The 135,559-nt window shown below is 64.6% G+C and overlaps 3 protein-coding genes across 13 annotated transcripts in view; 2 read left to right on the forward strand and 1 right to left on the reverse strand.

Moving 5' to 3' along the window:
* The first annotated feature begins 4,669 nt into the window (after nt 1-4,669).
* ZC3H3 (zinc finger CCCH-type containing 3) lies at nt 4,670-86,612 on the forward strand. 2 transcript variants are annotated; one of them, XM_059168719.1, is made up of 12 exons: nt 4,671-4,795; nt 6,129-7,443; nt 8,627-8,823; nt 37,763-37,916; nt 62,129-62,316; nt 67,343-67,385; nt 67,479-67,640; nt 67,747-67,816; nt 69,560-69,691; nt 83,268-83,446; nt 84,083-84,453; nt 86,129-86,612. In XM_059168719.1, the coding sequence occupies exons 1-12, from the start codon at nt 4,708-4,710 to the stop codon at nt 86,158-86,160; spliced, it is 2,931 nt and encodes a 976-aa protein (XP_059024702.1). In that variant the 5' UTR covers nt 4,671-4,707; the 3' UTR covers nt 86,161-86,612. The 2 variants fall into 2 exon arrangements, with proteins under 2 accessions (XP_059024701.1, XP_059024702.1); XM_059168718.1 differs by lacking the exons at nt 83,268-83,446; nt 84,083-84,453; nt 86,129-86,612 and adding an exon at nt 70,738-71,644 and having other exon boundaries at nt 4,670-4,795.
* A 5,847-nt stretch (nt 86,613-92,459) lies between these two features.
* On the forward strand, nt 92,460-93,738 carry MAFA (MAF bZIP transcription factor A). The gene has a single exon (XM_059168784.1). The coding sequence runs from the start codon at nt 92,591-92,593 to the stop codon at nt 93,653-93,655; it is 1,065 nt and encodes a 354-aa protein (XP_059024767.1). The 5' UTR covers nt 92,460-92,590; the 3' UTR covers nt 93,656-93,738.
* Nucleotides 93,739-126,493: 32,755 nt separating this feature from the next.
* The window catches only part of RHPN1 (rhophilin Rho GTPase binding protein 1), a 9,754-nt gene continuing 688 nt past the window's right edge, over nt 126,494-135,559 (reverse strand). Inside the window, exons 2-15 of one of the 10 annotated variants that reach the window (XM_059168743.1) lie at nt 132,992-133,107; nt 131,788-131,919; nt 131,368-131,443; nt 130,740-130,916; nt 130,142-130,266; nt 129,862-130,028; nt 129,527-129,576; nt 129,028-129,184; nt 128,833-128,952; nt 128,262-128,456; nt 127,753-127,829; nt 127,407-127,553; nt 127,107-127,268; nt 126,494-126,787 (exon numbers count right to left, since the gene is read on the reverse strand). In XM_059168743.1, coding sequence (XP_059024726.1) covers nt 126,626-126,787; nt 127,107-127,268; nt 127,407-127,553; nt 127,753-127,829; nt 128,262-128,456; nt 128,833-128,952; nt 129,028-129,184; nt 129,527-129,576; nt 129,862-130,028; nt 130,142-130,266; nt 130,740-130,916; nt 131,368-131,443; nt 131,788-131,919; nt 132,992-133,107 — 1,863 coding nt within the window. In that variant the 3' untranslated portion in view covers nt 126,494-126,625. Of the gene's footprint in view, nt 126,788-127,106; nt 127,269-127,406; nt 127,554-127,752; nt 127,830-128,261; nt 128,457-128,832; nt 129,185-129,526; nt 130,029-130,141; nt 130,267-130,739; nt 130,917-131,367; nt 131,444-131,787; nt 131,920-132,991; nt 133,108-134,888; nt 135,018-135,425 lie in introns of all 10 variants that reach the window. The other 9 variants (XM_059168739.1, XM_059168742.1, XM_059168737.1 and 6 more) reach the window with 9 other exon arrangements.

Here is a 135,559-nt window from a genome sequence, read left to right on the forward strand (position 1 = left end):
TCCCTTTCAAAGAGCAAAGGGGGCCACCAGGACTGAGGGCGAGGGCCAGGAGCTCTGGGGCGACACCATGTCCACCTCAAGCCCACCCTGTGTTACTCTGAAGTGGGTGGGGCTGACCTGGGGGTCCACAGCCAGGGAGGACACACGTCTCTGAAGGCAAGCCATGACCCCAGATTGAGGGCCCCGGTATTTCCGTGTGGGCGCCCTGAGGTGGAGGACACTTGCTGCACCCAGGGACACTGCTTCCAACGCCGGCTGGCAGGGGCTTGCAGGGGCTGGTGCAGGGCGGGTGGTGGCAATCAGTGCAGATGCTGCTGTGCGGGTGTCCAGCCCTGAGCAAACACACAGGCCATTAAGATCCCAAAGATAACCCAGAGAGCTCTGGAGGGCGCCGCCCCATCACAGAGGAGATGGGACAGTGGCCTGAGGCAGCTGCAGTCCCGGCTCAGGGTGGTGGGCACCAGGGGCAAGCACCAGGGGCCCCAGGTTCTGCTGGGTCCGCGACAGGCAACCGTGCAGCCCGTCGCCTCCAACACCCCCCCCCCCATAAGGGCGAGCAGCCTAGGGCCAGCTTCACCCAGTGCTGACTTTTGTATGGACATCCCCCGGCTTCATGCAGGTGCAGGTGCCAGGAGGTCGTCGCCCTCGCTGTCTACAGGCCGCCCTGGGTGCTGCGCTCCCCTTCCTCCAGCGGTTGCCCCTACCTACCCTCCCTCAGACATCCCCCCCTCCCCAGTCTCCCCTTCTGTCCTGCCCACATCTCTGTTCCGCCCTCTGACCCCCGGGAGCCCTTGCTCCAAAAAGCAGATGCTATCAGGATTCGAGACCTCTGACCCAATGCCGCTGCAGGGCCAAGCGCAGACGAAGTCCCATCTCTTGGGGACGGAGCCCCCCGCGGGGCATCCCTCCTGCTCAGCACGGTGGCCACCCCGTCGGTAGCCTAGGCGCTGGGGTGCCTCTCCCCAGCACTTGCTCGGCCCACGTAGGGGAACTCTGGGGAGTGGGCCAGCACCAGAGCGGGGGCCCTGGCGGCTCAGGGGCAGTCCAGGGGCGCCCCTGGACTCAGGAGGGGTGTGAGCGGCAGGAAGGCAGCTTCCTTTGAAAGCCCCCTACTGCGGGACCTGCTGTGATGTCTGGGGTTTCCTGAGCTTTCCGCCTGCTGTGGTGCGGACCACAGAAATCCACGCCACGGGGTGGTCCCACCCCAACGGGGCCTCTGCTCCAGGAAGCGGTCCCCTCGCTCTGGCTTCCGGTTTTCTGGGTCCCCCTCTGCCCAGGCTGGGAGAAGCGATCACTGCTGCTGGATGGAGTCCAGGCGTTGCTGGGGCGGCAGGGGAGGAGTCACCGGCGGGACCCTAGAAGAGGTCTGCTCAGTGCTGGGCCCTGAGGAAGGTCTCCGTGAGATCCACCCATCCAGGTCCCCAAGAGCCTTGGGGAAATGCCGCGATCGAGGGAATCGTAGACCCCAACACTTCTCTCCAGAAGGATCTGGCTCAGAGAGTCTGAGGGTCATGCTTTTAGTGAGGGTTGGAGGTGGGGTGCGATGCCAGCGTGAAGCAGGGTCCCTGGGGTCCCCGAGGGCGGCTCTCTTCTGCAGTAACTTCCTGCTCCCTTCCCTCTGGGAGGAAAGGCGAGGGGGCACCCGTGGTGGAGTGGTCCCGGCCCGCCGACCACCTGTTCCCACCTGAGGACTCCCAACGGCCTGTTTATCTAGAGGGAAGAAGTGCGCAGGGGCGTCCCCAAGGGGTGTGTGTGCAGGTGGGTGGGTGGGAGCAGGAGGCCGATAAGGCAGGACGGACTGTAGATTTTGTGCAGATTCTGTGATTAAAGTGTGCTGGATCTGTCATTGCCTTTAGACACGTGCTGCGGCCCAGTGTGGGGACGGTAGGAGGGGTGCTCGCTGGCTTCATGCTGGGAGTCAAGGCAGAAGTGGCTGCAGTGGGCAGAGCTCAGGAAGGAAGCAGCCGGCCTGGGCTGCAGGGCGGAGGAAACCTGCCAACGGAAAAGGGGAAGCTGTGTGTGGGAGAAGGTGGGGGCCACGAGGCGTTGGGGAGAACACAGCCCTGCGAGGACAGAGAAGTCCTTCATAATGGATTCTGGCACCTGCACAGCCCCCTGGGAAGGAGCCCCTTGGGTTGGGGGCTGAGGACCGGTGGAGGAAGGCTGCCCGGACTGTGGGTAACCAGCAAGACCCAAGGAGTGTGGGGGACACGAAGCTCCGGATGTGCCAGTGGGGAGGATCAGAGATGAGGTCCGGAAGATGCAAGTGACCCGGAAGACGGCTGTTGTGGGAACCGATTGTGCTTTGTCTTCACACGGGGGCGGGTCCGGGCTCACAGTGAAGGGCTATAAACAGGCCAAAGGTTTCTGCCTGGTGTTCAAGCAAAGGGTCATTTGAGAGGAGTTCCTAAAAATGAAACTACTCCAAAAAGTACTCAGGGTCTCGGCACACTTTGCAAATTCCCCTTCAGAAAAGGCTCTGCCGATGTCCGGAGTAAGTGGTGTGAGTTTCTGCGACCCTCCCCGGGGCTGACACTGAAGGCAGGTTGTTCCCGCGTCTGCCCATCTGAGGGGCGTCAGGGAGACACTGTGGCTCTGCCTGCTAAGACCGGTTTGAGTAAGCCGGCTGCACCTGATCTCCAAAGGGCACATCCTCTCTGCCACCCCAGGTCTGGACAGCCTGTCCTGCCGCAGAAGAGGCTCAGGGCTAGACCACAGGTCTCGGTGTGTGCTGGGGAAAAGACTACCCCAAAGCTCAGCGGTGTAAACATCTGTTCCTTGCTCATGAATGTGTGGGCTGTCCTTAATTATGCCACCTGAGCTGGAGACAGCTGAAAGGGGTCCTCTCTGCCGCAGGGGGTGCTGCCCGGGGTTCACGGCCTGGAGCTGGCTGGGTGATGGCCGTCGGGGGCTCAGTGGTGTTACTGGACACGTGCTGCCCGCCCTGACTCGTTCACAAGCCGGTGCCCGGCTGAGTCCCCAGAGAAGGAACTCAGGGCCGGCCCACAGGAGAGCTTTCCAAGATCCCAGGTGGGAAATCCCGTCTCAGATCTGAGAATCCCTCCCCTGCCCTCAGAGTTCTGCCAAGGCCAAAGACTCCTACCCCAGTCCTGGTAGGTAAGTCACTCCCAGCTGTCCACACGCCTCCGCCCTAGGGTGCCTCCGGCTGCTTGTGGTGGGGGGTGGGGGGGTAGACACGGACCCTGTAGTTAGGGTTCAGCCAGGACAGTGCAGTAGCAGAGGGGAGGGTACGGCGGAGGGTGGTAAGGACCCAAAGGACACAGGAAGCAAAGATGGTTCCAGATAGATCTGGCCTCTCCGCAGAGACATGGGGGTCGGCAGGGTGCCCGGCGCTGACCCGGGAGGCGGCCGCTGGGCGGGCCTGCAGCTGTCCCTGCTGGCCGTGTTGCCACTCGCACACGCGGCAGGAACGACGAGTTTCCACGGAGACCTTCGCGGGTCTGGGTGTCACGCCGGCGCAGGGCTAACGTCCGCCGCGGTGCGCGCCGCGGGTGCGATCGCCCCTGCTCCTCCCGTTTTGATGACTTTTGCGGTAACGGTTTCCTAGCAAGTACCCCACTGCTTGCCGCCTTCATGCCCGCGTGTCCGCGCCGCCGGAGGACTTTCCCGGGACACCGGCTGCCGTGCGGGTCTGCAGCAGACGCGTGTTTCACTCCGTGGCGCCAAAAGTCACGACGTCTCAGCTTCCCCGCGACGACCCTGCAAGCGCCGATCCGGGGTCAGCGCGAACGTCCGGCGCCGCAGCCATCAGCACCTCCGTCCCCGAGTCTCGGCCGGACAGGATCCCTCAGCGGGTGCGCGCGGCCGCCCCGTCTCACGCGCCCCGCCCCCGCCCCCACCGCGGCCGCCCGTCTCACGCGCCCCGCCCCCCGCCGCGGCCGCCCCGTCTCACGCGCCCCGCCCCCGCCGCGGCCGCCCCGTCTCACGCGCCCCGCCCCCGCCGCGGCCGCCCCGTCTCACGCGCCCCGCCCCCCGTCGCGGCCGCCCCGTCTCACGCGCCCCGCCCCCCGCCGCGGCCGCCCCGTCTCACGCGCCCCGCCCCCGCCGCGGCCGCCCCGTCTCACGCGCCCCGCCCCCGCCGCGGCCGCCCCGTCTCACGCGCCCCGCCCCCCGTCGCGGCCGCCCCGTCTCACGCGCCCCGCCCCCCGCCGCGGCCGCCCCGTCTCACGCGCCCCGCCCCCGCCGCGGCCGCCCCGTCTCAGGCGCCGGCGGCCGACGAGCGTGCGAACGTCTGTTCCACACGAGTTCCCACCGACAACAGAAATCTCCCTGCTTGGCCGAGGTCCCGACCCCGGGGCTCCTCGTTCTCGTCTTCTCCTCCCGCCCGGGCCCACGGAGCGGCGTTAGCAGCGCCCCCGGGCTGCCCTCGCAGCGTCCCCAGAGCCCCACCCTCCGCGGCTCGCAGTCTAGAGACAGCCACCGCCTCCCCGGGGACCAGCCCGGTGTGGCCGTCGCCCCGCCCGCGGTGCGCGGGCGCCCCTTGCCGGCGCTCCCTTCTGACGTCGTCCCGCCTCTCGCTCGGCGCGCGCCGGGCCCCGCCTTTCCGCGGGCGTTGCCAGGGCGACGGCGCGTCCCTCGCGGCCCCGCCAACGCCCGGGCCTGGCTGCACTGCGCAGTCTCGGCGCTTCGGCGGGCTCCGCCCCGCCCCGCCCCGCCCGCGGGGGCGGGGAAAGCAGTCGCGCCGCGATGACGTCGCGGGGGCCTGGCCGGGCGTCGCGGACTCCGGAGATGGAGGAAAAGGAGCAACTGCGGCGACAAATCCGTCTCCTGCAGGGTGGGTCGGGTCGGGTCGGGTCGGGCCGGGCCCGGGTCGCGCGTCCCTCTCTTTCCCGGCACCTCACGGCGGGCCCCTGCCGGCCTCCCCGAAGCGGGTCGCCCTCCGCCTGCGGTCTCGACGGCCCGGCCGGGTCGGGTGGGAAGGGCGGCGGGGCGTCTGGAGGGGCATCCGGGCCGGCCGGGTCAGCCCCTTGCGGGGGCTTCGCCCGACGACTAGTGCGGGCCCTGCAGGCGCTGCGGTGGGTGGCGGCGGGGCCGTCGCTTGGTAACCGACCGGAGGCGACCCCCTCCGCGGGCCGGCGCCCTCTCGCTCCCGGGGCCACACAGTGGGGCGGGGGGCTCGTCCTCGGGGCGGCGGGCGGACCCCCGGACGTCTCGTCCGGCTGCTTCCCTCCACGCAGCACACGTCGCGGCCCGAGTCCTCGGCCTCAGGTTCACAGCTCTCCCGTCTTTAGACCCGACGTGCGGTTCTGTCCTTGAAAAATTTCCCGTTCAAAGTTCTCCCCTGCGGGGAAGACGTAAGGAGCGGGAGAGCGTGCGTGGGGAGGGTCGGCCGCTGGCCCGCGGAGACTTCTGGGGCTTCTGTCCGCAGCGCCGGGGTGCCGCCGGTCAGGGCACGGCTGGCTCTGGGCCTGGGGACAGGTCGTGCGGGCGAGTGTGTAACTGGGGGCCAGCTCGGCTTCGTTGCTGGAGTTCTAAGCCCCTGGGCCGCTCCCTCCTGCGCCAGCCAGGATGACGGTCCAGGGGCTTCCTTGGAAGGTCTGTGGTGGTGGCGCAGCCCACTGCTGCGGCCCTTCTCCCCTCCGAGGACGACGGTGTGACACTCTTGTCCGTCGTGGGCGCTCACAGGTGTCCGCTGGCTCATGCTCGTTGTCCTGTGTGCCGGGCAGGGAGCCTGTTAAGGTGCGCTCCTGGCCGCCTTCCTCCTGTGGGCCCCCCAGAGGGCCACGGGCGCTGATGGGCTCCCTTGCTGGGGCATTGAGCACGGGACCCTGCCGATCTCTTCACACCGAGCGGCACGTCCCCTCGAAGGATTGTGGAACCAGGATAATGATACTCCTGGCAACTTAGGGGTGTCCTGCTGCAGGGACAACCACCCAGAGGTAGGGCTGAAGTAGAGCCTGTGGGAGAAGGCTCTCGGGATCGGTGGGCTGAGGGAATGTCCATGGTCTCAGGCTCCCGGGCCGCCTCGCCCATACTGCGGCCTGGCAGTGGCTCAGGAGTGAGGTGGGGTCCGTGGGGAGTCTCGTCCACAGATGCGCTTCCGGGGGACTGTCGTTGAATTTACGTTCACCGTGTGGCTAACGGAGCCTCTGATTCTGCCTCCTCAGGTCTGATCGATGATTACAAAAACCTCCATGGCGGTGGCTCTGCCCCGGGCGTCTCAGCCCCTTCCCGGTGGCAACCACCTGCTTACAGCAGCAGCCGGGCCTTCAGTGCTGGCTACCCTCGCCCAAGCCGGAGGGGCTTCTCTCCGAACCGCGGGCCCGCCTGGCGCAAGAAATACTCTCTTGTGAATCGGCCCCCAGCGTCCTCAGACCAGCCTGGTGATGGTGCTGTGCAAACACCCCTCAGGGCTGGGGACAGCCAGGGTCCCGATCCCCAGCAGTATGTCCTGGAGAGGCAGGTGCAGCTGAGTTCAGATCAGAACATGGTCATCAAAATCAAACCGCCATCAAAACCGGGTTCGGCTAATGCTGCGGGCGTCCCTCGGGGCTCCTTGGAAGAATTTGAGGGCCCTCCCTGGAGCAACCACAGGCCTCAGGAGGGGGAGGGCGAGCCCCTGGGTGCTCAGCGGCAACTCCCAAAGCCAGGAAGAGTCAAGGGGAGCTGCGGTTCCGAGGACCCCGGGCCCATCTGTCAGAAGGAAGCTGGCAAGCCTCGGGTGGTGAAGTCTGCAGGCAGCGTGAGCGACAGCCCCTCAGAGCCCCGGCGTACGGTCAGTGCGAGCGCGGTGGCCGTCAAGACCCGCTTCCCATCCTCCACCTTGCCCCGCCGCGGGGGCGTGGCTGTGGGCCGGAAGCTGGGCTCACACTCTGTGTCCAGCTGTGTTGCACACCTCCTTGGAGACGGGAGAGTGAGTGCCGGCCACGCAGATCAGCCGGCTTCCTCTGGCACGGGGGCCAGCCCAGCTAGACCAGCTTCTGGACCCAGGCAGGCCCGGGAGTCCTCACTGCCCGTGCCCTGCCGCACCGCCAAGTTCCGGAAGAACAACTACAAGTGGGTGGCTGCTTCGGCAAAGAGCGCCCGGGCCCCTCGGAGGGCCCTCAGCCCCAGAGCGGCCTCCGAGCTCGTGTGCAAGGCCCCCTGTGGCACAGCAGAGCAGGAGAAGCCACAGCTTGGCGCCGATCCGGATGCCAGGCCCAGGAGGTCGGCGGCGTCCTCCACGGCCGGGGCCTCCCCCAGCAAGTACAAGTGGAAAGCATCCAGCCCCTCGGCCTCCTCGTCCTCCTCCTTCCGTTGGCAGTCGGAAGCTGGCAGCAAGGACCACGCCTCCCAGCTCTCTCCGGTCCCGTCTCGGTCCCCACCAGGGGACAGAGCAGCTGTGGGCCCCAGCAGTTTGAAGCCCCCGTTCGGTGAGACCCCGCTCTCGGCTTACAAAGTGAGGAGCCGCACCAAGATCGTCCGGAGGCGGGCTGTTGCCAGGTGGGTGCCCTGCCGCCACCCCAGGTCCCGTGTGGGCAGGCCAGGGCCTCAAGCGCTCCCTGCTTGGTGTGCGGCACCCCTGGGACGGCCCACCTGTGGGGGCGTGGGAGGAGGAGAAGCATCCCTGGCCGCGGGGTTGGGCCGGGGCATGTGTGCTGGCATTCTCGTGCCCAGGACCAGCGAGGCTGGGGTTACTGCTCTCCCTCATCGCTCAGTAGCGGGGGCCCAGCCGGAGAGGACGGGTGGAGGCGAGTGCCGACACGCCCAGCCCCTCTCCTGGTGAGAGACCGGAGGCTGCTCGGGCAGCTTTTAAAACTCGGGGTCCACGGGGTTTGTGAGTGATGGCTTTCCATCCAGCCCAGATCCAGGGTGCACCAGGGAGGAAGTCTGTACCTCCCTGTCCAAGTGGCCAGGTGAGTTCCTGTCTCACTGAGTAGGTGTCACTCTCCTGGCCCTCTGGCCTTAAGGACTGTAAAGAGGCTGAAGAGTGGTGCTGGGGCTGGGGCCCGGGGCTGGGGTTTGGGGCTGGGGTCCGGGCTGGGGCCCGAGGCTGGGTTCGGGGCTGGGGTGGGGGCTGGGGCTCAGGGCTGGGGCCTGGGGCTGGGGCCCGGGGCTTGGTCCCGGCAGCTGTTCATTTCGAGGGCAGAGTTGCTCTCGCTGGGAGTCCAGCTCTGGAGGTCCTTCTTGCTGTCTGACCTTGGTCTTGGCCCTGCTCTCCCAGACAGGTGCCAGGTTACATGGGCTCCCCTGCCTTTTCTGGACGGTGGCCTGCCTGTGTTTCAGCTGGTGTGGAAGGGGGAGCCGTGGGAAATAGCCCCTGCCGCCGAGATGGCGGGAGGCTGGGGCAGCTCTTCCTTCTCTGTGGCTCCCTGGGGCCTCCCCCAGCCCCACTGGAGAGTTCATCTGGCCTGGGGAGCCCAGGGAGACCTGGAGCACATGCGCCAGGTGGGGGTCAAGGGTTGGGGCCGCCCTCCCTCCGCCCCGGGTCCAGGCTCTGTAGGGGAGGAGCAGGTGACAGCCCTCAGACGGCTGCTGCTCGGGCGGTGGAGGGCTGGTTCCCGCAGGGACGCGCTGCCTCCAGGGCTGGTTTTCTGGTGCTGGGGTCTGGGGGGGCCGGGGGGGGGCGGGAGGACGGCCTTCGTGAGGGCGCCCATTGGGAGTTGCCTGCTTTTTGTCTCTGCAGCCTTCCCGGGGACAAGAAGAGCAGCCCCCCACCTGCCGCCACTGCCAAGAGCCAGTTCAGCCTGCGGCGGAGGCAGGCCCTCCGGGGCAAGAGCAGCCCCGTGCCGAGGAGGACCCCCAGCAAGGGGCTGATGCAGGTCACCAGGCAACGGCTGTGCTGCCCGCTTCCAGGCCGGGCCCACCTCCCCGGCAAGGAAGGTACGACCCGGAGGAGGGGTTCTGGAAGGCTCGCCCTTGCTGTGCCCGGTCTGTGAGCCTCGCCTCTCCCTCCGTCTCCGCTGGCTCTGCTCTGCTGGCCCGTCAGGCACCACCGGCAGCGCCCGAGGTCAGCGCTCCAGCCTGAGAATACACGGCCTGCTGGCAGGGGACAGCTCAGGCTGGAGAGCAGAGGGGAAGGCCTGGGCCGCTGTATCCTGCACTCTGGGTGGGGGAGGTACATCTGGGCAGGTGTGTGGTGGCCTTTTTAGCAGGTCTGTCTGGTAGACCTTGTCACGTTTCTCTTGGTGGAAGGAGCCAGAAAGTGGGTGAGAGGGCGGGAGCCTCGCCGGCCTGCAGGGGGAGGGGGGGCGGTGTATGCTGCCCCGGGCTCTCCTATCCTAGGCCTCTGCCGCCTGTCCTGGGCCGACAGGCCTACCCTCCTCTTCCTGTTGGTTGCTGCCTCTCCCCTGGGAACCCTGAGCTGGCCTGGGAGGAGTTCGAGTTGCCCCTTCCTGAGTTGCTGGTGTTCAGTGAAGGGTCAAGGCAGGGGGACATTGTGGGTTGTGGCCCCCCCGGAGCGGCGATGGCAGCACACTGGGGGAGCTGGCACGCTTCGGTGGTCTCGGGATCTGGAGGAGGGGGATCACCCGTGACGCTGTGTCCTGGCAAGCCTGGGCTGCTCGGGGTCCACCGTGTCCTGTGGTAGCCCCGTTTTCTCCCCTTTGAGCGTCTGGCAGATGCGTGGTGGTGGCTCCCTGGGCCGGTGCACGTGGAGCCTGGAGGTGATGGGGTTTGGGCCCTGGGCCTTCTTCAGACTTGGCACTTGCAACCCGATGGCTGTTTCATGCCAGGCGTCTGGGGAGCCTCTGGAGGGGCCATCGGGGCTTCGGACTCCTCTCCGGGAGGAGGCTGTGCCTGGGCCGAGCCGAACGCCTGCCTAAGTGGGAGCCGGTGGCGGGAGAGCGGGACACAGGGGCCACGGGAGGGTGTGAGGACGCGAGGCTGAAGGCTGCCGGCCCCCACCTGATTTTTGGCTGCCGCAGCGAGTGCAAACCCCGTCCCGGGTGGACGGAGCAAAGGGAGCCCCGCGGCGTTCCTGGTGGCCACGGCGAGGGGGCTGCATTGAGGCTCTGGCTACGGAGCTGACGGGGAGCGGGCTGAAGGCCGTGGATGGACCGATGGCCAGGCCGTTGCAGGACGGACGGAGCAGGACTGGTTGAGAGCGCCCTTGCTTTGGGAGGCCGGCAGCAGGTGGCTGCGTGTCCGGGGAGGTTGGGGCCGCCGGGACAGAGATCAGGAAGTGGGGCCCGGGGGCGTCCAGGCCTGTGCAGGGGTTCACGGCTCCACCCAGCTGCTGTGTCTCAGCGGGCAGAGAGGTCGAGTGAGCGGAGGAGAAGGTGCCGACAGAGATCTGTCCCCACAGAGGAGCCTTCGCATGGGGACGACCACTTGCTGGCGGTGATGGGCCTCAGGCCTGGCTATGGCTGGTGGTGTGTCCACGGGCCCCTTCGTATGCTGCTCCAGGTGCGGGGGCTCCAGGGGGCCCCAAGGCATTTCCGCCTTGACTTGGCGCAGGGAGAGTGGGTCAGGGCAGACGGCGACGGGCGGCTAAGCCGGATGTCCCGAGATGGTGGTATTTCAGTGAGATTTGAGTTACAGGGGTGTGCGGTGAGGATGTGCGCGAGACGGTTTGGGGAAGGAGTGTCCCAGGCGGAGGCTGCTTGCCTGGGGGCCGGGGGGCTCCGGAGCACAGGATTCCCGGAGGACCGCCGGGCAGCTGCGGGGCACGGAAGCAAGTGCTTGTAGAGCAGGTGCTGAGCTGGGCGCTGAGGCGGTGGGGTTCCTGCAGATCAGTCCCTGCCAGGGACTCCCGGTCCTGATGTAGGGGTGGCACCGAGGGGTTGGCGGGGCATCCCAGATGGGCACACTTGGCCCATGCTCTTGGTGTTGCTGCTCTCCAGGAGTTGAGCTGAGCTGGCCTTGACTGTGGCCTGGCCAGGCGTGTCCTGTCCTTGCCCCCAGGGAACCTGGTTTGGGGACAGACAGACCTGACCGCAGCGGTCCTCTGTGGCAGGCAGCCCTGAGGAAGGCGTGCCGTTCGCTTGGAGAAATTTTGTGCTGAAGGCCTGCCGCTGAGGCCTCCTTTCCAGAAGGGGCAACGCATGGACAAGCCCCGGGACCCTCCGGGCACAGCTGTGCTTTCCTGCCGCGCGGCGGGGCTGCTGTGCTCCTGCCCGCTGTGCCGGGGGCTGCCGGAGGCCCGGCTCGCGGCAGGAGCTGTTGGCCACGGGCCACTGGGGAGAGCAGGACTTTGGCCACACGGGGGCTGGCACCCTCACACAGGGACGCAAGTCACGGTGCTCTAGGGCCCTCGCTGGCAGCTAGGTGGACGACGGTCCAGATAGTTAAGGAGCCGGTGGGGATGCTGCGCAGATTAAAGGGAGCTGTGGAAGGCGGTGTGTGTCCGGCCCACTTGCTGTGTACCGTGTGCCTTGGGCCTGGGGTGACGGGCTCTCGCGGGGCCCAGAGCAGTCCGGCTGCGGCGCTGTGCAGAGGCTGCCTCCTGCTGGGGCCGAGGGCGGCGGGGCGGGGGCTGCTGAGTGGCGAGAGGCCCTGCCTGCATGCTTCTCTGGACTAGGAGGTGAGCGGGTGAGCTTGGGGTTATGGAAGGATGTGACAGCCGTGACTCAGGCGCCCCAGGAGCACCGTGGAGAGGATGGGGAGAGGCCTGTGGGGGGAAGGGCTTGGAGGAGGCTCCCTCATCCGTACGTCCCTTCTGCCCGTCCGTCCACCCTCCGCCCCCCAGTGTGCATCTGCCCGCCTCTGTACCCCAGACCTGTTCCCCATCTGTTCGCCCCTCATCTGTCTCCACCTACCACCGTCCGTCCCCCGTCACCCTCCGTTCATTTGTCCCCTGCCCGCCCTCTGTCCTGCCGTCCAGCCAGCAGGCGGGCGCGGAGCAGCCGTGGTGCGGGGAGGTGGGCTGCGGGTCGTGCGTCTGCGGGGCCACGTTGCAGTGTCAGCACAGCCACTTGGGTCCTCCTAAACAAGCCGCGGGTGCTGCTGGGTCGGGGGGCGACGCGCCCCAAGGAAAGAAAACGGGTCACATAGTGGAGAGCTGTGCGGGGGGCGGGCTGCGTTAGGCAGGCCATTGGCACCGGCCGTTGGCGCCCGAGGAGATGACCGCCAAATGGAGGCCTGCGGGGGCAGGGGGGGAGTGGACAGTGCGCCCGCCGCTGAGGGGCTCAGGTGGGACGCGCTCTGCTGCGTGGCAGGAACAGAGGGAGGTCCTGTGTGGCAGGCCCGGGGCTGGGGGCTGAGGCCAGAGGGAGGGCGGGCCTGGACGGGGCAGGGGGCCAGGAAGAGCCTTCGGCAAGGTCTTGAGTGCTGGGCCAAGGAGCGGGGTCCTCATTCTTAGAAGTGGCCGGGGCCCTCATGGCAGATGTGCGGGCACGCTGGGGCACTGGGTGGCAGGTGCTTGCGCGGACACGCTGGGGCACTGGGCAGGAGGCTCCAGACACACCAGCCCCAGAGCCCGGGACTGGCGGAGGCGGCTGTGGCAGGGGAGGGGAGCGAGGACGAGGGTTCACTGGGCTGAGGGCGGCTTCGGGGTGGGCGGTCAGCTCCCCTCAGCAGCTCCTTCGCAGGGCCCAGCGGCTTCCCTCTCCGTCTTCCTCCTCTCCCTGCTCCCCCTTCCGGCCCCCAGGCTCTGGGCTGGAGCCTCCTGGGCAGACCCCAGCCAGCTGCCAGCCGCTTTCGGCTGGTTCTCTGGACACCCAGGGTGCAGACCCAGGCCTCCGGGGCTCCGGGCCCGGTCGGGGGTGCCTCCCTGCGGTGGACTGGCTGCTTCGAGGCTTCTCTTCCCCGTTTCCTCGGACAGATCGTTGGTCCAGGTCCGGACTTCCGTGAAAGCCACGTAGGGGAGGGACCCAACCCCCGGTGGGCTCCTGCCTGGCGGAGGTGGGGAGGGGGAGGGGGAGGGCAGGGCCCGCCCTCAGCCCGGCCCGGCCGCCGGTGGCCAGCAGAGGGCGCACTCGCCCCTCTTTCCCCCTCAGCCCACCTCTTTCTGGTAATTGATTGCCTAATTTCCTCTTTATGTGAAAGAAAGCAGATATCAAGTAATTTGCGGCAATAACCTGCTAATGCTGGGCCAGTATCGAAACTCCCCTGTTCATTTCAAGTGGCAGATAAAACACTAATACATAATTATCCTTGCAAATTGGATTGTTTTAAATAACCAAAAGGCTGTGGCCAGGAGAGAGCGATCCCATCTCCCTGGAGCTCCTGTTCCCGTGTAATTGCCGCGCTCAATCAATTTCCCTGGCGTTAGAAATTCCATCACAATCAACATTAAGCTTTATTCATTGTGATGGCTAAGAGCCGGGCCATTTCTCCTCTTTTTCTTAACTGGCAAAATTAATCAGGGAAAAGATTTTAAACATTTACCCGCGCGAAAGAGGTCAGCTCTGCCACTATATTGCTCAGCAGATAAGGGGGCTAATAAAAAGAAAATTGAATTACTAATGATCACCAGGAACAGAGTATATAAAACCTGGCAATCGCCGGTTCAGGAAAAGGGAGAATCAATTTTCTTGGGACAAGGTGCGCTCATTTTTTATTTTGGCGCATATTATCAGCAATTTAATTTGAGAGCGCATAAACAGGAGGAAACAGTTAGGGAATAATGAGCCCGGAGGTGTAAAGTGCCGCAGGATATATGCTGTACACAATTTATTTGGCACAACAGATAATCGCTTTAATTGAATTCAAAACTGCATTGTTCAGCAGCCGTGTGGCCGCTGGTGCCTTGCGCCTGGGGACTGAGCGTTATGAAGCTCCGGCCTCACTCCTCCTCCTGCTTCCCCTCCTCTGCCTCCTCTCCCCAGCTCCCCTGCCCTGAGACCTTCCTGCCCACTCCACCCAGAGTCAGATTTTGGCAGGGGGGTAGGGCAGGTGGTCACTTGGGGACACTATGTGACCCCCCACCCCACCCCTGTGCCTCCTGTCTCTGCCTCTAGCCATTCTCCCTTCACTTTGCTCCTGGTGGTGAGTCTCTTGGCAGCAGGGGAGAATCAAGAGATGATACCCAAGAAAGAGCCCTAGAGGGCTTTGGTTTGCTGAGGGTTGGTGGGGTCTACCATATTGTGGCTGCATAGAGACCCTGCTTGATCTGTCTCAGGGCCGACAGACGCTGGAGAAAGTGCAGAGAAGAAGCTTGTTATAGACCTCAAAGATGGTTTCCGATTTACCACCCATGTAATTGTGGCAGTTAGTGGTCCTGGCTTGTGTTGACAGCATATGCGGCTCCCGTTGATTCTCGCTCCGTGCAGGGCCCAGGGCCAGGGCTCGGCCCATCCTGAGGTGGCAGGCTTCCTGTATGCAGAATGGGCGCTGACCCGTGCTTATGCACCCGTGCCCTAGGCTGGGGGGCTCCACGGCGGCCATGGGCTATGGGATTCCTCCCTGCCACCTGGACATGGTGGCCTTTGTGTGCCGAGGAGAAGCCGTGGTTGGATGGGCGCGTGTCACCTCCCAGAAGTCACTCAGGTGGGAGAGCCCCTCTGGCTCACGTGCCCAGGACAGTGGCAACCCGCCCTCCTCCCCTCCCCTGCCTCATCTTGAGCCCGGGGGCTGGCCCAGCGTCCCCAAGACGTCACAGATGAGCGGCTGGTGCAGTGGCTGAGAGTGGGGGTCTTGGAGGTCATTCGGGGCTGCCACGGTGGGGCTGCAGCCCACTTATCATGGCCTTAGGCAGACCTGGGGGTGGCTAAGTCTCTCACTCGAGCCAGGCCTTGTGCTGCCACTTGGCCTCTGGGTGAGAGCTTGCCCATCGCTTAGGCCGCCGTATCAGCCATGTAGTCCGGGGAGGCTGCTGTCCCCTCTGTGGCGTGTCCACTCGGCCTAGGTCACTGGCAGAAAAGGCAGCTGTACTCTTGGCGCCTTGTGGGGGTCTCACCGGGTCTTCACTGTGCAGCCCCAGTGACAGTCCCCTGGTGCTGGTATGTAGCGAGGGGCTCCTTTGGGGGGATCGCCCAGTGTTGTGGGGGCCCCTCCTACTCCAGCCAGAAGTGGGACACCTAAGGGAGACCTGGGGGCTCTGTAGGTGAAGTGCCTGACTCTTGGTTTCGGCTCAGGTCACGATCTTGGGGTCGTAGGATCCAGCTCCCACCTTGGACTCTGCCCCGCATGGCATCTGCTTGTCCCTCTCCCTCTGCTTCTCTCCTCAGTGTCTCGTGTACTGTCTTTCTCCCCTTCAGGATAAATAGTCTTTTTTATCTTAAGATTTTATTTTATAGAGAGAGAGTAAGCGAAATGTGAGCAGGGGTGAGGAGCAGAGGGAGAGGGAGAGGCCGGCCCCCCGCTGAGCAGGGAGCCTTCACGGGGCTCATCCCAGGACCCCGAGATCATGACCTGAGCCGAAGGCACATGCTTCACCCACTGAGCCGCCTAAATAAAATCTTTAAGAGAAAGAAGTGGGACACCCATTTCCTGTGTCCCAAGTTTCTCCAAGGAAGTCCTCCGGGAGTTTCTCCCCACGGGAGCTCCCCTTGGACCCCCCCCCCCACCTCCCTCCCTGGGTCCCTCCCCAGGCCACTTAGCTGACTGTTGTACCTCCCCCAGCCCCCAAGCGGAGCCCCACAGTGATTGCTCTGCAGGGGAGGGGTGTCTCCCCACCCCCATCCCCTGACCCGTCCCCGGGCTGTTTTGCTCCTTGTCCACCTGCTCCTGGTTCCTTAGGCGAGTCTCCTGGCGCGCGGTCCGGGGGCTTGAAGGGCCCACGTTGGGGCTGTCCCCTTGTTTCTGGAGAGGTCAGAGCAGGCTCACCCTCAGATCCTGAGTGTGGACGCCCAGCTAGGCGTGTGCAGTTTGTGCAGGGACGTTTGTGGGGTTCTTGCTGGGCATGCGCCCGCACGGGGCCTGGGCTGCTCCTGCTGCTGGCTCTGTCCTGTAGCTGCCCCTCAAGCAACAGCCGGCTGGGCGGGGAGCATCAGGCCGCAACACTGCAGCGTCGGTCTCAGGAGGCAGCCCCAGAACCTGCTGCTTGGCAGGGGCTCTTGGGAGGTCTGCACTGGCCTCAAGGCCCCAGGCAGGGGGCCGGCCGAGAGGAACAGAGCAGAGCCTCAGGCCTTGCCCTGGGCCTCTGCTGGAGGGAGGCCCATCCTCACCCCAGGCGTTTGCGGGGCTCTGGGCTGGCTGGAGGTGGGGGCGGCTTGGAGTGGCTGCACCCCTGGGCTGCACCCTCTGTGCAGGTGGCCTCCCTGGGGGGGCCTGACCGTCACACTGTACGCTGTTGCTTGACTCCGGTGCACGGTGCCTGGGGAGCCCAGAAACCTACGGGTGAGGTGCATCACTGCCTGCCCAGGGCCAGCCTCTGCGGCATGACGAAGGGCTGGTCTCGGGACCTTTCTGCGCTGGCTGGCTGTCCTCTGCTGAGTTTGCCCCAGGCCACTGGTTGTAGGCTCGTGTGTGAGCGGGAGACTTGCAGGGGACACTAGGGGACACCTCCCTTGGAACCCAAGTTGCAGGCAGGGGTGTGCGGTAATTCTGGCCACAGGCCCAGGAGGGCCCTGAGTCCCCCAGGGCCAGTGCCATCATGGCGGGGGCGGGGCACCGGGGGTGGGGGCAGGGCTGGGGGACTTCCACAAGGCGCGTCCCTCCTGTGCCCTGGGTGCTGGGAAGCCAGCGTGCGTGCTGTGGCCTTGCTGAGGGCCCCCAGAGCCTCACTCACTTCCAGTTTCCTTACCTGTGACAGGGCCGCTCTGCCGACCATGGGAGCCGGGTGGCCGCGGGCTTGGGCCAGGACGGCTGCCAGACAGTCCCGCCGCAGAGGGCTCTGGCCGCTGGCGCTGCCGGCTGGAGCACGCCTGGGCGGTTTCACCAGGGGCCACGCGTCCAGAGCTGTCAGCTCCGCGGTCCCGCATTCGGAAGGGAACAGAAAGCGCCGAGCCCCTTGAGCCCCGCGTGAGTTACCGGGCACAGTGGCCTCGATCGTGCTTTGTCCGTGGTTATGAGCTACTCCACGAGGCCTGGCGTGGGACGGCACGTGTGCGTGTTCGCGCGTGGCATTCCCGTGGCCCCGGGTGGATTCGGCGCCTCTAGGAAAGTCGTGACTGCCCCTGAGCTGGGGGCTCCCAAGTGGTACCCTGAAGTGAAGCCGGCCTGGCTGGGGGGTGGGGGAGACGCCCTCAGGACGGCGTTTGGCCCTGCGGAATGGGAGCAGCCCTCTGTGGGCCAAGGTCTCCCCGGGTTGGGGTCAGCTTGGGCCGCGCCTTGGGCCTGGTGGTCAGGGTGTGCTGAGGCTGGAGCAACCCCACGTCTGGCGTGAGGGTCCCTCTCAGCCGGGGCCGCGGGTGCCTGCCCATCCGTGGGCACTGGGGTGCAGGACGAAGGCGCAGCTTCCCTCTCGGCCTTGGGGCTGCTCTTGCCACCACCCTCCGGCTGCTCTGTCCTTCCAGCTTTCCCGGGTCTAAACCTGCACCTCTGGGGCACCGTGCCGGCCTCAGTGGGGACACCTGGTGAGAGCTTGTGGGTTCGCCTGCCTCCAAGGGCAGGAGTGTGCGGCCTTCTGGGCCTCTGGAACTTGGCACCTCTCTCCACGGCTGTCAGAATGTTCTAGGCTCCTCTCCCAGGCCTGGGGTCCTGCGCCTCCTGTTGCAGTAGCCTCCACCCCAGCTCCGGTCCTGCCACGGAACCCTTGCCGTGGCACCTGCAGTGGCACTGGGACCTCGGCGTGCTCTGTGCTGAAGGGGTCCCTCCAGGGCAGGGCTCGAGGAAGCCAGAAGTCCACGTGGGTGTGGGTCCCCATCAGGGGTCCCCGTGTTCCCACCTGACCGGCCGTTTCCCATGTCGCGTGTGTGCTGGCATGTTGGGCCGCGGTCATAGCGGGAAGGAAGTGCTGGTTCCCGTTGGCTCGTGCTGCAGGGCAGGGGACGGGGCAGGACAGGGAAGGAAGCCTTGTGTGAAAGCTAACAGCTCAGCCGGTGCTTCCCGGCCCCGCGTGTGGGGCCCTGGTCTTCCTGTTACTCACTACTCTGTGCCCTTTCTGCCTCTGATAAGTGAAGGTCACTGAGGGTCACTGTGCTCTACGTGCTGCTACATCTGTGGCAGCAAAGGCCCACAGTGTGGGGATGAGAGGGAGCGATGGCGGCACAGATGTGACTCTTTGTGGCAGAAGGAAGAGGCGGAGGGACTGGCCCACTGGCAGGGAGCAGGGTGGGGGCACCCGCCTGGCCAGGGCTTCCACAGGGCCAGAGGTTGGCGAGGAATCTGGGGACGCAGTGCGGGGTGGCCCGAGCAGTGAGCACAGCATGCCCAGGGCCGGTGGCGGAACACGGGCTTTCCTTCCCTTGGAAGAGCCTAGAACAAAGGGACGTGGGGAGGCGCACAGGCGGCAGGAGGCCCGCAGCCATCGGGGTGGCTGGTTGCGAGGCCCTTGCCCCTTTGGCTTCATCCGCGGAGTGTGAGGACCGTCTTCCTGCCTTACCTCTGTCCGCTGCCAGGCTCCTCCTGCCTGGACGGGCGTGCGCAACGCAGACCAGAGCTGTCCCGGGCACTGGGCTCACATGGAGGCTGCCAAGTTCAGTGTGCTGAGTGTGGGCTGTCTGAGCTGGGCCTGGGGTGATCCGACTCCCAGAGGCAGAAAGTGAGGCTGGGGAGCCACAGGGCCTTCCTCTCTGTGGGCAGCAGCCTGCACCTGACCGTGGGCCCAGGCCCCTGCTGCGGCCTGCAGGCCACGCCTCCAGGACGGGGCGATGCTCTGGGCTCCATGCCAGCCACAGAGCAAATGCTGGGCCTCCCCGCAAAGCGGGGCCGGGGCTGGAGGGGATGGCAGGCACAGGGGCTGCTGTGTGACCAGCAAAGTCTAGCGCCTCCCTGCTCCTTGCCCCCAGCCCCCAACCCCAGCTCTGTTCTCGTCTGCAGGCCCTGCCCTGGGTCCTTGGTAAGACTGTGGTGCAGGCTGATGGCCAGGCTGTGCCGGCATCCCTGCGCAACCACCAGGAGCAAAGCGGGTGTGTCCCTTGTAGCTGCAGGTGACAAGGGTGCGGAGGTGGGTGGGGGTGGCCCCGAGGGGCGTCTGGTGCATCCGGTTCGTTGCCAGTGGCCCCTCAGTGCCCCTCTTGTCCTGGGCTCGCTGGCGTGGCACACTCCTTCCTCGAGGACTGAGGGCTTACACCCAGCCCTGGGAGGGCGGGGGCCTGTGGACACGACCTGCTGTCTGTGGCTCCCTGTGGCATTTATGGCTGGAACCTGGGCTCTGGGCTGGGGGGTATGACCCAGCTGGCCCCTTGGTACCTCTCGGCCCAGGCATGTGTGTGACGGAGGAGGAGCAAGAGTGTGGCTTTGGAGCCCCCAGGAGCACTGCTGGGGGAGCACTGATGCGAGAGCATCGTCCTCTTGGGGCCACTGAGGTGCGGAGCAGTGTCCGTCTCTGGCCCTGGGACGGTGGTCCCAGGGAGGGGTGCTGAGAGCTGCCTGGGAAGAGGTGCTCCTGGGCTCTGAGCCTCCGGTGGCGCTCTTCCTGCTGGGGACGGCTGGGTGGGAGGGACACGGTGTCCTCAGGCTGGGCCTTCTGGTCCTCTGGAGGGGGACAAGAGCTGAGTGGGTGGGGGGCGGCAGTCCTGGCGTCTTTCCCTTTCTGGGAGCTCTGCAGCCGGAAGGTTGTGTCTTTGGTGCGTGGGCTCGTGGGAGGGGCAGGGTGAGGCGGCTGTGGCTTCCAAGGGGCCCGCACGGAGGCCCCCTCCCCTGCCTACCTCAGCCTGGCCCCGTGCCCACTGGCAGCGAGCTAGCGGTGTGGCCCTGAGTCAGGCCCGAGCTGCCCTTGCGGCTCCTCTGCTTGGCGTGGGGCTCCAGGGGGCCGTGGTGGGCATCTCGCCAAGGAGGCCTGGAATGGGTCTCTCCTTTGGGGTTCTCTAGCCTCCTCTCCTTACTCCTGTGCTCTAAAGGGGAAAGGTGCCATGCTGGGGGGGGGGGGTCACGCCATGTTGTTCGCTTCGCTTGTAAAGGAGGGAATGGCTGCAGAGTCCCCTCAGCCCTCCAGCTGTCTGGGCATCAGTGCTGGCAGGCGCGTGTGCCCTTGGGGGCCTGCACAGGTCCTCGCGAGGGGTAGCAGGTGGGCAGCAGAGGGTAGGGGTGAGGGTTGCCGTTCTGAGTCAGAGCCACACCCCCACGGACCACAGCGTGCCCTGCTCAGTGCTTGCACGGGTGGCCCAGGTCTCTTGAAAAATAGGCAGTTGGGGCGCCTGGGTGGCTCAGTGGGTTAAGCCTCTGCCTTCAGCTTGGGTCATGATCTCAGGGTCTGGGATCGAGGCCCAGCTTGGCCTCTCTGCTCGGCAGGGAGCCTGCTTCCTCCTCTCTGTCTCTCTCGCTGCCTGCCTCTCTGCCTACTTGTGATCTCTCTGTCAAATAAATAAAATCTTTTATAAAGAGTAATAGGCAGTTGTCCGTTATAAGTTTCTCCTAAGCACAGCTGTATCCTGCAAGTTAGTGATTTCTGTTTCCCTCCAAATTTTTTTCTAATTTTTCCCTGACCCGAGGGTGTTCTGTGTCATTCCCAAACCTGTGAGTGCTTCGGAGGAATTTGTGGCTGCTGCTTTGTAGCCTCAGCCCAGCCTGCGTACCGCTGGGAGCTCAGGCCCTTGGGGTGCGCTGAGACTGGTGCTGGGGCCCCGTGTGCCCAGTCCCAGGCAGTGTGTGCTGTGGAGGTCGCGGGGTTGTTGCCGCTGGGTGTGGGGCGCGGGCACTCACCGTGTGGCTCCTGCCCCTACCGGCGCAGCTGGCGAGGCCGGGGGTGCTCTCGCCACGTGCGGTCACGGCCGGAGGCGTGCTGGTGGGGGCCTGCTGTCTCCGCGGTCCGTTCTGCAGGGCGCCGGCGGCGGCCACTGCACCGAGGGCTTGCGAGTTCAGGCCGGCAGGTCTACCTGGCGGATGCAGCCTTTTAAGGTTGTGAATGTTCGTTATTTCCAGTAACGATTCTTGCCTCGAAGGCTCTTTTCTGTGACGCCGGCATCGGCCCCGGCCTGTCCCGGCGGGTACCGGGAGACACGCTCACACACGGGAGTGTCGTCTGTACCCGACGCGGCCGCACGGTGCTTTCAGCTTCTCCGTTACGTTCAGAGACTTCTTACGTGCGGCAAAGAGCTTTAACTGCAGCCTGAAGTTGTCTTCCTAAAGCGAGACCGGGCGCGCTCACGCTTACTGTGATCACTAACGTGTTTGGTCGCGTCTCCGGCCTCCCCCCAGGCTTTCTGTCCATCCTGCTCTCGCCGTCGGCTGCGTGGCTTCACCCCGGGGGGGTGCCCCATGCGGGGCCTGAGCTGAGCTCCGGAGCCGCCCAGGTGCTCCGTTCTTCTTCGTTCCTCTAGATTTTTTTTATCCCATTTTCCCCTCAATCCGCGCACTGGGCGTTCTTGGGCTCTCTCTCACCGCGGAGGTCGGAGGTCGCGCCGCCCGCTGTGCTTCCTCTGGGATGCCGGGAGGGACCCGCAGGCTCTGTCCCCTCCCACTTCTGTGCCGCACCTGCCCTGCCCTGGCTCTCCCTGGGCTTCAGCCCTCTCCAGCCGGTTTACAGACGCGGCGTCGGCCTGGATGGCCCTGTGCGTTCTCCTGTCCCGCTTTCCCTCCTTCTGACCGGAGAACGTCTCTTGATGCCTCCGTCAGTGTTGCAGGTGTGCGGGGACCTTTCTCTCCGTGTCCTCGCAGGACCCCGTGGACACAGATGGAGCCCCTCAGGACGGGCCTCCCTGGCCCGCTGGGTCTGTCCTGCTGGGGGCGTGCAGGTGGCTCTGCCAACGGACGGACACCTGGGGTGTCTCAGAAACGGTGGGCTCAGCTGTCCCCTGCAGACGCCTCTTCAGCTGTCCGAGCTTCTGGGCAGACGTTGCGATCCTGGCAACGGTGCCTGAGGCCCTGGGCCCTGCGCGTTGAGCCTTCCTGCTTTCTCCGCCCCGTTGCTGGGTGCTTGGGAGGCGCTAGTGGCTTCCCTCGAGCCCCGAGGTCATTGGCCATGACCTGTTTACCGTGAGGGCCCTTGCTCTAGGCCGCCTGCCGTGGCCTTCGAGGGGGTGGGGGTGGCGGCGGGCAGAGCACTTTGCAGGTGGAGCCCAGGCCCCGCTGTGAGGGCCCGAGACGGAGCCGCCTGGCACTGTGCGTGCGGCCCGGCTCTCTCCTGCTCACTCTGGTAGCCTTTCAGCAAGGAGGTTTGGTGGGTGCGTAGAACAAATGGAATTTTTCAGGGGAACCTACAGCCGCACGCAGCAACTGTAAGCCCCAAAGTCTGTTGCTGTTAAGTGTCCAGTGATTTCTTGGGTTTGCCTGAGCGCCTCCCAGGCCCAGCAGGACGGAGCCCCAGCCTCGGATAAGCCCCAGGGCCCTGTGCCCTTCTGCTGTCTCCGGCCCAGGGGTCCACAGGGCTTTGTGGGATGCCAGGGTCTTGTCCCCGGCCCCTGCGTCCCCTCCCAGCTCATTCACGTTGTGGGCTGTGGTGGAGACCTGACAGCTGTGTGGCCCCTTCTGCCTGCCCTGCCCGTCTGTGGCCGTCCAGTGCCCTGGGGCCTCCATGCAGAGCCCCCCCCCCCCCCGCGTGCCCCCCAGGCTGCTGTCCCTGCCTCCCGCCATGCCCCCACTCCCCACCTGCCCAGGCTGGCCTGTTTGTTGTTGCTCTGCGGGGGTCTACCCCCGCGCTTCCCGAATTAATTCTGGAGCTGCTGTGCTTCCTTTGTGCTGTGCCTTTTCCAGCCGCTCAGATCCGTGATGGGCTCTGGCAGCTCCTCTCCTAATTGCCCTTTCGGCGTCAGCGGCAGAGCGAGGAAGTGGCAGGGCGCGTGCAGGGGCGCGGCGGGGCGCTGCAGCCTCAGGAGCACGCTCCGTGGTGTGAGCTGTGCCCGCAGCAAGGCGGCCGTGGCAAGGGCTGTGGCTGTGGGACAACAGAGGGCCCGCCTGAGCTGGGCAGGGGCGATGAGCCCTCCCCTGGCCCTGGGAGCGTACAAAGCCGGACATAAGCCGGCGTGCAGATGGGGCTCTGTTTTGGGCCAAGACCTCTTAGAGAGGGAAACGGGGACCCTCATTTCCAAGGTGCCTCCAGGGCAGGGCACACAGTGCACCGAGGGTTCCTGTGTGCCTGCTGGGCCCGGAATCGTCACAGCCAGGCCTAGGCCGAGTAGACCGCCGGCTTTGCCTGCCAGCTCTGGGCTGTAGGCAGCGATGGGAAAGGCCAGGGTGACCGGGTGCCCTGATTTTTGGTCCCCTGGCCAGGTGTTCCTCAGGGCCTCCTGTGGTGCCCTGCCCCTGCCTGGCTCTGGGGAGCAGAGACATAGTCCTCGTTCCCCTCGGTCCCCTGCCTCTTTGGGCAGGGCACAAGCCCAAAGGAAGAGTGCCCCCATCCCACTGCCTGATCTGCCCCTCGTGGGGACTAGGGTTCCGCCTCGGGTGCTGTCTGCCTGCACCGCTCTGGTCGTTGTCCTTAGAGGTGCAGGTGCAGCGAGCGAGAAGGGCTGGGCCGGGCCGTGCTAAGTGACAGGCTCTTGCAAAGACCAAAGGGCAGTAAGTTTGCAGTGAGTCACAGGAAACGAGACTCGTCAGAGAGGCACCTGTGGGCCCTGAAGGGGGATGGCGTGTTCCCGTGCACTGGATTGAGCTGCAGGGGTTGGGCTCTGCTGAGACGAGGTCGTGGAGTTTTCTTCCAGGTTCCAAGTTTTACTGCTCTCCCTCCGCCCTCCCTGGCCCCGCAGGAAGCCGGGGCAACAGTGGGCAGGGCACGCCCCTTCCAGGCTGATGCCCTCCACAAGTCGTGCCTAACTGCAGGGCCCGTGGCCGCCGCGGACGGCCTCCGCGGGGGAGCGTGGCGTGTCTGTGCCGCCGCCTGCAGTCTTCCCCACTCGGGGCTGAGAGCCGGCTTCCACCTCCCAGGCCCGAGTCTGGGTGGAGGCGGCCCCGTGCGTGCCTGGGGGGTGGTGTGGTCATGAACCTGGTGGTTGGGCAGCTGCTTCCTCTCTCGGGGCTGGGGGCGTGGTGACCCCGGGTCCTCGCGTGTCTGGGGAGACGGCAAGATGGGAGGGGGAGGGCAGGGGGTCTGTGTGAGGGGCCGTGGGAACTGCACCCCCAGGGGTCCGCACCTGCCTGAGGCGGAAGACCCCCTGGGCTCCGCGGGGCATGGGCCTGGGGGTGGTCTTCGCTCTGGATCACGCCGGGGGTGCCGGGGGGCCAGCAGGGGCTGGCGTGTCTGGGGGCATGGGGCTTACATGAGTCTTACCTCCCGGTGTCCACCGGAGATGGTCAGGCCTGGGGCTTTGGAAAACCGCAGCTCCCCAGCCCCAGGCCCCACCTCAGAATCCGGGCAAGAGCGACTGTGGGAGGTTTGCTCTGTGTCTGGGCATCGCTCGAGTTGGGAGGTCTGGGGGAGCTGGGACAGGCCCTGGGCCGGAGCCCCTTGCCCGGTGTCTGGGGTGCCCTGCCGAAGCCTGACGCCTGGGCCGGTCACAAAGTTGCTCTCGCCACCGCGTTCCCATCCCTGCTGAGTCTGCGCCCTGTGGCCGGCCAGACTGCCGCCTTGTCTGCAAACCCAGCCTGCCTGCAGGGGTGTACCCCACCGCTCTGCAGGGGTGTACTCTAGTGCTTGGGAGCGCGTGAGCCCAGCCCTGTGAGGACACCGTGCGGACCCTGGGGCAGCGGCAGCTGTCAGGGAGTGTGTGGGGGCAGCATGCGGTGGGCGTCTGTCCGCCTGTCACTGCAGCTGCCCGCCCCGCCCGCCCCGCATACACGGCCCCTCCTCTGACCTCTCTGCTCCCCCTCCTTCCTGATACCTGATGCCTGACGCCTGTAGCTCCCCCTGCAGCTGCGGCCTGCCCTTCTGTGGGCTCCTGCTGGGGAGCCATGGGCTGGGCTCTGGGGCTCCTGCCCTGTACCGAGGGCCCTGGGGGCAGAGGTGGGCCATCTTTGAGCGTGCCAGGGCGTGGCCCACCTGGCTGGTACCCTTCCCCTAGTGCTGGCCCAGCAAAGGCCAGCCTGGCAGCTGGGGTTCTAGGACCGGCATGCGGTGATTTTCTGTGAGCGACCGCTGCTCGTTCTAGAGTTTTTTTCCAGGCCACCTGGCAGGCTTCTCCCTTTAGCCTGGGCTCAGAGGAAGCAGTGGGGTCACCCGAGAAAAGGCCTTGCTGTGGCGAGTGGGACACTGTGCCCTGGCCAGAGGCCTTGGGCTCCCCTGGGCGCCTGGACCGCAGGCCACCTGGCAGCTCCCCAGCGCCCACGGACTCTGGCCAGGCCTTGCCCTGGTGACGTCAGGCTGGGAGAGGGGACCCGGGGATCCCCTGGGCAGTTCCCTGTGATGGCTGCAGCCCGTGCACGTCATACACCCGTGGGGCTGTGCCGGCTGCCCTGCGGGCTGGGGTTGCTGTGCCTGTGGGGGCAGCTCCCCCCGCTGTGCCCCCATCCCTGAGGGAGAGGACGGGAGTCAGCCGGGAGGAGGCAGGCTCTGCGCATGCCCTTCCTTTCCCAGGGGCTGTATGGCTCCAGTGGCTTCGCCGTTGGAGTCACCGTCCGCAGTGCTCTGCGCCTTGCCTGCCCCCGGCCCCCAGGACAGGGAACTGGCCCTTTCCGCATCGCGGCTGAGAGTGCGGGGTTGTCTGTCTGGGCGTGGTGGGCACGTCCAGCCCCTTCCTGACCACCAGCCGCCCCCCCGGCAGCAGGTGCCAACTGTGGGCCGACTGTGTCCCCTTGGCTGTACCGGCCCGGCTCGAGTGGCCTTGGTGCTGTCAGTGAGTGTGGGCGTGGCCTCACCTTTCACTGGGGGACTTAGGACCCCCCCGAACATCGCTCCTCAGAGCCTCTGGTCTCCTGGGGTTTCAGCCGGGCTGAGGGATGTGACTGACCTTGTACCTTTCAGGCTGTCTCTCCTGGCCCCGGGTGGACCAGGCCCGCAAACGGAAGTGGGTGCAGAGGTGACAGAGCACTGGCCATTTCGTGAGGGCACGCACTGGGGGGCCCGCGTGCCATTAGGTGCTGGCCGGCACCCGGTCTGGCTGGCACTTAGGGCTGAGGCCTTGGGCCCCTGCACTGGGCACGCGAGCCCTAGCCAGGGCACAGGCAGGAGGCGTTGGGCTGGGACCCTGGGGCTGCTCCAGGGCCTCTGCTGCTGGGCTGGCTTCAGGTCTTGTCCCTGGGCAGGGGTAGGGATGTGGGAGGAGGTGCTGGGGTCAGCTCTGTTCACCTGCACAGGGCCTGGTGGGCGACCAAGCTCTGTGCTTGGTCCCATCTAGGTCACAGGGAGGACGGGCTGCCCGCACTGGGTCCTGCCAGGCAAGGAGGACTGCGGTGGGTAGAGGGAAAGCGGTTGGCATCGGGCAGGCGGGACTGTGGGGTCATCTGGGCCCTGTGTCGGGCACGGAACGGGGCTGTCTCGAGAGGAGTTCCAGTACTTCTGTGGTCCTGGCCCCCAGAGTCCCTGAAGCTCGGGGTGGGGGCAGGACTTGTGCAGGCTGGGCCCTGGCAGGGACCCCACGGGTGCTCAGGGTCGGGCTTGTAGGTGCTGCCGCTGCCTCTTCTGATGTGTGCCCTGGGGGGCCCTTCCCGGCAGGGGCTGCGGGAGGCCCACCTGCCGTAGGAGGCTTGGGCCCTCTGTGCCCCCTGCCGTTTCCCCAGGGCATAGCAGGTCTTGCCAGAAATCTGCTGAATGAATGAATGAGCAAGTTCCTGCCAGAATTTTCTGCAGGGACAGGACAGTGTTGGCCCTTCCCGGGGACGGCCTTCTGTCAGAGGCTGGCCTGCGTGGGGGGCGGAGCGCCGGGGTCCGCACCTCCGAACAGCCCGCCTTGTGCCAAGTCCGCTCCTTCTGGGGCTCTTCCTTGGTCTTCAGTCGCTTCTGGAGCTTCGTGTTGCCTGTGTTGTCTCCTGAAGGCGTTCTGTGGCCCGGGTCACTCGATCCCCCGCGCGTAGTGTGTGGGCATCCAGGCCGCATAAGTGGGAGCTGTGGGCTGGTCTGGCTCGGTCTCTTGCTGTGGCCGACTGACCCCGAGTACCACGGGCTGAAGTAAATCCGGTGGGGGCGCGCGGGTGGTAGCAGCCGCCTCGGCTCAGGATGGTTGAGGGGTCCCCAGGGTCACCGAGATCAGGGCTGGGGTCTGAGCACACAGGAGGGTGCAGGCCTGTCTTGTGACACGTGGTAAGGGCAGGAGGCGTGGGCTAGGTCCCCGGGGCATGAGCTCCTTCTCCGTGAGGCTGAAGCCCCAGGACCCAGCATGCAGTATGGCGGGTCCCTGTGCCCTGATGGGTCCGACTGCTCCTTGACGCCCGTGTGCCCCCCGCATACCCGTGCGCTCCCCACACGCTGCCCTGGGGTGCCGCAGTCCCTCCAGGGCCTGCTGAGCCCAAGGAGGGTCGGCCCTCGCTGCGGGAGGTGGTCTCGAGGTGCTGGAGCCCGGGCGGCTGCAGGCAGGTCAAGGGATGCCCAGTCCCAGGACATCCTGGCCGAGCTGCTCTGCCCAAGGTCCGCCGGGGCGCCTCAGGGAGCAAGCCGCTGGGGTCTGCTGCAGGCGGGGTGGGCAGTGGCCAAGGCCGGCCCGGCTCCCCAGCTTCTCAGCCGTGCTCCTCGCCTGTGAAGGAGGGCCCCGGTGGGTGGGGCGTCTTCCTGGCGAGGGCGGCCCCCTCACCTGGAGTGCCTGGCCTGGAGGTTCTCTCCCTGCCTGGATTCCCCTGGTTGCCTGCCACACGCCGCCTTGACCTTCCCGGTGTGGGGGAGGGGAGCTTCCTGAGCTCCCGGGGCTGGGCGGGCTTCCCCCTTCCCCCCATAGCAGCGTGGTTAAAAGGGGAGGGTCGACCCCCCCCATAATCTATAGTAGCTGTCACGGAGCAAACTACTGCCATCTCATACAGACCGGTCAGGTGTCGGCGCGATCGATGGCTCGCGCACCATAATTATAGGAACGAGCGGCTCGAGTTGCTTGAGTGAGTGTGAGAAGAGTAGGGTCTCCATCTTCCCTCTAATAGGGCCCTGACAGTCTGTGGCGGCGTCGGCGCTGCGTCTTGGGCTGACGGTGTCGTCATTAAACAGCAGGTAGTGTGCGGCGACAGCGAGCACGGCCCGCTGGGGGACAGGCAGCCGACCGTGGCTGTTTGTCATCAATGAGCTGCCCGCGCTCTTCAGGCCTCCGTGCCGCCGGCTGCTGGCTGACGTATGGCCTGTCGGGCTGCCTCTGTGATTTGATAATCGGTAACTTTCTCAGGGCCGATCCCTGGCGCGGCGGTGACCGTGCTGCAGGAAGGCGGGCGGCCAGCACCTGCGGGCCACGGGGTGCACGTGGGACGCCAACAGGGCGGGGCAGGCTGCTGCCCATCGCACCCCCCAGGTTCTGGGGTCCTCCTGCGCCTCTGTCCCGGCGGTGTGCGTGCTCGCATCCGCCTGGCCTCCCCACACCAGCCCGTGCTGGTTCTGGCTGGGACGCCCTGCCTCAGCGATCCTGGCATTTCTGCGGGCTGGTCTCTGAGCAGAGGGGAGCCAGAGCCCTCCTGAGAGCTTCCCGACGAGCCCGTGGGAGCGCTGACCTCCTGCGGCCTGGCGTGCAGAGCAGGGGCATCCTGGGTGCCTGGGAGCCTCTCCAGCTGCCCTGTGTCCTTGCTCGTGGCCACCGCTGGAGACGAGGGCCAGACCGCCTCCCTGCAGCCGGGCTTTTCCAGTATTCGAAGATCTGGGAACCACCAGACACAGGAAAAGTGGAGTGATTTATTAGACTCATAAAAATTCATACTTTGTGACTGCAGTCATCGCGTTCCTGAAGCTTGTTGGCGCTCCGTGTGTGGCAGCTCCTGCCGTGAGCGCGGGGGCAGGGTGTCCGCCGTCTTCTGCCTGGGCCGCTGTCACGCCTCGTTGGGAGAGCCATCGGGGCCCTGCCAGCACGTGAGCACCTGCTGCCGCTGCGCTTCCACGGGTGGGAGCCCGAGGGCCGGGCCCTGCCTCCCGTGTGCTCTGTGCACCTCCCTGCACCCGCTGCCTGGGCTGGGACTGTCCAGGGCCGGGGGGACAGCAGGCTCGGCCAGGCGAACAGGGCACTTGTGCAAGAGGGTGCCTGCCTGGAGACACGTTTGGCGCGCCTTCACGGGATGGGGGCACGTGGGCCTCCTGGCAGCTGTGTTTCTGGCTGGTGTCCGTGGGAGCTGAGCCTCTGTCCATTCTGTCCCTCCTCTGGGACCCTGCACAGAGGCCCCTTGGCTCCCCAGCCTGGGCTCTGTCCTGCATCTGTGCATTGAGAGCCCGACATGCCCCGTTGGTTCGGCCACGCACTGGGCATCGTGTGCTCTCTGTGGAGGACGTGAGGGCACAGAGGCCCCCAGCTTCGTATGGAGATGTCCCACTAGAGCTGACCACTGCCCACCCTGCCTGGGTATTTGGGTCCTCCCCTGCAGACAGCAAAGGGGCTTAGAGGGTGAGGGGGCGGGGCGGGGGGCGGGGGCTGGGAGCCTTTTATGGAAACTGCTTCTGTCTGTGTCCACACAGGTCGCGGTGGGGTGCCCGGCGCCTACCAGTGCCCGCCTCCCGGCTGTGTGGACACCTGCAGGCATTTGGCTTCACGCTTGATGGGTGGGAAGTTGTGTGCAGCAGTGCTCATCTCCCACGTCCCCTCGCGGTGACCCTCGCTGACTCCGCGAAGGCGGTTGGGAGGCCGCGCGGCCCGGTGTGCGTCCGGTGTGCGTCCGTGTTCCTGCTCGGGGCCTGGTGGGGAGCGGCCGGCAGCAGGCGGGGAGCCTGGGGCACTCGCTCAGCCGCCGGCTGTGTCTGAGGCCACGGTGGGGGGCCGCAGAGATTCCCTGAGGCCCCCAGAGCCCAGGCGAGGGTTGTGCGTCTGTGCGATGGCAGCACACACCGCAGCCGAGCCTGGCTGCAGGGGGGGCCTAGACGGGTGCGCAGGGGGTGCTGACTGGAGGGACAGGGGCAGGGCGTGTCCTTGCGTCTCGTCTCACGTGGAGCAGTGTGCGGACGGGCCTTGGGGAGGCCGGTGCGGGGCCCCTGCTGGCGCTCAGCAGGCTGCTGGGTCTGTGGGGAGGCTCAGACGCCCCCTGGTAGGCCTGGGTGTAGGCAGGCAGGTGTAGGTGCGGACCCAGGCGTCCTGCTGCTGCCCCACATGCGTTGAGCTACGTACTCAGAAGGCGAAGACCACGGGCTAGAGAGGAGGAGGAGGGCCAGCCGTGGGTCCTGAGCACAGGGGGAGCGGCCGGAAGAATCATCTCCAGGGAAGGTGCCCCGGGCGGAGGCCACTCGGGAGACAGGGAAGAAACCCTCCGGCGGGGAGCTCCAGGCGGGCCAGGAAGAGGTTCCCACGCTGTTTCGCTTCCGCCTTTGAGCCCGTGCGCGCTCGGGTGGGTTCCCTCGCCTGTGAGCCCGGGCTGCTTGTGCGGCTCACCTCCAGGGCTGAGAGGTGCTGTGGGGACCTGACCAGCACCTGCTTCCTGGGCACCTCGGGACAAGGCTGGGATGGTCGGGGCCAGGAGGCCTTCCCTGTCTGCTGTGCATGCAGCCAAGTGCCCTGGGGAACTTCCCTTGGGGTTTGCTGGGTCCGCCTGGCTTCCTTAGCAGCCGTCTTCCTTAGGAGCCGGCCACAGATGCGGGACAGGGTGAGCCCAGGCCGGGTGGAGAGCCATGTGGGGAGCACGGGCTGTTTTCTTTTTCCTGGAAGGTTGGCTGCCCACCAGGCTGAAGCGGCAGAAGGCCCAGGACTGTTCCTCTGACACTCGCTAAGCACAGCTCCTGTCTGGTCCCAGTGCCCATCCGCCCTGTGCACACCACATCAGCCCTATCCCACAGCAGCGCTGTCCCTGCTGGAATGGGACCCAGCTTGGTGGGCTCTGCCTGTGGCCTCGACAGTCCCGCCAGGAACAGGCTGAGCGGCCTGGTCTGTAGGAAGAACCCAGCGAGCCTCCCGGGCCTGAGCTGCCTGCGTGGGTCCCTGGGGCTGTTTGCTGCCTCTTTGCTAGGTGGTAGGGCTTGGACTGGGAGGGAGACATGGCCAGCTTGTCCCTCGGGGTCCTGGCAGAGCCCTGTTGCTCGCCCCAAGCCGGGGCAGGTGGTGTTGGCTGGGCCCCCAACCTCACCAGCGTCCGTAGAAACCAGGCTCTCGGTGTCCTCCTCCAGGCTGCCGTTCTAGCTGCTGGTCTCCCAGGAGCCCAGAGGCGCGGCCCATCTGAGGCCCCCAGCCCTGCGTCTAGACATCCATCCTGGCTAAGTGCAGAACCGAAGGGTCTGGGGGGGGGGTGAGAGCCCTGGTGGGTCCACAGGGGGCTGGCAGCCAGGCCGCGTGAGCAGAAAACGACCTCGCCCGGCGTACACACACTGGTGCCGCAGGCGGGGTGGTTTGGGCTGGGGGGCCCCGCTGTCAGAGTGGGGTGCAGAGTTACTGGGGCAGCCCCCAGGCCAGCAGCTCCTGCAGAGACTGGGGAGAAACTGGCCTGAGCCTCCGTGGGCCGGGGAGGGGGAGGGCGATCCAGCAACCCCCCCGCCCCCAGCACCTGAGGACCAGAGCCTGCACCGCGCGGGGTGCCCCTCTCCCTTCTTCCTGCGGACGGTGTCTGTCCTGCTCCTCTTGGCCTCTGGGCCTGCCCGCCCCTCCAAAGGGTCTCAGGCCCGTTTCACCCCCAGATGCCGCTCTGGCGTCACCTTCTCCAGGCTCACAGGGTTCACTGAGGGGACAGCTCAGATGACGGCTGCTTTGGGAAATGCCTGGGTGGGCGGCCAGTGTCTAGAGAGGGCAGGCGCCCCTCACTTTCTTCTGGGCCTGACAGCCCTTCCCCTGGCCGCGGCCTGGGCTGCTGTGCCTCTGAGAGCTGCTCTGGTGCCTAACCCCCTGCCGAGAGGTGCAGGATGTCTGTGCCCCTGCGGGCAGAGCCTCTCCTGCCCCAGGGAAGACGGAGTGTCCTGCTGACTTCCGCTCTGCCTCTAGTGGTGGCCACGGCACTCCTGCCAGGCTCCAGGCCCAGAGACAGCTCAGATGCAGGGGAGGGTTTTGGGTGTGAGAACGGTGCTCCCTGTGGAAGGCTTCTCTTTGTGCTCCCCTGTCGTCGGGAGGGGCTGCCCCACCGAGCCCCCACCCTGGCCCGCCTCGCCAGGGTCCTGCGAGGCTGCTCTGGTGCAAGGTTCCGTGTCCACTGCATGGTTCTCCTGCAGCTGGGGGTTGGGGGGAAGTGCACTCCGGGGCCCCTCCTGCTGCCGAGAAGACCAGGGGCCTCTGGGCTGACCTGCGCCTCCCCTGTCCCCTCCCCCGCCAGGTAAACATGGGAAGGTAAGGGCCTGGCTCTCTGGGGACCCTTTCTCAGCTCAGGATCTGTGGGCTGCTCGTTGCCTGCACACTGACTGGACCCACCTGTCCTGCTTGGCCCAGCCTGTCCCCATGTCTGTCCGTGTCACTGTCCCTGGGGTGACACAGAGTCTGGGAGCAAGGTGAGGCTTCAGCCGCAGGTGTGAGCCTTGTGCTACCCTTGAGGCAGTGCAGGGCAGGCCTGACCCCGTGCTAGCCAGCTCCTCCCTGGGTTCCAGTAGCCCCCGGAGGCCCCCTCCCCATGTCTACCAGGAGAAGCCAGAGCACTGGCCGCCTAGAGCCTATGGCCATGCTGTCCCCTCTCTTTGACCCCGCTCAGGGTCCTCCTCCCCAACCCAGGCCAGCGGACGCAATGCTGGGGGTGCTTCCCGGCAGTCCCGCCTCTGGGGTGCACCTGTTTGCACGTGGGTGGGCTTTCAGTGTGGTCACAGCCGGCAGCGGGAGGCTGGTCTGGGAGTCTTGCTCTTGCCGAAGAACAGGGTTGTGGCCAGGGCCTGCCCTGAAAACTGTGGGTGCCAAGACACAGGCACAGGCCTTGCAGAGAGGGGATCTGGGAGTGTGCCCCACACCAGCAGCCTTCAGCGTGCAGGGGCCTCCTGTCCTCTCTCTGGGGTGCAGCAGCCCGCGTCTTTGCCCAGGAGGAGACTAGGCTGGTTCCCACGGCTCGACACCCTGCCTACCCTGTCCCCTCATCTGCCTGATGCCAGAGCTCCCCCTCCCGGGATCGAGGACTCCAAGGCCAGATCTTGGGCCAGGCCACAGCTGGTGCCTCCTCCGGAACTGCCTGGGAGGAAGACCTTTCCGACCACGGAAGAACGCGTCTGGGCATGTGGAGGCCTGTGATTGGCACCCATAGGCCCTGGGCAGCCAGGGGCCCCTGCACCCATCCCAGTGAGGCACGGGTGGCTGGCGTCATGGGGACAGGCCCGTCGCAACCTGAGCCGATGAGGACCGGAGGATGGTTTAGGAGCAGAAGAGAAGCCACTGTGGCTCCTGAACCGCGGAGCTGTAGCTGGTCTTCAGCCAGCAAAGGGCGTGGGCTGTTTGGGGGTGCTGACGTGTCCGCGTCGCCATCTGGGGAGCAGAGCCGGCAGTGGGCACGAGAGGTGGGTCTCGGCGAATTGTGCCCTGGGGAGCCACAGCTGGTGGGAGGCCCACCACCGCAGCCTCCCCGGCAACTGGGCGCCCCATCCCCAGTTGGAGGGCTCCCCCCACCACCACGTTGCCGTGGCCCTGAGAAGCTGGAGGTCTGGGGCTTGGCCTGGTGCCCCTCCTTCAGGAGCACAGCTGAGTTTCTGGGCAGATTGGCTTCCTCGTGCACGGGTCTCCAGTCCTGCTCTGTGGGCACAGGTGGCTCATGTGGCTGATTCTGGTGAATTCTGTGTTCAGGTACTGGTCACTGGCTTTCTGCTCAGCAGTCCCATCCCCTAGTTGGCATGAAGGGCCAGAGGCGGCCATGCCCTTGGACTGTACCTCCACCAGCAACACCCTGGCTCCCTCATGCTGCCTGGCCCCAGAGCCTTAGGGGAGAGGCTTCTGGAACAGCGTGGGAAGCCCGGCTGTGGACTCATTGGCTGCCTTCCTGTGGCATCCTCAGCCTCTTGCCCAGTTGGCCTCTTTCTGGAGGCCCCGGTGCCCCCATCTGTGGCCTGTTGCTGGCAGCGGGGTCGGGAAGCTGTGGGGCCTGGGACACGTGATCCCTGCCCCCCACCCCAGGCCTTTCCTGAGGGAGCCAGATGCGGACAGTTGGGTGCTGCAGGGGACATTTAGTGGCCCTGGGTTGGCCGGGCTCATTTTTGATGCCCTGCACACCAGCTGGTCACATCTTTGCATATCTTTGCACAGAGTTTTTATCTTTTTCTTATTCATTAAACAATTGTGAGATTAGTAACTCATTTTCTACCTAGTTATTGCCCTTTGAAGTTCCATAAAAATTTGAACTCCGTCTCAACTCCTGCTCTGCAGTAACACAGAGAGGGAGCCGTGACCTCTGTGGGATGGGCTCGGCCGTCTGTGGTGGCTTCTCTGAGCCGGGGGGCGGCGGGGGTTGCCGCCTACGGGCTGGGCCGCGGTCCTCCTTCCTCTGCCGCCCGCCTCTGCCGGCGGCCCCGGGAGGGACTGGTGAGGGACTGGCCGGGGCTGGCGTGCTCCCCGCTTCCGCAGCCGCATCCCGGAGGGCGGCACACGCGGGGCTCGGCACTTGGGTCCCAGGCGCTGTGGACCTCGGCGGCCTCCCCTACCCCGGCAGCGGGCCTACCTGTGTGTGCGGTACCTGTCCTGGGCACAGGAAGGCCCCCGGCGGCCTGGGCGTCTCCCCCACCCCCGCAGGGCCAGCCCCGGTCCGACTGCAGGCACACGGGCTCTGCTGATAGATGGGCTCATACCCCGCTCAGATATGATGCCAGCAGTTTTTTTGTACTTTGTCTTCCATTGCGGTAGTAAAGTTTTTAATTAGGAAAGCTAATGAGATCGATTAGTCATTAGAAGTGACCTCTGCACGGCAGGGCGGAGAGGGCTGTGTGTGTGGGCCTGATAACGCGGCGCCCGGGCCTCGTTGGCAATAAAGGCGCGAAGGGTTTGATTTGAGTGAAATGTGCCACGGGGAATACATCATGCGGAGAAAAAAAATTACAACCCTGGGAGTCTGTAATGAAGGGAATTAAACCCACACCCTCTCTCAATAACATGATTATCTACACAAACCCTCCGCCAGCCCGGAGGAATGGCAGGCTGCTGGGGCTGCCTTCCCAGCCACGGGGTCGGGGCAGGGCCTGGGTGCCCGCGGCTCGGGGACGCCACCTCCCGGCCTGGCTGCACAGGCCCTCCACCTCCGGAGCGGGACACCCCCACTCCCTCCCGCCCCAGCTTCCTGGTCCCCGAGCGCCGGGTGTGACTTCAGGATCCTCACGTCCGTTGGCCGTGCGGGCACACCGCCCATCTCCCTCTGTGCCCTCGGCAGGAGTGCCCCGGACAGTCTTCCCGGGGTCACAGTCATGGGCACTTCCACTGCCTGTGTCCAGCACTGCCTGTCGGGGAGAGACGGGGAGCAGGAGTGGCCTGCAGGCCGCAGTGGGGGCAGGGCGTGGGTAGGTGTGCCCCCTCTCCCCTCCACCTCCACCTGGTGGAGGCCTGGCGGTTGCCAGTGTGAAGGAGTGGACACCAGCCGGCCTTTTAAGAGGAGGTCTGCCTTATGACTTTGTGCTTTCCTAGAAATGGTAATGGGGCACTAATAACTAAAATGCAGTAAGTTAAGCAAAAAATTGGCTTCACGATAGGTCTGCAATGTGCAGGAACATATTCTATGTGCTGCTGCCTGTTAGGTTGAATGCAGAGCCTGGGCCTTTGGGCATGGGGTCTGGGGGCTTCCTGGAGGAGGTGGCAGGGTAGTGCATTCTGAAGAGGGGAGCAGAGCTGGGCTGGGCTCAGGGTTCCCTGTGCTCAGGAGGGATAGGATGAGGGTGGTGAGGCAACCGTGCCCCCAAGCAGGAATCTGGCCACAGAGCCAGGGCTGCGTGGCGCCAGTGGGGGTGGGGGGGGCACCTCACATCCCAGAGCAGTGGGGAGTGGCTACCCTGGAAGGCCCCTGCGCCAGGGTCAGGGGCTGTAGGCGTGTGTGCCGTCCAGATGCGAGGGCTGTGGGAGGAGGGAGGCTGTGGGCCTGGGGACTTCAAGGAAGTCTGTTAGCTGGGACAAGGTGTTACTGATTTTGTTTGGTCTACCCTCACCCGCAAGACCTTGAACATTCGGTTCAGCAAATGTTTGTCTACTGATGCCGGCTGTATGCTAGGCTCTCCCCTATGTCCCAAGAGTGCGTGGGGTGGCCAGAGCAGAGTTCTGCGCACTGTGGCCACTCAGCAAGACCAGGTGTCCCTGGTGGTACTGTGTTGCCTTTGCTTTTGCTGAGCTTTTCCTTTTTCTCCGTGAGTTCCCAGAGCTGCTGCTTTTGGAGGGAGACAGAATGACAAGAGACACCGAGGCAGGGACAGAGACGAGTGGGGGAGGGGGACTGTCCCTTTGCTGGGGTGTCTGGCCCAGCCTCGCCTGCATGTGTCATGGCTCCCTTTGGGGGGCAGCAGCTATATGGGAAGAGCTCTGCCCTGCCTCGCGCACTCTATGGGCCTTGAAGCCCCATGTCCAAGGGGCGTCCACACTCTCCTTGGTCTGGCAGCAGAGGCAGATCCTCTGGGGGCACTTGGGAGGCTGTGAACCACGCTGTGTCCTGGCCTGGCCGTGTGGGTGCATGGGAACCCTGGCAGAAAGTGAGGGACACCTGCAGGAGGGGGTCTTCTGACATCTGGACCTGGAGGCAGGGTACCAGTCGTCAGGCAGTTACTTTGCCGTGTGGGGGCAGTGGTGCCTATAGGGTAGGCTCGTTCTGCTCGCTCCCAGCCAGCTGAGAGGGTACCGTGGGCTCCGGCAGGCTGGGAGCCTGGAGAGGTCTGTGGGCCACGGTGCCGATGTGGGGCCTGGCTGCGGGCGAGAGGTCTGTCGGGTCCAGGGCTCCCAGGGATGAATTCTAGATGCCGTCTGTAGATCCGTAAGGGCTCTTTGTGGGCTGGTGACAGGGAGGTTCGCAGTCTGGCTCGGGGTTTATGGGTGCTGGGACGGTGCCTCTTGGGGCCCAGGGGAGCAGACAGAGGTCGTGGTGCCCTGGCCTTGCTGTCAGGGGAGTGGAGTGGCTGCCACGGGGCACAGTTGCGGCGGGGGATCTGCAGGTTTGGGGCTGTCATGTGTCTGCCCTGTGCCCTCTCCTGGGCGGTCCTGGACCCTGGGCGCACTTCTTCCAAAGGGTCACAGTCCCGCTCTGGTGCTGATGCTCCAGCAGCGAGACCATGTGTGTTTTCCTGGTGGCCTCATGTGGCACACACGCCCGCCACCACGGCCCAGCTGCCTGCGGGGGGTGTTGTGGTCAGTTCCTGGTGTGGGTGTCTCTGTGGGTGGGAGTCCCGGGCTGGCGGCCTCCCTTCCCAGCCATGCTCCCGGGCGCTGGGCGGCCAGGTGGGATGGAGCCAGGTAGAGCCCGCAGGGTGCTGGGTCCCAGCGCGTCCCAGAGGGCAGCTTCCCGGAGAGGCTGCTGGCCGTGGCCTGGGTGGGAGCGGCTTCGGCGCCTGCGTCTGTGCTGCGTTCGCTTTAATTATCTGGGCAGTTAGAGCCGTAGATTATGAGAGCCGGGCAATTAGGTACATTCCTCGAAGCTGTGGAGAAATTGCCGGCTATCAAGTGGAGGGGAACTCGGGCAAAACAGATCCCTGGTAATTGCATGAAACATTCAGCAAGAAAAGAGCTGTGGCGTTCATCACCCCGCAAGGTGTTATGAAAACAGTGGTGATTAAATACATAAATCTCTGTGAGCATGGGGGGGTGCCCGGAGAGGGGGGTGAGCACTCTGGACCCCTGGCCTCCCGGACCAGCCTGCGGTGCACCGCCCCCCGCCCCTGGCCACCGCTCACAGGAAGCTCTGGGGGCTCTGGCCTGCCCGTGCTGCCGCTCCTTTCGGCTGGCCTGGGAGACTTGGCTGCGGCCTTCCCTGCCCCTGTCCCTGCGGGGGCCTGGGCCCGGCTCTCCTGCAGCCCTGGGGATGCATGTGCACCTTGAGGGGAAGGCCTGCTCACCTCCTCTGACCTGCTCTGTGTGGGTTTTCTCCGCAGCGTCTGGTCCGCACGCCCTGCGGAGCCCTCCCGCCGGCAGAGAGATCAAGACCCGCTACCGCATTGTCAAGAAGACGCCGGCGTCCCCTCTCAGCGCCCCCCAGGCTCCCCTGGCCCTGCCCTCCTGGCGGGCACGGCGGCTCTCCCTATCCAGGTAGGAGGCTCTCGTCCAGGCAGCCACAGGCCCGGGGCCTGCTGGGGCCCGAGCTTGCCACGCAGAAGTGCTGGGCCCACAGTTTGCTGGCGGAGGAATGGGCTCGTTTATCTGTTCAGTGGTCTCTGTCCCGACATACAGCCGGCTCGTGTGGGCTGCGTGCACGAACGCGTGAGCCCCCCACCGTTGTCAGGAAGCTGCCAGCTGGTGGGCTATGACTGAGGGGACAGCCACCATCCAGACCGGTGAGGTCACGCTGAGCTGCACCTGGGCGTCCTTCACGGGGAGACTTCCGGTCAGAGTCTGGGCCCCGAGCAGTGCCGCGGAAGCGGGGAGCTGCAGTGCAGGGCCGGAGGTGAGGCTGTGGGCCCCTCCGTGCTGCCCCCGTGCGCAGCAGCCTTGCTCTAGGCTGCTTCTGGCTGACCGCGTGCAGGCCCCCTTTTCTGGGTGCCCCAAGCCTGGAAACGAGAGGGCTCGTTGGGGCAGCAACATTAGGGAACCAAAGCTGGGGACTCTCTCTTGAGCCTGCTCAGCCTTGTGGCCTCAGGAGATACAGCATGGGGTGCAGCTCCTCCTTCGGTGACAGGGTGACAGCGCTGGCGGGTGGGGGGGAAACCAGGCAGGGGCAGACCTCCCTCTGTCCTCTCACACCACCCCCAACCGGGAGCTTACTTCCTCGGGGAGCAGTGTGGGACTCCTCCTCCTGGCTTCCACGGGCACTCTAGGGCACGTAACTTCTGGCTAGAGGCTGTGGGGCAGGGGATCGTTGTGCTCCGAGGGGCTGGACCACCTCTAGTCCTGGGCAGGGGCCATCCCGCTAGACTACTCTGAGCTTCCCCCTACCAGTGGCTGCCGGGCTCTGCGGCTGTGAAGCCGGCCCACGGCTCGTGTCCTGGGCGACCAGCCCACCCAGGCAGGCAGCAGCGCCCACCGTCTCCTCCCTTCCCATGAGGCTGCACTGAACTTGGCCCTGCTGCCAGTTTTCCTGGAGGCAAGATCTGCAAGTATATTTTAAATTAATTTTACTGCACTTTTTGTAATATTTTTGTTTTAAATAGATTTATAAGTATCTTGGGGGCTATTTCTACAAATTTATGAAGATAATTTTCACTCTCTCGATAAGGTTAAATTTACACCTGCTATTTCCATATTAATTCACAGTGCTAAGTGGGTCTAATTTTCTTCCGTTCTCCTATCTAGTGAGCATGGCCTTTCCTAATGCAATTTCCCCCTCACTAAATCACTGTGATCGGGAGTCATGATCGAGCTAAATTAACTTAAATTAATTTACTTAATAAGAGCCCCAGATCATCGTGAATGAGGTTCAGATTTATTGATTCCTGCTCGTGCCTCCCCTCCTGCAGTCCGCATTCCGGCCCCACATTGAGCCCCTGCGAGGCTCTGCCTCTCCCCGGGGGTGTGGCTGGGGGCTGAGGGTAGCTTCTGTCTCCGAGTGCCACCAAGGCCCCTGCTTTGGGCTCCGCTGGGCCAGTGCTGAGCTGGCTGGGCCCTGCAGGGATCACCGAGCAGAAACAGGAGCCAGGCCCTGGGGGGTGAGGGCTGATGGGTGGGTGAGAGGTGGCCGGGTGCGCCGCTGTGCAGTAGCCGCCTCGCACAGCCGGAGCATCAAGCCATTAGGTAGAGAACAGCCCGGTCAGCAGCAGGACGGGGAGTAGGCCTTCGCCCCAGTGTGGGAGCTGCAGAGCCGTGTGGGCAGGCCTGTGAGCTCGGACCTCGGGTCAGGTAGATGGGGTGGACTGTGTGTGCCCCAGGCCAGACTGCGAATGGATGGGCACAGATCCAGCTGCCGGCCCTGCTCGGCCACTGTGCCCTGTAAGCTCCTCACCCTAGCGGAGACGGCGCTGGACTGGCTGCCTTGCAGGGAGGGCCGTGGCTGTCTGGGTGCCCTGGCACAGGGGCCCACCTGGGGGTCTGGTGGGTGGGAACAGTTAGGGCGCCGTCCTGGCTGGCTCCGGGCAGCCCTCCCCCAGGCCATGCTGGGGGCCACACGGCTCAGGTGCCATAGCCCTGGCTTGTGCTGGGCGGCAACAGGCTCAGGCCAGGTCCCCAGGTGCTGTAGGCCTTCGAACCCGCCCTGTGCCGGCAGGCGTGGCTGAGCCCACCCTCCGGACGGCTGCACATGAGCTCAGGCCGCGTGTGGAGGCTTCGTTTACTGGGGTCTCTGTCTGCCCTGACCATGTTGCCTCAGCGTCTCAGACACGGCCTGAGCTCAGAGCCCTGGGTTCCAGGGATGCCAGGCCACTGGGCTTGGTGGGCTTGCCAGGCCTGCAGGCTGAGGGGGTGGCTGCTGAGGGCTGAGTGGCTCAGGGTCCCAAATGTGTCTGCCGGTGGACTGGGCTTCCTTTGCCCAAGGTCACCCGGACCCTGGGGGGCTGTGTTCTCAGCAGAGCGGCTGCCTGGTCGTGCTCTTGGCTGCACACGCCTGGGCTTGGCCTGTCGAGGCAGCAGAAAAGGCCTGTCTTCAGGACCGGCGGCTGGTGTGGGGCCCACCTTCCTGCTGCTTTCAGCTCCGTCAGCGGGCCCCACGGCCTTGTGTGGCCAACTGGCCTTGGCTATGGCCTTGACCTCTGCCTTGGGTTAGACCTTTTCCCTGGGCAGAAGGAGGGGTTGAGCTGGTGGTGGGGCCCCAGGCAGTGTGGGATCAGGGCTGTGGTGGTGAGAAAGCAGGTAGCCAGCCTGAGCCCACGGGCCATGAGCCCTCTTGGGGCCTCCTGCTCTGTACCCACCTCAGAGGAGAACACCCCTGGGGGTTGCGGCAGACAGGCCCCAGCAGTCTTAGAAGTTTCAGTCGGCATGTAGGGGCTGATCGACACAGGTGGAAGATAAGGCTGATGACGCAGGAGCCAGGAGGGCCAGCGCTGGCCTCTGACCCCGCCCTCCTGCAGACACTCGCTGCCTCCCCGGGGAGCCTGCGGGGCACCGGGGAGTAGCACAGGCTGTGTGACCTGGGGCAGGCAGGAGGGCCGGGGGCAGGGCTGTCGGCCCGGGAAGCCAGGCATCCTGAGCACCGCCCTGAAGCTACTGGCCAGCGGCCATGGCCAGTGCCTGTCCTCCTTGTTTTGAGGGATGACAGCGCTCATTGTGGTGGGGGTGACGGCACTCGGTCCTGTGCCCCCGGGGGCCTGGTGTTAGTTAGCACGGCGATGGAGACCACGGGCCGGTGCCAGGCTTGTCCCTGGAGGCTGGGTCCAGGATCCATGACTCCCTCTGCCAGTGGAGTTGGGGAAGAGCAGCCCTTCCTGGCGAGGACTCTTAGCTGCGTCGGGGGTGCTGTGTCTGCGGTGCCTGCCAGTCCCCCTCCCCCCTGGGCTGGCAGGCTCCTGGCCTCCGGCCACCGGGACGCGGGGACAGTGGCTGATGGCCCTGGAGGCTGTGGGCCACATCGGTTCGGGACCCGCAGGAGGCCGGGCTGGGCCCCTCAGACCTTGTACTGCCGGTGCCCAGAACCAGCCCCAGGGGTGGGGTGCCCTGGAGGGTGGAAGTGGGTCCTGGAGCGCCCGGGGGGCTGAGGCTCACGCCGTGTGTGGGTTTCGTGTTCTTGTTCTCAGATTTGCGGATTTGCCTGCGCCCTCAGCGGCGGCTCCTGGCGAGGTCATTAATCTGAACTGAAGCTGAAATGTGACTTATATCCCTAAAGTGCCTGTCGCTTTTTTTCTCTTACCAAATTCATTTGACGTGACAGCACGGAGCAGGCGGGAGCCGCTGCACTCACGCGGCCGAGGCTGGAGGCGGCGTGGACCCGGCTACAAATGGTGCTGTCAGCGCCGCGCGGGCCGCCTCGCTCCGGGCTGTTTTATTTTTGTGTCTGTGCGCTAAATCTTAAGTAATCTCCGGCTGGTTTGACGAGCTTCGGGCTGCGATTTTGAAGGCTCTGAAATGCTTTTCCCAAGTGACGTCTCATTAAAGAGGAGTCGAGCCGGAGGAGGGGCTGTGTCCTCTGGGGGCCGGCTGTGGGGTCCCCGGTGCTCCCCTCATGCCCAGCCGTGGCCGCGCTCTGCCGTCCGCCTGCCCCAGGACCGGGCTGTCGGGCACAGATCTGAGGCCGGCGTCTGGGGTCGGGGTGGCGGTGCCACGGGCTCCCGGCTCAGCTGCAGAGAGCTGCGTTCTCCCCACCGCCCCATGAGGCAGAGACAGCGCCCGAGCGTTGGCCCCGGTCCTGTGCCGGCACGGCACCAAGCAGTCCGTCGTGGGCAGCAGTCCCATCGAGGGGCCCCGTCCTCACAGCCATAGCCCTGAGCCCCTCCCACAGGTGCGCGTCCCGACGCCACCCCATTGTGGGGCTTGAGGTTTAATTCTTTCGGGGAATGCCTGCCCCTCCCCAGACCTACCCTGACCGGGCCCATGGACCTGGGGCTCCCACAGCCTCCCGACCTGCCCCGAAGGCTGTGGCAGTGAGAAGAGCTCTTAGCGAGTCCCCCCCATGATGGGGCGCCCCCTCCACGTCCCGACCACACCTCAGGCCTGGCTCTGTCTGGCGAGGGGCCTGCTTGGTGGTATGCCCATGGGTCCCTCCCGCTCAGCCCAGGCCAGGACCTGTGATGGGGCTAACAGCCTGGGACAAGGCAGCGGGGCTCCCCCGCAGACAGAGGGGTGCCACCATCCCGTGCCGGGCCCACTTGGCCCACAGTGCTCCCCTCCAGCTGGAGGCAGGCACCTCCATGGGGCGGTCAGGGCTGGGAAGGGTGCACAGGGCCACAGGACGCCCGGAGAAGGCCTCTCTAGGGGCGGGGCGGCTGCGGTCGGTGTGGGCCAAGCTGCGGGGGCCTTTCGCGGGGACCTGGGGAGGGAGTCCAGAACATTTCGCTCAGAGGGCAGAGGCCGCCCAAAGGGTGGTGTTGAAGTTGGGCCCTGAGCCCTGCTGCTGGGCCAGTGGGGGTGTGGGGTGCGTTAGGGGGGCTGCGGCCCTTCTGCCTGGCAAACCCCTTTCCCAGGCTGCGACTGCTGTGTTCAGGCCCAGGGCATGTGCCGTGGCCAACCTTGGTCTTGACCTTGCCGGCGTGTTCCTGGGGGTGCCTGCCTGCCCTCTGATGTGCAGCCTGGGAAGCCTTCACCATGCCTGGCTCCCCCAGCTGTCCCATGAGGGCAGCCTCTGTCCCAGCAGCCTGAGAAGGGTGCCAGGCCAGGCACGGCTCCCACTGTCCGCGAACGTGCTGAGAGACCATGGCCCAGGCAGCAGGACTTGGAGTTGCTTCTGTCACAAGTAGAAGTGTCCCCATCAAGGGAAGAGAGCTGCCCGGCTGCTTTCCCACAGGAGCCAGCTGGGGTATGGGTGTGGGACGCCATTCCAGGCGTGGCCTGCTCTGTGCCACGGGCCGTCAGGGCGGTCCTGCTTGTCTGTCAGATGCAGGGAAGGCCCGGGCTGGCCCTGCCCTGCTGGGTATGCCTGTGGGAGGGACAGCGTTTTTCCAGAGGGCAAGAGCAGCTCGGGAGGAGCCCCTGGTGTGTGCCGCGGGGACTGCTCTCTGCCCCGCACGGGCTCTCCTTGCTGGACTCAGGTGTGGGTATGTGCCTGCTTGTCCTGCCTAGGCTGCGTGTGCCTGGCCCCCAGGAATGGCCTGTTCCCTGGGCGCTGGGCAGGCACTGCGGCCCACTCTTCTGCTCGACGGTGCCCGAAGAGCCCTCGGGCGCCTGGTCCTCTCCACCCAGGGAGGAAAGTGTGGGGGCATCACCATCCCATCTGGGGTTCCCTGACTGGGATGGCTAGGCCTGTGGGGGGGTGACCCCCACTCATCTCCGTGTCCACGGTCCCCTCAGAGGGCAGCAGGGCGAGCGAGGGGAGGGCCACCCACTGGATGTAGACCATGTAGGTGGCTTGTCAGTGTCTGGGCCAGGGGCACTCGGTGCAAAGGGGAGCCTGACCACACCAACAGGGGCTTCTAGGCCCCGAATGCGGTAGGAAGATGGCCTTGGACCCAGGCCAGACTTGGGGCTGCTTTGAGTCCCGGCTCTTAACTGGGTCGTACTTGAGTCGCCTCCCTCCCTGGTTCCTGGTGGAACGGGGTCGGGGGGCCCAGGCCGGCCTCCAGTCCGAGGTCTGTGGAGGCTGCCCCGGGTCAGGTTGCCACCTGTCCGGAAGCTGTGGCCCGGTGGGGGATAGACCCTGAGCAGCCAGTGGCAGAATGTCCCTGGGATGTGGCTACCTGGGATGTGTGCGTGTCGCCCAGGCCTGGCCGCAGGTAACCGGAGGTGGCGGGCTCTCCGCTGGCAGAGGACACGGCGCCCCCGCGTGAAGCCTGAGCCGGAGGCTGGGCAGGTTCAAGGGCAGCGGCTTGACTGGGCCTCAGGCGGTAGGCCTAACCGTATCCCGGAGCCCATTGGGCAGCCTTGACTCTGCAGGGCTGGGCAGGCAGCGGGTGACCCTGGCTCTGCTCCTGCCCTGGGGCGTCTAGCCACCCAGGACTGTGCTGGCCCTGGTGCGGCATGTGTTGCCGGCGCGTGTCTCCGGCCAGCCTGGTGGGCAGTCGTGGCCTGGCTGCCGCCTGCCTGAGGCAGATGTGCTCTGGGGCTGGCGCCCAGGTTACTTTCTTGCATTTAGTTTTTTTCAGTAACTTCATTTCGATATATTTTTGTACGTAGAGAAAAGTTACAGAATGTGTGTTCCTCACCACAGTTCCCGGAGGACTTAGGCTTTGCCTCATCTGCCGCATCATTCTCTCCCTCCCTTCGTGGACAGCCGTCCATGTAGGAGCTGGAGACTCGGTGCTCCTTGACTGGCCACTGAGGTGCGTCCCCAGCTTGGGGAGGGCCGCCTGGGGGCAGAGCGGGTTGTGCACGCCCCCCCCGGCATTTGGGTGTTGTGTCTTGTCAGGGTCCTGGCGTCCGGCCCTCGCCTGGCTCCGTCTTTCCTGACCCTGATGGTTCGGAGAACGGGGGCCGGGTGCTTCCTGCAGCGTCCCGGGCTTGGAGGCCGCCATGAGCTCGGGAGGCTCTGATGCGCCTGCAACAGAGGAATGTCGCCACAGCGCTGGGCGACCCTCCGTGTGGCTCTGGGCCTGGCCTGGCCTCCTGCTGGTGGCCGGATGCCCACTCGAGGTGCCAGCAGAGAGGCCTGTCGACCCAGCGCAGAGCGTCGCGCTCCTGCTTCGCCCGCACCTTCCAGACCCTTCGTGATTTCTGCCCTTGTCCCCTTTTGTACCTGCTGGAGGGTGTCCTGCCAGGAATCCTGTCCCTTCTCTCCCAGTGCCGCACCTGCTCGTGGATCTGTTCCTAACAGTGTGGACTCCAGATTCCTATGCTGAGACCCGACAGTCTGTAATCGCTTCTCATAGCGATTCACTTTGACCCTCAGTTTGTCCCATGTGAAGGGGCCTGTGGAAGCCCCTTTGAGGAGCCTGGGTCCTTGCCATGTGGCCCCCCGTGGCTTCCAGGCTCACCAGGAACGCTCCCTCCCCCAGCCTGGGGCTGGCCACCTGCCTGCAGAACCCAGCTCCTGGTAGCGCAGGGGCTCTTGGTGGCTCACGGCCCCCCACTGCGAGGGTGTTGTGGCCCTGGGGGCACCGGGGTGTGTGGAAGGGGAGTCTCGGAGGGAGGACCCTCTTGAGTCCGAGTCTGCACACACTGCCATCTGGGCGGGCTCTGGCGCGTGTGCTCACACCGCCAGTCCAGCCCAGTGCCGGGGCTCCCTCCTGCTTCTCTGGCGGCCTGCTTGGGGCTCTTAGGCGATGGGGTCACCTGCTCCCGGGGTCACCTGCTCCCTTATTCTCAGGATGTGCACTCGCTAGAGCTCCCCGTTTGTTTACAGGTCTTTTTTTAGCTAAAATTTATATCCAGTGAGATGCAGGAATCCAAGTGTACGGAGCTTAGACTTTTGACCAATGACGCGCCTGTGTCGGTCGGACCCCGGTCAGGGACTCCTGCCACCCCGAGTGCCTTTGCGCTCCCTGTCGCCAACCCACATGCAGGATCCCAGGATGCCTGTTCTGCCCCGCTGCCCCGCGCGGCCTGCTGGGCTGGAGCTGAGATCCCGCATCCCTCCCCTCCCCGGTTCTGGCCCATGGCCCCCACGCGCCACGAGTGCCAGGACTTCACTTTTTTTTTTTTTTTTAAAGAATTTATTTATTTATTTGACAGAGATCACAGCAGGCAAAGAGGCAGGCAGAGAGACAGTAGGGGGAAGCAGGTTCCCCGCGGAGCAGAGAGCCTGATGCGGGGCTCCATCCCAGGACCCTGAGATCATGACCTGGACAGAAGGCAGAGGCTTAACCCGCTGAGCCCCCCCCCCAGGCGCCCCCAGACTTCACTTTTGACTGCCAATCGTCTTCCTTGGTTAGTAGCTCTCCTGTCTTTGGACACGGTGGGGGTCCTGCTGTGGAGAACGGGGGACGAAGGCCGTTGGCTCTTCCCGCCCGGCCCCACGGAGACCTGTGTTCTCCTCCCGTGCGCGCCCAGCAGGGTCCCGCGGGGACACAGAAAAGTGCGCCATCCCACTTCTTCCCAGAGCGGAGGTGCTGTTTCTGTCCCCATGATGGTGCTTGGTGTTACGGTCTTTCTGATTTTCATATTTTCTGTGTGTGGGCACCTCCCGTGGTTCACTCTGCGTCTCCCTGAGGGGCCACGCAGGGAGCACTCATTCATAGACTTACTTAAGGCCACATGTGCTTGGTTCTCAAGCTGCAGGAGCGCGGGGAACTCGTGTGGCCCTGCTTGGATGTGGTCTTGCTTCCCGTCCAGGAGTCTCTGGGGGGCTGGACCCTGTGGCTGCCCGCTGCCAGTCTCCACCCCTTGTTCAGAGGCCGAGTTTAGTAGGACAGTCCCCCTTCCCAGGGGACTCTCTCTTGGCTCTGGTCCCTGTCAGCACCACAGCACCCCTGTCGCAGAAGTGCTCCCAGGACCCCTGTTGGCTGTGGTTTCCCTGGGGGACCCAGAGCTCCCCCGGGGAAAGCCTGGCCTTTCTAGGCGTCTGCGGTCCTATGCAGGCAGGGCAGGCTCCTGCTTTATGCTTTCTGATGGGGTGCATCTGCCGAACCCCCTCTTCCACCCCCACTCACATACGTCCCTTACCGGCCCAGGGCCCTGGCCTTTCCCTCCCCCGCGGGGGACACCTCTCAGCTGTCGCCTGTCCTGTCCCATTGTAAGGTCAAGAAGTGAGAGCAGGGGGTGAGCCTGGGGGTGGCAGGGCAGTTGCCGACTTGGAGCCGAGTCTCCTCTAGGCCTCCGTGCTGGGGGGCCCCAGGCAGGGTTCTGGGGGAGAGCCTGTGGGGGGTGACCCGGGCCCCGCCCGCTTCCCCGAGCCCTGCTGAAGCAGGTCTCCTCCGGCAGGTTTTTTAGAATTTTATTTTATGAGAACAGGCGGTTACAGCTCCCCAAGTGCCGTAAAAGTTAATGTGATGGCCTCCCCGCGCCTCTGCTCATTTTTATAATTTTTTATTTTATGAAACAGGACAGGGAGCTTAGTGACTTATTACTATTCATTTCGTTTCAACGCAGTAAATATTGATTCAGTTGGGGGTTTTCAATTTAAACCACTCGGCGATTATATAAAATATTACTGGCCTCTGAAATTATGCTTACCGATCCCTTCGGCTGCTCATTAAGGAAGGAGTGCAGTTGTAGGTCCCTTTGCTTTCATCACTCTAATAAATGGGCTGAGGTGCGCTTCTGCTCGGGAGGTGCTGCGGAGGGTGCTGGCGGGGGCCTGACAGCAAGGATGCAACTCTTAATTTGGAAGTCGGTTCAAAGCACGCCTGCCTGATTTATTTATTTCTGTGTCTGTTTGAAGCAAGCGGTCCTTTCAGCTGTCAGCAGCCCCATGGCAGCGGGGCTGAGCCCGTCCTCCTGAGGCCAGAACACCTGCCCGGGCTCCTTGGCAGAGTGTGGGGAGGGGCCGGGGCTCAGGTGGGAATGTAGGGCCTTGCCCCCTCGATGGAAGGTAAGGGAGGGGGACCAGCCTGCCCCCAGCCCCGTCGACCATGATGCTTACTGTCAAAGACGCCTTGGGGCGCCTGGGGGGCTCAGTGGGTTAAGCCTCTGCCTTTGGCTCAGGTCATGATCTTGGGGTCCTGGGATCGAGCCCTGCATTGGGTTCTTTGCTTGTCGGGGAGCCTGCTTCCCTCTCTCTTTCTGCCTGCCTCTCTGCCTGCTTGTGATCTCTCTCTCTCTCTCTTTGTCAAATAAATAAAATCTTAAAAAAAAAAAAAACAAAACCAAAACGCCTCATCTCCCCCTGGGACCTCATGCCAAAGAGGCGGACCTTTTCTGGGCAGGGCTGGTAGTCGGCCCCTTGCTGGCCACACTGGCCTGGGACGCAGGATCCCGAGAAGGGAGGAGAGGCCCCTGGGTGCCGGGGTCTGGCTGGTACACAAGCTGGGACGGCCTTCCTGCCGTCTGCCCCATGGGGGGTGGCCCAGGGCAGCCCTGTCTGGCATCGGGCCCTCAGGCCTCAGGACCCCACCAGCAGACCAGCTGGTCCCTCTGGGTCCAGGGTCTCTTCACACGTGTGGTCCCTGTCCCCACCAGTGTGGACACCTCTAGGGCGGCCCCATGAAATGGTGGAGGCCAGTGAGAGGGTCCAGAGTGAGGATGCAGAGCCCCCAGGGGAGGCCGCGCTAGGCTGGGCCCCCACCGTGCTGCGTGGCCCTGTGTTCAGGCAGGGGGTGCACCTCAGCCACGCTGCCAACTGCTTCCTCCTTGGCTTTCCCAGGTGGGGGCTCGGGGAGGGGGGGCATTGGCCTCAGTGGAGGATGCTGGCATGGGGGTTGCCAGATGGGACTGAACTGCCATCTCCCTCTCAGTTTGAGCCTCTGGCCTGCGCTCCAGAGGGATCGCATGGCTCCTGTGACCATATGGTGTTTGTCACTATTTCCTCCCTGGCCATGGGGACTGCTGGCATCTGGCCCGACAGGGATCGTGGCCAGAGTATTTGGGGTGAGACCGTGTTTTCTGACGCGGTACCTGGGCTCTGTCTGTGGATGTTGTGGGAAGGGAGGGGCTCCAGGACAGGCCTGATGCGGAGGCCCTTGTGGGAAGGGAGCGGGGCAGACGTCAGAACCCCCTCCTCTTGGCTTCGTCTGGGGCTGGGATCTGCTGGGATCTCGGGCTGGTCACCTCCCTCTCTGGGCCCGTGGGGAGCTGGTCCCTGGTATCTGTGTCCCAGAGGCCATCCTGCTAGGTAGGTGGCCCTGCTGGGGCTAGAGCCCCAAGTGGGAAGGCCTGGGAAGGCCAATGTGCTGCGCTGTGAATCCCTTCTGGGAAGGTCTCTGGCCCGTACTGGCCTCATGTCTGTGGCTGTGTCTCTGACCCGCTCGCCTCCAACTGCTCTGTCTTCGGCCTGTGGCCTTCCTTTGTCACCGCTCCACGTGCCCGCGTCCCCTGTCACCGCTCCGCGTGCCCGCATCTTCCCATTGCTGCTGCCTTTGTCCCTGTTTCTCCACGGATGAGTGTGTGTCTCAGTCCTGTTCCCGTCGCCTGGCGCTTTGTTTCTTGGTGTGGGTGCCGCACCCTGGTGCTGTGGGCACGCTGTAGGTTCTCGGAGCAGGGCTCCTTACTTGGTTGGGAAGCCAGGACAGGTGGGTACCCTGGGCTGTCCAGCCTCCATGCACGTGGCCTCGCGGTGGCCACGAGCCAGGTTCCAGCCCCTCTGGCAGCCTCCCTGCCTCCCCATCACCTTGCCAGCCCTGATGGACCTGCCTCTCCCCAGCCACATCCCTCCCATCCCTACCCTGTGAGGGCCCTGGGCCATCTGACCCTGGACGGCTGTGCCAGCAAGCTCACTCCCGCTTGCCTGGGCCAGCCTGTCCCTCCTGCTCTAGTGCCCTGAGTCTTGATCCGTGTGACATGTGGATGGCTTCTTTGCCCTTTGCGAGTTGGCTCGAATGGCTGACGCCCGTGAAGCAGCTTTCAAACCAGCGCACGGGGGAAGCAAGGGGAAAGGGGTCAGGCTGACAGGCGCCTCTTCCAGGCCTCACCTGTGGGTGCAGACCCCGGGGGGCAGGACCTTGTGAGATGCCACTGCCGCAGCACAGACCGTAAGCCTGGTGTGGCCTCCGGGGGCCGGTGGTAACAGTACAGTGGCTCTCGGAGTGGGAGACCCCTCGGCTGGGGCTGATAGCAGGATCTTTGGGAAAGAAGCCTCAGAAGGTCCTCTTAGGTCTGTCCCCGTGGAACCCCGGGAAGATCACCCTCAGGCCGTGCCTGAGCCCCCTGGCCACATGTGGCCAGCACCAAGGGCCCTCCTGTGACAGGACTGGTGATCCGTGATGTCCCTGGAGATGAGGGCAGGAGAAGCTGAAAACACTGCCTCTGACAGGAGGAAATAAAACGTCTGTGTCGCCTGGCGGTACCTGGGTACGTTACATGCTGAAATGGCGCTTTAAATACCACTTTTGTCCTGGTTTTAGAGGCAGCAGTAAAGCGTTGCTCCGATGATCGATATCATACTTAATTCCTTACATCTGTCAGCCCTTCAGCCTGCTCTGACCCCAAACCACAGGTCCCCTCTCGGAGCTGGGCTGGGGCCGCTGCAGGCCGCTGAGGGATGTGAGGTTCTGGGGAGCCCCGCAGCGGCTGGGGACCAGGGCTAAAGAAAGCCCCGCTAGTGAGGGCTCACTCTGGCCCCCAGCTGCCACCTCGTCCCTGGGCCTCACTTTGTCGCACCAGCATCCACCATGCTCTGTGTCCCCCACAGGGGCGCCCAGAGAGATGCTGGGCCTAGGGACAGGTGTCTTCGCCCTGCTGTGGTCCTGGCAGGGAGCCTCATTCCTCCCTCACCCCTGTCTACCTTCCTACTGTACTCCCCCGCCCCGCCCCGCCCTGTGTGGCCCTCTGGGAACTGCTCCTTCCTGGGGCCTTCCCTTGCCCTTCTGGGCTCTGATGGGTCCGAGCTGCTGAGCCGGGCTGCAGCCTGTCCCACGCTGTGGCCATCCACCTCCTCCATCTCACGCCTTGTACCCTTCCAGGGCTGCCCACAGGCCCCTGTGCCACTTCGTGTGCAGACCGGCAGGGGGCAGGTGTTCAGGAATCGTGGGGATGGCTGACAGGTCATTTCAAATGCTGTGTCTCAGGGGGGGTGAGGGCTGCAGTTGCAGAGACCTCCTTGTGTTGGGGACAGGCCCAGTGACCCCTGCCTGCTGGGTAGCCACTGTAGCTGGGGGGCACCCCTACCCAGCTTCCGCTGAGCCTGGCTTTTCCAGGCCCACACCCCTCCCCACTGCCCCAGCACCAGCAGGCAGGTGCACAGTGGTTTGATTTTCCTGTGACTTTCCTCCAAGTCAGCAAGGTTTCCCCGGTGCCCCGCCCACTCCCCAGAGTAAGGAGCCCCGGTTTAATTTGCGGTTAGATGTCTGTTAAGATTGCGTCCACTTCCCAAGTCAGCACTTAATTGGCAAGGCACTTGATTTAACAGCGTGGGAGCCTCCACCGGAAAAATGGCTTGAATAAATCACCGCCTGACGCCAGAAAATAGATATAATCTCAGCATTAACTACATTAATAGTAGCAGGAGCCGAATTAAGAAAGCCATAAAGCATGGGCGGGGGGCATAAATTACGGCCCAGCTCTGTCCCGAGGCTGTCCCGAGGCGTGCCTCTGCTTGGGGGCGGGGCGGGGGAGGCGGTCCAGTCCCGGCCCCGCCCCGGCCCCGGCCCCGCCCCCCAGCTCCCGGGTGGGGCGGGGCCGCTCTGTCTGGAGGCCTAGCTGCCCCCCCCCCCCCCCCGCAGTGCCCCGTGGGGGTCTGAGGCTTGGGGCACCTGGCCCACGTACACACCCCCACCCCGCTTCCCCATCCCCGCCCCCACCCCAGGCCTGGCTCTGCCTGAGGCCGTGCCCCAGGGTGCTGGCAAGGGTGCTGGCGTGAGTCAAGGACAGCAGTAGCGGAGCTCCCTCGGCTGCAGACTGCCGACTTGAAGGCTTCTTGGAGGAGGCAGGCACAACTCCGGGGGTTTCGTACCCCTCAGGGGGGGCGGTTCAGGGTGCGCTCATCCCCCTGCTGTTTTGTCTAGGCCAGTTCCACTGCCCCCACCCTTCTGGGGCAGCCCCACTGCCACAGCCTGTCCCACACTTGAGTGGAGGAGGATGCTGTCCAGTTTGCTTTTTTCTAAGATCATTTATTTGTTTATGCATTTACCTGTCAGAGAGAGCGCGTGCGTAGGCAGGCCCAGCCGCAGGCAGAGAGAGGAGGAAGCAGGCTCCCCACTGCGCCGGGAGCCGGGCCAGGGCTCGATCCCAGGACGCCGGGATCATGACCTGAGCCAAAGGCAGCCGCCTAACGACCGAACCACCCAGGCGCCCCAGGATGCTGTCCAGTTTTAATTTCAGTTTCATTCCCGTTATTGGTCAAGTTCAGCATTCTTTATGTTTATGTTCATTTGCCTCCAGCCTGTTTCTTACAAGTTTGCAGGACTCGCATGTGTTCAGGGTGTCACCGTTTGTGTTCCCAAGATGATCCACTGTTCGTTCCTCAGTTTGCTCGGTTTGAATCGGCCCTCCCGCCTTCCCGTTAAAGTTAAGAGGGTTTCTAGCAGATCTTGCTTTTCTGAGTACTTTAATCTGTCAGTCTCCTAAGACTTGGTTGATGTGCTTGGAACAGCCTTCTCCAGCCCGAGGTTACAGGAGTTCAGGTAGATTTCCTTCTGGTGCTGCGGTTTCAAGTTGTACGTTCGAAATTTTCATCTAGGAGCTCCTGGGAGGCTGAGTGGGTTAAGCCTCTGCCTTTGGCTCGGGTCATGATCTCAGGGTCCTGGGCTCTCTGCTCATCAGGGAGCCTGCTTCCTCCTCTCTCTCTGCCTGCCTCTCTGCCTGCTTGTGATCTCTGTCAAATAAATAAAATCTTTAAAAAATTAAAAAAAAAACTTTAATCTACCTGGAATTTATTTAGAGATATGGTATAAGATTTTTTTTTTTTTTAAGTATATTTTGACAGAGAGATCCCAAGCACTGGGCAGAGAGGCAGGCAGAGAGGGAGGGGAAGCAGGCTCCCTACTGAGCAGAGGACCCGATGCGGGACTCAATCCCAGGACCTTGAGATCGTGACCTGGACTGAAGGCAGAGGCTTTAACCCACTGAGCCACCCAGGCACCCCTAGTTTCTCTTTTTTTTAAGATTTTATTGATTTGACAGTGAGCAAGAGAGGGAATGCAAGCAGGGAGGAGAGGGGGAGCAGGCTCCCCACGGAGCAGGGAGCCCCAGGTGGGGACTTGACCCCAGGACCCAGGAGTCCCCCCAGGCGCCCCTCATCTTATTTATTAGTTATCTGATTGTCTAGGCCATTCGTTACCTCTTAGGGTTTTGCCATTGTTTGAAAATGTCCCTTTTATCTTGTACAAATGCTTGTTCCGGAACTTGGCTTTCTGCATAGATGTTCCTCTTTGGTCTTCCCTTTTTAAGGCCTTCTTGTTTGTATCTTCAGTGGTCAGAACTGTAGACTTCTTACCCTGCGTACAGCCCCCCAGGTCAGACAGGGGGTGTGCACTTCCTGCCTTGCCTCCAGGTCCTGTTCACGCCCCTCCCACACCCCATCTCACCCCCACAGTTGACCGCTCGGCCTTTCTCCATCCCCGCAGGCTCCGCCTCGAGGTTCTCGAGCCTCCGGAACAGAATCCTGCAGGAGGCACTGTTCGCTGTCTGACGTCCTTCGCCCACCGTGGGCTACACGGAGTTGCCCCGACAGACTCATGAGCTGCGCCCCTGACCCCTTGTCGCTGTACGTGGTGTTGGGGGCCTTTCGAGAAAAAATCAAGGTTAAATGAAGTCACGGGGGTGGGGGAGCCCTACTGTAATAGGACTGGAGTCCTTACAGGTAGAGGAAGAGACCCCAGAGCTGGCTGGCTGCCGGCGTGCGGAGGAGGCCTGTGTGACGACACAGGGAGCATGTGGGGCCTTCCCTGCAACCAAGGGGGCTAGACTTGGGGCCCCCAGAACTGGAAGAAAATGGGTTCCTGCTGTGTGAGCCACCCAGTCTGTGGCGCTGTCTGCCACCCAGGCCAGCTGAGACCGTGTTCTCAGGTCCGCGTGCAACACTGTGGGTAGCGATAGCATCTTCTTTTCCCTCGAGGTATGTGGACATAGTGCAGATTGGTCACCTGTGCGATGACACGTTCACGTCACATTTCTAGTCTTTGCTGCACCCTGGTCTTGTTGGGCCTGTCGCCGACTGACCCAGAACCCTGGTTTCTGTGGACTTGCTCCGGGGGTGGGGGGGTTGGTGTGCCCCGCTGCGGTAGGTCGGGATGGGCTGTGGTGGATGTCCTCGTCTGCGCACTCTCGGCAGGAGGAGAGCACTCCAGCCCCCATGGCCTCGGCAGCACCTGGGGCCCCGTTTTCCCCGCGGCTGCAGGCTGCAGGGGTGCACTGGCGTCTCAGCCAAGCCTGGTTTGTAGATGGGAGCCAGGGCAGGGAGGGACGGGGTGGGGAGAGCCTCCCGCAGACGCCACGCCCACCGCGCAGCTGATGTGGGGCTTGGCCCTGTGATCTGGGGATCGTGACCTGAGCAGAAACCAAGGGTCGGACGCTCAGCCGCCGGAGCCCCCAGGCGGCCCGGGGACACGTTCAGTGAAGTGGGCACTCAGTCTGGCCAGTGTCCAGGGACTGGAGACACTGCTGTGTCCTTACGGCTGCCTGTCTTCATCTCTCCCGAGCACTGTTCTCCCAGATGAATGTTAGCGCTGGCTCAGTTTCTCGGCCTTTCCCGGGCGATCAGCCTCTAAACCAGCCGTACTGAATCTTACTCCCCTGCCCTGCCCTGCCCGCTGCAGCCGGCTGGTCACACGTCTGTCCTGCCCTCCGTGCTGCGTGGGCCAGCTGCCGGGTTCCCTCGGTCTGGAGGTTTGTGCTGAGTTCCGCCCCTGTGTTGGCTCTTCCTGTGCGTGGAGTTCTGGGGGCGAGGACCATTTCAGGGCTTGGGGGATGGTCCGCCGGGCCTCCACGTGAGCAGTGAACGGGGTGAAGGGGGCAGGGAGAGGAAGGGAGGGAGGCCCTGAGGACAGACAGAGAAGCCAGTGGGAGACACAGACGGGGGGGATGGGCGAGGACCAGAGGAAGGGCCCACCCTGCCCCTCACAGGCCGTCACGGGCCAAGGCGGTCTTGGGCTGACAACCCAGTCCAGAGGGTGACACGGGGACATGGGATGGAGGGCCCCGCCCCAGGCTGCTCAGCCTGAGCGCCTGCCCTCCGCCCCCCACGAGCTGGACTTGGTGGAGCGCGGGGGGCCCCCGAGACCCGGTGACGCGTGGCTTCTGCCGCTGACACACAGACACCAGTAGCGGCAGCTGAAGTGCATTTTCAGAGTGTCAGTTTATGGAGAATTTGACTTTTCATCTCATTGTTTATTAGGCTCTTAAAGGGAAAGCTTGTAATGCATCCATTGATCGAAATACCGATTGAGTAGCCGCGAGCACATGAAGCAGTCCCAGCCCCTTGTGGCGCAGCGGCCGCCTGTGTCACGGGGCTGGCACGATGAGCGTAGCCCGCCGGCTGCACACTGGCCGGGCACCCTGCGTCGCTTGGGGAGCTGCGGGACAGGGGCAGCCTCAGCGTTGAAGCCTTCAGGTGACCCCCAGGTCAGCCCAGGAGCCGTGGGAGTCGGGCCCCCCCACTGCCCCTCCAGGGCTGCGGTCAGGTGCTCGGCCTCCACTGTGGGCCAGCTCCCCTCTGGGCGCATCCTGCCCCTCCTGCCCGGCCCGGGTCACACGGTCCCCCTGGGCCTCCACTCCTGCCCAGGCCCATCTCCCCTGTCTGCTGCGAGATGGGTCCTGGAAGGCCAAGCCATCGGCCTGGCTCTGCACCAGCGTGGCCCGAGGACGCATGGGCAGGTCAGCACCCCGAGCCAGCTGTGGGGTGTGCGGCCCCCACTGGGCTTGGAGCCCCGCCCCAACTCACTGGGAGCTGGGGGGTCCCTGGAGCAGCTGCGCCTCATTTGGGAGGAACCGTTGTGCCGTTGGAGGAGGGTCTGCGGAGGGCAGGCAGCCAGCCGCTGCAAGGCCTGTGCCATCCACTAGGTCCCTGGCCGCTGAACCCTGCTGAGACCCTTCCCGGAGGCCCGCACCTTGGCCATCCTCTCCCTTCCTGCCCGGCCGGTCCTGCACAGGCCTCTCCCCCTCAGAGCTCTGCTCACAGCCTCCCGCAGCCGCTCCAAGCGGGGTCCAGCGTGGGGACACGCTCCCACCCTGCGTGCCGGGCGGAGGTGGCGCCCGTCAGCGCTTCCGCGGAAAGCCCACTTAAGCATTTTGCAGCCTGTCACGGTGTCGGCTGAGCCTGACCTACTTGGGATCCGCGGTGCCGAGCCGCCTCCCCCGGCTCTCGGCTTCTGCTGACGGCGCACTCCCAGCTCGCCTCGAAGCTTCGCACAACCGTGCTCCATTTCCTGAAAAATGCTTCCCCACTTGTTTTCTCTCCCTGGACAGCCTGCCACCTCCTGCACGGTCAGTGCGGGCTGACATGGCCTGTCCTGGAGGCCGCTGGGTCCTCGGCCACGCATGGTCACCCCCGCCCCCAGCCCACGAGGATGGGAGGTCGAGCTCTGTCCCGGAGCCAGGTCCAGCCCCTCCACCAGCAACCCACGGCCTCAGCCCTCTGCTGCTCCCTCCTCTGCCCGCCCAGCCCTGGGCAGTGGCCACAGCCTCCCGACTACAGTCCACCCACCCACCTTGCTCACGTCCAAGGGTCCGGGCCTCTGGGTGCTTCCTCCAGCATTGCCAGCTGTGCATTCAGGCCCAGTCTCTCTGCCCAGCACAGGTGTCCTTTCTGCATCTCTCACCTGGCCTGAACTCCAAGGGGCCTGCAGGGTATGGGACCCCGGCCCCTAGCTCCTGCTGCCCACAGCAACGTGGCTCTTGGTGGGGGGTCCCTGCGAGCCATTGGGGGGTCAAGGAAGGCTTCCTGAGGACCCAACGTCGGAGCTTGGTCACAGGGGTGACCCTGACCGCAGCCATCCAGTGTGCGTGTACAGAGGTCCAGGCAAGGCCCGGCAGGACACACACCACACTCATGCTCTGCAGCACTTTCCAGGAAGCGGAACTGCTCAGCGTGGCTGGAGTCCTGGCTGGTGGGGGCATGTGGGGACAGTGGTCCCTGAGGACCAGACAGCCCCAACAGCAGCGTCTCCCGGCAGACCTCCCCAGGAGGGGCATGGGGGCCGCTGCACGGTGTCAGTGGAATGGGGACGAACTTGCTTACACAGGCTGTTTCCAAACCAGCTGGTTTGGTGAGATGGGGGTGCAGGTGCCCCGAGGAAGCTGTAAATCAGGGTGGGGACCCCCAGCCTGCGTCTGGGGAGAGAGTGGGCCAGCATCAGTGAGGTAGGTCTCCTTGGTGACTGTAGTCACTGGCTGGGCAAGGGTCCGAGGAGCAGGAGTCCGTGTGGAAGGTAGGGAACAGACAGTGGCATGTCCAGGGTCCGGGAGTCTCCCCAAGGGGTTGGGAAGAATCCATCAGCAAAAACACCTCTGTGTGCCTGGCAGGTGCCCTCCGGTGATTTCCTGTCTGGACACAGGACCTCTGTCCTGCACGCAGATCTGTGCCCAGCCTTCATGTGGCTCCTTGGCCTGGCCCTGTCCCCAGGAGGAGGGCCTGTCCCACCCTCTCTGGGTCCACGTGGCCTGGGAAGGGCTGCCGTAGGCCCTTGTGCTCTGTGCTATTTCCTTAGGAAAACCCAAGGCCTGAGTGAGTCCTAATGGGTGCTGGGGCCGTCCAGCTCCACTGTGGCCGTGCAGGTTGGCCAGAGGTGGGATCCGTTTAAGGTGCCGTCGGACCTGCCGAGGAGGTCTGGGCATCTGGGCACCGTCCCCCGTGTGGGACTTCCCCTCGCCCACTTACACCCGAGTCTGCTCTCAGTCGGGAGCGAACCTTCCCCGGGCCTTCACCTGACCTGACCTGGGCAGGCTGCCTGTGCGTCCCTCCCCCAGGTCTGGGGTGCAGAGCGCAGCACCCCTGCAGGGCTCTGGGAGGGGCTGCTCTTTATCCAGTCCCGTGACCGGGGAGGGCAGGGTGCTAGTGCTCACGTGTGCACCTGTGTTTGGGAGCTGCTGTGCCTGTCCGGCCCCGCGTGCACACCTGCGCACGGGTGGTGCCACCACCAATGCCTGGGACGGGCCTGCCTCGCCCTGCAGCCTGAGCCCCAGACCCGTGGCCGGGGGCGCCCCGCGGACAGGGGTGGGGGCCCTGTGGACCTGCCGTGGGGGGTGGTTATGGGATGCTCGCAGGGGCGGGGAGTGTTCGTGTCCAGGGTCGGCCCTCCAAGCGCTTGGAGGGCGGGGGCGCCCTGGCAGATGGGGTGAACTGCCCTGCAGGCCGAGCAGGGCACACACCACGCTCATGCCCGGCTTCTCGGCGCAGGCCTCCCTCGGCCTTGCCCAGACCCTCACCTCCCTCCTCTTGGGCACCTTGGCCCGAGGACCATCCACACCTGGCACGGCAGAGCACCTTGCCGGGCTCCGCGTCCTCGGGCTCGTACTTGCCAGCTGCTGCCCAGGCCCCAGGCCCCAGGCACGTGGACAGCTTTTCTTCTTAAACCGACTTTTGTGGTGTGTGTGTCTGTCTCCCCCTTACCACTGCTATTCATTTAAAGTGTTATCTCCCCCCACCCGTTCCTCGTGCCCCCCCGGGGGGGGGGGTGAGGGGGCCCAGCCCTCACCCTGGTGTAGTCAAGGTTATGGTGATAAATCCTGGGGCATTGTCACTTCTATTCGGAGTAAATTGGCTGGCCGCTTTCGGGCTGAAGGAAAGATAATTTGCTGTAGTATTTCAAATGGATTAGAAATGGATTTGAAGGGAAAGTTCATGCCTCCCATTACAAAGGCGAGAAAGAGAACTATCTTAAGGCACGGTTCCCTCCCTGGCCTTCATTATCCACGCTTAATACCTTTCCTATTTTCCAGCGTTAATGAAATTTCCTGGCGGCGTGGGCCTGCCGGACGGATGGGAGAAGCCTTTAGATCTGAGGCTCCTGTTGTAGAAAAGGAATTACAGGGCCCTCGCCGCGAGGGCAGGAGCGCTCTCCGGGTCCTTGGCCCGGCTATTATCTCATTAATTTTATCCCCTCTTCTCAATGCAGTTGGTTTCCAAAGCCTGTCCTCTCCATTAGGGTAACAATTTACTGGAGTGCTGTGACACCACGGCAATGAGAAGCTACAAGGCAGCCCCTTGCCCGCCCAGTGCCCGCCTGGCCACAGGTCCCGAGTCAGTGAGCGGGCCCGGCAGGGGGAGGGCAGGACTGAGGTGGTCTGTGCGGCCGCAGGCTGCTGGGTTGGCTCTGCCTGGGCAGGTGGGCCCTTCCGCAGCCCCACACCCTTGGGCAGGCAGGGTCCCTCGGCCTGCGGGGGTCCCTCGGCCGGATGCATAGGCCGCAAACCCTGGGCGGGGGCGTGAGAACAGAAGAGGCGCTAGGCCTCCCGGGGCTGCCCCGTCGCCCCCCCCCCCGGTGGCTGACTCTCACCTGGTAATTGCCTTAGAAGCCAGGGGTATGGTTTTTGGTGGAAGAAGTGTGGGATCTATTAGTGCTGTGTGTCCGCAGAAGTCGCCGCAGGACCCAACAACGCGTGGGGCGGCGGGGGGGAGGGCGGAAGATGCGGCCAGAAAGTCCGTCGTGAAAGGTGCTTCTCTGCAGGAGGGCACTGGGTGTGTCTGGCCCTGGCATCTAGCCTGGCAGCCAGGAGGGCATCCCTGGGGCTCAGTCTTCAGGGTGAGCTGGTAACCGCCCCAGACCGAGGCTCTGTGGGATGGGCTTGGATGGGAGCCGCCTCAGGGCCAGAACGTAATCTCTCCTGAAGCTTTTAGCTGCTTCTGAAGCAAGATCCTGCCGGCCTTCGTGGGTCCCTCTCTGGGCCTGGCTGCCTCTTTCTGCAGCTTCCGCTGTGTGGCTGCCCCTGGGAGTGATGGTCTGACCCTGTCTGGCCTCAGCCAGGGGCCCCGAGGCGAGCTTCCTTACCCTTCGAAGGGCTGGGTTTCTGGGGATGTGGGGTCCATAAATGCTGGGCGCAGGTCTGGTTGCCCACCCATCCCTCATGGTTTATAGCGTCGGGAGGGCTTGGGTGGCGGTGGTGCAGATGGGGGCTGGCTGAGGGTGGTGGCCCAGGAGTGGGGGGGTCCGTGCCCCAAGGGAAGAGGCAGCTAAGAGTGGCATCCTCAGTCCTGTGAGCTGCTGTCGCACAGCCTCGGGGCAGGGCCTTTTGGGAGGTCTGGGGCCTGGCCCTGAGGGGTGAGTGTCTGGTGGGCAGGGGCCGGCCTTGCTGCCGTTCCGCAGCCTCCAGGCTGAAGGAATGGAGGCTGCCCAGGCCTGGCCCTGGCCCAGATGGGTGTACAGAGGGGCAGCTGCCTTGTCGGTGGGGAGACCGCGGAGGGCTCTGGACACCGCGCGGCTGGGGGCTGGGGCTGGAGGAGGCCCGTTGCCCTCTGGCCCAGCGAGCCGTGGTGGCCCCAGCCTTAGGTCCGGCTCTCAGCTCCGGGTATTAGGACGCCGGCCGAGTTGCGCACTGTGGACGTGAGCACAGCTCCTGCAGAGGGCTCGGGGTTCTGGGGCAGGGCCCCACGGAAGATGGCCCTGCCCAGCTCCACCTTGGCCTGGCCTCTGAGTGACCCAGAGGACAAAGCATATAGGACACATAGATGCCCCGGGCCCAGGCTGAGCAGAGCTGGGGTCCCTGGGTCTGGGGAAAACCTGGGCGTCTGTCTGCCTCCCCCGGAGGGTCCCCGCCCACCCACCCTCTTCCTGCCAAGATGCACCCTGTGTGGGGACACCTGGAGCCTGTAAGGGCGTGGACAGCATGAGCCAGGCTGGCCGGGGTCCCTTGGCAGGATTTTTTCCCCGAGATCGGTGTTTGTCAACTTGAATTTTAATTAAAGAAAACTGGGTTAAGTACCATCGGGCTGCGGTGTCCTCCTCGGCACTCCCCGCCTGGCCTTGTCTTACACCGCAGCTTTGAGTCCCCTGAGTGCCCGGCTCACTTGTGCACGGTGGCCTCTCTAACGTGCCCTCAGAGGCTTTGCGCTGGCAGGAGTCACCCACAGATGGCAGAGAGACCAAGGCCTGGGGGACCCTGGGGCTAAGCGGGTGGGGGCAACTGCACCCCAGAGTGGGGCTGCTCAGCTCTCCGCACTCAGCTCCAAGCAGGTGCGCTGGGGCAGCCCCCGCAGCCTGTGTGCCTGGATGCCTCAGGGCCTGCCCCGTCCCCGGGTGCCCAGACTGGTGTCCGCTGCAGATGGGGATGGCCATTCATGCGCTGCGGGACCATGGGAGAGCCCCGCACGGGCCGGACCACCTTCCTGCTTTAGCCAGGTCCCTGCGCTGGTGGAGGTGCTGCTGTGAGGACTGCCCCCTCGCCCTGCCCCTCCTGCCGCCCAAGGGCTCTGGGGCCCACAGGCCCAGACCTGCCAGTGGGCACGGTGTGTGCACTTGGTGGTAACGACATTATGAACAGCCTGGGCTATTATGGAATTAAGGTTAATTTGCATAAACAAATTACTGCTGAAATGAGTCCTGGGGGGGAGGGCCTTGTCCCCTCATTTCGGTGGCCGCCTGCCCATGTGACAGCTGGGAGGGAGCAGGTCAGCCCTGGCCTGGGGTGCTGGCCTAGCACCCCAAGCCTGGGGGCCTACAGCCGCTGCCCGCGGCGGCCGTGGTGTCTGCAGGGGGACGCCTCTCGAAGCGGGGGCATCTGGGGCATCCTCCCAACCCACTCTGTCCTTGGCTTCCTGGTCTGGCTGGGGTAGGGCCTGGGACCTGGTTGGAGGAGAATGCGGAGGGAGGGAGTGGTCAGGTGGCCACTGGGGCCATCCAGGTACACGTCTGCTCTCCTGGCCCGGGTCAGCCACTCAGCTCATCGCAAAGGCTGTCCCAGACCTCTTCAGCCAGTGACTTTAAGGTGCCTCCAGTCTTTCCCCCAAAGAGCTTGCCTGGACGGGACTCTGTGAGGTTGTGCCCTTCCTCTCTCCATGCTGGGCTCTCACGTGGTGAACAGAAGGGACAGGCAGTAGAGCCTGCTGGCCCGAGCAGCCTGGGTGGCCTGCACTGGGGCAGCATGTGGGGGAAGATGTTCCCGGGCGGTGGTGTGGACCACCAGCTGCGGTGTGGATTCTCAGGGGACTTGCCTGTGACGCCCTGCCCAAGGGGCCTGGACAATCCCGGCCCAGCAGCGTATGTGCTGGAAGGAGGGACGCTCGTGCCCTGCTTGTGCCCTTTCTGCTCACCTGTGGGGCGGGGAGGACGGGAAGGGACAGATCGTGGGGCCGTGGGGCCGGACACACCGGGGTCTCCCTGTCTCCACAGGTCTCTGGTGCTGAACCGCCTGCGCCCCGCTGCCGGGGGCGGGAAGGGCCAGACCAGCTCCCCCCGGTGGCGAAGCAGAGGCTTCCGCTGCATCGGAGGCATCCTGTACAAGGTGTCGGCCAATAAGCTCTCCAAGACCTGCGGCCGGCCCGGCGGCGACAGCGGGAACAGGCCACTCCTGCGCACAGGTGAGGCTCCTGCGGGCGGCTTTGCTCCCCGCCCGTGTGTGCTCACGAATGGCGGCCTAGGCTTATGGGGCACCCAGGCGGGCGGGCCTGGGCGAGTGATTGCTTCCCAGACGGGCCTGTCCCAGGCCAGGCGTGCGTTCGTTCGTGGTACCGTTCGGTGCTTCCGGGGACTCCGAGGCTGTTCCTGCTGGAGCTGACGGCCAGCCGGAGCAGTGGGGCCCGCATGGGGTGGGGGTCCACGGCTTCCACGTCCCCAGGGAAGCCCCCGAGCACACGGCCTCATGCTTGGCTGAGCAGGCCCTGTCTCTCCATGTTTCACTCCCAGATAAAGGAGATGGGCCAGGCACGGGGAGCGCGGCCGTGGCGCCCCTAATCTCATTGGCAACGCCCCCAACTATATCTGGAGGTCGCGCTGCCACCGCGCCCGCAGCCTGGAGAAACAGGCCAAGGAGAAGGAAATGCTTTGGATTTGCTTATTATACAAATTAACTAGATAATACTTCGGTTTCAGTCCAATTTTACCCCCATCCTTTTCTGCCAAGAAAAAAAGGGTGAGGTGGCAGGCAGTATGGGACAGCAGAGGCCCAGCGGCAGGACGCGGGGGCCCTTCCCGGAAGCCCTTGCCCAGCTGTGTCCCCAGGGCCTCTGTCTGTGGGACTACAGGGAGGGAGGCATGGGTTGCCTGGCTGCCTTTTTCCAGGCGGAGCGCCTTGGCCAAGGCCCAAAGGCCATGACGCTGCTCTTCCTCTGTGCTACTGTTGCCTGGTCCCTTTCGAGGGACCGGACTGTGTGGTCTGAGGGCCCCCGGAGGCTCACCTGGTGGAGGAACAGGTCCAGAGCATCGGCTGGGCCTCCTCCCAGGGCCTGCTCAAGAGTTACTCTGAGCCTCCGACCCCCGGGGCTCGGCAGGCCTCGGCATCAGTGTTCGTGGTCCTTGAGGCCGCACACAAAGCAGCTGGTCCTTTGCAGAGCTGTCCCTAGCCAGGCTGGTGTCTGCACAGAGCCAGAGAGGGCTCTGGGCCGCCTGTCTGTGGAGTGACGTTCTGCTCGGCCTGACTCAGGAGCCTTCTCTGTGGGTCTCACCCACTGCCCCAGCCTCCCCCGGGCCTCCTTAGTGAAGGGCCCCAGCCGGCCTTTCCCGTCCATCATCCTTTCTGCCCCGGACTGCCACCCCTGACCCCACAGCCGACCCAGCAGGCAGGACTCGGACTTTGTTCCCTGCTGTCCTCCTTTGGAAGCTGGACGGAGCTTATGGGGTGGGGGCAGGCATTCTCCTGCCATTGCCTGAGCCAAGCACGTCACAGGGCCACACCCCTTTGAGCTCCCTGCCCTCCAGGTCAGCCCCAGTGATGCCCTGTGCTGCGTACTCACGTCAGGTCTGAGGGCCCCCCCCCGGCCTGTCCAGACGCCATTGGCCGTCCCGGCATCCACACCGTCTACGTGCAGGGACCCAGACGTGGGTTACAGCTTGGCTACACTGGCCCTCACCGGCACCCTGCTGCCCATGTACCCTGGGCTGCGTGGGGGCCCCTCCACTTGGACCCCAATGGGCCTTTGGGGTTGGGGCTGGCGCCTGAGGTCCATAGTGGGAGGAGAGGTGCCCGGAGACAGGAAGCGGCAGGTTTGAACCGCTTGGCCACTGCTCGAGGGGAGGGTACAGGCGAGGCGGTGGAGGGGCTGCGAAAGGGGCCCGCGTCAGGGCTGTGGGCCGCTCCCTCCCTCTGCGGCACTCGCCTCACGGCACCAGAGCCAGCAGCTGTCCTGTGTCTCCCCAGGGAGGGAGGACGCCTCGCCCAGCCCACTCCCTGCCGGGCTGACCTCCGTGCAGTCACGCCGTCCCCCTCCGGTGAAGTGTGGCCTTGCCTGGCCTCCAGGCTCACCTTCCCCAGCCTCCTGGCCTCGGGGCCCCGCAGGGAGCAGTGCAGGGATGACAGAGGCCTCCAGGGCCAGGTGGGCTCCCAAGAGGCCCCCCTCATCGGCTGCTAGGAGACAGTGCGGGGGCCAACCTGGGGCAGGTGCGAGCAAGTAGGTAGGTATGAGCCAGAGCCGGAGCGCGAGCCCGAGCCGGAGCCCGAGCCCAAGAGACCACCTGCCGCCTGCGGCTCCAGCTGCCAGGACCCCTGTGTGGGGGCTGCCTCCTTGCTGTGAGGCAGGTGGGGTGTTCCCAGCTGCAGGAGCGCCCACTGACCAGCGGCCTCCTTAGTCCAATGATAATTAAAGGAATACATTTTCTCCTTTGGTGTCAGCAGAACTTGGACTTCTGGCAGGAGGGTACAGCCCGCCCCCCTCTCCTCCTGGCTTTTCCTCCAGGCTGCTTCCCGCTGCGGGGCTTCTGTGGGGTGGTGTCAGCCCTTGTGTGGGGTCCCGGGCCATGGGGAGGGGGGTGGCAGGGAGGGAGATGCAGAGCCTTGTCCACACCCTCCTCCCCAGGGTCCAGGGTCTGCCCAGCCAAAGGGTCTGCTGGCCCTGTGACCTCTCCCCAGGGGCACCCAGGTGTGGGCTTGGCTCACGCTCCTGGTGGGGTGTTGTTGGGGTTCCTGCAGCAGAGCAGAGGTCCCGCGTCCATCGCCAGAGCCCCTCCCTGGTCCAGGCTGCATGGTTGGCTCCCGGTCCCGGAGTGAGGCGGGTCTGTAGTCCCTGCTTCTTACTGGCCGCCACACTCCCTTGGGCAGGTCACGGGGCCCTGTGCCTCATCTCCTCCCATGTGACCTGCTGACCCCGCCCTGTGTGCTGAGAAGCCACCCAGGACCTTCGTGAGAGGGCTCAAGAGAGACCCCCCCCCCCCCCCAGCTAGGCGGCCATGGCCCCACCCTGCTGCCTCCCTCCCTTACCAGTGCCTCTTCCTGGGACTCCCCCTGCCCAGGGCCATGATTTCTGGGAAGGGTGAGTCCCGCAGGGGTGTGTAGGGCTGAGCCCTGCCTGGCCACTCCCTCTGACCCCAGAGCCCCTGCATGGGGCTCCCCAGCCTGGGAAGGGTGAGGCGCTCCCTGGTGTGGACGGGCGGGGTGGGGCCGCCAGCAGAGCGCACGGTGTCTATTTTGGGAAGATCCCGGGGCAGCGCAAGCGCAAGCTCTCCAGCCTGCCGAGGGTTTTCAGCTGAGCCCTGTAGCACCCCTCAGAACCCGAGGCCTCTTTCCCAGCCAGCTACTTTATGTGCATTTTTTAACACTGCGCCACTGCAGGCGGATGGCTGCCTCCCACTGTGAGCCCTACACCAGCATTTTTTAAGAGCAAACTGTGGAGTCTAGGGGAGTAAACCCGCCCCACCCTGCCCCGCCCCCTCAGAGGCCAGGCCTGGGGGCCCAAGTCTGACAGGCAGACACGTGTTGACAGCGGTCCCTGGCGGGAGCAGACGGCGCCACAGCGGCTGGAGGACAGCCTGGGCAGCCGTGTTCTCTGCCACCATCCGATGACGCTCTGTCAATCCCGGGCTGTCAGATGTGTGGCACCACGTGCCCCCTGGGCCGGCCTCCGGTGTGAACCCCCAATCAGTATCTCCCGCTTGGGAGCCAGGACGTCACTGCAGCCTGGGGCGGCCCAGCTCCTTCCCCGCCCACCCCCTACCCCCTACATCAAAAAAACCCCTGGCCTGAGCCTGGGCCAGGGCCACTGGCCAGAGCACCTCCTTCCCACTGGGGGTCTCGCTGCTCAGTCCTGGAAACCCCCCCCCCTCAGCTTGAGGACATGGAGGCTCAGAGAGGCAGACACCGGCCAGCGCTGGCAGCCAGGAGAGGGTTTGACGGCTAGTAGATACGGAGAGGAGTGCCTGAAGGTCCCACCTGGGGGCATAGGGGAGCTTGGACATGGATGGGCCTCAGAAAGCATTGGGATGCTTGTGTGCCCAAGTCTGGAACTCAGGAGAAGGCACTGAGCTGCCTGGGTCCTGGCAAAGGTCGTCCTGGGGAGGTGGAGGGAGGGGCCTCCATGTGGCAGGAGGGCCACCTGCCGGGGCCTCCCATGCAACTCGGATGGGGGCAGCTCAGGGCCAGGCAGCTTGGGGACATCCCTTTTTAAGCCTGGGATGCTTTGTCATTGCCTCAGGTCCCTAGGATTTCTGGGTGATGTCATTTCTGCCTCTTACCAGCAGATCCATTTCAGCAGCTGCTTGTGGGAAACTGAATCTGGTCTGAAAACGTGCGCGTGCGTGCGCATGTGTGTGTGTGTGTGTGAGAGAGAGAGAGACGAACCTCCGGCCTCTGTGGCCACCTGAGCAGTCTCTGGCCCCGACCTGCCTGCCGTGGCCCTGGAGGGCAGTGGCCTTGAGCCTGAAAGGGAGGCAGGAGAGTGTACGTTAGTCTGGACTCCCTCCCGCTTCTCAGGCAGGACACGCAATGCCCACCTGCTCCTTGTCCCCTGCTGCCCTAGCCACCCCCCCCCAGCCCAGCCCAGCCCACCTGCTTCCTTCTTGTCACCTCTGGTCATTTCTTGAACAGCTCCCCTTTGGGACACAGTCGGTGACCTCAGAGAGGACTTGGTTGGTCTTTGTGCTTAGGGTTTTGAGGAATGGGCCCCTGCCATGGCCAATGAGGGCCTCAGGGCCAGACATGCTTACCTGGGGCCAGTGGAGGCTGAGGGTGGCCCGGGGCTCCCTGGAGAGACTGGGATCGAGGACCTTGGGCTCCACAGCTGCGTCCCTATTGTGCTGTTTCTGTCCTATGACCCTGTCAATACACAAGAGTCCTTCCCCAACACTAGGAAGCCAGGGGGAGTTCCTGGGCCCTGCTCCGGCAGAGGGAGGTGGCAGGGAGCCCCCCCACCACCACCCGCACCTGCCGGTCCTGGGACCACCTGCGTTGAGGCGAGGCCCCTGAGCAGCTGCCAGATCTGGTCCCTGGACTAGGCGGCCCGCACCAGGTCGGGTCTGCCAGGGTCTGGGCAGGGTGGGCGACTTCACTCTTAAGGGAGGGCACACAGTCTCCCTTGGGGGGCAGCGGTGCATGTGCCGAGAGTGGGCACCCCGATGGCTGTGCAGAGCGGCTAGGGGGTAACGGGAGAACCAGGCGTGATGCGGCCCCTTCGCCCACAGGCCGCGGGGACCCTGCCGGCAGCTGCAGCCGCTCCCTGGCCAGGTACGTCCCCCAGGGTTGGGCCCGGGGCTCCCGGGTTGGTGGGGTGGGGGTGGGGGTCCCCCGAGGCTGATGAAGCCCCGTCCCTGTCCACAGCCGTGCGGTGCAGCGCAGCCTGGCCATCGTGCGACAGGCGAGGCAGCGGCGGCGCAAGCAGCAGCCAGAGTACTGCATGTACTACAACCGCTTCGGCAGGTGCCACCACGGCCAGCGCTGCCCCTACATCCACGACCCCGACAAGGTGGCCGTGTGCACCAGGTGCCTTTCACCCCCGCACCACGGGCCTGGGGGAAGGGAGTGGGGGGCCGCGGGGGCCGCTTCACACCGCCTCCCGCAGCACCACTGACCCTCTTCGTCCGCGCAGGTTTCTCCGGGGCACGTGCAAGAAGACGGACGGCACGTGCCCCTTCTCCCACCACGTGTCCAAGGAGAAGGTGAGCGCCCTGACGGCCTCCCGCAGCCCCGCCCCCGTTCTCCCCGGCGGGGGACTGGGGGCCTCCCCCCTCAGCCACCATGAGCAAGGGGGACCCTGCACATGGCACCCACCGCGGGGGGCAGAGCCTGGGTGGTGCCACTCCGGGGCCGCCACAAGGTTAAGGGAGGCAGGATTGGCCGAGGCTGCTGCTACAACAGCTTTTCCCCTTGAGGAACTTGAAAAGAATCAGCATTTTTCTCCCTAATAGAGCTTTGAAACTCTGTTGTGAGCAATTTGGAAATTCACGTCGAGTTTCGGGTTCATTAGCTCCGGCTCCGAAGCCGGTGCACATTCTGAGCTGTCTAATGTGGGCGCCGCTCTCGCGCCCTGAATTAATGTTATTGTTATTTGTGTGGACGTGGTGGGTGCGAACAAGGTTAATTGAAACGAGAATGCAGTTTCCTCTCCGTAACGGCCATGCTGACAGCTAGGAGGAGTTCCGTTTGGTGTAAGAGTTGGCTTTATTATCCCTTTTTATTAGAGCTAATTTGGGCTCTATATCAAAAGCCACATTAAGGGAATTGTCTGCAGGCTCACAGTGCCAGCCCCGGACGGGCCGGCCCTTCCCCTGTGCGCTGCAGTTAAAAGACAATTAGAAATGAACTTGTGCACATTACCTCGCCCTGTTTCTTCGCTTTCCCTGCTTCCTGCCCTGGGCTCCCCTCTGCCCTGGCGGGGCTCCGGGCAGGTCTGATGGCGGAGACCCCCTGCCGTGGGGCACAGGAAGGGCAGGTCTGACAGGCAGAGGAGGAGAGGCCCCTACAGGGGTAACCGGCCTGGGAAGGTGGGAGGCCCCCAGGGGACTGACCGGTGGTCAGCGAGGGGCCCCAGAGAGGAGTTGCCTGGCACAGTGGCAACCACAGAGGTCAGGGTGGGCAAGATCAGAGACCCCTCCCTGCTGGCCCTCAGGCCTCAGCTTTCTCTCCTGGTCTAGGGCCGGGGACTCCCATGCTGCCTAGTCCTGCCCAGGCTGCCTGCTCCATGTCTGCCCCCCCCCCGCCCCCATCTTCCCTGGGCCCACCTGCTGGTGGCCAGGGCGCTGGAGACAGACCCTCTGCCATGCCTCCACAGTGCCAGCCTGCGGTCCGTGCAGCCCCAGGCTGCTCCACGGCATCTTCCTGCCTAACCCCAGCCCATCCTTAGGCTTCCCTGGGTGGAATCAGGTCACTAGCCCATGGACGCTGCCAGGTGTCCAGGCAGCTGGCAGATCGGCTGAATTTCAGTCCCTGTAGGCTGCTGCCCTGCCTAGAGTGCCTATGCTCTTGTCCCCCTTACCCTCCTGGCCCGTCCCACCACGGCCCCACCACCTGGAAATGGAACACCTGCACCTTAGCTGTCCTGCAGGGGTGTCCAGCTGGGCAGCTTGAGGGCACGCGTGCCCTGCCCGTACAGCTTTGCCTTCTGGGGAAGCTGGGGGTCTGCCTTTGGGGTGGGTAGCCCTCTCCTGGCTTGGCCCCAGGTGCTCTTGGCTCCTGCTGGCCCCCCTTGCTGGCCAGCACTGTGTGTCCGTTTCTCCCTTGGGGAAGGGTCTCTGTGTGGCTCACACCGGGCCTTGGAGCCCCAGGCAGGTCCTTCCCCTTCAGGTGTTCTACTTGTAAAGCGAGGTGCAGGCTCCTGATGGAGGTTTGGAGGAGGCGGGGCCCGTGCGCCGCAGGGAGCCGTGGGCCCTGCTGGCCCTCAGCACCACCCCTCGCCCCCACAGATGCCCGTGTGCTCCTACTTCCTGAAGGGGATTTGCAGCAACAGCAACTGTCCCTACAGCCACGTTTACGTGTCCCGGAAGGCGGAGGTCTGCACGGACTTTCTTAAAGGCTACTGCCCGCTGGGTGCGAAGGTAAGAAGCGCTGGTGGGTGGCAGGCGGCCCCCACGGTGGCCAGCTGTGCTCCTCGGCGCCTTCCTTGGAGCTCACAGCACCCCAGGGTGACGAGGGTGGAAGTGGGCTGCTGCAAAGGGAAGTAGGGAACTGGGTTGCGAGGGCCCCGGCGAGTGGGCTTGTCATGGCCGCCTGCCGCCCGCGCCCGCCCACGGGAATGCTGCCGTGCGGGGGAATTCCTGGCAGCCGGGCACACTGGCGCCTCCCCTTCTGAATTACTGTCCTGCTCTCCGGAGGGGACTCTGCCGCCCCTCCTCGTCCCCACGTGGGCTTGCGGGGGTGGCAGGGCCCTGGGCTGGGAACCCCTAGACAGGAGCCTGCTCATCAGCGCTGGGGCCTGCAGTCTGGACTGGGGAGACCAGAGCTGGGGCTTCCTGGGGGCCCCCGGGGGGGCCGGGACAGCCTGAGGCCCTGACAGCCGCCCTCCATTTCCCGCCGTGGGGCCACACCCTCTCCCTCCTGCCGCAAGGCCAGGGGCTGGGCCCGGCCAGGCTCTGCAGACCTGGGGACCCGACCTGGAGCCAGCAGCTCACCTTGAAGGATCCCCAGAGCCCTGGCCGGGGTGGCGGTGGGGGCGGCCTGGGACCCGGACCCCCCACCTGATCAGGCTGTGATCATTGTGAGATACCCCGATGGAAATGGAAATATCAAAGTGGCATTTAAGTTCTGCTTCTGTTAGTGGAAGTGCTTACTGCGTCCCTTTCGGGGCGCTGGCGCTGCGTGGCCGCGGCATGATGGATGGCGGCGTGTAATTATATATGGGAAAGCGCTGAGCCGGCCGGATCCGGCGGGAGGGGACGCAGCAGCCTGGGCCGGTGAGGGTTAATTTTATTCTCTAAATAATATAGAAAGTGCTGAGTCGTCGCCTTGTGCCTGATGTACAAGTCCTCAAACGGGCCCCAGAGAGTTTATAATATTCCACTGAATCAAGTGAAATCGTTAGCCTGGCTTCGTAAAGCCACGGCTTGTTAAAGAGACGCGCTCCCTTTTCCTGTGCGTGATTCAGGCCGGGACGAAGTCTCCACTCCTCTCCCTCCGTGGGGGCCACGTGACTGCTGCGACCTGCTGCTCCGGCCCCCCGCGCCCCCGGCCAGTCTCCTCTCCGGCCCTCAGGAGCCTCCGCTCCAGCCCTCAGCCGCTCAGGACCCGTGGGCAAGGACGGCCGTCCTTCCGTGGGATGTCCGCCACCTCGGGGGGCTGGCGCTCAGACACCCCCGTCCCAGCAAGGGCCGTGCTCCCCGTGCTCCCTCCACGGGATGTCCGCCGAGGTGCCTGCGCTCTGGCTGTCTCCTCTCGGGCTAGTGTGTGTTTGAGGGCAGCCCTGGGGGACTCCGGAGGCTCCCATGCTCACCCCATGCTAGTTTTCACAGCCCCCCACGATTCTCGCCTGTCCCCTTCTCTTTCACGGCACCCGTTTCTCCCCATTGAGGCGTGTGCGTGGCTGTGGCCCCGGGCTCCTGCCGCACGTCCCCGTGGCCCTCCGTGTTGGCTGTGGGCACTCGGCACACTCCAGCCTCACCCGACGCTGCCGGCCGCCGGCATGTGGGGCTGGGAGATGCCTGTGTGCGTGCAGGGTCCACAGCTGCCTCTGGACCGAAGCCAGGCGCCCGGCCACCAGCCCTGCTGCAGCCCAGCGCTCTCCCGGCGTGGCCGCTGCTGCCTCCCTGCTCCCCGGCCCCCACATGGCGGCTCAGGCCCTGTGCCGCCTGCTCCGCGCGCTGGTGAGGCTCCCGGCAGTCCGCCGCTCCATGGCCCTTCCTGTCCCCACCTCGTCCTGCTTCACACAAGGTCTCATGTCCTCCAGGCATCACCCTTTGGCTTCAAGGTCATAGGCCAAGTTTCCGTCCCATGTTGGCCTTGCCAGTGGTGTCTTTCCTTCGGCTGAAATCCTTTTTGTGTCTGGGGGGCAGAGTCCGTCCATGTTCACCCTGCGGTCCTGTTCCCGGACCGGCCCAGTCCTGCTTAGTGCAGTGGGCCCGAGAAGGCGGCCCGGGGCAGGGGCTCACACCTGAGCCCAACCCTGTCCCAGCCCATACTCGCTACCTGACCTCTCCAGGCCTCTGCTTCTTGTTCCGTAAAATGAGGCTGATGGGAGTCCCTGCCGCAGCGGGGATGGTGGTGAGGAAGGTGCCCTTTGTCGCCTTTGCAGCAGGCCTGGGGCAGGTGTTAGCCCTTGTTGAGCTGGCTGTGGGGTGAAGTCGGACCCCACGTGGGCTTCCTCCACGCAGCGGGCCCCGGGCTGCGCGTGAGACTGCGCCTTCCCTCTCTGCTTCGGGGGCCCGTGTTAGGGAGCCCGGCTTTATGGGGGCGCCGCTCCTGTGTCGTCTGGTTCATCGCCCCGGGGGGCCGTTGTGCAGCGATTCCCAGCATCTGGCTCTAGAACACGCCTGTCACCCCAGACACGCCTCCGGTCCCTTTGTGGCCAGTCCCACCTGTGCCCACCCCGCCAGCAGCGCCGGCTCACGTGCCATCCCCGTACACGGGTCTCTTCGGGATGTCTCCAGCGGAAGGCCCGCGACACATGGCCTCTGCTGCCCGCCTTCTCTCCTCTGGCCTGGTTTTGAGGGTCACCACATTGTGGTCAAGGTCAGGCCTGTGCCCCTGTCCATGGCGAGTGGTGCTCCGTCATGTGCAGAGGCCACATTGTGTGCATCCATTGGTGGGTGGATGTTCGGGTTGTCCCTGGGGCGGGGCTGCATGGATGTTTCTGTGTGAGTCCTCGTGAGCACGGGCTCTCATCTGCCTCGGGTGGGTGCCTGGGAGTGGGGTTGCCGGGTGCCAGGGAAGGGGGCTGCAGGCCTCCCTGCTTGCTTTCTCATACGGCCGTGCCACCGGGCTGTGCCACCTGGAGCGAGTGTGGCTGTCCTGGTGTCACATGCTCACCAGCTCCTGGGTCTGTCCTGCTGACCTCAGCCCCCAGGTGGTGCAAGGCGGTCTGGCTGTAGCTTCCCTTTGTGTCCCCTGACCGCTGACGGTGTTGGTGTGGAGCCCGGTGTGTGCCGGTGGAGCTTTATCTCTCTGTTGGAACGGGGCGCCCGTGTATGCGCGGGGTCGCTGGAGCGAGGACTCTTGGTTTCGGATCTCAGGGTTGCGAGATCGAGCCCCCATGTCAAGCTCTGCGCGCAGTGGGGCGTCTGCTTGAGTTTCTCTCTCCCTCTACCCCTCCCCCTGCGTGCTCTCTCTTTCTCTAAGAAATCTTTTTTTTTTTAAATAAAATCTTTTTAAAAAACCAAAAAAATAGTTTTGTTAAGATAAAATTCACATAGCGTACCATTCACCTGTTTAAGTGTATATAGAATGATTTTTGGTATATTACATTGTTAAATTTCTTAATTGTGGTAAAATAAGTATAATGCAAAATTTTCCATTTCCTTTTCTTTTTTAAAGGTTTTATTTATTTGAGAGAGGGAGAGAGCGTGCGCGTGCGCACAGGCAGGGGGAGTGGCAGCAGAGGGAGAAGCGGGCTTCCCGCCGAGCAGGGAGTCTGACACAGGGCTCGATCCCAGGACCCTGAGATCTTGGCCTGAACCGAAGGCAGAGGCTTCACTGACTGAGCACCCCAGGAGCCCCTTCCTTATATGTTCTAGAAATTAAACCCTTGTTGGAAGAGGATGTAGGACTCTTTCCTTCCAGTCTGTCTTTTCACTCTCTCGACAGTGGACTTTGATGCATGAGAGCTTCTCATGGAGTAAGTACGATTTTTCTGTTGTTGTTGTTTTCTGTTGCATGTGCTTTGACTGTTACATCCAAGAAATACTTGTCCAACCCAATGTTAGCAAAGCTTTTCCCTGTGTTTTCTTATATAAAACTTTAATAGTTTCAGTTCCTAAGTTTAGATCTTTGGTCCATTTCGAGTCAGTTTTTGTATGTGGCGTAAGATGAGGGCCCAGCGCCAGTCTCCCGCATGCGGGCAGTTCGCGCAGCACCGCGCACTAAGGAGGCCGTTCTCCTCCCGCCGAACGGCCATTGCCCCTTTGTGGAAAGTCCGTACACCATGGATGGGCGTTCGTTTTTGGGTGCTGGGTTCTGTTCCATTGGTCTCTACGTCTGTCCTTAGGTATTTTGATTACAATAGCTCTTGAATAAGTTTTTAAATCAGGAACTATAAATCCCTCAATTTTATTTTTCTTTTCAACGCTTATTGTGACTGTTGAAGGTCATTGGAGATTCCATATGCATTTTAGGATGGGCCTTTTCTTCTTAACAAAAGCCGGGGGGACCTTGGAAAACTTGGTAGGGATCACACTGAATCTGTAGGTCATTCAGGTGGTATCGTGGTCTTGGTAATAGGAAGTCTTCCAGTCCATGAACATGGGATGCCTTTCCATTCCTTTAGACCTACATTAATTTCTTTAGCCGCATTTTGTAGTTTTTAGATTGTAAGTCTTTTGCCTCCTTGGCTAAATTTATTCCTGAGTATCTTATAGTTTTTTAATGTTACTGAATGGAATTTTTTTAATTATCTTTTTTGTTGTTCTTCCAAAGTGTGTAATAATATGTTGATTTTGTGTGTGTGTGTGTGTGTGTTGATTTTATATTCTGGAATTTTGCTGACTGCATATATTAGCTCTAGCAATTCTTTTTGTGTGATCTTTAAGGTTTTTTAATATATAAGATCATGTCATCTACTAACAGATAATTTTATTCCTTTTAAACTTGGATTTTATATATCATTTAAATAATTATTATTTTTCTTTTTTTTTTTTAAGATTTTATTTATTATTTGATAGAGAGTGACATAGCGAGAGAGGGAGCACAAGCAGGGGGAGCTGCAGACGGAGAGAGAGAAGCAGACTCCCCGCTGAGCAGAGAGCCCAATGCGGGGCTCAATCCCAGGACCTTGGGATCATGACCTGAGCCAAAGGCAGAGGCTTAATAATGACTGAGCCCCCCAGGCGCCCCTTAAACTAAGATTTTATGTATCTTTTACATAATTATTTAGCCTAATTGCTCTGACTAGAATTTCTAGTCCTGTGTTGGATCAAAGTGGCAGAAGGGGGCATCCTGGTCTTGTTCTTTGTCGTGGGAAAAGCTTTCAGTCAGTCACTGTTGGGTGTGATGTTGGCTGTGGGCTTCTCACATGGTGTTTATCCTGCCGAGAATGTCCCTTTCTAGTCCTAGTTTATTGGATGTTTTTATTATAAAAGGTAGTGAATTTTGTCCGATCTTTTTTGCAACAGTTGAGATAATCGTGTCGCTTTCTTCTCCCTTCTATCTGTTAAGGTGACCAGCCCATCCTACTGACCACCTTGAATCACAGTCATGTTGGTTGATAGTTGGATGTTGAATATCCTTGCATCCTAAGAATAAATGCCATGGCTGAATTCAGTTTTCTTGTATTTTGTTGATGATTTTCGCATCTGTATTTGTGGTGGATATTGATCTATGGTGTCTTTTCTTGTAGTATCTTTGTCTAGTTCTGGTGTCAGGGTAAGGCTAGCCTCACATGGTGTTCGGCTGATTGGAGCGAGGAAGGATTCCTTGCTCTGCAGTTTTGGGGAAGAATTTGAGAATTGGTATTCATTCTTCCCTATTTGTTTAGTAGAATTGACTAGCGAAGCCCTCTGGTCTTGGGCTTCTGTTTATTGGTCAGTCTGATGACTGATTCAGTCCCCTTACGATACAGAGTGCTAGTCCAGAGTTTCTGTTTCTTCTTGAGTCAGTTTTGGTAGGAATTGGTCCATCTCGTCTAAGTTGTCAAAATTATACGTGTAGAGTTGTTTGAAGTGTGCCCGAATTATCCTCCTGGCGGCCACAGGCTCTGTCATGACCTCTGTTTCATTCCTGATGTTGGAAACTTTGTGACTTTTATCTTTTTTCTTTGTTTGTTTTGCTAGAGGTTTGTCCATATTATTGATCTTTTTAAAGGGGCAGCTCTTTGTTTCATTGGTTTTTTTCTCTTATTGGTTTTTTTTCTTTTTGGTTTTATTGATTTCTGCTTATATCATTACTGTTTCTTCTTGTTGCTTTGGGTTTATTTCACTCTTTTTCCCCTGTAGGGTCTTGAGGTGGGAGTTTAGACTATTGATATGAAAAATTTCCCCTTATGTATGGATTTAGTTAGCTGGGTCCTACAAATTTTGAGATATATTTTCATTTAGTTCTGTTTGTTTGCTTGTTGACACCCCCACCCTCCCTTGAGATTTTCTCTTTGACCCACAGACTTTTATTTGATTTCCAAGTCTTCAGAGACTTTCTTGTTGTCTTTCTGTCACTGATTTCTGGTTGGAGTCTGTGATGGTGAGGAATATACTTTGTATGATTTTAATTTTTTAAAATTTCTTGGTCTTTGTTTTATGGTCCAGGATATGCTTGGTATACGTTCTGTGTGGGCACTTGAAAAGAATATATCCTCTACTATTATTGAGTAAAGTGGAGGGTTTTATAAATGTTGATTAGGTTTTGCTGGTGAAAGATATTTCTTGGTTCTTCTGCTTACTTGCCAATTTTCTGTTTAGTTGTTGGATCAGTTGTTGTGAGGGGGCATTGGTCACCACCTGTAATTACGGATTTGTTTCTTCCTTTCTTCCTCCGTTCCTATTAATCAGTTTTTACTTCATGTATTTCACAGATCTCTTATTTTGTGCATGTTAATTTAGGATTGCTAGGTCTTCTTGATGGATCGATCCTCCATCATTATAAAATGTACCTCTCTGTCTGTAATTTTATTTATTCTGAGGTCCACTTTGTGTGGTATTAATGTGCCCACTTCTGCTCACTTTTTTTTTTTTTTTAAGATTTTATTTATTTGTCAGAGAGAGAGAGAGCGAGCACAGGCAGACAGAGTGGCAGGCAGAGGCAGAGGGAGAAGCAGGTTCCCTGCCGAGCAATGAGCCCGATGTGGGACTCGATCCCAGGACGCCAGGATCATGACCTGAGCTGAAGGCAGCTGCTTAACCAACTGAGCCACCCAGGTGTCCCTCTGCTCGCTTTTCATGAGTGTTGGCTTGACATAACTTCCATCCTTTTTGCTCTTAGCTTACCTATCGTATTATATTTGAAATACCTTTCTTGTGGACAGTATATAGTTGGGTCATGTTTTAAAATTTACTTTGTCAATCTTTGTCTTTTAATTGATGTATTTAGGCCATTTACACCTAATGTAATTATTGCTGTATTAAGGCTTAAGCCTGTAATTTGACTTCTGTTAGTGTCTGTGTTTTATTAGTTTTTTTTTTTTTTTAGATTTTATTTATTTATTTGACAGAGAGAGATCACAATTAGACAGAGAGGCAGGCAGAGAGGGGGAAGCAGGCTCCCCGCTGAGCAGAGAGCCCAACACGGTGCTCGATTCCAGGACCCTGAGATCATGACCTGAGCCGAAGGCAGGGGCTTAACCTGCTGAGCCACCCAGGCACCCCAAGTGTGTGTATATCTTTTTATAGCTTTTTTAGTGGTTGTACTAAGCATTGTATTGTACACCCATAACTTGTCACTGGTGTTCTCATTTGCCAGTTTAGGTGAAATGTAGAAACCTTCCCCTCCTTTGTGTCCCTATGCCCTTCTCCATCGGTACTTGCCTTACGTGTGTCTTCCACAGACATTTAAAACCGCAACAGACACTGACAGTTTTTTGCATCAATAATTAAACATAATTGAGGAGACTCAAGGAAAGTCTGTATGTTTACCATGTTTTGTCACCTCGGTCTGCCTTTCTGTTGTTGCAAGGCTTTGTCTCGTATTGTTTCCTTTCTGTTTCGAGAACTTACTGGAGCCATTTTTTAGGGCAGGTCTGCTGGTGACAAATTCTGGTGGTTTTCCTTCCTGTGAGAATGTCTGGATTTCCCCCACATTCTTGGAGGATATTTTCTTGCTGAACATGGGCTTCTGAGCTCATAGTTCTTCCCTTTCAGCACTCGCACACGCTGTCCCCTCCTTTGGCCTCATTGGTGCATAAGGAGAAACCCACTGGCACCTGAACTCTCCCGGCACAGGGAAAGTATCCTCTCTGGCTGGCTGTAGCTTTTACAAGATTGACTGTGGTGCAGTTTTTGGTGGATTTCTCTGCTTTTTACTGTTTGGGTTCCCTCAACTTCTTGAATCTGTAGGCTTGTGTTTTTTGGCAAGTTGGGGACATTTTCAGCCATGAGTCCCGTGTTCTTTCTCCTCTCAGTCTGCAGCCCTTGAAGGGCTCTCCGTGTCAGAGACTCTGCTTTCTCTCCCAGCAGTCAGATTGGTTAAGGTCTGTTGTTACGTCTTCCGGTGCACGGAGGCCTTCCTCGGGGCCTCCCTCCTGCTGTCGAGCACATTTATGGGGGCGCCCAGCGAGTTTAGTTGGTAGAGCGTGAAACTCCAGATCTTGGGGTTGTGAGTTGGAGCCCCATGGTGGAGGTAGAGATTACTTAAAAATAAAATTACCTAAAAATAAATAAAATAAACACATTTACGGTGCTCCTTTAAAATCTTTGTCCGAGAACTCCCGCGCCTCTGCTGCCTCTGGCTGCCACGTGTTGCTTGTCCGGAATTCCATTCCGTGTGAGGTCTGTACCTTTTCCTGGTATGATGAGTCACTTTTTATTGAAACCTGGACATTTTGACTATATTATTATGAGGGTCTGCATCTTATTCAAATCTTCTGTTTTGGCTGGTGTCTGTGTGACACACAGGTGTAGGGGGAGTGAAGGTGGGGTCTTGCCGCTGCCAAGTGGAGATCCAGGTCCCCACTGGCCTCCACAGACCCCTGAGGACGGGTTTTCCTACTCCTCCTGGCTGGGTGGTACTTACTTCCCACCAGGCCACTTCCCACTGGGGGCTCCCCTGACTGGGAGAGGAAGGGGCCCCGCATTTCTGTGTCTTCAGGGCCTCCTCGAGCACCAACCCAGCAAGGCAGGAAGGGGCAGCAGGGGCCAGGTCTCCCCACGTAGTCTTTGCTGGCCTGGGTGGGGCCACAGTGTTTCGGTGTGTCTGGCTGGGCTGCCCCTTATCTGCACCTGTGGACACTTCAGGTTGCTTCTTCAGCAGGAGGAAGTCCCGGGGACCCCCTGCCACGCTGGCGCAGAGGTCCCCGGTGGGTGCTTCTCGTGGTTGTCACCTGTGTGGGGCCCAGTGCCCCTGCTTCACGGCCTCCTCTGGGGGCCTGCTCACTCCGCAGAGCCCAGCACGGACAGTGCTCATCGCTTATGGCATTTAACAAACTTGCTGTTTGTAGCAACTGTGGCTTCACTGAAAAGTTGCAAAGCGAGTGCAGAGCCCCCACACCCCTCCCGCAGCCCCCGGCGAGAAAGGCCCCCACCAGCAGCTGGCTAAGCACCAGCTAGGCATCGAAGCCGGAAGAGTGCCATGGCTGTGTTCCCGCCAGCCTGACTCCAGGCTCTGTCTGCACTCCGTCCGGTTTGCCACTAATCACTTCCGTTCCGGGTGGCCCATTGGATTTGGCTGCCATTTTGGAGTGAATGCCTGAAGGAGGCCTTGGCCCAGATGACCGCAGGAGTGGACGAAGATGGACATTTCTTGGGGCTGTTCCGACCCCCAGGGGGACAGTGGTGGGGTGCAGTCAGAGGAGGCATGGGGGGGATGGGACTGTCACCAGGGTGGGGAAGGGGTAGCTTTGGTGTGGGGCAGTGGGAAGGAAGTGGGTGGGTCTCTGGGGACAGGGGACACTGCTGAACCACCCCGCCGGCCTTGCAGTAGGAGTGGGCCCTGGCCCGTAGGAGGGACCGGTGGCGATGGAGCCTGCTGTCGGGCTGTCTGAGGATGTGAGCTGGCGAGACCCGGAAGGACTGGGAAGGCCCCTGCGTGGCACCACGTCGGGGGCTGCTGTATGTGAGCCACCTGGGACACTTGGGCTCCTGGCCGGGGAAGAGGGCGGTGGTGTGGAGTCAGACGGCCCGGCAGCCTGGCTGGCCTGCAGCAGGCAGCCAGTGGGGACCCTGGAGCCCCAGGGGCTGAGGGCGCGAGCATGGGTCGGCGGGTTGGTCCTGGCCTCTCAGGGCCTTATTCCTCTGGAAGGTGCTTCCTGGAGGGCAGGCCAGCGTCTTGGGCTCCACCAGCAGCCTGTGGGGATCAGGGTGCTGGCCCTCGTCTGTAGCAAGGTGTGGGCCACCCGTCTGGGGGGGCGGTCTGCTATCAGAGAGGTGGGGGCCGGTTTCCCGGTGGCTTTTGTCCGTTCACACTTGTGCACCTGTTTTCTTGCCAGCACTTGGTGACAGGCAACCTTTTTTTCTCTGAACAATTGAAGGACGAAAAGTTACTTGACTGTATTTTTTTAATTTCCCTCTACTGGACTTAATGAGGCCAGATGCCTTCCCTGTGTTTCGACCCTTTGGGCCTTTCCTTCTGAAAAATACCTCGGATTTTGTTGGTTTCTGTAGGTGAGAGAGGGGACAGTTCCGCTGGGTTGGTTTTCTCTTGCTGATTCACAGGGAATTTATAAAGTATAAAACATGAACATAAAAATACGGAAATGTAAGGTATTCTGCACATTAGGCTTCTGTCAGTCACGTGAACGGCAAATACCTTCTTTGTGTTTTGTTTTTTCCGTTCTTCCTTGTGTTACTTTGAAGAACAGAAGTTCTTGATTTTAATGGAAATGATCTTATCAGTCTTTCCTTACAGCTTGTCCCTCTGTCTTGTATGAAAACTCCTGCCACTTTCCGAAAGTCTGGAGGGCCTTTCACATGTGGGTCTGTCTCCGTTGCTCCCAGTGTGCGGTGTGAGGTCGGGGTCCAGCTGCATCTTGCCCGAGCACCTTGGTTGGGAGCCCGTTTCCCGTGGGCTCGTGGACGTGGCTGTGTCTCGGAGCTCTCGGCTCCGCTCTGTGTGTCCTTGAGCTGGTTCCGTGCCCGCCACGTTCCTTGAGCTGCACCGTAATTCCTAGTCAGAAAGTACCTTCATTCACCTTGTCCTTCTGCACGGTTCTTCTCACCGTTCGTGCCCTCGGGGTTGCCCCAGCCCCAGGCGGAGTGGAGCAGCGTCCTCTCTGCCCTGGCCCCGGCCTTGCCCTGCAAGGCTGGTCACGGCCGGCCGCTCGGCGGGAGCCCAGGACACGGCGTGCGCTGTGTGTCAGCCAGTGAGGCACGTGCACGTCCGGTCAGAGAAACGCTCGCTCGGGTTGTGTTTTCCTTCTTGGCGGTGTTTCGGTGTTTCGTTTGTGTCTTGGCGCTGGTTGGCTGAGTGCTGCGGGCGTGTCGCCCTGCGGGCCGCTTCTCTTTGTGCCGACACGGCGTCGCGGTTGGCCTCGCTGATGCCGGCGGGCGCCTCTTTCTTTCCGGATTTCTCTTCGCCAACTCAGTTACCAACATCTTCAGAGAACCAGCTCCGTGCCCTCTTGGTTGTTGCTCTTTTGTTATTTCATTTGTTTGTTTGTTTTAAGATTTTATTTATTTATTTGACAGAGCTCACAAGCAGGCAGAGAGGCAGGCGGGGCGGGGGAGGGGGGACGCAGGCTCCCTGCCGAGCAGAGAGCCCGATGCGGGGCTCCATCCCAGGACCCTGGGATCATGACCTGAGGACCTGAGCCGAAGGCAGAGGCTTCACCCCCAGAGCCCCCTGCGTCTCGTTTGTTTCTGCTCTTCCCTTGAGGCTGAGCCCGGGTCCTCTGCTGTCCCGCCACCTGCTGAGCCAGGCCTGCTCTGCTGACCGAGCTGTGAGCCTGAGGACTGCCCCCCACGTGTCTTGTTTGACCTGGGAATTAGTTAGCAGTGTCTTTGCTCATTTCCAGGGATTTCGGGGTTTTCTGGGGCTTCCGTTTGGTGGTCTGGCTTCGCTCTTTCCTCGGGGCCGGGTCTGCCGGAAGATGTGGGGCCCTTGGAACGGGAGACTCGGTTTGTGTCTGGGAAGCTTCTGAGTAGCCGTCCAGCATCGTCGGGCTCTCTCAACAGCTCTTGGATGATTCGAGAACGCTCCTTATGTCCGACCCCGACTGTGTGCTTGTTCTGGGCAGGAGGCTTATAGCCCCAACGAGCACAGCCCAGAAGGTCTGCCAGATGTGAGCCGCGTGTGAGATTCCGAGTGTCCTAGGGGCCACCTTGCAAGAGCAAAGCAAGAAGAGGTGAAAGGAATTTTAGCGAACCTGCCCCGGGCTTCTGCCTGCAGTCAGGGCGGAGACACGGCTGTGGTCTTCTACACTCTTCCTTCTTGCCGCGCCCGGCCTCCTCTGATGCGGTGGACACGTGCTGCCGCCACGGCGTGTGGCTACTGCCCGGGGTGGCACAGGCCCTGGCCCCCATCAGCCCCCTCTCTGCGTTCCCTCGGCACCCGGGGGGCCGGCTTCTCTTGTCCCTCCGCCCCACCAGGCAGCCCTCCGTCCCCGCAGGCCCTATCCCCCAGGCTCTGCTGCTCTTTGAGCGGCCTCACGGGGCTTCAGTGCAGAGTGGAGGGCACGGGGAAGGATCAAGCGACAAGCATGAGCCTTCTCGGGGCAGGGGTGTGTCTGCCCCCCATCCCAGACGGGCTGGCGGGGGGTTGCCGTGGGCACTCAGGGCTCCTTCTGCCTGTGCAGATGGCCCTGCCGGTTCCAGCCGGCTCCCATGTGCACGCCAGCCCCCGGCCCCAGTGCAAGGGGCTTCTGGTCTGTTGGTGGTGGGAGCAGGTGTGCGGCCAAGAATGGGGCCGGTGCCCAGATTCCGCTCCGGGGACGGGCACACGCTCTGAGGGGTCCTCCTCCACCAGGCTCTTGTGCTGGGTGCTGGGGGCAGGGCCGAGGCCGGGGCTCTGGGGACTGGCTTCCGGCAGCAAGTGGCTTCGGGGTTGTTGGCATGTTTCCCCGTGGTTCAGCCGGCGCACAGCCCCCGTGCCGGGGTGGGCGCTGCAGCTGCTCCGGCATCCAAGCTGGTTCTCAGCTCTGCTCTGGGTGGGACTGGCAGGAACCGTGCAGGGTTTCTTGTCCAGGACTGTGTCTTTCCCGTCACCTGGCCAGCACCAGGGGCGGTGGCTGCAGTCCGGCTCCCGGTCATGCCTACTGAGCCAGCTGCAGGGGTGGGTGGAGCCAAGCACCTGTCTCCTGGAGGGGCCTCAGGCAGGAAATAGGTGCGGAACAGCCTGGAGAGTTGGGCCCATCACTGCCCACGGCTCCCGCCCCCGGAAGCGGGTGGGCAGAGCTTCGTGGCTCCCTGTGGGCCGTGGGCAGAGCTGAGGCCTCGTGTTGCCCCCAGCACCTGCTGGACGGTGCACCCCAAACTGGGTATAATTAGCCACCACAACAGGTGTGGTGGATCGGGTGTGTGCTGGCCTCGGCCGACCTGAGCACCCCTGGGCTTGAAGCCTAAACCCCATGCGGTAAGGTTCCCTGGGCGTGGAGCCCCCCCAAACCCCATCTGCAGCCCGGAGGAGGGATTCGTGTCTGAGGAATCCCCATCCCAGCTGGGAGACGTACCCCCCCGGCCACCCGTGGTCCCTGCCTTCCAGCCAGACCCAGGGCCCAGCTGGGCAGTGCTGGCCCTCACCCTTCTGATGGCTCAGGGGGCGTGGATGGGAGGGAGTGCAGGCTGCCCAGGGCTGGGGGCCTCGGCCCCTTGGGGGCAGAGCGGACAGGGCCAGCCCATGCGGCACAGGGGTCTTGCCAGGCTCCCCCAGCAGCCTGTCCCCCCTCCTCCACAGTGCAAGAAGAAGCATACGCTGCTGTGCCCTGACTTCTCACGCAGGGGCCTCTGTCCCCGGGGCGCCCAGTGCCAGCTGCTGCACCGCAGCCAGAAGCGCCTCGGCCGGCGGCCCACTCCCACCCCAGAGCCCGGCAGCGCGCCCCCCAGGAGCAAGGCCTCCTCCAGCCATGGACCCAGGTGACAGGGACAGTGGGGGGTGCATGTGGAAGCCCCGGGGGTGGGCCGGAAGCAGTCCCTCCTGCTCTTGGAGATGCTCAGGACCCCGGCGGGGAGCCCCTGTGTCATTTCCCGGCTCTTACAGTTTCAGACCCAAAAAGAAACCTCAGTTCAAGGCTGAGTATCATGTCACCTCCAGAGGCGCCCCAGCCCACATCCCCAGGGTGGACAGAGCTGAGGACATCCCTGGCCCAGACCGGCCTTTGTGGGACTGCACAGCCCCTGCCCCATGGAGGAACGTGGGGTCTCTGGCTACCCCACTCCCGTGCCCCAGGAAAGGGGGTCCTGGGTGATGGTCACGGCTGGGGCCCCACATCGTGCTCACCCGTCCCGGGAGCGGGCGCTCTGGCACGAGAGGACAGGGTCCGTGTGGAGCTGGGGCTTACCGGCCAGGCTCGCCCCAGCTGCCTCGTGCCTGAGGTCCCATGGCGTCACCAGCCTGTCCTTAGTGACCGAGGGCTGGCCTCAGACCCGGATGGTGGTGCCCCGGGGCTGCTGGGACAGGTGCCGCGCAGCTGGTCGGCTGGTGCCCTCTGGACCGCAGCCTGCCGAGCCGCCACCCACCCTCACGCTCCTGCTCCCCTTCCTTTCCCGCAGGAAGGCCTCGGCTGCCCAGCGCCCCGGCAGACAGACGCCCAGCTCCCCTACCTCCGTGGCTGCGGGCCTGGCCTCCCCTCCCTCCTCCCCACGGGTGTTAGCTGCAGCCTCGGGCTCTCCCCTGTCCAAGCTTCCCTCCTCTCCCTCTCCCCGCTCCCCCCTCTCCTCCTCCCCCCCTCCCTCCTCCCCCTCCTCCCCCTCCCAGTCCTCGGACCAGGAGGCGCTGTCTCTGCAGGAGGAGGCTGCCTCGGCGGCGCCGGGCCCCGGCGGCCTCTCCAAGCTGCCTGCCTTCATCTCCCTGCGGTCCTCGCCGAGCCCAGGAGGCCTGCCCAGGGCCCGGACCCCCAGGAGCCCCCCAAGCAAGGACTCAGGTAGGCAGCTTGGCCCCTCGGGGCCCAGGATGGCACAGCCAGGGGCTCTTTTTCCAGTGCCCACCTCAGACCCACCAGGGCAGAATTCCCAGGTGGGGCCTGGATGGTTTGGGAGCGCCAGCACGGGCGGCAGGTGCACACATCCCGCCCAGGGGGCAGAGCCGGCCAAGGTGTGAGCACAGCAGTGGCTGCCACGCAGACCACCCCAGCCGAGGGCTGATTTAATTAGAAAGCACCCATTTCTGTTAATTTGTTCTGGAAGATCACCGCGCGCTCCTGGAGAGAACAGATGTTCCCTCTCCCCCAGTGAACATTCAGGGCTTGGTAAATGGCTCCACTCAGCCTTGTTTAGGAGAGAAAAGAGGATTTTATGGCTGCAAACGACCCTTTCTGTAAACATTTTACAGCTCTCCGCGCGTTTGAGTGACGATAAACCCCACGCAGCTCGGCGGGCTGCAAATTTGCGACCATACGGCTATCATTTTATTGTCATATTTCACGGTCGTAACGTTAATGGAAGATGCTTGCCGCAGCCTTCTCGAACGGCTCCGCTGAGCACGCTCAAACGCCTGCCTCCGAGGGGCCTGGACCCGGCGCCTGTGCGCGGCCCCCCTTTCAGGGCATGAAGCTGCGGCCGGGCCCTCTGCATGCTGGCCTGGGACCAGGGCACCAGCTACTTCCGCCCCCTCCCCTCGGGCAGGCCCCCCTGCGGTGGGGAGGCAGCAGGTGGCCCCCTCCTTCCCACCCCCCCCCACCCCGAGGCAGCCAACCCCAGCATCCGTCTGTCCGCAGAGGCCGGCAGGGTGGGCCAGGCCCAGGACGGGCTGTGGAGATCCCCACCGGCCTCCGAGGCCTTGGCAGCCTTTGACTCCTGCTCGGCCCGCCTCCGACCTGGCCAGGGCTGGGAGCCGGAGGTGCAGGAGGAGATGGGCCTGGGAGGGCTCTGGGGCAGCAGGCCGGGCTGCACATCCCCAGGCAGCCCCCCAGTAGGGGCCATGGCCAGCAGGCAGAGGCCAGTGAAGTGTGCTGGCCTGGAGCCCTGGCCGGCTGGCCTCTGGGCTCTGGCTTGGCCAAACAGGTGACTTGAGCCCTCGGTCCCGCTATGGGTGGCCCAGGAGGCAAGGCCGGCTCACAGGGACATAGAGGGTGCCGTGCCCCAGGACAGCCACGCGGAGGCGTCTGCGGTCCATGGGGATGGCAGCCTGAGAGGTGGCCTGGAGCATTCGTAGCCCGAGGAGAGGCGTGGAGTCCCAGTGAGCGTGGGCTGTGCAGGGCAGGAGCCCACCCTTGGAGGTGGCTTTCTGTCCTCAGGCCCCCTGCTCCTCTGCAGGAAGCCCTCCCTGCCCCCAGGCCCTGTCCCTCTGCGCAGGGCCCCAGGTCCCTCCGCCCCTCCCCTGCCCTGCTCACCGGCCCAGAGCCGCCACGTGTGCGTCTGGCAGGCCCGCTGCAGGTGTGAGCGTGGCCGCGTCACAGGGCCTGCATGCCGACGGCTCGCACCTGGCATTTATAACCCCACCAGCGGCTTGCTGGGGCTCCCCGGACCCCAGGGCAGGCAGGTGGGTGCTGGATGGAGTCTCCTGCATCCTGACCCAGAAGCTTTGGCAGGAGAGGTGCTCCTCCCTGGCAGGGGGCGGGGGAGGCGGCTGGCACCTTACCTTTGCCCTTCTCGGAACAGGGAAAACTCTACACATCAAACCCCGTCTGTGAGGGCCCCGGGGGCCAGCCCGTGCCTACCTCAGCCCCTTGTTCCTGGAGAGGAAGGAGGTTCTGCCTGCCCCTGCCCCAGAGGAGGGGCCGCCTGCCACCAAGTCCCCCCCGGGATCTCCGGGGTTGTTGCCCTGCCCACCTGGCTCTCAGCCTTCCGTGACCGTGTGTGCCCAGGGCCTCGCCTCGTCCTTGGGCCGGGCTCTGCCCAGCCAGCCCCTCTGCACACCCACCTTCCTCCCACCCCAACCCTGCGCCCTCAGCCTAGCACCCAGGATGCGCCCCAACCTCCAGCCTGGAGGGGGGCCAGGCAGGGCTCCGCGCCAGGCCTGGGCCCACTGTGGGTGTGAGAGCAGCTGTGCCATGCAACTCCCCCTCCCTCCCACTACCCCCAGGACTCCAGCCGGGCTCCCTGGTGGGTATTTTATGTTCAGCAATAAAGGTTCTGCCCTGTGTGTGCTTGGCTGTTCTGAGTGCCGTTGCGCCGCTGTCCAGCCCTGTCTGCACCAGCTCGCAGGAGTTCGGGGGCACACGCTGCCCACAGACCCCAAGAGAAGAATGGGGTGCCCCGCGGGAGAGGAAGGGCTGGCCACACATCCATGGCGGCTACAGGGTCTCTGGGCAGGAACATCGGCCTCCCTGCCTCCCAGAAATGGCTCAGAGGGTCGGGGACAGCCTCCCCACCGTGGCCAAGCCCACATGCCTTATGGTAAGGGGCCTGGGGTGGGGGGTGCCACGGAGCACATTGGACCCGACGGGCGGAGCAGGGCCCCCAAGCTGAGGTTCCGTCCCAGCCCCTCCTCTGGGTGTCTCGGGCGAGGGTCTCCGGCGAGTGGCTGGGCCGGGGAAGGGGAGGGAAGCGGGCGGAGTCTGCATCGCTCGACAGACCCAGGGAGGCCTGGCAGGGGGTTGCAGCCTCCACTGAGGGGCCCAGGACAGGGTCTGGGCTGACAGGGACCCTGGGAGGCCAGGGCCAGGGATCGGAGGGGCACAGGGACAATCTGGGGATTTCTCCTCCCCCCCCCTGCCCACTCCACACCTGAGTGTGTCCCCACGCCTTCCTCCTCGCCTGGCCGCCAGCTCCACGCGCCAGCCTGCGGTCAGGTCTGCTGCGTGACGGTCCTCCTCTGCCTGTCCCTTGGAGCCCTGGCTTGCAGGGGCCAGCACAGTGGGGAGAGTGCAGGCGTCCGCCCACACCGCACCCCTGAGGGGCCCACTGGCCAGAGCAGAGCCTTCCTGGGCCCAGCCCACATTGGACGGGCAGACACTCCAGCACCCCCGAGACCGTCATGGGGAGCGGAGGGGCTCCTGCGCCCTACCGCTCCCTGACTGATGGGGGCCATCCCTGTCCAGCTCCAGAGGTGACGAGGACGGGGCTGGTTCACGGCAAGGGGCCAGGCCAGCGTCTGTGGCAGCAGGCGGCCAGAGAGGCGGACCCGGAGCTCGCAGTCCCATACCGTCGCTGCTGCCCCCACCCCCACCCCTGCCCAGGAACCCAGGCGGACGTCCCCAGAGGCCTGAGACGTGTGCTCGCGGCCACCGCCGCCGATCTGGCAGCGTGGTGGATCTGGAGTCAGCCCCAGCCGGAAAGAAAGGGACTCCCCCTCAGGAAGCCGCAGGGTCCCCGCTGTGGGCTGAGCCCTCGGGGGAGCGGGGCATCGGCCGTGGGGGGCCCCACAGCTGGCAGTCCCTGGGGGGAGTCCAGGCCGCGGGCCCGTCTCCTGCCCCCTCCTCCCTCAGGGCTTCCTCGCCATTTCCACCGTGACCCCCCACAAGGCTGGGGGATCGGTTCTCCCTCCTCCGCCTGGACAGACGGACAGGTGTGGCTGGAGACGATGTTATTGGTCCGGCCTGATCTGAGCTGCGTCCCCTTCAGACCCTTACCTCCCCCCGGGCTCCCTGCTCTTCCCTTCACAGTGGACAGGGGGACACGCAGCCCGGGCTGTGGAGTAGACAGCTGTGTGCATGGTGGGTGGGCGCCCCACGGTCGGCTGGACAGCTGGGTCACTGCGTGCGGGACACCCACCGGGGGGCCTGCCCCTCCCAGCTCCACGCTCAGCCCAGTCTCCTGACTGCTCCAAGCCACGCGGCACGCACAGGCCCCACGCGAAGCCCACCACCCAGAAGCAGCAGGTCTGACCACCGTGGGCCAGCGTGGAAGGCTCAGGAAGGGCTGGCACTCTGGGAAGCAGGAGAGGCCGAGCCAGTGGCTGCCCAGTTCTGGGCGGGGGCCCAGCTCCCCCACACTCCCTGTGACCCATCTGGGGACCTTGTCGGCCTGGGTTCTGCCTGGTCAGAGTCCAAGCTCCTGGGCAGCCCAGGGTGGGGTAGGGGGGCAGTTCCTCTGAGGAGAGTGCCCACTGGTCACTCCGGGCTTCCCGTGTCAGGCGCAGGCCAGCAGAGATCCTCAGGGATGAAGGTGCTGTCACCTCACACCAACCCAGACAGATCAAGCTGCCGGCTGAGGCTGACTGGGCTCCAGGCAGAGCGTGTGGCCTTCATGGAGGGCACAGCACGGGTCCGCCAGACCAGGGAGGGGCCGCCCCCTCTCCTGGATCCTATGTCTCTGGCCACAGGTCCATGCCCGTCATGGACTGCCCTGGTGTGGCAGGTTGTGGAGACTCAGAGATGGGCCACACGAGGGCGGGGCGCCCCATGTGAGGCGGCAGCTGGGCCGGGGCCCCTCACGTGGGCTGGCCCGCTGCCTGCTGTGGCCGGGCCAGGGACGGCTGTCCAGCTGAGGCCTGGGGTCAGGCAGCCAGCAGAACGGCAGGGCTGGTGGCCCAGCTCAGACCCCGCAGCAGGGGGGAGACCCTCTGCTGACCCTTTGAGCTGGAGGGGAGGGGCTGGGCCCCAGACAAGTGGGCGTTGGAGACCTTGGAGCCGTGGTCCCCGTCTAAGCTGTAAGCCGGGGGCCCTCAGTCGGGTGAAGGGAGGCACCTGACGTGAGAGCAGCGAGGGGGAGGCGTGGACTGGGGCGGGGTGGGCCTGGCCTCACCCGGGACCAGGGGAGTGTCCCTGGTGGCATGGTCTTCCCGGCCTGAGGCCGTTCCCCAAGGAAGTGCCTGCCCCCTGTTGTGGGCACCCCCAGAGTGTGCCTGGCACATAGTGGCTGCCTCATTCTAAGCAGGGAAGGCACTGGGCCCTGCTGTCACCGAGCCCAGAAAGGGGGTGTGGTGGGAGATGGGACCCCTGAGCTGCGGGGACTGGACAACAGTGACCCGTCCAGACCCAGTGCAGCACCACACTCCCTACCAGAGCGGTAGTTAGCATTGTGGGGCCCGAGACCCGGGCAGTGCCCTTGGCCTAGGACAAGCGCGGCGCCGGCAGCTTCCTGCCCGTGCTCCCCCGTGCACCTGCGGGGTGTGCCCCCACACCCTGCAGCCAGCTCCTCCCAGCACCCCCTGCCGGCCTCTCACCTCCTGGGGCTCCCACTGAGATAGCCACGACCTGGGACCCCTTCCAGGCCCAGAACCTGGCCGACTGTCCCCCGCAGATGGAAGCCTCCAGAGGCTGTCCTGCAGCCCAGGGGGGGCAGCTTCGGGGTCAGCAGAGGACCACCAGGCAGCCGGGGCCTGGGTTCCTCCGACTCTGGGAAAGGGCCCTGCCTGCAGCCGGGGAGCTGGGAGCTGCTTCACTGCCTGCGAGGCCCTGGGCAGGGGTCTGGGCCGGCCATCGAGGCCTGCAAGCCACAGACGCCGGGACAGAGCACGCATGGGTTAAGTCGCTGGACTCGGGGCCCCAAGACACTGCCAGTGGCTCCGGCCACCCCCTGCCCCACTGCCCCTGTCTCCAGGAACTCCCAGCCGTGGGGCTCAGCCTGGGACAGCCCCACCCCACACGGACCCCAGGCGCGGAATGAGAAGCCGCGCTCTGCCCTCCCTCTGCCGCCCGCTCCCTTCCCAGCACAGGTCCGTCTCTGGGCCACCTTCCCAGAGATGACCCCGAGGCCATGCAGCGGGAACGCAGCAACGATTTGTGGGGCGCGAGTAATGGCGAGCCAGGGGGTGGGCCCCGCGGACTCCTGCTGGGTCAGGCGAGGACTGGCAGGCACGTGTGGCGCGGGAACGCCCTTCCCGGGGCAGCGCGGAACCAGCGTGCTCATCTTCTGGGCACAGATGGGCTGTCGCGGGGGCCGAGGGGACAGCGCTGCTCTGGCTGTGAGGGCCCGCGGCACACCCGTCCGCTTTTCCTGCGGCCAATAGGAAGGTGAGCCCCGGGCCCCACGGCCTCTGCTCCCCAGCCCTGGCTGAGCAGGAAGGAGCCCAGGAAGGCCAACACCTTCCTTGGGCTCAAGAACCCACGGGCAGCGACCCTGGTGCCCTTCCCAGTGGCCCGACCACGACTGGCAGGCGGAGAGCTGGCGGAGGCCGCAGGGGCCACGGGGACCAGACAGGGAAGGCAGCGAAGCGGGCAGCCCTCTCAGGTTCCCGCCCTCTCTGGGAACGGCGGACTGTGGCTCAGTAAACTTGGTTTTGCTCTCACTCAATAACCCTTGCTCTGCTGCCCCCCCAAATCCCAGCAAGAAGCTGAGGGGTTGGGGGCCTCCCCTGGGGACTCCTGCTTCTGAGGCTCTGAGTGGCCAAGAGCTGAGGCAAGCCTGCTGGCTAGTCTGACTCCAAGGCCAGTGTCTGAGCCGTTGGGGACACAGGTGCCCTGCTTTCCCCAGGCCGCCCCTTCCCAGAGCAGTGAAGGAAGGCGTGGGCGCGGGACAGAGTGCTGTGTGCCCAGTGAGCGGGCGGCGGAGGGCACGACCCAGGACATCTGGGGGCCAGATGTAGGGGAACCTGTCCCCACTTTAGCTAGACTTGGTGGCGGCTGAGTGTGACCTCCATCTGAACGCGGCATGGGGGCTTTAAAGGGAACCCCAAACCCTGCAGGGCAACTGGCAACCCACGTAGCCTGAAACCCAAGCGTATCCGGGGCCTTGCTTCTGCCTCTGGCTGAGCTGTCCCGGCAAGGGCAGGAGGGTCCTGGAGGTGGGCCTGACCCTGCCTGCGCAGCAGAGCAAGCCCTACAGGAAGGGTTGTGAGGCGAGGAGGAAGGCGACAGTGCCGGCTGGGCCACCCCATGGCATCTTAGGAAGTGAGGTTTTGGTCCCACTTGTATGAATTCTTGTTATAATAACGGCATTTATGCCCAGAACAAAACAAAATCAAACTGCCCTAGTGACTTCCTGCCCAGGTTCTTCCAGAATCTTCTTTCGATGCACGGATGGTTATATATAAGATTGAATTTGTTACCCCAAGAGGTCCTAGAACAGCAGTATGGAAAATCCGGGGGGGCCCCAAGCACTCCGGTGACAACGTCGCGAGGCGCGGAGCCTCCCGGCTCCGCCCACCCGGGACGGGTCGCGTCCCCTGCTCCGCGAGCGCGCCCCGCTGCACAGCCCTGCGCGCCCCGCGTCGCCCCCGCCCGTGCCCCCGCCCCCCCACCCCCCGCCGCCGGCCCGCGCCCCCCCCACCTGCGCCCCGCGGTGCAGCCGCCGACCGAGGTGCCAGCAACTTTGTTGACTAAATTCCTGAACCCGCCCGGACCGCGCGGCTAAAAATAACCGGCACTCCCCGAGCCGCGCCCGCCCGAGCCGCGCCGTGGCCCCCGTGTCCGCAGGCCGGAAGGTCCCGGCGCCGTCACGCTCGCGGGCTGCGGGGTCACGGCGCGCGGGGTGGCGGGGACAGCGAAGCACCGAGGGGCCCCGTCGGCTCCCCGAGACTCCCCGGCCTCCCCGTCGCGGACGCGGAGACCCGGGGGCCGCAGGCGGGGCTCCGTGCCCCCCGCGCCGCGCCTTTTCCGCACCCCTCGGCCCCGCGCCCTCTGCGCGTGCAGTCCCCCGCGGCGGCCACCAGAGGGCCCTGCCCCCTCCTCTCGCGGGCTGCCGGTCATCACCCCTTCCCACAGCTGTTCCCCGCAGGAGATTGACAGCTGGGCTCCGGGTTGCCATGGGGATAGGCAAATGAGGGCGGCGGGTCTGGGGCTCCGATTGGCCTGGGGGCTCGCGCCCCTCCCAGGAAGGCGGGCCCGAGCGCCCTGCTCTATAAAGAGGAGCGCGCGGCGCGGCGCTCGGGCGTGGAGGCGGGGCCGGCCGGACGCTGGCGGAGCGCGGGGAGCGCGAGCGGCCCGAGGCGGCGGCCTCCCTGCCACCCGCCCGGCCACCCGCCCGGCCGCCGACGCGGGGACAGGGAGCGGGGCCGGCCTGCGCCCCCCGGGGTGCGGCCGGGGCCGTCGGAGAAGCCCGAGCGGCGGCGTCCCCCGCGGCCGCCCCCAAGTTGGCCGCGCGAAACTTTTCCCCGCGCGTCTGGGCGCCGCCCCCGCCGAGACCCGCCGCGGGTGGGGAGTGAAGGGGGGGAGAGGCCCGCGGCTCCCTCTCCCCCCCGCCGCCGCCTCCCGTCGAGGCGCAGCCGGGCGCGACAGCGGGGCCGGGGGCCCCCGGGCGATGGCCGCGGAGCTGGCGATGGGCGCCGAACTGCCCAGCAGCCCGCTGGCCATCGAGTACGTCAACGACTTCGACCTGATGAAGTTCGAGGTGAAGAAGGAGCCGCCCGAGGCCGAGCGCTTCTGCCACCGCCTGCCGCCCGGCTCGCTGTCCTCGACGCCGCTCAGCACGCCCTGCTCCTCCGTGCCCTCCTCGCCCAGCTTCTGCGCGCCCAGCCCGGGCACCGGCGGCGGCGGCGCGGGGGGCGGCAGCGGCGCGGCGCAGGCCGGGGCCACCGCGGGGCCGACGGGCGGGGCCCCGGGCGCCGTCGGGGGCGCCTCGGGGAAGCCGGCGCTGGAGGATCTGTACTGGATGAGCGGCTACCAGCACCACCTGAACCCCGAGGCGCTCAACCTGACGCCCGAGGACGCGGTGGAGGCGCTCATCGGCAGCGGCCACCACGCCGGGCACCACGGCGCGCACCACCCGGCGGCCGCCGCGGCCTACGAGGCTTTCCGGGGCCAGGGCTTCGGGGGCGGCGGCGGCGCGGACGACATGGGCACCGGCCACCACCACGGCGCGCACCACGCCGCCCACCACCACCACGCCGCCCACCACCACCACCACCACCACCACGCGGGCGCGGGCCACCACGGCGGCGGCGGCGGCGGCGCGGGCCACCACGTGCGCCTGGAGGAGCGCTTCTCCGACGACCAGCTGGTGTCCATGTCGGTGCGCGAGCTGAACCGGCAGCTCCGCGGCTTCAGCAAGGAGGAGGTCATCCGGCTGAAGCAGAAGCGGCGCACGCTCAAAAACCGCGGCTACGCGCAGTCGTGCCGCTTCAAGCGCGTGCAGCAGCGGCACATTCTGGAGAGCGAGAAGTGCCAGCTCCAGAGCCAGGTGGAGCAGCTGAAGCTGGAGGTGGGGCGCCTGGCCAAGGAGCGGGACCTGTACAAGGAGAAATACGAGAAGCTGGCGGGCCGGGGCGGCCCCGGGGGCGCGGGCGGGGCCGGCTTCCCGCGGGAGTCCTCGCCGCCGCAGGCCGGGCCCGGCGGGGCCAAGGGCGCACCCGACTTCTTCCTGTGAGCGCCCGGGCCGAGCGCGCGCCGCCGCCGCCACCGGCCAGAGGCGCGGGCCGCCGGCGCCGGACTGGAGGCCCCTGCCGGCCGGGCGCCCCGCGCCCTCCCGGGTCGCGGTCCGGGACGGGGCCGCGCCCCCTCCGCGCACGGAGCGCGGGCCTTCCCGGCCCAGCGGGGCCGGAGCCGGCTTCCTCCCCGGCGTCCGCCTGCCCGGCCGCGGCGCGCGGCTCCCCGGCCCCGACGCCGCCGCCCGCCGCTCTCCGCGCGCCGGCCTTCTCGCGGCCTCCCCTTCCTCGCCCGTTTCTACGACTCCTTTTGAAAGCGACGTTATTTTCGAAGCATTTCTGTTTGTTTTGCTCGGTGATTAGTTAAGAAAACCCCGGAGGAAGTTCCCTCGTTCCCGGCCGGGGTCCGCCCTCGGACGTCCGCGTGTCCCAGCATGTGTCGCTCGCTCGCTCGGAGGGGTCCGGTCCCTGCCTGCCCGCCTGCCCGCCTGCCCCCCGCCCTGCCGCCGGCGTCCCCTAGAGATTGAAGCCGAGGGATATTATCTATGCCGTGTTCAGTCCTGCTGCCCTGCTGTACTCACGGGGGGAGGGGGGTGGGGGGGCTGGGGGGTCGCGGCGCTCTGAGGGTGGGGGCTGGCCCGGACTCCCCTGCTGCTATTTCTCTATGCACCAGATCGTATTTATGAGTCCCGGGGAAATATATCTTATTTTAACCTTCAAGAGAAGTGGAAGAAAAAAAAAGTAATGCACAGTATTTCTAGAAAAAAAAAAAAAATTTTTTTTTTAAAAGAGGAGGTTTCAGCCTGAACCTCCTGGCATGGGGGCAAGTGAAGAAAGTGTTTTTATTTTAATTTAAATTGTGTTTCGTTTTGTTTGTGCAATCTTTAAAAAAAAAAAAAAAAAAAAAAAAAAAAAAGCCCAGTGGCGCTTTGGACTAGCCAGTGGGGAGGAGGAAGCTGCCACTGGCCGGCGGGTCCACCAGGCCTCTGGCCTCCAGTGGCTCCTGTGCTCCTTCCAGGCCTGCTCCTGCCCAGTGTTCTGAGTGGGAGACACTCTAAGTCGTTGAAAGTTTTCTTGTGTTGTTGCGTTTTATTGGATAATTTTTTCGTTTGCTATGAAGCCGAGGAAAGGGGGAAACACACACACACGCAAAATAAATCCGTGCAGATCCACAGTCGCTGGAGCCTCGTTGGTTTTTCTGTGGCTTTCATTTTGCCGTTTCTCCCCTCCATAGAAAGGAAAGGAGGCCCGTGACCAGGCCGTGCCTTAGCTCTGGGTGACCCAACTGGCCCACCAGAGAGACTCCGACCGGAGTTGTAAACAAGGCTGCGGCCAGCTGCTGGGACCTGCAGGCACCTTCCCCCGGCTGCCCGCTGGGGAGGAAGGCCTCAGGGTGGTGGCCCCAGGCTCCCTCTAAGGGGCCGTGGCCGGTACTTGTCCCCATGCCTTCTGAGCCCACAGTCCCCCACTCCCGCAAGGGGTGGCCTGGCCTCTGTCTTCTGAAGGGCGGAGGCTGGGCTGTGGGTAGCCGGGGAGGAGCAGCACCTCTAGAAGTCTCTCACCCTAAAGGGTCCGCGGCAGTTGCAGGACTTAGGGGACTTGTCACCCCTTCACCATCGGAGGGAGGACGGTGAAGGTCCTCCGTGTGCACGTTTACTGAGCTGGGCTGTGCGGGTCGCCGGCACGTTTCCGTCTGGAGACCGTGAAGGCTCGTCCTCAGGGTTGGGACTGCGGCCGATCTCTGTGGGCGCCGGCCCGAGCTGGGCTTGCTGTCCCCGTCTGACCCAGAGAAGAGGTGACAGCAGCCGCCTCCCCTTTGGCTTTAGAACAAAACTGGTATCAAGACTGTGGGGGTCTCTGGGGCTTTCAGCAAAATTCCCGGACCCCGGGGCTGAGATCTCGAGCCCCCGGGGCGGGGAGAGCGAGAGGCCACACATCTGGGGGGCACGTGGTGGGGGGAGTCGGGGATGAGCTCAGGCACCAGGTGGGGGTCCAGCAGCTTGATAGGAGGCAGCCAGCTCAGCAGGTCCCAGCCAGCCTCAGGAAGGGGACCCCAGGACTCAGGATCCCCGGAGGCCTGTGTCCTTTCGGGCATGGGCGGAGTCTGGAGCCGGCATGGGACAAGGACCCGGTAGTGTTCACTGTTGCCACCAGAAGACCCGCCTGGGAATCTTCCTCCTGGCCCGGAGCGCAGGCACCAGGCGCATGGAGGACCGAGGCTGGCCAGGGTCGCTGGGCCCCACGGCCGGCCCTGTGAGGAGCCAGTGGCAGGCAGGGAGCAGCGATCAGGCCCACCAGGCCTCCCGGAGCCCCGCGTGCCTGAGCCTGAGTTGGGCTCTGGAGCCCCGGAGGGAGGGTCCCCACAACGGCCACCCCTGGCCCGCGGCCCACGGTGGGCTTCTCCGCAGCGGGGCTTGGTGTCCCCGTCCTGTTCTAGCGTCTGCTTCCTCCCCTCTCTCTCTCTCCGTCCTCACCCAAACCCCGCCCTTCTCTTGCCCCGGAGAGAAGGTGGCCGAGGCCGGGAAGTGCGGGGGGGGGGGGGGCAGACTTTTTGTGTTTAGAGACAGATCTTTTCCTGGAAAACAGCCCGTTTGAGGAAAACACCTCTGGCTTCTGAGCTCTCCTGCGCGCACCGACTCAGGGTCCAACTCACTGTCCTAGGGCTCTGCGGGGCCTCCCCTGGCCGCCCCCCCCCCCGCCGCCACCGAGCGTCTGCTTGCCCCGCACAGCCCCCAGTGGGCCGGGCCCCCTGGGGAGGGGCCCACCGGGCTAAGGAGGGGGTTCTGTCTGCCGCCAGGAGAGAGGGTCCTCCGGGTGTTCGTGTGTCTGAGTGCAGAGTGGTCCACAGGGACGGTGTGGGGGGCCGTGGGGGCACCCCACCTCAGCCCCTCCGCTTCCACGGCCCAGGCTCTGACCTCCCAGCGGAGGCGCCAGGAGGCGTCTTTCCGAGGGTGTCCAGCCCGCCCTCCTGGCTCCACGCCCCTCACCCCGCAGGCAGGCATTCACTCATTCTTGGGTCACTTCTCTGTGCCCGGTGGCAGGGACCCCAGCAGGGACCAAGATGAGCGCCCTGGCCCAGAGCTCCGAGGAAGATGGCAGGTTGGACTGCTGAGTGCCAGCGGAGGAGGTAGGGGTCTTGGTTCGCCTGCTGCAGGGGCTGGCAACCTGGCGGGGGCCGAGGGCAGGAGGACTCCTGTGGGGGGCCGCAGACCAGAGACTGTGAAGGGGCTGTGCTGTAGGGGGACAGGGCCGGACACATGTGCTTGATGTGTGCACCCCAACCCGAACACAAATGTGCACACTGAAGCCGTGTGCACTGAACATGCCCCCCCCCACACTCAGACCCTGCATGGCCACCCCCGCACAGCAGCTGTCCCTGGCCAGAGGCCACTGTCCCACGCCAGTGCCCGCCACAGCTGTCCTCACCGCATCTCCTAGAGGCTAGGCTGCAGCCACCCCAGCTCCTAGCGGAGGCCTGGGAGTCCATCCGGGCACCCCCGTACCCCATCCCACCACAGCTGTCCCTCTGCCCTGTAGCCTCTGGGGCCAACGTCCCTCCAGGCCCTCGCGCCCCACACAGAACCCACAGGCGAGCTTTGTCCTCCTCGCCTGCCAGGCTTCCTACGGCCCAGACAGGTGCACACCCCGCCCAGCGCGGCCGCCCCTCGCCCCCCAGCTGGTCAGGGGTTCCAGAAATCCAGCTCCCAGCTGCTGGCCCTGGATGGGCCGCAGGGCTGCTGCGTGCAGGGACACCGCGCTTCTGTCTGCGGCCCAGGCAGGCTCTCCAGGCCACTCTTGGCCCAGTCTCCGTGCCTGTCCGAAGCCCCCCCCCCCCCGTTCCCTGTTCATAGCCCAGTCTCCGTGCCTGTCCGAGGCCCCCCCCCGTTCCCTGTTCATAGCCCAGTCTCCGTGCCTGTCCGAGGCCCCCCCCGTTGCCTGTTCATAGCCCAGTCTCCGTGCCTGTCCGAGGCCCCCCGGTTCCCTGTTCATAGCCCAGTCTCCGTGCCTGTCCGAGGCCCCCCCGTTCCCTGTTCATAGCCAGCTCCTGGGGGGCCAAGCACAAGGCCAAGGTGTCCTCTTCCCCCTCGAGGAGAGGCGCGCAGGACCGCAGGCACAGGTCTGCGCAACAGGGACAGGAAGGCCTGTGCGTCCAGGCATGGCCACGCGCATAGGCTGAGACATGCAAGCCACAGCCCCCAACCCCTTCCACGGGTGCGCACACACACGGGTACGCACACATGGGAGCACACAGAGGCACACACATGGGACAGTGCACACACCTGTGACCCACCACACGGACCCCGTGGGTTTTGTCTGTCCCGGTCCCTGCACCCCCCATCCTGGCCGTGTGGCCTCTGACGCTGGCCACCCCGGGGCAATGTCGCCCTCCGTCACCCCCTGTCTGCTTGCTTCTGCGTGACCCCAGGAGCTCACAGCCCCCACCACCTGCCCTGGACTCCTGACCACGTCCACCCCAGCCCGGCCCCTCAGTGCCAGCAACGGGGCCCAGAGGCCTTGCTCTTCAGCATGCGGCTCCGTGCGGGGCCTTCTCTAGGCCCGCCACCCCTCGCGAAGCCCAGCCTCTGCCTCAGGTGGGCCCTTTACCAGCTGCGCTGGGTTGGAGGCCCTGTGCCCAGGGTGGCTTCACCAGGTGGGTCCTGGGAGCAGCCTGGGTGGGGCCCGGAAGGGCTCAGCGACCTGCCCGCAGACAGGGGCCCCAGGCTGGGCGACCCGCCTCTCAATCGGACAGGAACTTAGTCTGGGGCGGATGGCCCCTTCTGGGTCCCAGGGAGGGTCCTAGGCCACCGTCTGTGGCCACGCTTGGGACTGCCTGGCCAGGGTCTGGGGACTTGGGGCAGCGTGAGCCGCAGGAAGAAGCCAGCCTGTCCCCAGGCCCCCGCTGAGCCTGGGAAGCCTCCCTGATAGCTGTTCTGGGAAGCAAGCAGGTGGGAGCTCTGAGCCAGCCCCAGAGGTGAGCAGCTGGGCTGTCCCTCGCACTTGAGGGGACAGGGACAGCCACCCCCGCTGCTCTGGCTGCAAGACTAGCTCCCTCACTTCTGGGCCTGCCGCTTATTCAGCAGTCCCTGAGCCCTGAAGTCTAGCCACGGACCCGGAGGCCCCACGGGGGTGCAGGGAGGGAGGCCTGGGGCCCCCCAGATTCAAGCTCAGCCCCCATGGACCCTCACAGGGACCCCGGGCCCCGCTGCCCCTGGCTCCAGGACAATTGGCTATGACAGTGGAGGGGACTCCTTCATTCACTTCGAAGTATTGATTAAGCACCTACTGTGTGCCTATTCCAGCAGGCGGGGACAGACCAGGAATTGGACAAGCTGGGGCCATCCTGGTGGGCCGCAGCCAGCACAGCGGGGGACAGAGGCCTACAGAGTGGGGCGAGGCAGGGGGTGGGCAGAGTCCCAGTCCTGGTGCCTGGAGGAGGTGAGACAGGGGAAGGACAGGTGGAGGGGCCTGGTGAGAGCGGTGGGAGCCCGGGAGGAGTGGGCGGCCCTGGGAGGGCCTCTGAGCAGGGAAGGGGCGGGTGCCAGTGGGGCTGCAGGGAGTGGGCTTGGCCGGGCCCACACCGCGGAGCCATCAGGTGCGGGAGCAGGGCAGCGCCCCTCCCACCACCTCCAGAAGCCGCTTGGAGCGCCCCCAGGAGCCACAGGACACTTCCTGGGGACCAGGCAGGGAGGGCTGGGAGCAGGCGGGCAGAGGCGGGAGGTCGGGTGTCTCTCCAGCTGCGGTCTGCAGGGAGATGAGAGAGGCCAGTCCCGGTGCTGGACAGACAGGGCAGGAGGGGTCGTGCACCGACGCCCACCCTCCCCGCCCGCGCGCACACGCACGTTCCCGCTGGGCCCCGGCAGCAGCGGAGCCGGGGCGAGTAATCGGTTGTTGGCGGGCTCAGCGCCGGCCTAATGCACAGTGACGCCGCTCAGCTGCACCGGGCTCGAGCTGTCACAGCCCATTAGCCCGCGGCGGTGGAGGGCGGCCCGGGGCTGGGGGCGGGGCCTGGCCCGCGGGCGGGGCGGGGCGACCCGTCGGCCCGGGCGCGGCCGGCCTGGTGCCCCCGGAGCTCGGTCAGGGCCCGCTCCCCTAGGGGAGCTGCTCGGCGGTCGTCCTCCCGCCCCGCCGCCCCCCCCCCCCCCCGCTCTCGCATCTTCCCACCTCCTCCTCCCTTCCCTGTACTCCCCACCCGCCATCCTCCGCCTGCCGCTCCCCTCCAAGCCCCTCCCCTTGCCTCCTCTCCGCGCTCCTCCTCTCCCTTCTCCACCCCTTCCTCCAGGAAGCCTCCCAGCTCAGTGGCCCTGCACCGCCACCCCCCGAGTTGGCTCGGGGTGGAGGGATGTTCTCAGAGTGTGTGCGCTGCTTCCGAATCCTGCCAAAATGCAGATTCCCTGGGCCTCAGGGTGGGCGGAGAACCTGAATTCCTAGGGCGCTCCGATCCAAGCCACCGGGCAGGGGTAGAGGCCACAGCCGACAGTTTGCTTTCGGGGGCATGGGATCCCGGGAGGAGGCAGGTTTCTCGGCGGCGGGGGAGGGAGGTGTCGGCTTTCACACTCCCAGCTCCAGCCTCTCCGCTGGCCAAGCGGCTGGACGCTCCCCGCTCCCCGCCCCATCCCCCGGAGGCGGGAGGAGCCGGGCTCCGGGCAGTGGCGGCGCAGGGGTGGGGGGCGGGGAGGGGCGGGGCATTCCCCCCAACACCTCCTGCCGCAGCCGCAGGCCATTGCGGTCCCTTGGCGTCCTGGAGCTCCGTGAGCCTTGTCACCTTCTCCACAGTGGCCTCCCTGACTCTGGTGCCCTGAGTTAGGTGTCCTGAGGCCAGCTGGGGTCAGCCATTCTAGTCTCAAAAGCAACTGCCCCCCTCCCGTGCTGCCATCGAGACACCCCTCCGCGGCACTGGGACTTACCTGGGAGGCTGCAGTCCCGCAGGGCTGCTCCCTCCGGTCCCCACCGGGGCAGATTCCTCCAGCTCTTGCCCGGGGGTCCCTACCTCCCTGGCCCTTCACCGCGCCTTGGGTCACTTCAGCCTGGCCCTGGCTCCCGGGTCCAGCCTTCCTTCTCTCCTGCCCTCCCTCCCACCCTGTCCTCAGAGAAGGACCTGGAAGTGCCAGATGCCAGGTCTGTGGGACCTGGTGGCTTCCCGGGAATAGCGCCGGGGAAGGCGATGACCCTCCTATAGATGGGGGCTGGGGTGCCGAGAAGCCCAGGATTTGCCTGAGGTCACTCCGTGGGGCCCAGTTGGACTCCAGAGACCAGGATCGCCCCCCAGGCCCTGGGGGCGGCAGCCAATGCCTGGGGGGGGGGTTGTGGATAGCCTCAAAGCAAGGCCCCTGGCCCCACCACCGCCCAGACTCCCTCCCCAGTGACTCCGGACGGGCGCCTGGAGTCCTTCCTTTTCAGCTCCGGACAGAAGCCCCTGTGGCTCCCAAGTGCCCTCAAGCCGCGACTCCGGACCCTGCCCTGTGGCCTTCGCACCCTCTACTCCCTGTCCCAGCCTTGTCCTTCCTTCCTTCCTGACTCCGACTATCCGACCCTGAACTCCCTTAGCAGCAGAGGAGGTGAGGGCCTGGCGGGGGCACGTGATGGCGGCTGCCGGTGACAGGGTGTTAAGGGGTGGCACTTCCAGATGTGTGTCTCCGTGTGTGCGAGACTTGGGGCGGGGCGAGGACCGCGCAGGGGCGCGCAGGGGCTGCATGCAGGTGCGCAGCGCCTCTGGGGGCAGAGCCGGGTCATGGCCTTCCAGAGGGAAATGGAGGGAATCCGAGAGGGTCCCCACGCTGGAGAGAGTGGGGCAGAGCAAGGAGGAGGGAGCAGGCACGCTGGCGGGACGTGGGGGGGCAGCGGGAGCAGAGGACTTGGGAGGCCACAGGGTCCTGGGGCCAGGAACAGCACAAGGACCCCTACTCCTGTAGCTTGTGGGGGCGAGAGCCAGCGACCACCAGCCACCATGCAGGGAGGGGGGCGGCCTAGCAGCGAGGCTCCCTCCCCTGCCCAGGGGCTGAGACAAGGCGGCGGAGGGAGAGCCACAGGGCCTGCTCCCGGGCCTGCTCAGGGAGAGTGGATGGGGGCAGGCGGGGGGGGTGGGGGGGGTGGGGGGGGGACACACAGCGGGCTGCCTGCTGCCCAAGGGCCTGGCCCTTCCCCCTCCTGTTCCAGCTGAGGGCAGATGCTCCCCGGGGTTCTCCAGGTGCGCTGCCTGGGCTGCCTGGGGTAAGAGCTGGGCCAAAGTTTGTCCCATTCTGGCCACCTCCTCATTTGTGACCTAGGAGTGACAAAAAAACCTGTGTTGTTTGCGTCGCTGTGGGTGTGGTGAGATTCAGGTTGGCCCCAGAGCCTTCCTGCACAGCCCTGCCTAGATCCCCAGCACCAGTCCCTCCCTCCCGGGGGCCTCCCAGGCTGGAAGAGAGCACAGGTGGCCCCTCAGGCCACCCCCCGCCGCCCGCTAATGCCCAAGAGAGCGCAGGACTGGTGTGGAGGGCGGTAGGCCAGGAAAGAACTCAGTGTCCCTTCTCTGGAGCCCACTGGGGACCGCCTGTGCCTGGGAGCTGGGTCCTGGCAGTGTGGGGTGGCCAGAGGCCGGTCCTGGGAGCCGGGTCAGGCTGGAGGGACCCCCACGCTCCTGCACTGGGTCACCACCCCACCAACACCAGGGCCATGGGCAGACACGGCAGATCACATGGCTGGAGTCAGGCCTGAGCCCACTCCCACTGCGTCCCTCACCAGCTGGGGGTGGGGGAGAACATTCCCTGCGGAGTCGGTCTCCTGTGAAAAAGACCACTCGCCCCCCACCCACCCCCACATCCATCCAGGGTCCTTGTTGGGGGGCAAGTGAAAAAAGGCAAGTAAGTCCTTTGTCAGTCTGGGAAGACTTCCTGGAGGAGGAGGCTCTGTATGGCTGGGAGGACTTGGAGCAGCCTGTGGCTCTCCAGGTGCCCTGGGGCAGAGTGTGGGGAGGGAGGCCACCACCTCACAGGAGCTTAACCTTGAGGTCCTGGTCCTAGCGGAAGGGGACAGGGAGGGAGGAGGCACAGAGTCCCCTCAGCTGTCCAGCCCTCTGCTCCTCCAGGGCTTCCAGTCTGGATCTGTCCGCACACTGTCCCTGCACCAACCTGTGTACCAGGGGTCACTCCCAGGGGACAGGTCTGCTTCCACCCTCAACACTTCCCGCCAGCCAGGGAGCTGAATTCCGCTGAGTTCAGGACCCCTGGGGGTGCACAGGGCGCTTAAGCCGCTTAAGCCATATCAAAGTTGCAACTCGGGAAAGCGCAACTTTTAGTCCCGGCACAGGCGCGCCTGGGGCCTCCCCACTGCGGCTGAGACCCCTGTCAGGCCATCGGCTGGAACCCAGGGGCTGGACTGGCCCCCGGGGTGAGCAGAGGATGGTGAACATGAGCCAGCTGGCTGGACAGACAGGGTGGCCGGAGGATGATGGCTGCGGAGGAGGCAGGTGGGCGGCTTGCGGAGGGTGGGCGAGGGGAGGTGACTGGGGGGACAGCGCCTGGGTGCTGTAGGAAGCCGAGAGGCAGGCCCGCAGGCGGCGTCGGCACCCCCTCCTCACAACCTGCGCTCTCCCCGCCTCCCTCTTCGAGTCCCGCACCCCTAGTTTTACGAAATCTGTGTCAGCACAGGGACCCCCCGCTGCTCCCCTCTCCGCTCCCCTGCCTGCTTCTCTCTGGCCACCCCTCTCTGGACCCCAGAATGCCAGCCCCGGAGGTCAGGGTCTGTGCATCTCCACCACCCGTCCTGGAGCCTGCCCTGCAGCCACAGTGCCTGGCGCAGCCTGGTGGCGGGGAAGGAGCTCTGAGGAGGGGCTGCGGAGGTGGTCCAGCGCCAGGCAGCCCCCGCCCGGCCCTCCTTTCCCGGCCAGCGGCCACTGGCTCTGGCCCTGCTCCCTCCAGGTCCCCTGGGGGACTCTCGAGGTCCTGATACCAACCCCCTCTCAGCCGGCCCCCCCCACCCCGGAAGGCCACCTGAGCCACTGTCCCCCCGAGGCCCACGCCTCCACCTGCCTCTTGCCCACGATGACCATGTCCGCAGGTCACCCTTCCTGGGCCTGGCCTTGCAGGGGTGGACCGGCTGAAGGGGTGAGAGGGGAGAGCCGTGCTCCCCTCCAGGCCCACACAGGGGCCCCCGCACCCACTAGGCACCGCCTGTGGACATTGGCCACCGTGGTCTCTCTGCTCCTGGGGCGACAGCCCTAAGCTCTGCGTCCTCTCCCCTCTCCATCTGCCCCCGCACTGCGCCTCTCCGTTCCTTCTCCGTCACTTTGGTGGCTGTTCGGCAGACGCCAGCAGCGCTGCCCGTGCCCCCTCGGCGTGTCCAGCAGAAGTCTGCCCTCCCGGGATTCAAAGGGGCTTGGGTGTCTCTCCGGGAGCCGGCGCAGGCCCTGCCCAGGCTCTCTTCCGGCCCAGCGCTTTCCCCACGGCAACCCGGGGGCGCGAGGGGCCAGGGTGGGTGGGCTGGAGCCAGGGGCTTGGGCTGGCGATGGGAACGGCCCCCAGAGCCTCCCCTCGGCTGGGCCGGGGAGAGGCTCAATCCCAATCCCAGGCCAGGCCAGGGTCCTGGGCCCTGCCATGGCCCACCCCAGGGCCTGCAGCAGGGGGGAGGGGGAGGCCGATGAGCAGGAGCGCTGGCCTCCCCACGGCCTGTCCCCATTAAGGGGACAATGGAGAAGAGGCACTTTCCCTTCCTCATTGCCCTGCCGTCTGCTAATATCATATTGATGATGATTTCTCTTTAATGGGCTATTTGCGGTAATTATGATACACTGAGTGCGGAATTATATCTGACTCCCTGTGCCCACCCCTGGGGACGGGTGGTGGTTCCCAGCCTTCGGCCCTCTCAGCCCGGTAGCTCTGCCCACGCTCGTGACCAGCCCGCAGCCCACGACCCTCCGGCTCAGCCGTCCTCCTCTGCCCGTGCGGGCAATGCAGGCCCCTGAGCCCGAGACTCCAGCCTCTCAGCCTCCCGCCCTCCAGAACTCCTCAAAGGGCCCGTTGCCGGGTGGGAGCCTTTGTCTCTCTGGTCCAAGGACTCCCCCAGCCCTGCTCGGGCTGCAGCTGGTCACAGGCACAGGTGTGGTCCCGGGCAGGAACCTGGGGGCTGCCCGGCTTGGTGTGTTAGGGACCCCGCTGGGAGGCCCCACCAGAGCTCCTACCTCCTTCCCGCTCCCAGTCCCCAGGATACGAGCTCTCTGTTTCCTCTCCCCATGCCGGCCCCCCAGGTCCAGTGGGGGTCCCCCACAGCAGCTGGCCCCTCCTGTGTGTCTGGGACGAACCAGCCCTGTTAGAGGTCAGAGGCCAGACAGAGCTCTGCTCTGTTTCCCCAGGCAGAAGGTGAGGTCAGGCCCAGGTCTCAGGAGATACACGAACCCTAGAACCTTAGTGAGTCTCTGGTGAGGACTTCCCGGTCCCCACCAAGTGTCCTCCCCAGGACAGGAGCCCACACCCTGCACTGCCCTCCCCAGACTTGCTGAGCTGTGTTCAGGACACATCCCACTCAAGCCTGTGAGGAGCGTCCCCAGGCAGGGCCCCTCACACCCCATCACCACCACCTGTACCGTCACCGCCACCGTCACCGCCACCACCACCGTCACCGCCACTACCCTCACGTCCATCTACACCACCACCAGCACCATGACCACTGTCACCACCTCCATCATCACTGTCACCGTCACCACCATCATCATCACCATCGTCACCACCACTGTCACCTCTGCCGCCGCCCTGCCCGCTGCCCCGTAGCTCATCAGAGCTCACCATGGACGCAGGGTCCAGTCACATTTATGATCATCTAGTTAGGACATAAGACATGACCTCCTGAATTTCTGAGGAAAATTAAGTACCAAAGTGACTATTTTTGCCCAGACCGCAGTGAACAGGGAGTGTCTGTGGGCTGCCATCGCCCAGGAGGGCCTTCGCCTGGCCCCGACGGTTGCCAGTCAGGAAGGGCGCAGAGGGAACTGACCAGCACGACCAGCCAGGCCCAGAGGGCCAGCAGGAGGACAGCGCTGCAGGCTCAGCTGGTGGCCCAGGGCAGAGGCTACCGGGAGGGGCAGACTCACGTCTGCTCCAGAACCCAAGAGAAGAGGGGCAAAGGTGCAGCCTCTGCTCTGGGGGGGACCCAGGCCATGCGCCCGACCCACCCGGGACAGGTTACTCCAGGTAACCCCGTCCACAGGCGAGGCAGGGGCAGACAGGAGCTGGAAGGCTGGAGGGTGGTGTGGGGAGACCTGGGGGCCCGGGCTGAGAATGCAGGAGCACCCCCCCCACACACACACACACAAGCACGCAGGGATGAGGGGCTCTTGCGGCCTCCTGACCCCTGTACTCACCCCACCCCGCCCCACCCCCAGCAGCCAGGGTCTTGTCCTGTGCCTTTTCTGGTCAATAGACTTCAGCTCCTTGGGGGGCCGGTGGGGGGGCTGATGGCACTACCCCACCCCCACCCATGCGCTCTGTCATAATGAAGCACATGCAGTCTAATTAATTGAGTGGTCAGGATGCTAATTAGCAGCCTGATGGAGACTGGAGGAGGGTGAAGGGCAACCTTGGCAGCGAGCGTCCCTCCCCCTCCCCCGACAGGGTCTGCCGTCCAGGCCCCCAGCGCAGCTCCCCCTTCCTCCGCAGCTCTCTCCTGCTCTCCCGATCCTTCCGTGTCTGCTCCCTCCCCAGTCACCTCCCTGGCCTTCTGTCTCCCAGTCTGCCTCGCACTTCGAGGCCCTCGCCCTCAAGCCCGCCCTGCCCCTTGCCCTCTGGCTTCACGACTCTGCTCCCTGCACCCCCTGGCCCTGGGCCCATGGCCTCTCTTGTCCCTCTCTGCCCACTTCAGACAGACAGGCCTGTGGCTGCTCTGTCTCGGGCTCCGCTCCCCTCCGGAAAGGCGGTGTGACTTAGGCTGGTCCAGTAGCCCACTTCTCGCACAGCCTTCGGCAGGGAAGACCGTGTCCCAGAGCCTCCGCCTTAAGAGCCGAGAGCTCACCCCTGGGGTGGGGGTGGGGGGTTCTGACCGCTCTCCAGGGTCCTGGCCGGTGACCACACAGGCTCTCTGGGACTCCGGCTCTCCCTCCCCCCTCCACGTAGTGGAACTGTCCAGCGGGGACCCCGACACAGCGGCCTGACAGGAAGGGGACCGTGGTCAGGTCCCCACACCATCTGAGGGCATCTCCCTGCAGGCTCCTGCGGTGAGCAGAGCCCCTGGAGGGGGTAAGAAGGCTGATGAGGAAGGCGGGGGAGGGGTGGCTGAGGCTACGTGGGGAGTTGCTGCGCTGGGGCCTGTCACAGCGCTGGGGCCTGTCACAGAGACCTCAGCCGTCCTTGTCCAGCTCACAGCCCCGGCTCCATCCCAGCCAGGTGGGAGGACCTGCTACTCTTCCTTTCCCTGAAGGAGCCGCTGGTCAGGAGAGAAGGGGGAACCCCCCACTAGGACAGCACTGTCTCATCTGGGCAGTGGGCAGTGGTGACAAGCGTTGGGGGGGTGAGTGGAGGGGGCGTGGGGTCAGGCCCCTTAGGGATCTGCTGTTGGCCTGATGTCATGACAAGGCCGGTGGGCAGGCGGATGGGGAGAGGCGAGCGGGGCTCTCCCAGAGCAGACACTGGAAGGCAAGGCCCTCAGGGCCTCAGCTGCTTTGCCTGAGGTGGGCTGTGGGCGTGGGGAGGGGCGGCGGGGCTCCCCAGCGGCCGGGGCTTGCCAAATGGAGGTGAAAGGTCCTCAGGGACCAACCAGAGGAGCCTGGCAGCACGGGGGAGGGTGGGGGATGGGGCCAGCCCAAAGGCTGGGTATCCCTGTGGGGACAGACCGGGCTTGACCGTAGGGCAGAAGGCCCCAGAGCGGACACTTCGGGGAAGCAGGAACCAGGCGGCTCTTCTTTCTTGGGGGCCACGCGGAGGCCAGGGGACCGCCCCCTCCGCACCCTGCCCTCTCCGTGCGCGCCCCCCAGCCGGGCTTCTCCCCTAGCCCGGGTCCTGGCCCAGGGGCGTCACCTCGCACCACGAGGGGCTTGGAGGTCTTGCCCAGGGGCGGCCATGCGGACCCGGGGAGCGGCTGGGGACGCTCCCGGGTCCTGGCCCCCAGCCCCGCGCGGCTCCGCGGCCGACAGATGGCACGGGCGGGGTGGGGTCGCGGAGGCGGGGGGGGGGGGCGCGTCAGATGGCGCCGCCCCGGGCGGACCCCCGCCCGCCGCCGAGGAAGCGCGCGGGGGCCCTGGGCTCTGCGCATCTGGAGGGGCCGCGTGCCCGCTGCGCCGCGCGGGTGGCACGGGAGGTGACACGCCGAGCTGCCACCGCCGGCGCCCGGGGCTGTCCCCGCGTGCGCGGGAGGGGCGAAGTGGGAACGGCGCGGGCGGGCGCAGCTGTCTCCCCGCATCTGCGCGGCGGTGGCGGCCCGGAGGCCAATGCGCATGTGCGGCGAGGCGCCCCTGGGAGGGGCGGGGAGGGGCGGGGAGGGCGGGGAGGGGCGGGGAGGGGAGGGTACGGAGAAGCGGGGCGGCAAGGACGTGCGGCGGCGTCGCGGGGGCGAGGCGCTCTGCTCCGGCACCCTCGGCCGCCGGCCGCTCCGCCCCCCCGGGCGCCCCCCGCCGCTCCCCGGCCGGTCTTCTGTCCCCGCACTCCCCGGCCCACCCGCTGCAGGGTCCGCGCGCCGCCCCACGGGCCTGGCCGCTCCCCAGCCTGGCCCGCAGCGAGGACCGGGCGGGCAGGAAACCCAGAGCGCCTCAGAGATAAAAACAGAAAGTGCGGGGGCGCCTGGATGGCTCAGTGGGTTGGGCCGCTGCCTTCGGCTCGGGTCATGATGTCGGGGTCCTGGGATCGAGTCCCGCATCGGGCTCTCTGCTCAGCGGGGAGCCTGCTTCTCTCTCTCTGCCTGACTCTCTGCCTACTTGTGATCTCTCTGTCAAATAAATAAATAAAATCTTAAAAAAAACAAAACAAAAAACCCAGAAAGTGCGGGCACAAAAGGGGATGGAGGCCCCCCGAGGGCGCTGGGGAGCTGGCTTGATGGCTCTGTGCTCTGGTCCACGCCCGCCACACCGGAGGGGAAAGCGCACCTGTGTGCTTGTGGGCTTGTTCCCACCCAAGCTCCCACGCCAAGGCCCGTGCAGGAAAGACACCCCACGGGGAATCGCAGTGTGCTTAGGGTGGGCAGGGTGGGCTCCAGTGTCCCAGGGAAGCTTCTGGAAGGTCCAGCTTGACTCAGCAGGAAGTTCCCACAGGGAAAGCTTCCAGGAGAGGGGCGGGTACTGCCCAACAGCCATTCTCCGGGCAGGAAGGAGAGGTGCACAGGCCTGCCTGGTGCGCATGGGGACACACGCCTGAACCAGGTGGCCCTGGGACGCAAGCCGCTTCTACAGTGAGGGGTCCAGCACCCAGAGTCCCCTCAGTGGGGTGGGAGTTGGCACTATCTCTCAGGGTGTGGGTGCTGGGCTCTGCATGCCCCCCTCAGCTTAGTCCAGGCCCGCTGCACCCAGGCCGGTGGGAGGCCGGTGTCTGAGGGCCATGCGGGAAGCAGGGGCAGGAGGACCTTCCGGGGGACGAGGGTGGGAATCCGGGTCAGTGGCTTTGCTCCCTTGTGGTGACTCTGGGGGCCCAAGGGCGGCAGCCGCCAGCACTCTGGGCAAGGTGCTTGTCTGTGAGCAGCGCTGAGGCCCCCAGTATGGGCAGTGGGGGCCAGGTGGGCACCGGGCAGGGCAGAGCTCGGGGCGGGGCCGGTCTCCCTGGGCCTCATCTCCCACCTCCTCTGCTCCCTGCTGGTGGGTGGATCAGAGGTCACAGGAGCTGCGGGGGTGGTGGTGACGGTGCAGAGCTCTCTTTCTGCCCAGACTTGTTGGGGAGGCCGGGCCGGCCTCCAGGGTCCCCAGGAGAAGTAGACCCACCCCTCGCCCTCCTGGTTGTTGCGGGAGGCGCCGTGCTGGGCTCTGCGGACAAGATGAAGGACAAGGACTGGGGCGGCCATGGGCCAGGGTCTTGGGCGTGGGGCATCCCCAGAGGGGTGGCCCTGCCAGGCCCTGGGGGAGATGTTGGCCGTGTCTTTCAGGAGGAGCGCTCGGGTGGGGTGGGCCTGAGGGGAGCAGGCTCGCTGGGACTCTGGGCAGCCGGGCTTGGGCCGCAGACAGGCCAGATGGCCTCGGGGCCTCATCTTGGGTCTCCTCCTGAGCAGGGTGTCCTGTGGCCTTTCGCTGGATGGGGACATCTCGGACAAGGCCTCTGGAAAGGGAGCCCAGCTAGGCTTTTCCCGTGATCTGAGTGCTGGGGCGCGGGACCACGTGGAGACACAGCTGGGGGCAAACAACTGCGGGGGGGTCTGGGAGCCGCAGGAGGGGACACCCGGGAAGGGCTCTGGGTGAGGCCCTCTTGAAAGAAAACCACGTTTGGGACGCCTGGGTGGCTCAGTCGGGTAAGCGGCTGCCTTCGGCTTAGGTCATGATCCCAGCGTCCTGGGATCGAGTCTCGCGTTGGGCTCCTTGCTCGGCGGGGAGCCTGCTTCCCCCTCTGCCTCTGCCTGCCTCTCTGTCTGCCTGTGCTCGCTCGCTCTCTCTCCGTCTGACAAATTTAAAAAAAAAAAAAAAATCTTAAAAAGAAAAAAGAAAAGAAAACCACTTTCACCAATACATTTTGTCTTTATTTTAAAGATTTTATTTATTTATTCGACAGAGATCCCAAGTAGGCAGAGAGGCAGGCAGAGAGAGAGGAGGAAGCAGGCTCCCTGCCGAGCAGGGAGCCCAATGCGGGGCTCGATCCCAGGACCCTGGGATCATGACCTGAGCGGAGGGCAGAGGCTTTAACCCTGAGCCACCCAGGAAACAAGTAGGATTTAATTCCAGCCTGCGTTACTCTATTTCCTTAAAGCAATGTCGTTCAGCTCAGCAGGTCTCTCGATCAGACCCATTTGCCCACAGTGGAATGTGTTTGTCACAGATGACATCCCAGATAACACATTTTGGTGGGGGGGGACAAGCAGGGGTGCTCCAAAGCTGAGAGGGGCTGTGGGAGGGAGGGGCCAAGGCCGCAGCCGGTCTTCCGGCTGGAGGTTCTAGCCCCCCTGGGTGGTCTCATTCCACAGGGTCCCTGGAACCACAGGGCGGCTGGTGGGTCCTGTGCCAGGCTTCCTTAAGTGGGATCTGAAATGACCTCACAGGCACCCCCCAGCCAGAGGCCAGAGGCCTCCCTCGGAGGGAGAAGGCAGCGTCCTGGCTGGGTGACCGCAGGGCAGCGCCCGCCCCCCCATGGTTTCTGTCTTTGCCCACCTCACTCTCCCTCCCTGCAGAGCGAACTGGAGACTCGGTTGGGCTTCAGGCCACTCTGCCGGCCACGAGTAAGGCAGCTGGTTGATGTTGGAAGGTGACCTCAGCCCAGGGCTGGGGGGTACCCCCAGAGCCTCCTTCCTGCCCTAGCCTCCCTGCTAGGGAGACCCCAGACACTGGGGTTCCCAGCCACAGCCCTACCTGGGGGTCCCTCCAATTGCCCATGTGTGCCAGGGCCCCCCCAGGCTGTATGGGGCCAGGACCACCGGAGCTGAGGCTGTGGGGTGAGCACGGGGAGGGCAGCTTTGCAGGAAGAGGTGGAAGCTTCCCCAGCACATCTGTAGCTGCCCCCCCCAAGTAGGAGGGGCTGGGCCCACCCGGCTCTGCTGAGGCCAGACATCAGCAGGAAACTTTCCAACTGAGGACTAAGAGAAGGTCCGAAAAGGTTGGGGTAGGGGCAGGCCACATACGAAGAAGGGAATGAGAAAGGGAGGCACCAGAGGACAGCAGAGTGGCCCTTCATGGCCAGTTTGCGACCAGAAAGCATGCAAAGTTCCCAACTGTCTGCCTGCCTCGTCTTTTCTGAGGAAGTGGGTGCATAGGAAAGGTGACCGGAAGGAGAAAGACATGACTTCCAGGAAAAGGGACAGTCCAGTGCAGGACGGAGGCCTGGGGAAGCAGCCGTAGGACAGTGACAGGGTCATCCCAGGACAGGGGACAGATGGCAGATAGTAAGGCCTGGGGAAGCCCACGGGAGCTGCAGACACCAAGTGTGGGATGAGCCACTTCCAGCAAGGACAGAGAAGAGTAAGTGAGCATCGGGGAGCGGGGAGGGGGCCGGGGGGAGTGGGGGCCCCGAGGACCACAGGGTGTCACCTCACAGTGATGACCAGCCGGAGACGTGCCGACCACAGATGGGGGGGTTAGGGGCTGAGAGCCCTATTCTGCGGGAGGAAGGTCACTGGGAATGACCACAGAAACCAAGAAAGAGCCGTATTCGCAGGTTATTCAGAAATACGGAGCAAGGGGCGCCTGGGTGGCTCAGTGGGTTAAGCCACTGCCTTCGGGTCAGGTCATGATCACAGGGTCCTGGGATCGAGTCCCGCATCGGGCTCTCTGCTCAGCAGGGAGCCTGCTTCTCTCTCTCTCTCTCTCTCTGCCTGCCTCTCCATCTACTTGTGATTTCTCTCTGTCAAATAAATAAATAAAATTTAAAACAACAACAACAACAACAACAAAAAGAAATACGGAGCAAATGCGCAGCCGGGGCTGGCGAGGGCCCCGAGAGTAGGGCACTCACCGGTGGCTGGCGGGAGCAGGGCAGCCCAGCCATTTTGGTGGACCATTGGGCAAATTTCTCACAAAACTAAACACACTCTTCCTGTCCGTAAGACCCAGGAATCCCCTCCTTGGCATTCACCCAAATCGCGCCCACACGGAAACCACACGAGTGTTCACGGCTGCTCTGTTCACGAGCGCCCAGACCTGGACGCCACCGAGACGTCCTTCGGTGGGAGGACAGACACACGGACTGTGGTCCCTCCGGACAGCGCTCGAGGGAAATGAGTCCTCGTGAGGGGAGAGACGTGGGGCAGACCTAGCAGGTCAGCAAGGGGACGACGCCCATCCCTGGGGTCCCAGGGCTGGGGCATTCTGGAAAAGGCAGAAGCGTGGAGACAAGAGTGGTTGCGGGGGGTGGGGGTAGGGGGACAGTCAGAGGGGCCAGTAGAGCAGGGAGACTGTCCTGTGGGACACCGTCCTGCTGGACACACGTCCTTACCGGTTTGTCCAGCCCCACGGAGGGTCCTCACTGGAGTGAGCGCGGAGGTCCACTGTGGACGTCGGTGACGGTGACGCGTCCCGCGCACACTCGCTTGTCACAGTCACAGAGGCGGCACTCGAACCAGGTGCGGGAAGGGGGCGGGTGTGGAAACTGGGCGCTGGACTCAGTCGTCCTTGAACCCTTGAACACGCTAATTCTCTCTCTAGGAGGTGGGGGCGGAGCCACCCCCTCTGACCGGCGCGGGTCTCTGAGGGGTGGGATCTGCTTTCCCCAGAGGGACCCAGCAGGACTTCCAGCCCGAGTCAGAGGGAGTCCTAGGTGGGGCTGAGGGGGTGGCCGGGCCACGCTGCTCCTTCTTCCTGCTCCCCGTCCTGGTCCCCCGCTCTCCGACCCTCCCCACCTGGCCTCCCTGAGCTGCACGGCCACTGCTCACCCCAAGGTCAGGGGTGTCTGTATCGACAGCATCTCTCTGCCCCAGCGCTGGTCTGTCGGGAGGAGGAGCAGATTCGGCTCAATAAGCCCCATCTTGGGGGCGCCTGGGTGGCTCAGTGGGTTAAGCCGCTGCCTTCGGCTCAGGTCATGATCTCAGGGTCCTGGGATCGAGCACCGCATCGAGCTCTCTGCTCAGCGGGGAGCCAGCTTCCCTCTCTCTGCTCAGCGGGGAGCCAGCTTCCCTCTCTCTCTTTCTGCCTGCCTCTCTGCCTACTTGTGATTTCTCTCTGTCAAATAAATAAATAAAAATCTTTATAAAAAAAAATAAGGCCCATCTTGTGAGACTATAAATTTGGCCACTGACGCAGCAAGCGGACGTCGATAAATGAACACTGTCCTTCTCAAGTTAGTCTGGGCCGCAGCGGCGGGGCCCCGAGCCTACGGGGGAGGTTTAAACCCCAGGAGGAAGCGGGCCAGGACTGGTGTGTCCCCAGAGTTGGGGCTGCCCCTCCTCTGCTCCCCGGCAGGCAGGTGCTGGCCCGTTGCTCACAGCGCGGCTGGGTTCGCAGATAAAAACCCCAGAGGCCCATTATTCCAGATCAACACCAAAACATCTTTACCGTAAGTATTTCCTGTGCGCCATGTGGGGAACACACCAGCCATTACTCGCTGCCCCCTGGCTGACGTGGGTTTCGCTGCAGACCCTGACGTGCAGGGGGTCTAGCGACTGCAGAGCCTTGCAGGGTCCATGCCACCCCAGCCGGCCCACGGCCCTGGTCATCCCCACCGCCCTCCCGCAGCGGGGGCCAGCAGTCTGCTGAGCACTGGGGGCCCGCCCTGGGCTTGGGCTCCCCAGAAACACGGGCCTGGAGGGCCATCGGCCTCGGTGCCGTCCGGCACTGCTGCGACCTGACTCCCCTGCACGGCCATCCTGTGGCCCCTCCTTGCCCACCCAGACGGAGGAGGTGACACGCGGGGACGGCTTCCCAGGCTTGTGCTGGTCACTGGTCCCTTTGAGGTGAGTGGGCCCCTCTGCCACGGGGCCTTGAGGGTCTCAGGGGTTTGGGGTCACCCCCTTGCATCCCTGGCCTGGAGCTCCTAGTCTGAGTCTGGCCACCACTAGCAAGAGCCCCATAAATAAGTCAACGGTGTCGTATGAATAAACCACAGTGTGCTAGGCAGTCCTGACCCGGGCCGCTGCTGAGCCTGGCCAGACCATCTTCCGTGCCCACAGCTGGCCACGGTCTCCGGGAAGAGCGAGGGAGCTTCCAGGCTCTTCCCCAGCCAGGCCAGCGCCCCGTGGCGGCAGGGGCCGAGCCCTGCGAGGCCAGTGGCTAGACCCCGTTCCGGTCCTCCTGGGGTCTGGCCGCCTCCCATGCAGTCTCTAGCCCAGCTAGTGGGCAAACTGGGGCCCAGAGCCCCAGCAGGGTCAGCCTCAGGCCCCCTCGGCTAGCTGGACCACAAGGGCCGACGTTGCCAAGCAGCCTGACCCTGACCGCCCACGGCCCCGGCGCCTGCTCCGGACGCCCGCCAGGCCCGGGCCATGCTGCTGGGGGATGGCCTGGCTGCCGCCCCTCCGGCATGTTCCCTGAGTCCTACATGACGTCCTCCGCAAACAAACAGTCCTCTTGGGGGCCTCTGGGTGGGGGGGACTGCACTCAGAAGCCGCCAGCCCAGACCAAGGTGGAGGAGCCTGCCCACCCTGGGTCCACCATTGATGGAGACCTGGGCGTGCGCAGCCAGCCCTCAGCTGGGCAGATGAAGAAGCAGCTGGCAGCCTGTACCGGGCCCTTGTCAAGCAGAATGGGGGTGCTCAGGGAGCTTCCGGTCTGTCCCTGCCCCCAGCGGGGCCCCACAGGCAGGGCAGATCCGGCCTGGCAAAAAGGGGTCGTTATGGGGTCTGCATGGGATGGAGTGCAGGACAGGGCCCTGCACCCCTCTCCCTGGGTTCCAGTGGCCCTGAGGGGAGGCCCGGGGCTGGGAGAAGAGGGCAGAGGTGCCCCCACCCCAGCCTCACAGGGCGATGGTGAGCTCAGCGCCGGCTGACCAAGGGCTTTGGGGATCATTAGGAACAGGGCCGTCTGTGCTGCAGCCCCTCCCCGTGCCTCCGGCAAACCCACCGCTCCCGGGTCCCCACCACCTGGCCTGGGCCGGACACCTGCCCCTTTTCAAAGCTTCGTGGAGGGCAGGCTGCTGGGCGGAAGGTGCTGGCTGCAGGACGGATGCTATTGAGGGCCCCCCTGGCCGGGAGACGGGGGCGGGGGATGCCAGCGGCTCCACGGGAGCTGGGAAGTTGCTGTTCAACAGTTTGGGACAAGGGGTAACTTCTAGAGCTGGGTGGGGATGTAGGTCGCAGGACAAAGCAGGCTTAGCGCCCCTGGTGGCACACGTAAGAAAGGGTAAGACAGGATCTTCTGTCATATCTATCATACGCAGAACAGTTGTTAAAAGTCGAGCTGTCCTGGGTTTCACTGCCTCAAGGCCCACCTGTCCCCTGTGGAGCCTAGACTGAGCGGGAGACCCCATGCTTGCGGCTCCTTCCAGGGTTCTCCTGGGGGGGCGGGCGGTACCCGAGGGCCCTGGGGGGCGGCGCACTCCAGGCCAGGCTGGGGCTGGGGCTTCCGAAGGCAGCCTTCCTCGGCCTGAGCTTCGTGGGGGGATGCTCGGGGCTGTCCCGGGGCCCGCCAGGCTGGGGGACCCGCATGGGAGCCCAGAGAAGCGGTGCAGGGCCCTGGAGACCAACAGGAACGGGGTGGGGGACAGGGGCTACGGTGACCTTAGCTGGTTTATCGGAGCATCAGCTCTGCCCTCCACGCTCTCCCTTGCTGCCCACTCCCCTTGGGGTGGAGGGCTCCTCAGCCCGGCCCCCGCTGGACCCCAACACAGGCCAGGACTGATCCCGGGCAGGGCTCGTCTCCTGACCCGCGTGGGCCCACATGTGGCTGCAGGGTCGTGGTGGGGGGAGGTCTTTGGGCCCAGGGAGGGGACCTTGGCCAGGGACTCGAGACTGAGCGTAAGAGGACATTCAGTCCCGGGCTGGCTGCTCTGAGGGTCCCAGCTCCCCGTCCAGAGGGCTGAGGAGGTGGCACAGCACCCGCTGGGCGCGGACAAGGCAGGGGCGGCGTCAACCTCCGGGGCCCGCAGCTCTTCCAGGGCCAGAAACTTCTTGTCCTGGGGATTTACTGATTTTCCTCTTTAGAATATTCCCAAACGCCAGTTCACCACCTCACCCTCCCCAATGCCCCCTGCACATGTGGGGCTCACCCCTGCCCTCGCCACACGAGAAGTGGAGGCAGGGGCTGGGCCCGCCCTGGGGTGGGGGGTTTCTTGTCAAACTGCAACAAATTGCCCTCAATGGGCCCAGAGGGCCGTGTCTAAGTCTGCCAAGCCCGCCTGGATGCTGTGGGACCCTGGACAAGTGTCTGAACCATCCTGGGCACTCAAGCAGGAACCTAATTCCAGCCCCACAGACCCGAGAGGCCAAGTCAAGGCCCCAGGACACCTCCGGGCTGCCCCTTCGACCCGCAAGGCACACAGTGGCCAAGCGACCTGACGGCAGCTCTGGCCTTGCCAGGCCCTCCTCCACGGCCCCGCGAGCCCGCGGCTCTGCCGCTCTGCCTCCTGCCTAACCCGCCCCCCCCACACCAGGCGGATTCCAGCTTCTTTGCTCGGCCTGGAGAATTTTTTTTTTTTTCCAACTAGGCTCCATGCCCAGCACAGAGCCCGACACGGGTCTTGAACCCATGGCCCTGAAATCAAGAGCTGAGCTGAGGACAAGACCGAGACTCAGTCCACGGAGCCACCCAGGCGCGCCGCTGAGAGAACACCTACTCATTCTGCCGAACGTCTTGTAGCGCCTCTTCCCCGGCCAGCGCGGGCCTCCCGTCGGGGTGACTGCCCCAGAGGCTGCCCGCATCGCTGCCCCCGGCCCTGTCTGGCCCGGGCCACGCGCACGGGTGCTCGCTGAGCGCACAGCCGGGAGCCGCTCCGAGGGGTGCGTTGCCGGCTCGTTCAGAGCACGTGGTTGGACTGACTCGCGTGCGCGAGGAGCACGCAGGCCCAGACGCCGCGCCCCGGAAGGGAGCACGCGAGGGCTGCTCTCCCGCCTCGTCCTCACGCTGCCACGTTTTGGCAGAGGGGGTGGGGGGTGCAGCACGGTTCCCAGGGAGCACGGGAACGGTCAGCTCTGTTCCAGGCTTGGCAGTGGCTTCGCCATGCGGGGTGCCTTGCTCCGGATCCTGGGAAGACCTGAGATGCCCCCTGGGCAGAGGGAGGGGTATCCGGACCCTGTGCCCCCACCCCCCCAGAGCCTGGATGGGCCCCAGCACATGAGAAACTGCGGGACCGGTGGGGTGGGGAGGCTGGGGGTTCTCCTGCTGACCCCGGCTTTGCTCTTAGGGCTGCGCCCGCCTGGTGGCTGCGGGGCCCCGGCCGTGGTCCTGCCGCAGCTCCCTAGGGGGCTGTGGACAGCAGTCGGATGATTCCCTATCGATGAGACACGGACAGGATGGGGCAGGCCAGCCGCCTGGGTCAGCAGATCCGCCCCGGGCTCAGGACGTGCCTGGCCATTGATCGGATGGACGGACGCTGGCCGGGAGGCGGCCTGAGGGAGCTGGGGGGCTGCCCTTGCAGCATTATTGGGGTTGTGTACAGATGTAGAGATGAATGTCCCTCCCTGCCCCCACTGTGTTCTGCTGGGCCCACCCCGGGGGTCGGGGGGCCCTGACACTGCCCTGGCAGGGTCACTGTGGGGAGAGCGGAGGCCTGCCTGGCCCTGGGAGGCCGTTATTCCTCTGGCTGCAGCGGCCGAGCTCCCAGGCCTGGCGAGTGCCCCAGGTGGTCCCCGGAGCATGGTCTCTGCTGGGCAGGGGGACCCTCACCCCAGCAAGGAATGGGGCTCTGGCCCCTGCACCTGGCGTGTGTGCTGCTGGCCTCTTCTTTGGGGCTCCCCTACCTGAAAGGCCTGACTCCCTCCTACATTGATGGCCTGGGGCCCCCAAGACCTTCTTAGGTGTGAGGAAGTGCAGATGTCCCCCTTGGAAGCTGCGAGGGAAGGGACCCAGCTGGGGGTGGGTGGCAGGCAGGGGACGTGTGCACCAGGACGAGACAAGGCTACCGGCCAGGCAGGGAGAAGCCACGGAGAGACCCAGAAACAGAGCGGGGAGCAGCAGAGACGCCAGGACAGGGAAAGGGTGGGGCCGTGACCTTGGCCCCACGGCTCCTGGGTGCCCCTCAGAGGCGGGACTGGGCTCTGGTCACCTTGGGCGACCTCCGTGCGGTGCCCCACCCCCGACCGGCCGGTCCTCCGCCAGCCTGAGTGATTCCTGGTGATTCACGGCCGGCACGCTTTGTCCACTAGATTGATTGCTGGGGGCAGGTTCGCCCAGTGGGGTCTGGAGGCTTCCGGAGCCAGGCGGCCAGGCCACCCGGAAAACCGCAGATGGGGCCTCAGCCCCTGCCCACACCGACCCTCTTGCCGCAACCTATGCCACTAATGAATTGGGGTTTGGTCCACAAAACCACAGCCTGCCGCCACCAGACTGTCTGGCTCCAGGGGCCGGGCGAGTGGTGGGTGCACAGCGGAAGCAGTGCCCCAGCCCCGCAGTGCACCACCCCCTGGCCAGGCCCTGTAGGGCTGGGGAGCCACACCGGCCCCTGTCCTGTGTGCTCACACCTCAGGGCAAGTCAGGCTTACAGTGGAGACCCCTGAGGACCCCCTCCCGGCAGCAGGGTCCTGTGCATGTGGCCTCCCGTAGCCAGACCCAGGTTGGTAGTTGGGCCCTGGGCTTTCCCGAGGGTCCTGCCTGCCTGAGACCCGGCCTGAGGGAGGTGGGTGATAGGGGACAGGAGGGCAGCTGGCCGCGCCTCACTGAGAGGACTTGGGGCGGGGGGGTGTCGGCTGACAGATGCACGGTTTTAAGGGCTGAGAAAGAGAGAGATGCCAATGTCTCAGGGAATCGATCCAGCCTCCGGGCAGCACAGATCCCGCACTCGCCACAGAGGGTCTCAGCAGCTACTCCTGCGCCGGGCCCCTGCCTCTTAGTGGGGAAGGGGTCCGCTCCAAGTGCTCGAGTTCCGAGTCAGCCAGACGCTGCCTGCTGTCCCAGCCCGGGGCCCTGTGGCCTCCACAGAGTGACGGAGACCTGGGCCTCTGGCCGTCCCCCACGAGGCTGCGTGGGAGGTCCGAGCCCAGCTGCCACCTGCATGCTGGGAGGAACACACCTGCGCACCACAGCTGCCGGGCCCATGACCGCAGCCCGCATCCCTGGCCGGCAGTGCTGTCAGCAGCGACACTGACCCTCGGGGCTGCAGACCCCCGTCTCCGTCACCCAGCCAGCCCCCGTGCCCCTGCGGCAGTTACCCCCTGCTCCCCCCAGCGGTCAGCATTCCCCATCCTGCCCACCCAACTTCCCTGCCCAGCTTCTGGGGGCTCCGGGGTGTGTACTGGGGGAACCCACGCCCGACTCTGCCAGACGGGGTCCAGGGCTGGGGTCTCCGAGAGGCTCCGGGGTCAGGAGCCCTGGACCGGCCGAGCCCGGGTGCCTGGGCACGGGGGCGGCAGGTGTCCGTGTCAGAAGGAAGCACCACGTGGTAGCGAACGGCCGGTGGAGGGGGCGCCGCAGTATTTAACGGAGGCCGTCGGACTGCGCGGCTCAGCCTGTAACCGGCACATTATGAAGCCTAATGGATTTTTGAGGCCAGATTGATTTTTCATTAATTTGGTAAAAATCTCTTTCCTCTCCCCTATAATTCTGTCTTAAAACGCTCCTCCTGACAGCTCGATAAGTCACTCTTGCCTTAATGCACGTCTGGCTCGTCGTCGGGCAGGGAAGGGTAGCGGCGGGGGGAGGCGGGGAGCGGAGGAGACTGGGGGGCTGCCAATCATCTCCAGGTGAATCCTGCATTATGTATGGCCCCCGGAGCCGGAGCCACGGCCACCCCGCAGGGCACGCTCCCGGGGCGGGCCTGGGCCTCCGAGCCGCTGCGGGCTGCTGACAGCGTGCCCCCCACCCCAGGAGGAGCACGAGGGGGCACACCGGCTCCCAGAGGGGTGTCCTGCTGATTCCCGCCTCCCTGTCCGCGGAGGGCCTGACCACGTATGGGACCTGCCCGGGACTTCGGACCAGTCTCCTCCTGCCGGCCTAGCCTGGGCCGCTCCACCCCCCAGACAAGCCCAGCGGCCCCAGCTCGCCCCTCAGCAGGGCTCCTATCCTCCTGCTTCCCTGGTCACTCCCCGCCGTCTCCCCCTGCACCCCTCAGACCCTCCAGCCTGACTGTCCCTCCTCTGCTTCCCATGGTGACCCTCCCGCCCCAGGCCCCGCCCGTGTCCAGGGCTAGCGGGTCCTGGCTTGAGCTGACCCCAACTCAGATCTGCCTGACCTCCTGGAATCAGTCTGACCACACCCAGCCCAAGCGTGGGAGGGGAGGGGTGGGGAGGGGAGAGGCAGGGGGCGGGAGGCTGAGGCCGGCCCACTCTGTTCCTCTGAAGGAAGCAGTCCGCTGCCCCTGGCATGGCCAGCTCTGCAGGGGGAGGCCGAGGTGAGCCAGGAGGGTCCCGCCTCCCTCCCTGGAGCCAAGGGAGTCCTCCAGGCCGCGCGCGTGTGTCCGTGCGCACACACGTGCGGGGGCCCGAGCCCGACACGGTATCTGTGGGGCCGCGATGGGGGGGCTGACCTCCTGAGACGTGGGGAGGAGTCCCACCAGGAGCGTGACCCCTCCCGAGGGATTCAGGACTCCCAGGGGACACGGTCCTCCTCCAGCGGGGCTCCCCACAGCCTCTTGTCCTTCTGAGCTGAGGCAGGGAAACAGGCCCGGACATTCCCAGCTGCTTCCTCTGCCGTCCGGGAGGGGGCGGCCCCGAGCCCTGGGCTCCAGCTGGACGGCTCTGCCCTACCCCTCCCTGCCCGCTGCCCTCAGGGCCTGCTAGGAAGACGCCTCCTGCCCCCCCCAGTCTCAGGCTCCCCGGGGGAGCCTCCCCACCCCAGGAGCCAGTGAGAGTCCAGCCTCCCTGGAGGAGGGGGGGGAGGAGGCGGGTTCCCAGCGGCAGGAGCAGGGCAAGAAGGGGGAGGGCTGGGGCGGGGGAGGGAACAGCCTCGTGGGGGGCAGGGCTGGGGCTCGGGGACCCATCCGCACTAGGGTCAGAGTGTCCGAGGCCCGGCACAGACGGCCCCTGGCACCTGCCTGGAAGGCACGTGCTCCTGGAGGGCAGGTAGCAGCGGCCCCAGAGGCAAGAGGTCATCCCCAACTGGGTCTCCTTGGGTCACTGAGAACTCAGGCAAGTCACCATCCCCTCTGTCCTGCTCCCCGCAAGGGACCCTTGGCCCCCAGGGGACTCTGGGCACCCCACGGCTGGTGGGTCTGCCCTGCCCCCACCCCAGCAGAGGTGGTTCAGCAGATGCAAGTAGGGGTGGGGCTGGGGGGCTTCCCGGTTGTTCCCTGGAGACCGTGGCTTCCCGATGGCCCAAATGGTGAGTCCGAGGGCAGTGTCCTGGAGCCCCACTGCCTGTCCCTCGCACCAGGAGGCAGCCGGCCACAGAGAGGCGGCCGTGGGCGGGAGGCCACTCAGGGAGCCTGGACTGAGCTTCTCCCTGCCTCCTTCTCGGGCTGGGAAACCGAGGCGCCCAAGGACAGTAGCGGCAAAACCCAACGCTCCCTGGCCCGGCCCGCCCTGCCCCTGCTAGGACAGTAGCCCTGAGCCCGCACCTCCGTGGGGGGCCCAGGCCCCTCCTGAGGAGTCCCCATCCTTCAGCTGGTGGCCACATGGCCCTACGGAAATTCCTCTCTGCCCCCAGAAGCCCCTGTAACACCTCCACCCACGCCCGTACGGCCTCCCCCGCACCACCTCCCCGCCACCGGTACCCCCTCTCCCTGCACTACTTCCCCATTCCCGGCTGGGGGCAGCCTTGGCTAGGGTACTCTTTTCTGCCCACACTGGCCACCACCTTGCCCTTCAGGGTCTGGACCCCTCTGAGTCCCTTCCAGTCAGGGTCTAGGGCCGAGTCCTGCCCTCGGTGGCCGGCTTCCCCTTCAGGCCCCAGCCCAGCTTCTCCAGGACCCAGAGAGCCGTGCACAGCACTCAGACCTCGACTCAGGCCACGTGGCCCATCAGCCCCCGCGCGGCCCTTCCTCAGATGGTCCCAGATGGCTCTGTTGTCCACGTGGGAGTTTGGTGAGGTCAACTCGCTTGCATGCCAGGTGAGGGCACAGACCCCTGGCCACGGAGCAAGAGCGTGAAGCGGGAAGGGTTGGCTACGGGGCTCCACGTGTGGCGGGGGCGCTGAGCTGAACCTGGGTGGCCCCCAGGCCTCACCCCCCAGCGAACACAGCTGGGGTGTGGCTAGGTTGTTTGGAAGCTCTTGTGGCTTCAGGCCCCAAGTGACTGCACAGTCCGGGCCGAGGCCTCAGCACCCATGGGGGTCACGGCTTTAAAGACGGTGCTTTGCCCTGCCCCTGGTGCCTGCTCCCCGTATCCCTCAGCTGCCAGCCCAGGCCCCTCTGTGCCAGGCTCGCACCCTTATGAGGAGGACTTGCCCCGGCAGCCTCCAGCGGGGCCTGGATCAATGCCATAGGCCCAGCCAGAAGGAGGCCCGATCACCAGTGACCACTCCCCACCCTCGCCCCACTGAGGCCACCGGAACAGCACAGCAGAGACCATGGTGGCCTGGACCCAGCCTGAAACCCCATGGCCTCCTGGTGGCTGGTCATCAAAGGCTGTGTGACCGCATGCTCTGAGGCCAAGGCCGGCAGGGCGGTGAGGCAGGTGTCTGTGTGGGGGCGTCTGTGGCTGCCTCCTTGGCTTGGTCAGTTTCCAGCCAGGCAGCCCCCCCCCCCCCCCCCCCCCCCGTGCAGGAGCTCAGGCCACTGTGCCTCAGGATCCCGGAGTCGGGGGGCATTCCAGGCATGGGCTGTGTTTCTCCTGGGCAGCCTGGGTTGAGCCTGCCACTCAGCGCGGGTCATGTCCCAGCCTTCAGAAGGGCACACCAAGGCCCAGAAGTGTGAGAGCACGTGTGAGGTTGCTGCCCTGGCTTCCTGGGGCCATTCTAATAAATGACCATGAACCTGGAGACTTTACCACCACGGGAACGTGTTCTCTCCCGTTCTGGGGCCTAAAGTCTGAAGTCAGTGTCCTCAGGGCCCCACAGTCCTGTCCCCCCAGCTTCTGGCAGTCGCAGACCTGCAGCAGCCGCACTCCACAAGGGTTCCCTCTTCTGTCTCCTACAGGGACCATGTCACGGGGCTTAGGCCTGCTTGGGTCACCAGGAGGACCTCATTCGGAGAGCCTTTCCTCAGTGACACCCACAAAGACTGTCCAAACAGGTACACGGGTTCTGGGGGGACATATCTCTCTTGAGACTGCCGCAGTCAGGGAGCAAGTTTGGCTGATGGCAGCTTCTCCAGCAACGGTCCTGGGAGGGGCAGCACTGCGGTCGCGGGCTCTCCGGACCCTGACTCTGGAGCCCCACCAACCCCCTGCACCACCTCCGGGCCTGTGAACCGAGCTCTCCTGCTGCTTCTTGCACTCACCACCTCCCACACACCCCGCTTCTGGAACCGCAGGGCCCTGGGGACCACCTTGGCTGGCCCCAGATAGCTGGGCGCGTTCAGGGCATCTTACCACCTTACAAACCCACGCTGGGCTCCCTGAGGGCTGCCTCCCGTGGCCTTAACTCTGGGGGTCAGGGTCTAAAGGGGCGAGAGTGGGAAGGCCGCCCTCCTGTCGGGGCTCCTCCTGGCTGCAGTACGGCCCAGCTTTGGAGGCTCCGGGACTGACTCTGCCCCTTAGGGGATGGGGGGGCCGACGAAGGCTGCCTAGGAGGTGCCCACGCTGAGCCAGTAGGGGTGGGGTGAGCTGGGACCTGGGGGGGGTGAGTGGAGAGGGGACAAGGGAGCGTAGGCCAGGGACCCCCACCCTGCGGCGCCCCCAGGCCCCCAACTCTCTGGTGTGGACGGCGGACCCTGCCCCCACTCTGCGTTCATCCCAGCCTGCGCCTCCCACGCCGCCAAGGCTCCTTCTGCCGCGCCTCTGCGCACATTAATCTCCGCGAGGCTCCCTGCTGACCCAAGCGGAAACAGAGTTTGCCTTTTCATCTCTCGGCAGTTTTCTGTTGGCAAAGCAAAAAGGATGGCCGTGCGCACTCACCCCCGGCCTCCCTGCCCAGCGGGGACCACTCTGGGAAATGAGCTGTCCCACGGGGCCATTCGGGGTGCCAGGGAGGGAGGCGGGGTGCCGCCGCTCCCAGAGCCACTCTCGGGTGCCGACCCTCCCTCCCTAGCCGCACACGTGTGACAGTCCTACCAGGTCCCTGAGCCCTCCCAGACATTCACGGCACGTGTGGAAGAGACGGCGGGGTCCCTGCGCGTGGCTTGTCTGTGACACAGACATAGGGGACATGCTTGAGCCGGAAAGCGGGGCTGGAGCCCGCACCATGAGGTGTGGCCCGATCTGAGGACAGCGGAGAGGGCTCCGGCGGGACGGAGAAGGCGGACAGCACAGGCGGAGGGTGTGGGTGTGGGCCGGGGGGGCACACCTGTGGGTGCGTGGGCGGCCGCTCCAGCTGAGAAAGGCCTTGGCCAATCTGGGCTCTCTTGCACGGGACTCCCTCTGGCGCGCACCGGACAGCCCCGGGGCCTCCTGCGTGAACTGCCGAGCGGCCTCGTGCCCAGGCAGGCCTCTGGAGGCTCGGCCTCCGAGTCTGTGCCAAGGCCACTCGGGGTGGGAGCAGGTCATGACAGACTACCAGGGCAAAGCTGTGGGTTCTGCTCAGTCCTCGACCCATTCCCAAGGGCCGGCCTGGGGTTCCGCTTGCTCCCCACTCAGCGGCCTGGGCAGAGGTGCGCGGGGCGGGAGTTAGCTCCTGCCAGAAGGTGGGGGCTGAGCTCTCAGTGGCCGGCCGTGCCACTGCGGCCCTGCACACCTCGCTCACCGCGTACTTCCCTCTCCGGGAAAGGGGTTTGTGGCAGCCAGCAGAGAGGAGACTCCCCTTCTCCCCTTGATGTCCGTTCCCGCCTGGCCTGGGATGAAGGTGGGCCCAGCACTGCCTCCCGCAGCTGTGAACTGGACCCTAGGAGCACCCAGTCTGGGGGACAGCGCTTCGGAAAGCTCCTGACCCTTCTACCGAGGGAGCCTAGTCCCAGCCCCAGCGGCTCCGGCTGTGACGAGCCCCAGGCACAGGGCTGAAGGCCAGAAGGCCGGCACCGTGGGTGGGCGGGCTGTGGTGGGGAGCTGTGCATCCCTGCCGACGGCCCCCTCCCCACCAGCCGCTCCCCCAGCCCGCGTGCCCCTCTTGGGTCCGGACTGGCCGCCGGAGGGAGGGGAGCCACAGGACCCTCCTGGACGAGACCTGCCAGGCCTGTCATCCCTGATTAGCGGGTAATGGCCTCCTTGACCTACAGTTTCATTAATTGAATTACTAAGTGCCGAGGTGACCTTGGCCGGTTCTGCCGAGAGGGGCGTTCTTTCGGGAGGAGCAGGTGGTCGATGGGACAGGACGCACCTGGCCGTGCTCAGCCCAGGCTGCAGCAGGCGGGAAGCCCTGGCCTCTTCCAGAAGGCCGCCCCCCCACCCCCGAGCGCCCCCGCGGCGCCTACCACCATGGCGGGACCGAGGGGAAGGCGGCGGGGACCAGGACGGTGCTGCTCCCAGAGGGGACGGGGGACGAGTGTGCAAGAGACGGGGTCCCCGCCCATAGGGGAGCTTCCCCGCGCTCCCCCAAGGCCAGACTTGGCTCCCCAAACGCTGCCTCCAGCGGCTGCTCGCGCGGGCAAGGGCCGCCCCCTGGTGGCCATGCAGACTTCCGGCCAGGCCGGCGCCCTGCCTGACACCCAGGCGGGCCCACCTCACCCTGGGGCTTCTCCCCTGCCCACGCCCGTGCCCCAGGCCTCTGCAGACCCCAGGGCTCCGCCGGGGTGGATTGAGCTGGGCGGGCTGGGGGTGGTGCGGGGTGAGCAGGCCCGGCGGAGAGCTCGGAGGCCTGGACAGCCGCCGTGGGGCTGGGAGTCGGGCAGGATGAGGGCCCAGAGCGCAGGTAGGGCGGTAGGGTCAGGGTTAGGGGTGCCGGGTGGGCTGAGCCAGCGGAAGGGCACGTGGAGGGGGTCACAGGCCCAGCGTGGTGAGCAGCCGACCCAGCCCTGTGGGTGTGTGGCCACGGGGACAGGATGGGGCAGTGTGGGGTCGAGGAGCCAGGATCTGTGCTGCAGGAGCCCACTGTCCCTATTAGTCACCCCTGTCCCTTTGGGTGGGGGGCTGCCCTTCCCCAGTGGGCACTTGGGGCCCACTGAGGACCAGGTAGCCCCAAGGCAGCGTCCTGGCATCAGCGACCCCTGCCCAGAGCAGCTGCGACACGTCCCATGCAGGTATAGCATCAGGCCTGCAGCACCGGGTTCACACAAGCCTCATGTGACATGGTCTTTAATGGCAGCACTGGGGGTGGGAAGCGCAGCAAACTGGCCTGAAGTTCCCTCAGGCTGGAGGGAGGCACACGGGGGTGTGGGGCGGGCGCTCGGAGGGGGAGCGTGGCCCACGGCTCAGGGCTGCGGGGACAGCCTTCCTCTGGCCTGGCTCCTCCTGGCGTTGCGGCTCCGGCCAAGGAAGGGCCTGAGGCCGGCCCGTGCGGGAGTGGGCGCCCCCCAGTCACACTCCTTCTGGCTCCTCAGAAGCGCCCCCAGGGCCGGCCGATGGTGCCCCTGCTGCCGGGACAGAAATGAATCCCAGTCAGCACCCCTGGCCCATCCTGCCTGTGGCCAGCCAGGGAGTGACCGGAGAGGGGGTGGCTGGGCCGTCAGGGGTGAGCCGGGGGTCCCGGGAGGGCCGGGCACCACACAGGGCTGGGTGAAGGCCACGGGACAGCACTTGTAGCTCCTCAGCCCCAGCGTCCTCAAGTGTGGGCACGAGGCCCGCGGAGGGCGGGGGGCTGCTGCCCAGAAGCCCCGCCCCGGGGCGGGAGTCGCCCGCACGCGCCCTGCTCTTCCCCATGCCCTTTGGGGTTCTGGGGCCGCCGGGGCTCACCGTGCCGGGGGGCTCCGCCCTGGGCAGCAGCGTGGCCACCTGCAGACTCACACCCTCGTCACCCACGCCCCTCAGCTGCGCCACCACCTCGGCGTGCCGCCACCACTTGCACGGCTGCCCGTTCAGGGACACGATGTAGTCGCCCTCATGCAGGCCAGCTGCCTGCGGGGAGACGGGAGAGGTCCGGGAGTCCCCTGTGGGCACCCAGCACCTCTGCCCACGGTCCCGTCTGCCCCCTACACGCCAGCAGCCTGTGCTCAGCCCAGGACCTTGGTCCCGGGGGTGGAACAGGGGCCTTACCGCCGCCGGGCCCCCTGGGATGACGGCCGCGATGAGGACAGGCGCGTCCCCGCGCAGTGTGAGGCCAAAGCCCGCCTCCCCGCGGGTCACGTGGACGGGCCCCACCAGCCGCCAGCGGTTCCTGGCTGAAAACACGGACAGGGGCCCCTGGGAGTGGGGCGAGGGGGTGTCACTGGCCTGGCTGGGCCACCCCAACACCTCCCACCCGACCTCTGCGTCTTGGGTCAGAGAGCAGGTGCGGCTAAGGGACTGGGCAGGGCCGGGCGTCATCGCTGCCTGTGCGGGGTCCTCAGCCCACCCATGCCGGGATGCGGGGGCGGCGGTGACCCGGGCACAGGGTGCTCACCAGCCGCTGAAAGATATCGGTCACCTTCACCCTGGAGAAGCTGGGCGCCCTGATCTCCGGCTTCTGCTGTGTTTTAGCTGAAAGAACAAAGAACAGGACAAAGCCCAAGGCTCGCGGACGCTCAGCCCCGGGTGCACCGCGACCTGGGTCAGCCGCAGCAGAGCACACGGCCCGAGGAGCAGCCGGCTCGATGCATACCGCCACCCTCTGGGCCTGGCTGCTCCCTCCTCCCCCACCCCGGGGGCTCCTGGGGGTCCCCATGCCCCAGCCACGCCTGCCTGCTCCTGCAAAGCCCGAGATGCTGGGCGGCCGGCCTGTGGACACCTGCCTTCGGGCCACAGCTGATTCCCACCCTGGGGATGGGGAGACCCGAGAGCAAGGGAGACCCCAAGAGCAAGGGAGCACAGCCCCCGGGCTCCTCCCAAGGAATGGCCACGCCATTCTGCGGGCTTTAGCCCACGGGCACCCACACGCTGGACACCCCTGTCCTGAGGGGCCGGGTGGCTCACGCTGGATGTCGGGAGCCTCAGTGGTCTCCAGGAAGTCGTCCTCGAGGTCGAGCTCCGAGTACTTGGCCAGGGAGCGCCTCAGCGCCTGGGTCAGCACGGCCTGCAGCAGGTCGACCGTGCGCAGGGCGCGGCCCACCGCGTGCAGCCGCAGGGCCTCCTCCTGGCCCAGGATGCTGCGCTTCAGGTGGGCCTTGCCTGTGCGGGACAGGGCAGACCTCGCATCTCGGGTCCCCACCTGGCTCCAGGGACCAGACCCCCACGCCCCCCCGCCCCTGGACGCAGCAAGCCGGGGACAGGCGAGGGCTTCTGGGTCCATCCTGGGGGGTGCACTGCCCCTTGTGGGAGGCTGGGCCACGGAGGAGCGGCCTCCTGCGAGCGCCGGCACATGCCCAGGCCCCCTGCCTCGCTCCGGCCTGCTCTGGGAGCCGGCCCCGAGCAGCGGACAGGCAAGAGGGAAGCAGGGGGCCTGCAGGGAACAGGCCGGGACACCAGGCATGCCTGGGCAAGGTGACTCAGGAAGGATGGGGCACTCGGGCCCCTCGGCGGGCACCCCCCCCCAAGGCTGCCTCACCCAGCTTCCTGCGCTCCTCCGGCTTCTGGGGCAGCCCAGTGCCCCACGGCTCTGGCTCTGATGCGGCCGGGTGCCCACGTAAGGCCTGCTGCCGCATGGGGAAGTCCACCTCGGCCGCTGCTGGGGCAAGAGCGGGCCGTGAGCCCCTCCAGCTGGGGCCTTGAAGGGGCAAAGACGGGCGGGCAGGGCACTCACGGGGACTGTCGCAGAGCGCCATGGCCGCGTGGTAATGGGCCAGGGCGCGGAAGTATTCCTCCTTGACGTGTGCCAGGGTGGTCCAGGGGAAGGGCACGTAGTCCCGCACAGGTGGCTGGGCCATGGTCTGGTGCACCTGCCTGTACTCGGCCGCCACCTGGGGCGCACGTAGTGGGAGACTGGGGTCACCCAGCAGCCTCCGCCCCGCCCCTCCCCACCCTGGGGCCAGGCCTCCACCTGCCCCAACCCCAGGCCCCGCCCCATGCCCCAACCGGGCCCAGCTCAGGAGTCTGGGCCCCAGCTGCTGCTCTGACGGGTGCTGCCCCAGGGACAGGGACTCAGGACCCTCGGGTCCTAACTGCCGGCTTTGGGAACCAGCCGGAGACACAGCGTGGCACCTCACCCTTCCCTGCACAGACCCCCGGTCCAGGCCCTCCTGCTCATCCAGCCCCCATGGCTTGGCCAGGCCTCCTGTGGGACAAGGGCTCGCTGTCCTCACCTGGGCAGCCTCCTGAGCCAGGCGTAGCTGAGCCAAGCAATCCTGGGGGCCTTCAGGGGATGAGAGCAGGAGACCCTCAAAGACGCACTCTTGGGCCTGGGCTGTCATAAGTCGCTCCAGCATGGACAGCGAGGCTGGGCTCATGTCAGGGCTGGGCGCTCGGGAGAAGTTCTCCCTCAGGAGACTGAAGGCCCCTGCGGAGGGGCGCTCACAGCAGGCGGGCAGGACAGCCCGGCCACACCCCCAGGAAGGGGGGATCCGGGAGCAGCAGGGGCCATCCCACCGGCCCCGCCCCCACATGCCCCAGAGGCACCCTGACCGCGGCCCGCCCTCACCGGCAGCCCTCTGAAAGGCCTCGATGGCATGATGGGTGCCCTCGAGGCACGAGCGGTCCTGGCGAGCCCCAATCTGGGTGTGCAGGGCCCCGATGTTGAAAAGCACACTGGCCTTCTCGAAGGCCAGGGCCCGCTGCTGGGCTGGGACCCCTGTCAGCGAGTCATACCTGTGGCGGGGTGAGGCCGGGTGGTGTTCCCACAGAAAGTGGTCGGGAGTTGCGGCCAGGGCTCGGGGGATCTGTCGGTGGGGACCACGGACACCCGCCCAGCCCGGCCCTACCAGTGGAAGTGCAGCCCGAGATTCCCGGGAGTGGCGACGAAGCGTGCGTCCAGGAAGCAGAGCTGGTTGTAGTAGGCCATGAGTGGCCCCAGGCCCGCCTCACTCTGGCTGGGGGTCCGGGCGGCCTGCAGGTAGGTGCCAGCTAGGCCCCGGCACCCAGGCCAGGCCACAGCTAGGACTCCCCGCCCCGGGAGCCCCCTCGGACGTCCCCGCCCCACAGGAGCGCTCCAGGCTCTTGGGGGGATGGGGGATAGGCCCTCTCTGGGGCTGTTGTGGGTCCCGCTCTGGGCGGGAGACTGTGAAAAGCCCAGGAGAGGCCCAGGCAGGGTCCCTGGGAGGGACCACAGAGCAGCGGTTCCCAAAGGCAGAAGGCAGAAGGTGGTGAGGACAGACCATGCTCCGCATGCACCAGCCGCCTGCGAGCCTTCTACTGTCCCCAGAGCAGCCCCAGGTGGGGACTCCGGCCCGCCGGATGCCTATGCTCCTCTTCTCTGTTCCTGACGGAACCCCCCTTCCCTCAACATGACCTGGGAGACTAGCCACTGGCCGTGGGATGGGGCGGGGAAGGGGGAGCGGGGGGGGGGCAGAGCCCACCCACCTGCCGCAGGTCCTCCAGCTCCCTGATTTCGGCCTCGTAGGAGGCGCTGTCCTCTCCAAAGTGCCCAGAGATCAGCTCCTGGTAGGGGAGGGGCAGGTGCCAGGCTTCTCTGGTCCCCCTGCCCCACGCAGGCAAAGACGGGGAGTGGAAGGGAAGCCCTGGGCCCCTGGAGAAGGGCTGAGGACAGACACGGGGTTTGGGGACGCAGAGTCCCTCGCCAGGCCCTGTACAGCAAGGGCTCTCGACCACCAGACAGGTGAGAGGCCCACTGGGCACAGCCCCAGGGGGCCTGGCTCATGAACCCCGACGACCTTTCTGCAGCAGAGGCTCTGGCTCTGACTGGAGGGCCCCCGGCCAGTGGGGTGCTCAGAGTGCGGGTAGGGGAACCCTGTTGCCATCTTGGCCTTCCAGCAGGATGACCGGCTCTGCCATGCCTACCCCCCCAACCCTGTAGGGGCTCTTCTCCAAAGCCAGCCCCCCCACCCACCGCAAGCCCAGCCCAGGCAGGCTCAGCCTCCCTCCACGCCTCTTTCCCCATCTGTCCACGGACACGCTGGACCGGGAAGCCTCCGTGATCCCTGCACACCCCAGGGCAGGTGCAAGCCCCAGGTCATAGGTCAGCGCTCACCTTCAGGGGTGTGGACCAGTCCAGCTCCTTGGTCTCCTTCAGCCCCAGGGGGATCATAGGGACAGTGATGCCTTCGCTGGAACCAGAGCCATGGAACCCAGTCTCTGAGGCTGTCCCCTGCTGTCCCCAGTGGCTACTCCCTCCGTCCCCAGCTGCACGGAACCCCTCCCCTCCGACTCTGACTCCCATCCGACACACACCCTACAGCACGGACGCTGCTCCGGTGCCCTCACACCTGCTCCCACTCAGCCTCTGACCTGGATCCCGTGCTTCTGGATGCACACGCACACACACCCCCGCCGGGGCCGGCTGTGTCCTCACACACATGCGCACACACACACAACCCCGGCCCCAACCAGGTCCTCGCACGTGCACACGCGCACGCACACCCCCGGGGCCAGCCGTGTCCCGCACACGCACCCCTCGGGCCGGTCGGCCTCCACACGGCCGCCGCTGAGCTCATGTAGCTCCTCCTTGAGCAGCTGCAGACTGGAGTTGACGTAGCTCAGCTCCAGGGCCACCGTCTCCCTGACCCAGGCGTTGCTGGTGGCTCTGGGGAGGCCAAGGTGAGTTGAGCCGCAGCTCTGCAGGTGGACGGCATGCGGCCCTGGCCCTGGCCTCCAGAACCCCCCAGCGTGCTGTGCTTGCGGGCCCAGCCCTGTTGGGGGCAGCACTGGGCCCAGGGCCCACCGGATGACCTCTCTCTTCTCTTCTGAGTGCCCCCTACAGCGGCTGTTGATTTCTGTCCACGCATACAGACAACGCCTCCGGCCCAGGGCACATCCCTCGGACCCAGACCTTCCAGGCCACAGGCTCTGGCCTCCCCCCACCGCTCTCCCTGGACGCAGGCTCTGGCTCGCCCTCCACAGCAACACAAAATTGGCTTTCCTGGAAAGGTGGGGGGTCAGGTCCTCTCTGTGCCTACATCTGGGCACCTGACAGAAGGGCCGATGGGTCCCCAGGAAGGCCCGGCTGAGAGCAGGGTTGGCCTGGACAGGGACACAGGGCTGCTAAGGAAACGGAGGAGCCCTTGGGGCCCAGCAACCCCGTCCCAGAACCTGTCGGCCGGCTCTGCACACAGTGGCTGGCACTGTGTCTGGCAGGTCGGACCACCTTCCCGGGCCCTCAGCCACCGAGTGGGCTGAAGGAGACATGGGTGAAGGTCTGAGCAGATGTGCAGCCGCCGTTCTCGTGGATATGAGCCCCTTCGGCCCACAGGACACTTTCCTGGCTCCCCAACCTTGGGACACCTGTCAGATCTCAGCCTGAACGGTGCCTGTGGGCCACGACATACAAATCAGAGGCGCCCACACCACACACCTGCCCCCGCCAGCCCCTGAGCTGAGCCCTGCCAGGGAGGGCCGGCAAGGCAGGAGCCCAGGTGGCCTGTGAGGCTTTCTGCCGATCGCCGCCCCAGAGCCCGGTGGGAGGCCCAGCCCCTTCTCCTGGGAGCCTGCCACGGCCATCATCATCCGCTCCCGTGGCCCTCTCCCAAGCCAGACCACAAGGGTGGGCACCTGCGTGGGTCACTGCCTTGCACTCATCACCCAGCACAGGCCCGGCCGGCTGAGGGCCCGGGGGCGGCACCCCCTCCTGAGCGACGGGGGTGGCCGCTGGCACGCACCTGTACAGGTTCTCGGCGCCTGTCCGCATCCGCAGCTCCTTGGTGATCTGCTGGCGGACCCGGGCCCTGCGGCTCTGTGGGTGCCCATGCGGGCTCTGGGCCAGCGGGTCGGAGCCCTGTGGAGAGGCTGAGGGTGACAGGCGCCGGGCCAGGGTCTGCCAACAGCTCCCACGTGCCAGAAGACTCTGGCAGGTGGGGGAGGCGCAGCCCCCACTGATGGCAGCGGCCAACTCAGGCCTGGCGGAGGCAGGAGGACGCGAGGAGGGCAGTAGGGCCGGGAAGAACGTAGCAGGTGGGGGCCGTGGCTGGGGCTGTGGCCCTACTCTGTGGGGCCAGCACCAGTGCCATGGGACTCTGGAAGCCGCTGGCAGGAGGGGGCCATCTGCTCACCACACAGCCTTCTGTACTTTTAAAAAAGACTTAGGGACACCTGGGTGCCTCAGTCGGGGAAGCATCTGCCTTCGGCTCGGATCGTGATCCCAGGGGTCTGGGCTCAAACTGCTTTGGGCTCCGCGGAGAACCTGCTTCTCCTCCTCCCTCTGCAGCTCCCTGGATTGTGCACGTGATTTTAAAAATCTTTTAAAATATGTGTATTAACTTGAGAGAGCGGGAGAGAGAGAGAGAGAGTCCCTGCAGGCACGCACGGAGAGGGGAAGGGGCAGAGGAAGAGAAAAATATTTTTTTTCTAAAGATTTTATTTATTCGACAGATCACAAGTAGGCAGAGAGGCAGGCAGAGAGAGAGGAGGAAGCAGGCTCCCCGCTGAGCAGAGAACCCAATGTGGGGCTCGATCCCAGGACTCTGAGACCATGACCGGAGCCGAAGGCAGAGGCTTTAACCCACTGAGCCACCCAGGCATCCCGGGAGAGAAAAATCTTGAGCAGACGCCCTGCTGAGTGTGGAGCGTGACCGGGGCTCGATCTCACAACCCTGAGATCATGACCTGAGCTGAAATGTAGAGTCAGACGCTTAGCTAACTGAGTCCCCCGGCGTCCTCCTGCACTTCTGAATTTCATTCCATAACCGCCACGATTCACTCTTCTTGCACAACTCTGGCATAAGCTCAGGCGTGGCCATGCGGGGACGCCCTAGCCTAGATCTTGCCAAGGTGCTAAGGGCAAGGAGGCTGCCTACAGGACGCTGGAAGCTTTCCAGCCCAGTTGTTCTCCGGGGTGCTTGGTGCACCTTGAGCCTGGGATGGGCTCCATCCCAGAGGGCTATTCACTGGTGGGATCCCTTTGGGCAAATGCTCAAAGCACAGGCCCAGGGCCGCTCAGCTCCCAGGCAGCTGGTCAGGCCTCCTGACTGCCCACTGCCCACCTTGGCCATGATTCCTCATTGTATGGGGCAATCTTGACAGCTGCTGGTGTCTCGGGGCCCCGGGGCAGGAAAGCCATGCAGCAGCTGCAAGCAGAGATGTAGGGTCCCTAGGCACAGAGATGCTGCAGACGGGTGCCTGGAGGATCCAGCCAGGGAAGGTGAGGGTCCCCGCAGGAGCCAGGACGGGGAGCTGGAGCAGCTCTCGGGACCCTACGTGACCATGCCTCCTGGCCATTTAGGGATCTACTGTATGGGACAGTTGCCAGCCCTGGAGCCAGGAAGAACTTCTCAGAATGCACCTTCTCTGGGCAACGTCCCCAAAGATGGTCACACGGCCCCTGAGCCCAGTGGGCGTGAGGCCAGTGGCTCCCAGGACCCCATCCTGACACAGGGACAGGGAGGTGTCTCCAAGCAGTGCTGAGACCAGCCTCCTGCAGCGTCCGCCGTCTGCCTCATGTTGGAGGAAACGCATCCCCCCTCGGTGTGCCCCCCACTGTTAAGCACAGGGCAATTTCACACCCTTTGGGGTGTGCCCTCAAGGAGGGGTCCCCCTAAAGAAGGCCTCCCACCCTCCCACCTTGAAGGCTCCCGGCGGACGGCCAACTTGGACCATGACTCAACATCTCCCCCAGGCTCCAGCGTTCTCAAGAATGATCAATCAAGGAAGACCTCCCTGGGCAGCATCCCCTCCAGGAGGCCTGAGAACCTGGGAAGGGAGAAGCAGGCAACTGTCGAAGCTACATCTGCCCCTTTCCGAAAGTCCGACTACAAAGCTCCAGCAGGCTCTGGGCCAGCAGCCATGACCGCCTGCCCGGATAGGGGCTGGTCCATGTGCCAGGCAGAGCCCATCAGCTCAGGAGGGCTGTCATCATCCCCACTGTCTGGTCTCTGATGTCCAGTGCTCCCGGAGAGACGTGCTGGAAGTGGGGAGGCCTGCAGCCTCCGAGCCAGAAGCTACTCTGAGCCCTGTATCACTCCTCACGCGCGTGGTATGAACATGGTGACCGCCTCTTGGTGACACCCCCCCCCAGGGAATGCCTAAGCTCCAGGCTGCAGAGAGGGGCGGCGCCCTCCTTCCCAGCACAGGCCCCCCCGGTCTCCACCTCCCACCCACCTTGCAGAGCTTCCCCAGTACTCCTGGAAAGGGTCCACGGTCCCAGTCGGGGCCCCAGGGTTAGGGACCGCGGAGGGGGAGGAGCGCGTGGGGAGTGAGAAAAGGGCGAACTGTCCAGCTGTGGAGTCCTGCGG

Source organism: Mustela lutreola, chromosome 3 (genome assembly GCF_030435805.1).
Source record: "Mustela lutreola isolate mMusLut2 chromosome 3, mMusLut2.pri, whole genome shotgun sequence".
NCBI classification, from domain to species: domain Eukaryota; kingdom Metazoa; phylum Chordata; class Mammalia; order Carnivora; family Mustelidae; genus Mustela; species Mustela lutreola.

Bases quoted from the DNA above. Each gene is read 5' to 3' on its own strand.
- ZC3H3 (XM_059168718.1), top strand. From the start codon at position 4,708: ATGACGTCGCGGGGGCCTGGCCGGGCGTCGCGGACTCCGGAGATGGAG. The intron at 7,444-8,626 runs GTGGGTGCCCTG...TTGTCTCTGCAG, and splicing joins CGGAGGCGGGCTGTTGCCAG to CCTTCCCGGGGACAAGAAGA. The intron at 67,817-69,559 runs GTGAGCGCCCTG...TCGCCCCCACAG, and splicing joins ACCACGTGTCCAAGGAGAAG to ATGCCCGTGTGCTCCTACTT.
- MAFA (XM_059168784.1), top strand. From the start codon at position 92,591: ATGGCCGCGGAGCTGGCGATGGGCGCCGAACTGCCCAGCAGCCCGCTG.